A 144,179-nucleotide genomic window follows, 5' to 3' on the forward strand; every position below is an offset into this window, starting at 1 on the left:
TGTCAGTACGGTGTACATGGATCTCCGCACATCTAAGTGGGAATGTTAGTGACAATGCACTGCAGTTTCCCCTGGAGTCCAGCAGTTGTGGATGGCCTGAAATTTACCAGTGGACATCACGTTCCTCTTTACCAGTGGCATGGATGTGGTCATGGAAGAGGCAGGCAGGTGAATGACCTTCTCAACCACCTACTGCCTGGATCTGTTGATGGCCACCTTGGCCAGGCCCAGAAGCAGTGCAATGGGAAGGTCCTCCAATCTGCTTTTTCCCATCCACACCAGGTAGTCACTGGACCAGGAATCTGGGACTACCATCACCATGTCAGAAATCATATGCAACTTTAATCTAGTTTATTAATTTGTGGCAGTTTATATAGGAAGTTACATATTCATTCCATATCCCAGATGTTCTCCAAATCCTAACTTTTGCATATGGTTTCAAATTCATGGAAAAAGTTACAATGAATGTAATGTAGATCACTGGCTTTGCAATGACTTAGAAGGCAAATTATCATGTCAAACAACTGTTCAGATTCTCCCCAACAGCACCCTAACTGCAGTTAGTAACTTGAAATTTGTAAGTCAAACATATATTTAAAAACGTTTCATCTCTAAAAGGTCTTTCCAATTACATTTTGAGGCTACATACTGGTTTCCAGAACAGTACCATTTTTGTTTCTGATGAAGTGCTCAGTTCAATATGAAGTCTTGTTCTTGGTACAAAATTCAAAAAGCAATTTATTATCAGCCACTTTGTGACTGGAACACAACAATGTGCTGGGACTGAAATGACAGGCCTCCAACAATCAACTAGCTTTGACTCTTGGCACTGAAGGTGACCGATTTCTATTGACTTTGGAGTACCTTAAGTACAAGGGCAGTTACTGTCACCTCATCTCTGAAATGCAGCTTATTTTTGCAGCAAGGCTACAAGGAGATCTGCAATTGAATGGTTCTAGGGGATACCAAACCATGCTATGAATAGATTATTTTTGAACAAATACCACTGCACAGTATTGTCAATGCTATCTTCCACTATTTTGCCGATAGCAATTTTCTACATTATTGGGTAGCCACTCATGTTGTCTAAGTTTGTTGTTGGGCACATAACCCTTGGCCTTTTCTTGATATCACAAGAGACAGGAATTGGCCATAATCTGGTCCACATGAAGGACATAAAGACAGATTATCTAAGCAGCATTCTGGGCAAAATATCATTGAGAAGTGCTTTATATTTGTCTTGTGCATACATGGTGGGTTTGAGAATCATTGAGATGGGGATGCCCAGAGACCCATCTACTCCAATCAGTGTCTGATCCAATACTATCCATCACCACTGGGTGGGGCCAAGTTGCGGAGGTTTATCTGATCCATTGGCTGTGTGATTGATTTAGCTGTCTATGGCATGCACTCATGTTGCAACTTCATGCATCAAGGCATTCCACCTTTAGGTACAATTAGTGCCACTCCTGGCATATTCTAAAATAAATTTTGATTTGTCTGCCAATCACTTTTACACTGAACAAACAGATGGAATCTTGGTGCTTTTAAGGACATAGCAACCCATGTGGAGTGAATGCCAAACCTATGTTTACAAAGACTATTATAAATTGGCTAACACTAAAACTGTATTTACATCATGGTGAAGATAAAGCAATGCACTTTTAGCTCTTTTAAACCTGCCAAATGAAAAGAAGTTCTTCCATTTTTTATTGAAGTTGATGCCTTTTAAATTATAATACCAGAAATTTTTTTGACTTACAATTTCTCACTGGCATGTAGAAGAGTTTCCATTACGCTATATTAATGATTCAAATTTAGAAAATGCTATGAAGCAAATGAAAAATGCTTTTTCACTTTTAAGGTCAGCATGACTTACCTAATTTCTCTTTTCCTGAATACCACTTACATCTGATCTATTTTCAAAAATTCCAAATGGTGGTTCTTTCCTTCTGCCTGTGGCCAAGTTTTGAGGATTTGTAAGCGAAAAAAATCCAACTGTGCAGCTGCCATAATTCTTCAAATGAAAAGTTATTCCACCTATTAGCTGATCTATAAACTACCCTGTAGTTGACTAGAATTGCCTGTATTTGGAATAAAATCTGCAGAGCTTTCATGAATTGCGCAACAAGTGTCACTAGATGGCAGCCTTCACCCTCAACTTCAAATTCGATTAAAATGTGAATATTCTCAATCACATGGACTACAGTGGTTCAAAAAGGCTGCTCACCACTACCCTCTCGAGAGCAATAAATGGTGGCCCTGTCAGCAGTGCCTCTCTCTGAGCAGCTAAACAAAATATTGCCGGTATCCCACGGCATAGGTGATAACTCTCCTGTATAATTTATGTCACAATTGTTTCCTCATTTTAAAAATTACAAGTTTACCAGCTTTGCTGTCACCTCATACATTTTTAAAATAACCACTGCAGGCACTGGAAATCAGAAGAAAAAAAATATTGGAAAAACTCAGCAGGTCTAGCAACATCTTTAAAAGATCACTAGAGGAAAAAGTTAGAAAACTAAGTGTGTAAGCAGCAACAGGAGTACAGAATAATTGGACAGGGACCAAAGGGTGGAAGACAAATGATTCAGTGACAAACAAGATAATGGTGCAAGGCAAAAGGAGATGGTGCTGAGTGAAGGTACAAAACAAAAGGGGGAGGTGATATCAACAGGAATAGCAGAAACCTCACCAAAAGCTGCAGTCAAAAAAGGGGTAATGGTTTTTACTGAAAACTCAACATAGAATCCAAAAGACTCAAGTGCCTAATCAAAGAAGTCCATTCCTCCAACTTGCATTGAACTTCATTGTCCTTGGTATCTCATTGTTTCAGATTGGAAGGAGGGTGAAGAGTTAAAAAGACAGGTGACAAATGGCTTTGGCTCATAAATTATATGGAGATTTTCCACAAAGCAGACCCTCAACCTGGACTGAAATAGTGCACAGGAATATGGAAAAAGCAGGAAACAGTACATGGTAACAATGCTCACTTGAAGAGAAGATGCAGACACAATGGGTCAAATGGCCTCCTTCTACACCATAACAATTGTGATTCGCAGAATCAAACTGGTCTCCCCTTTGTTTGACAGGCTTGCATTTTCAGCAGCAAATACAGTATTTTAATTTGAAAGCAGCCCTGTGGAAGAAACAGATTTGCCAGAATGGTTCCAGAAATGAGATTTTTAGCAGTTAGATTGGAGAAACTGGGACTGTTCTTCAATCGAATAGAGATGGTTAAGTGGAGTAATAAGTACGTATATGACTGTGTCAGACTTATTGTCTCAATCTGGTGGTACAAGGATTGGGGACAAAGATTTAGGATTCGAGGCAAATGATGCAAAATAGTGATGTAAAATTTTTTTTAAAAAAAATATGTGAATGATAATGACCTGAATGTTGCTGTCTAAGAATAGCATTAGAGAAATTTCTAATGAAGGTATTTAATAAGTTGGATAGGTATAGAGGGAAATAAATTTGCAAAGGATATAGCAGGGGGAATAGAATTTCCTGGATCATTCTGCAGAATCAGCAGAGACTTTATGGACTGAATATTCTCCTGGGCCATGATCCTAGGTAGCAAATTGCTGGTTCACCTGAAAATAATATAATATTTGGTGCATTGGGTAGTGAGAAGGGAAAGGGTGAAAGTGCAAATGTTGCATTTCTTGCACTTGCAATGGCAAGGTGCTACAGAAAGGTGAGGGGTTGATTAAGAATATCAGAAAGGAACAGTCCCTTTGCAATGCTGAGGGGGCAGATTCTATGTTTAATGATGCCATCTCTGTGTATACAGTCAAAATGAAGATTCAGGGGTGGGCATGGTGGCTGAGTGGTTAGCACTGCTGCCTCACAGCGCCAGGGTCCTGGGTTCGATTCCTTCCTCGGGTGACTGTCTGTGTGGAGTTTGCACATTCTCCCAGTGTCTGTGTGGGTTTCATCCAGGTGCTCTGGTTTCCTCCCCCAATCCAAAAATGTGCAGGTCAAGTGAATTGGCCATGCTAAATTGTCTATAGTGTTAGATGCATTAGTCAGGGGTAAATATAGGGGTAGGGGGAATGGGCAGGTTACACTTCGGCGGGTCGATGTGACTTATTGGGCCGAAGGGCCTGTTTCCGTACTGTATCCACAATCATCTGATGAAGGAGCAGCGCAGCGAAAGCTCGTGCTTCCGATATATGGGAGGTGGCATTGTCAGAACTGTTACAGAGGCAGACATTGAGAGAAATAGCCCCGACAGGAAGGGTTGGAAAAAGTCTGGTCAAGGAAGCAGTGGGAGTTAAACTTTAATGAATATTGATCAACAGCTTATCCCCAGAAATGGAGCCTGAAGAGTTGAGGGATGAGGAGTCAGACAGAAATTGACATTTCAAGGCAAGGCAAAGTGTAGAAATTGGAAGCAAACCTGAAATTTGAAAAAAAAACTCTTTCCAAAGCGTAGCAGTTAATTATACATTTATCACACTAACTATAGACATTCTTCCTGCCATGAGGAAAGGTAACAATTGTGAGGGGGCACAGTATCAATTATAGATGGAATAATGAGCACACAAATAAAACCACAGAACTACACACAATTATATATCATTCTTGTCTCAATCCTTTTGTAGCTGTTTTTTTTCCATCTGGCACAATGGAGGAACAAATTCCTGGTAAAATCTGAGAATAAAAATAAATGTGGAATAGTAATCTCAAATTTTACTTCACATAGTGTTCTTAATTTGGCTTAATGAGGTATTCTTACAGTAAATATACTTAAAATTTACTAGCCTAATAGGTCCTAATAGTAATACACTGAGAATTATGGGTTTGAATAAAGTTAGAGACAAGAAGTTAAGCATAGCTAAAAATAAAGACTAGAAATATATCTAGATGGTAAAAAGTGAAATATTATTGGAAACATTTTGCATTCATTTAGCAACTGATTATATCTCCAATCTTAAAGTGCTTACATTTTGTAAAATTATTGTACATTAACTTGCTATGAAGCAAAACCAAAATACATGAGCAGTTTACCAACGGTGCTTTTTTTGAGAGAAATAGTCAGAATGTAGGTACACTCTGAAAATTACCAAGTGATCATCTAAGTCCACTGTAATGACTATTGCAACAATCTATTCAAAGGATACCATTCGCAACACCTTTCCAATGGAAACTTCTGACTTTCAGATTTGAAGACAAGCATATGTTCAAACAAATCACATTAATTTCTTCTTTAATCCCCATGGAGTCACTCCTGCTGGACTTGGGGAAACCTGCTTTAAGATCTTCGCCACAGCCTTCAACTTCTACTCCTGAAACACACTGGCAGCAGCGTGTACTATATAGATGTTTTGCAATAACTCAAAGCATCTCCGACAGCACTTCCCAAACCTACGGCTTCTTTCCAAAAGCACAAAATGGCTGGGAACATCACCTCAACAACGTCAAGCCACACACCATCCTGACTTGGAATTGTCAGGGTGTCAAAATTCTGGAAATCCCTTTGTAACAATACTATGGAGTGTCTCGAGTACCCAAGGTTTTCAGTAATTCAAAGAAATTCTGCTGTACAATTATGAATGGGCAGACCTGACTAGCAAGATCCTAATTCCATAAATGAATAAGTAAAAACTGTCATCTGCAAAGTGCCATTTGTGGAAGAAATTCCAAACATCTACCACCATTTATGTAAAGAGGTGCTTCCTAACATCTCTCACGAACAGTCTGACCCTAATTTCAGGCTATGCCCCCTATTTCTACAATCTCCCAATCTTTGGAAATAGATTATCTACCTTGTCTTTTTCTGTTAATATCTTGAAGACTTTGATCAGATCACACCTTAACCTTCAAAATTCTAAACATGTCTAATTTATATAATCTCTCCTTAAGTTAACCCCCTAAAATCCAAGTTAAATAGCAGAAAATAGCAGAGAGATACTGAACATTCTCAAACCTACACTATACTCCCTTCATGGTGAATATATCATTTAAGGTGTGACGCCCAGATCTGTTCAGTGCTCCAGACTGGGTTTAACCAGGGTTTTGTATAACTGTAGCATAACTTCTGCATCCATATACTCCAGTCTTCCAAAGGCCAACATTCCATTAGCTTGCTTGCTTATTTTCTACACGTGACGTTTTAAAAATCTATGCACTGGAATCCTAAGCCTCTTTATATAACTTCACAGCATTGAGAGAGAGGGTATCCAGATTATCTTTTTCAGTTCAAAATGGACAACCTTGCACTTGCTTACATTGAACTTCATCTGCCACAGTTTTGGTGATTTGTGTATCAGCATCTCTTTTGCAATTTTACGCTATTTACATGGTCTACAATGCCACCTAATCCAAATTTGCTGATAACAATCTACGCCATTTACAGATTGGACAAGACAAATAATTAAGGCCCTAATACACCACTGGTCACATCCTGCCAATCTGAGCACCTACCCATTATCCCCGTCATCTGTCACTTAAACAATTGCCCAATTATGTCAGTAATTTGCCCTCAATTCTGTGGTATTCGACCTTAGTTAACAATCTCTTATGTGGGACTTCACCACAGCCTTCTGGAAGTCCATATAAACAAGATCTATGGTCAATGCCCTGTCCACTACCTCTTCAAAAGATTCAATGAAGTTTGTCTGGCATGATTTATTTATTCATTCATGGGAGAAGGGCACTGCTGGCTCGCTTAGCATTTATTGCCCACAAGGCAATTAAGTCAGTCATATGACTTGTCATGAATCTCTGATATCCCCGATTTAACTGAAAACTTAAGGTGTTCAGCTATTCAGTCCTTGATTAATCTCCCATTAATTTCCCCACCATAGATGTTAGGCTGACTGGTCTATTAATTCACTGGTTTGCTTTTTAAAAGGGTGAAATTGGGACAGTGCAGTTTTCCAATCCAGAGGGATAACTTCTGAATTTAGGGAACTCAAAAGATGACAGTGAGGGCATCTACAATGTACTTCCCTTTAACACCTTTGGATAGAAACCATCAAGTCTTGGGGGTGTGTCCCCTTTTTAATTCCATTAATTTCCTCATTACCACTGTTTTACTTACATTTTACTATAATTTTATCCAGTCCTTGCTCCCAAACTAATAATTACCTTGGGACTTCCAGCAAGTTATCTTCCTTTTCTACCGCAGATACCCAAGACAAAGTAATTATTCAATATGTCTGCCATTTTACAGTAGTTATTCACAATATCCCCACTTTCAGTGATTAGCAGACCAACATTGCTACTGACCATCTGCTTTCCTACCCAACTACAAAATTTCTATTGATTTTGATGACGTGTAAGTTTTCTTTCATAATTCATTTTACTAACTCTTACAAATGGCTGCATGCCCCTTTGTTGGTCTTTGTATCTTACCTATTCAGTAGTACCCGCACTGCTTCTTTTTTTAAAAAAAAAGGGCTAACAAAATTTTATGCAGTTCATTAGCTCTTTAGCGAGGTGCTTTTCTGTGAAGTGGACATTTTCCTTCTCAGAAAGTGAATCTGAAGGAGCACAGCAAAGTTAGTGCTGTTTCAAGTTTCCAAAAGTGATAAAGGTTTACCCATATTTGGTAGCTATCACAATACCTAATTCAAAAGCTTAAAATATAATGTACTGATATATTATTAATGAAGGATACTGGCACTAAACTCCAGTGTGACACCCTTTCCCATGTTTTACATGGGACACCTTTGTATTTCAACTTGGAAGTGATTTCTCCTCTTAGTGCTTGAGAACTGTTATATCCAGATACACCAATTTATCTCCAATTTTCCAGGTATGGAAATGAGCTTTAAAAGGTAAGTTTATACAGAAAGAAATGTAAGGAATGTGTACTAGAAAAATGTTGTAACTGCGTCAATAGATGCAAGTGAAATGCAAATAATGAGCGTGAATATATTCAAGATGCACATTTTTAATTAACAAAACACAGCAGAATCTATCTGCAAGAAAAACGTTTATTCCTTGTAAACCCCACAGAAAGAGAATGCAGCCAAGACCAGTTATATAAAGAAAAGTGCCAAAGTGGCAACAAGGGGAATCGGAGGTGTTATTAATTTCAACACAAAAATGTCAGTGACAATACTCCATGTTCTGCACAATGCTCAAGTAATTCATGAGACAATTTTCTGCAACAATTTCATGACGACAATTACAGAAGGTGATTCAAAAATCCAAAATGACAGCCAAAACCACACAGATTTGGCAGAAGCCAATATCCTGTCAAAAGAAAATGAATTAAACTTTGCAAATTTTGCTGGTTGCAACAGAGTTATGTCCTTAAGAACCTGATTCAACATTCAAACAGGGTCTTTATTTTGAACAAAGGGACTACATCAGTCAAACACAAAAACTTTAAAAAAAGTAAATCTGGGAATAGCTAATCCACTGAGGGTCTACTGCAAGCACACAAAGTGTTCTTATTACAGCCCAGGATTCAAATAAATATTGAAACTTGAGAGCAATGGAGCAAGAATTTTGGATCACAATATTCACTGCATACTTTTGTAGACTTTAGAATATTTTAAAATGCTGCAACGTTGCTACTAAATTACCTTACAGAGCTCTCTAAATTGCCACGTGTATAAAAGGTAACATCTGCAAAGATGGACAAAATCCCCAAGGTTACAAAGTTAGCTCTTGACCAGAGGACGTCTCACAAATTTATTTGGATGTACTATAATAATTTTACTTGAACCACAATTATATCTTGTGCAGATGTGGCTAATATTGTTTGAGGTATTTTTCAACTAGTTTGGGACAGCACTACAAAATAGTCAATACTCTCAATTTTGTAGAACAAAATCTCTAAACAACCTTTTGTCAATGTAAATGTATTTCATTGTAACTTACCAAGCCAATCACTTTATATAGGCAGCTGAATAGTTATTTCCTAAGTATGTACTTACAAATTTGAAATACCAAGACAGCTTGATAGATTAGAATGTCAGGCATTGTGGAGTGGTCTTCTCTGTAGTACTGTTATATGTTTACACAGAGATGTTTATAAGACATGGCCTGCAGAACTTGAGCAAAACTGCATTCTTTTGCTAAGTGTGAATCAGAATTTAAATCAAGATTAGAGCTTTTCTGACCATAGATTTCCCAGCATATTGCTGGGAATCTGTTTAGCCCTGAATTATTACATCCCTGTCAATTACTACATAGCTACCTCGGAGCAATATTGAATTTCAGTGTGCAAAAACCTCTCCACATTTTTATTCTGGTGCATGATGCATCAGCTATAAATGTTTGCGAACTCATGCAAAAGTCCCATTGGACAGAAAAAAAGTCTATTGTTTGGATTGCCCAAAAAAGAAATCAGCGAGTTGGGGGGAAAAGTAAGTTCAAAAATTATACATCTTGTATCATTATGGCACTCAAAACACTGATATTCAGTCAGGAAGAAATAATGAAATTTAGAAATAATCAGCTCAATTTTTGCTTCTTACACAAGATGAGAAAGAAAATATGCATTTTTGGCAGCAGTTTCAAATTATATCCATTTTTAGATAATAAATAACTTCCACATAATTACAAAATAAAAAAGTGCGTGAAATTTTTAACAAGGTTCTGATGCATTGCGCATGGGGATTTATGCAGAATTTTAACAAGAGGTTGAGATCTGCCAAATTCTCACTTGTTTTCAAAATTACTTTCATCAAATTGCATATTGGATTGGACATGGACTGGGAGTTTGTCATGTCCTTCTAGAAGATGGTCCCTTTGACTGTCCCAACAAGACAAAGGGTCAACCATACTCAATTCTGGTGCACAAAAATAAAAAGGCTTTACATCAGTGGACTGGGCAAATGCATTAGTGAACAGTTGCTCATTGCCCAAACTATTCTTTTCATACATACATCTAGCCAAGGTCAATTGCTCATTTTAAGAACCTTTTACACACCATTAAACGGTAGTAACCATTTCAAAATAAAAAAAATGTGCACTTTAGTAACACTTTTCTCCGAACACTTTTTAAAAATCTTTCTTGGCACAACAAAATTAGATTATAGTTTTGACTGTTAGGATGAATTTAAACAAAATCAGATTAGGTCTTAGCACAGCAGGAAAATATTGAAACAAAGCATTCAGTGGCAAATCTACAACCTGTACTATAAATTATTATTCTTTGCACAAAGTCAGTTTCCCCTTTCCTTATTGCACTCAGAACAATCACATAGTATACTGTTAAGGTAATGACAATGCAATTGCTTCATGGAAAATAAAAATTACTGTTTAGCTCTTGAGGACTTGAACTAGATGTCTGTACTGAGCCTGGATATATGCATTAGAAATGTACCTTCAAGATAAAATTTACATTTCAAGTAATCAGCAATCCAAATTCTATAGGGTATAACAAGTATCCAACAAAAAAAAGCATTCTAAAATGAAAGACCGATCTTTAAACAAAGATTTAAATAATGCCTGTCTTTATCCATGATAAAAAGTGATCACTTATACTGTTCATTTTGAGTGGATCTAGTACAGTCCAATTTGCAGTCAAATCTAAAATATTTGAATATATTGAAAATAAGTGTTCAATTAAAAACACTGCTCAACAGATAAGTGAAAATGAAAATTATCCAACTCTGTTGCTGACCTGTGCAAAAAACAAAAACAAGTCATGTAATACTTCTTTAAAATGAGGCAGCACTGACAAGCATACAAAAAGATATCAGTGTCAATAACTCAGTCATATAAAGCATAACACTTATTCATGTGTCAAGTGATCTTCTCCAGAGATATACTTAAAGGTCTGACTTGAACCCTGAATATTGCAAAGAATGAACGCATTACTAAAAATGTGGTTTCCTCTGGATACAAATTTTGAAGGCACTGTAATCATTACTTTGTTTTGAAAGAGATCCCAAATATATTTATTCTTAATCTCAAGATTTTGTTAAAAGCTGTCATCCATTAAAGCCTAAAACATTGCTTCAAGCTTCATTTGGTCCAAAGGTCGAGGGAGTTTTGGCCTTAGAAGATAATACATGAAACTTTCCAGAATACTTGAAAAATGTTCATTAAATCTGAACATTGTGGTTAATTGAGAATTAGAGTTTTCACTGTATAACAGAAGTATCCAGGTTTTCTAAATAAGCAACTTTAAAAAATAATTTGGTAGTTATTGAACTAACCAGTTACTCTCACTTAACACCTTAATGATTTGTCCATGGAATAATGAAATGGCACTTCAGATTATTGGTTTCCTTCTCTATAAATATTACTTTAACAGCAAGGTGACATATTCCCTTTATTATGCCATTAACTGCTCAACTCTCAAGATTTTATAAATCACAATACATCTGGCCTACCACAGTATTATACCTTGGAACCCAAAACACAATTAGTTGTGTGAAATTATCTATTAACCATTCAAATTGCCCAGCTAAATGACAAAAGGAATTTACCCCTATAAAATGGTATTTGTAAAGTTAGATGGGTTCTTGATTGACAAGGGAGTCAAAGGGTGCAGAGATAGGAAAGTAGAATTGAATCTGCAATCAGATCAGCCATAATCTTACTAAATGGCAGAAAAGGCTCAAGGGTCCAAATAGCCTACTCCTGTTACTAATTTGCATGTCCATGTGTATGCATGCAACCATTTTACTCAAGTCCTTTTGGAAAAAAAGGACAATAGTCAGCTAAGCATCATAGCAATCAAATGTGACATTATGCCAGCTCAAATACCCAAAGCATTCCACTCACCTTTCACCTTAGCCATTTTAAGTACTAGTTACTTCTACTTGACTACTGAACATCTCATCCTAACTGTCCAGAAATAGTGACAAAGTTTTCCTTCAACAACAATATTAATTTACCTCAATAGTATTCTGATTGGCAAGTCATCAGTTACAAATTTAAGCCCCACAATAGTGTGCATTTGGATGATTGAGAGCTGAGGGAGGAGAGGAAGCCATAAGGTACTGGTATTACAGATGTGACGTTGCATAGCATCCTCTTTATACAGGTAAATTCAGTTACCAAAACCTTTGAGTGTTTGTTACAAGTGGAGTAAAACTGAATTTTAAATCCATGCCATTAGAAGGAGCAATGATGCTCCTCAGAACTTTGAGCAAAGGCTTTTATTTCTCTTTTTCTGGGCATGTTCAGCTGCCATTTTGGATATTTTCTAACAATAATGCTGATTTCGTTTTCTATTTCCATGCCTAACTGGTACTGTGTATATTCAAAACACAAACTGAGAACATATCCTTCCAATTACATTTTTTTTGACATAGATAACTTGAAACTAAAACACTGCTCAATTTCAGGCACATAGTGACAAAGTCACTGTTTTAAAAAGTATATGATTTTTTACAATACTTAACTGCACCAGTTTGGCTTGGAGCTAGAAATGTCGGTTAGTTCTGAAAGTTGCAGGGACTGAGGCTAGTACAGTAAAACAATTAAATTCACTGACCGATACACATGAACTTGTTGAGCAAATTTATTCAATGCTCTGAACTCCTACACTTGTGGTAGAACAGGTGGCATGGTATTTGACAGATTAAATGGGCCAACAGTGAAAGAGCTAGTCAGCAACAATGATTCAAAATCAATCTAAAATTTATTGCCGTGTTTCCAACCCTGTCATTTTGCTTCAATGTGGGTTCACAGATCTGTTTCTTTAAAAAAAAAATCTCCAAGAGGAAACCAAAACAAAAAATAAAAGGCAGAAAGAACCTAGGAAAAGTCACAATGCACTGACCAGACTTTCCAAAAAAAACAAAACTGTAAAGTTCTGGGAGGTTTTCTAAAAATTTACAGGAAAGGAGAAGCCATCGGGCAGTTCTAGTCGACACCATGATGTCATTTTTTGTATTTTTGTTTTTTTGACTACAACTAGTACGTACAGTCACACGTTACATTGTCATCTTGACTGCAGAACACTCTTGCATGATGTCACCACATCGATAAAGTCTGGGAAAGGATGGGGGAGAAGGAAGGACAGGAAAAAGAGGCGCACAGTCACTTCTTCATTGGCTGATAAACTGAGGCATTAGGATCAAGTCCTGAAGGGCTAGTCTCCACAAATTTGGAGGAATAATGTGGGGTCACAGGGCTCAGAGTGCTGGTTGCTGCTGTATATGCAATGCTGGGCATTACAGCCATGACCTCAGCAATTTTCTGTTTCAACTCCTTGATTTCCTGATCCTTCTGAATGATTTGCCCTAGAAAAGATAACACACATACAATTAAGATCAGAAAACAGAGGTCCAAAGAACTAAAGCTACGTGAGCAATAATTTGTAAACAGTCCCTTGCATTCAGTTAAAGGAGTCTCTTTCAGAATTTAAATAGAATCAATTGTGTTATTTTGAATTAACTACAGGTATTTATTATTTTTAAAATTAAATAAAGGCTCTTATAGAAAGAGGGACAGTTACAGCATCACTGACTGTAGAAATGTGAATGCAAACAATGTTTATCTTTAGTCACTCTACAGTGTAGTATTATTCCTTATTCTAAAATGTTTCATTTTATTGAATAGAACATTAAGTAGCAAACAGACATTGTACATCCTTAGAGTCAGCACAGAATGCAGTAATATTCTTGGAAGTGGAGTGGAATTTCTGGGCTTTGACAGACAAAGTTCTACTGTAAGATTACTAAATGGGCAACTTTAAAAGTAAATATTTAATGCATTCATGTGATTGGGACAGGGATAGAATGAAATGCAGAGCCAGCTTTCAGGGACATAGAAATGGAAATACAAGAGAGAATGGGAGAAAATCCATGCACTAGTTGAATAATGACACTAAATTTAAAGTCTGTGAGAAGCAGTGTTCAAATAAATGCTCTAGTCCATGTGAAAGACAGAATGACATAAGTTGGTCTCTCTCCTGCAGACACAATCTTTTCAAATACGTCATTACATCCAAGTTTCAAGAACAAAATAATTTTACAAATGGAACTTTTAATTTCAAACTAACAGTTCACTTATTAACTGGGATGAAGGATAGGAAAGAAATGGTGGATAGGCTGAGTGGGAAACAGAAGGATCAGGGTGGAGAGAAAAGGGCATGCAAGGGAGGGATGAAGAATGGGAAAGGAGACTGGATGGGTGCGAAGAAAGGAAGTGGATAGGAAATGGTGCTGTCAAGAGGAGAGTAATGACAGATGGGGCAGGGAAGGAACATGTTGAAGAGGGTTGGGAGGGGATGCGCATGTCCAACATGACTCTTCTTTGGAACTCCCAAAGAATCATCATATTGGTCTTGACATGTTAAATCTGTTATTCAAGAGGCTGCTGAGTTTCTTCAGCATTTTGTGTTTTTATTTTAAATATCAGGTGACTGTTCGTCCAAACTCCTGCTTACACATCACATCTCTTCAGTCTAAAGTTGTCGCCCAGTTCATGTTGGGTCTCCCAAATACAGAGGAGTCTCCATTGAGAGCAAAATCATTACACGAAATTGAAAGTGCAAGCAAATCATAGTTTCAGCTAAGCTGAGTGTTTTGATTCTTGATTATGGGAAGGAAGGAGGTAAAAAAGGCAGGTGTCACATCTCCTGTGCTTACCCAATGAAGGTACTAGGGAAAGGAAGGCAGTACAAAGAACAATGGAGGAACTGATTAGATTAGGTTGTTTTAGAGGGGATAGTCTCTTTAAAACGTTGAATGTGGAGAGAAAGAAAGAAGTGATTGTTGGCTGCCAAAATGAAAGATGTACTGCTAAATGTAGACGGTGGAGGGATGGAAGAGGAAGGCAGAGAGAACACTATTGTTGACCAACAGGGAAGGAATGACAGAAATCATGTGGGGACAGAAATCATGTGGGAAAATATGAAGGACAAGATCAAGAATCTGTCAATCCTAGCAGAGGGAAACTTCAGTTGTTGAAAACGGAAGAGACATTCAATACACTGGTTTGGAAGGTAGCACTGTCAAGCTCCACACTCACTTCGATAGTCAGATGTACTCCCAATCCACGCAGTAATCTTTTCATAATTCTTATTTCGGCTAGACTCCACCCTTTGGATTCTTATTCTCTACATCCTTTCGTGACATCACCAGTATCACTTTTTCTACTCCATTAATTTATATTAGTCTACTTTCTCTTAGGACTACCCTCACTACTATTATTAAAGCTGTTGTCAAGAACTGCCTGTCAGTGCCATCCAACACCACTGTCACCAACACCCTCAGTCTGGCTGAAATGCTCATACGCTTAACAAATCCTCCTTTTGATTTCATTCACTTCCAATAAAACATGTTGCTATATGAAACCATGCAAGTCCTAGTTATGCCTAGCTTTGTTCCAGTCCTGGGTCTAGTCCCTTCACTTCCCCCTTTACCCACAAAACTGATGATTGCAAAGTGACATATCCTGTTCTTCATTTCCACATCAAATTGTGTCCTCAACCTCCTACACAGTTTCAATAAAACTCAATAAGATGGAGGAATGCTACCTCATCTTCAGTCAGGCATATGACAGCCTTCTGGACTCAGCACCATTTAATAACTTCAGAGAACCACGGAACTCACCTTTTCAGATGTTATGTTGAGGATCTGCACCTCCTCCTGCCTTGCATCATCTCCCTATAGTCAATATAGTTCTCCTGCCTTCCACACCAAAACAGACCACCTCTATTGTTCTTTTCCTGCTCTCCTGCATTTGCTTAAAAGCAGCTGCATCCCGAATCTTTTTTCCCATTTCTGATGAAAGGTCACTGGCCTGAAATATTCACTGTTTTTCTCTCTGTAAAGATGTTGCCTAATCTATTAAGTACTTCAGTACTTTTTCTTTAATAATCCAAACACACAAGTTCTTCAGTGCCCTTCTTGTCAGCCTTATGAAGTTCGACTCATTAAGTAAACATGCAAACTGCCAGGATGCTGGGTCCATTATGAAAAACATATACAAACTTTGGTCAACAACAATGAGAATGAAGACATGCAGCTTTCTGATTAGTTTCTTACCTTGTGCAATTTCCAGCTGCCGTTTGGCATCCCCTAGTGCAGAGAAGAGATCCAGCTTGATCCTGGTCTCAGCACTCAAGCTATTTTCTAAGTGCTGTGTTTTATCTTGCATGGCTGAAAGTGCCGACATCAGTACCTCTGTGTCTTTTTCATTCTCTTTATATTTACGCAGTTCCTTCAGAAGTTTGAAAAAAAAAGTATAACTGCTCAGGATGTAATGTAAAACACACTTCAAACCCAATAAATGAAAAAAGGTAATCTGAGACAGACACTGAAAATGCTGGAGAAACTCAGCAATTTGTGGAGAAAGAAATTGTGTTTCTGAAGAAAAGTGATATTGCACTCAAAATGTCAACTTGGTTTCTTTCACTCTCTCCACACAGATTCTGCCAGACCTGCTGAGCTTCTCCAGCATTTTTGCTATTTATTTCAAACCCAAAGAGCTTACTACTAGCTCTACGTTAACTTTTCATTGAGGCACACATTTTGGTGAAATGTGACTTTTTGAGCGTAAATCACTTCCCTCCTTCCTTGAAGCAGACAGTATACTTGCTAGTTATATGTAGTTGTACAGACATATTAGCAGTGTTCTGATATTTTGATCACATGGTCAATTTCACAACTTCAGACAAATGAATTTTAGCAGATTAATCAGGGACTTTTTGGCACAACAGCAAAATATTTTAGAATTCAGTAAATGAATCCAGAGCAGCAGCTTTGGCCCAGGCAATTGTTCAACAAATTTGAGATTTCCTTCTTTCCTTTTGGAAGACTAAAGGCTGCAGATTATCTAACTATTCGAGAGAGGACATAAGAATGAAGGGGAGACGGTGTTGTCACCACTCTGCTGTAAAAAGCACGAGTTCAGAAGTCTCTTATCTACTTGATTGGCAAGGTTTGGAATCTGTTCTGGGCTGGAGGCAATTTGCAATGGGAAGGAGGGGATCAGTGTTTGTGTTCTGCATTGATACCAATTACATAGCTAGAACTAGAAAAGACGTCCTGAAGGAGTATAAAAAGTTAGGTGCTAATTTGAAGGGCAGAACCTCCAAGATAGTCTCTAGGTTACTACTTGAGCCACCAGCAATTTGGCATATGATGTTTAAGATGAGTGATAGTGGGAGAATTGGCTTCAAGGTTTATTGCAGCCAGTACCCTATATTGGAAGTATCGTACTATTTGGGTAGTCTAAACCTGAACTATATTTTGACAGATGCCCTCACATAACTTATGAAGGTGAGATGACTTTCAAGAACAAGAGATTGAAGGACCAAGCTTGGGTGAATGTAACAAACTGGAGGGACAGGGTTGAGGCAGAAAATCAAAATGCTAATGTGGAGAATGGAAGCGGGGACAGAACAAACCAAAGAATACCAGCATTTCAGAAAAATGCTGTGCAGTTAGCAACAAAACTTAATGGAAAACTGTTTCAACTACTATATACATATAAAATGACTAAATTGATATCACAGATGGCAGAAGATTGACGAGGATTGGGTTCAGAAGTGTGCCTCTGAAGTAGAAATGACCTCCACAGGAATAGTGACCTCCATGTAGGAAGTATGTAACAAATAATACTGGGTACTTAGAGTAAAAAGGACAGCAACAGTCATGGATGACAATCTATATAAACTAGAAAATTCAGGTTAATAGCCTCAGAGGAATTCACAATGTTTTCAAGATTGTGCAACTCCAAGGAACTTTCTGGAACTGACCAGAGATCAAGCTGTACTGGACTTGACATGGTGTAATGTGACAAGGTAAATTTAGTGAGCACTGAAAGCACCAACACTTAACAGCAATCATATAACTTGAATTTTATATCCAGTCTGAAAACAGCAGATTTAAGGCTAGCATTTCAAACCAAAGTAAAAGGTATGGGAAGACATCAGGTTGTTGATGGAATACTCCCCATTTCACTGGATGCTGCAACTTCAAAATGCTAAAAGCTCGACACTGTCTAGGTCAAAACAGCCCACTTAGTTGGCATCACATCCACTCCTTCCACCACCAGATTATAGAAAGATGTAGGAGCAACAGGGTGATGGCGATGTGAAATTGTAATCTTCTCAACATTGACTAGGATTCACTTTGTGTTACAGATTTAGATGGAGCAGAATTTGTAAGGAACATCCAGGAAGGTTTAGTAGAACAGTAATGTAAAATAGTCCAACTCTGGAAGGGGCCATACTGGACCTGGTGTTGGGGAATGAGCACAACCAGGTGGTTGAAGTTTCAGTAGGGGATTACTTTGGGAATTGTGATCATAATTCTGCAAGTTTTAGAATACTCAAACAAAGATGAATGTGGTCTGAAAGGAAGAGTGCTAAATTGGGGGAACGCCAACTACAGAACAACTTCCGTTATCCAAATGTCAATTCTCCAAATTTCAGATTATCCAAACAAGGTACTGTAAAAACAGTTATCTGAACAAAATACTCCCTACCCGTCTCATTTGGATAATCAAGGTTGTTCTTTTTAAAAAAAAATTTTGGAGTTGGGGAACATGGATTGGGAGCAGCTTTTTGAGGGTAAATCCACATTTCATATGTGGGATGCTTTTAAAAAGAGAGAGGTTAATTAGATTGCAGGACAGACATCTCCTTGTGAGAACGAGGGATAGAAATGGCAAGATTAGGGAACCATGGATAACAGGTGAAATTGTGAAACTAGCTAAGGGGAAAAAAAACATAGATAAGGTCTAGGCGACTGAATGCAGATGAAGCTTTGGAAGAATCATCGGGAAAGTCAGACCAATTTGAAAGGAGGAATTAAGAGGGCTAAAAGAAGTCGTGAAATATATTTAGTAAACAGGGTTAAGGAAAATCCCAAAGCCTTTTGTTCCTTTAAAAGGACCAAGACGGTAACCGGAGAAAGAATTGGCCCACTCAGGGACAAAGGAGTTAAGTTGTGTGTGGAGTCAGAAAATGGGTGAGATTCTTAATAAGTACTTTGCGTCAGTATTCACCAAGGAGAGGGACATGACTAATGTTAAGGTTAGGGATAGATGTTTGATTACTTTAGGTCAAGTCGGTATAGCGAGGTAGTGCTGGGTATTCTGAAAGGAATTAAGGTGAACAAGTCCCCAGGTCCGGATGGAATCTATCCCAGGTTACTGAGGGAAGCGAGGGGAAATAACTGGGGCCTTAACAGCTATCTTTGCAACATTCTTGAATACAGGTAAGGTCCCAGAGGACTGGAGAATTGCTAATGTTGTCCCCTTGTTTAAGTGTAGCAAGTGTTATCCAGGTAATTATGGACTGGTAAGCCTGATGTCAATGGTAGGGAAGCTGCTGGAGAAGATACTGAAGGATATGATCTATTTACATTTAGAGGAAAATGGGCTTATCAGTGATAGGCAATGTGGTTTTGTACAGGGAAGGACATGGCTTACCAACTTAATAGAATTCTTTCATTAATGAAGGAAGGGCTGTAGATGTCATATACATGGATTTCAGTAAGGTGTTTGATAAGGCTCCCCATGGTAGGCTGCTGGAGAAAGTGAAGTTGCATGGGGCCCAGAGGTACTAGCTAGATGGATAGAAAACTGGCTGGGCAACAGGAGACAGAGATTAATAGTGGAAATTTCTCAAAATGTAGAACAGTGACCAGTGGTGTTACACAAGGATCTGTGCTGGGGCCATTTTGTTCGTGATATACATAAATGATCTGGAGGAAGCTATAGGTGGCCTCCTTAGCAAATTTGCAGATCACACTAAGATTATAGTAAAGGGGATGGTCAGAGAATACAGCAGAATGTAGATAGATTGGAAAGTTTGGCAGACAAATGGCAAATGGAGTTTAATCCAGACAAATGCGAGGTGATGCATTTGGAAGATCCAATCCTAGAGCAAACTATACGATAAATGGAAAAGCCCTGGGGAAAGCGAGATCTGGTTGTTCAGGTCCATTGTACCGTGAAGGAGGCAACACAGGTCAACAGAATGGTCAAGGCGGCATATGGCATGCTTTCCTTCATCACAAAGGATATTGAGTACAAGAGTTGGAAGGTCATGTTACAATTGTAAAAGACTTTGGTTCAGCCACATTTGGAATACAGTCCTGGTCGCCACATTACCAGAAGGATGTGGATGCTTTGGAGAAGGTGCAGCGGACGTTCACCAGAATGTTGTCTGGTATGAGGGCACTAGCTATGAGGGATACAAAATCATGTGAGGTATAGATGGGGTAGTGCAGGCTTGGACGGCCGAAGGGCCTGTTCCTGTGCTGTAACTATAGTCATAGAGTCGCGTGAAAAAGTTGCCCAATAGGTCTCTTTTATATCTTTTCCCTCACCCTAAACCTATTCCCTCTAGTTCTGAACTCCCCAACCCCAGGGAAAAGACTTTGCCTATTTATCCTATCCATGCCCCTCAATTTTGTAAACCTCTATAATTCTTTGTTCAACGCTCAGCACACACTCCTGCTACGATCTACAACAGGAGATTGGCTAGACGGCTTCTGGAATACTGTGTGCGTTTCTGCTCTCCCTCCTATCAGAAGGATGTTGTGAAATTTGAAAGAATTCAGAAGAGATTTACAAGGAAGTTGCTAGGGTTGTAGGGCTTGTGCTTCAGGGAGAGGCCGAATAGGCTGGGGCTATTTTTGGAGCGAAGCCTGAGGGGTGACCTTATGGAAGTTTATAAAATCATGAGGGGCATGGATAGGGAGTATAGACAAGATCTTTTCATGAGGGGTGGGTCAGTCCAGAACTAGAGGGCATAGGTTTAAGGTAAGGGGGAAAGATTTAAAGGGGACCTAATGGGGCAACATTTTCATGCAGAGGGTGGTGAGTGTATGGGATGAGCTGTCAGAGGTGGAGGGTGGCACAATTACAATACCTAAAAGGCATCCAGATGCTTTTTATGAATAGGTAGGGTTTAAAGGGATATGGGCCAAATGCTGGCAAATGGGACTAGATTTATTTAGGATAGCTGGTCGATGTGGACAAGTTGGACCAAAGGGTCTGCTTCCATGCTGTAAATCCTGATGACTCTGACTAACTCTAATTCCACCAGCTACAACAAAAAATTTTTTAAAGTTGGAAATACTTAGCCTCAACCTCAAGATTAACAGAAGTGATCTTTCAGATGATTGACCTTTCATCAAAAGCTCCCTCCGTTTCTCTCTCCATAGATGCTGCCAATGTGCTGAGCTTTTCCAGCATTCTTGTTATTAAGTCTTTTGGCAGGAGGTTGAGGCAGATAGGAGTGAAAAAGTTAATACTGCCATAGCCCATCAGCTTAAAGCCATGCTTAAAACCTTGAAGACGGTGGGTAATTGCAATTTAGATGTAGACAAATATATAATTTAAATTGCTTTTAGATCATGATTAGCTATCTCACATTGCACTAGATATTATATAAGCTGCAAGTTTACCTGTACTTTCATCTCTAGTTCGCGAATCTGGTCTTCTTTGACTTTCATGTCAATTGTTAACTTCTTGCACTCTGTTTCCAGGTCTCGAATACGACTTCGTAGAGTTTCTGTACATTCCCCTCTTTAACAAAAAAAAGTGTCAAATCCTTCATTTTCTGCACACAAATATGCAAGACTTTCTGGGTGTTAATTAATAGCTTCAATCTGGGAGGTAACACCCCAGAATTTGATCATTGGAGCTTGGAACCAAACTTTATTCAATTTGAACGTTAGTGGTGAAAACAAGTTTTGATTCCTGGATCAGCAGGTCAGATGGAAGGCAGAAAATGGAATACTTAGAAGATTTTTAAAGTGTTTTGCTGGCGTTGAGAAGATTCATTTTTCCTTGTGAGTAGACAATAGAATACCAAGCCAATCAGATTTTAGATACACTAAGAGTTTAAATACAGATTCTATCTGAAGGCCCTTGTCACGTCTAGGGTAATGACTACGTTATTGCTGGTAAATTTTGCAAACCAGCCAGCCATTCACAGATCACACAAGGGTCTGAATCAAAGTTGTCCATTCTAGCCTACGAGGCTTGGGAGTGAGATTAAGGCAGTGTGAACCAGTCACTAAGAAACATGCAAACATGGCTTTATTGAATTGCACTCCACTGAACAGAAATTACTGCATTATCCTTCTCATCTTCCTCAGAGGTCAGAATACTACATCATGAGCAAGAATTTCATTGTATGGTAACCACTGATTAATTTTTCTTCCCCTTTCAAACCAGCTATGTGATGCATGAAATTGGGACAGAATCACCAAATATCCATTTATTTAAAAAGTATTTTAATTGCACAATAAATAAAATACAAAATGACCCAATATTCAATATTAAATGGCATAGAAACAGTGGGCGGCACAGTGGTTAGCACTGCTGTCTCTCAGCGCCAGAGACCCGGGTTCAATTCCAGCCTCAGGCAACTGTCTGTGTGGAGTTTGCACATTCTCCCAGTGTCTGCGTGGGTTTCCTCCGGGTGCTCCGGTTTCCTCCCACAGTCCAAAAATGTGCAGGTTAGGTGAATTGGCTATGCTAAATTGCCCGTAGTGTTAGGTGAAGGGGTAAGTGTAGGGGAATGGGTCTGGGTGGGTTGCTCTTCGGAGGATTGGTGTGGACTTGTTGGGTTGAAGGGTTTGTTTCCACACTAAGTAAGTAATCTAAACTAAACTGGTAAAATAATCATACTGTTACAAAATACTCACGCAAATAGTGGGGGGATTAGTGGGTTTAGAATAATGCTTATTAATAATGTTTGAGATTTTGTATCTTTAGTTTGCAGTAATTGATAGATCTTATGCAAACTTCGGTGGCTGACCTTGTAGCTGCAGCAAGTGCCACAGCTCGAGCTGCAGTCGCTTCCTCCAGCTTCTTTCTCTTCTTCTCATCCACCAACTGTTTTTCAAGGTAGGTCTTTGCCTCTTGCTCTGCTTTGAGTTTCTTCTCTAATTGGCTTATAGTTTGCTTGTCCTTCTGTTTGGCTTGCACAGCAGTGTGCAATCTGGATAGAGATTAAATTTACAAATGAGGAAGCTGAGCTACAGCCAAACTCAGAACGAATATGAAGTAAACCAACATGAAAAGTCAACAGTTCCAATTAAGTTTTGCTTAGGTTTTAATATGCTCTTCAAAACAATTTTCACAATTTATGCAAACAGGTCATATTGTCATGCTGGAAATTTGAGAGAAATTCAAAACAAGATCCACCAAAGTTTAACCTAATGTAATCCAATTCAAAAGATTTAACCTTCTAAAAAATGTCAGTGTCCTACATCTCAGTTTTTAAGATTTTCAGAAGTTATGAACTGGTCCTGGAGAACCAGAGAGCATCATCTCAGTCGGGGGTCATCTGTTTAAGATGGAGAATTCTTGTCTCAGATGGCGATGAGTCGGTGGAATTCTTTACTACAGAGAACTGTTGAGACTGAGTCATTAAGTATATGCCAGGCCAGGATAGGGTCATAGAGTCAGATGTAAAGCACGGAAACAGAACCCTTCAGTCCAACTCGCCCATGCCAACAGATGTCATAACCCAATCTAGTCCCACCTGCCAGCATCCAGCCCATATCCCTCCCAACTCTTCCTATTCATATACCCATCCAGATGCCTTTTAAACATTACAATTGTACCAGCCTCCACCACTTCCTCTGGCAACTCATTCCATACACGTACCACCCTCTGCGTGAAAACGTTGCTCCTTAGGTCTCTTTTTTATATCTTTCCCCTCTCACCCTAAACCTATGCCCTCTAGTTCTGGACTCCCCCACCCCAGGGAAAAGACTTTGCCTATTTATCCTGTCCATGCCCCTCAATTTTGTAAACCTCTATAAGGTCACTCCTCAGCCTCTGATGCTCCAGGGAAAACAGCCCCAGCCTATTCAGCCTCTCCCTATAGCTCAAATCCTCCAACCCTGGCAATGTCCTTGTAGATCTTTTCTGAACTCTTAAGTTTCACAAGATGTTGCCGATAGGAAGGACACCAGAATATTCCAAAAGTGGGCTAACCAATGTCCTGTACAGCCACAACATGATCTCCCAACACGTGTACTCAATACTCTGACCAATAAAGGAAAGCATACCAAATGCCTTCTTCACTATCCTATCTACCGGTGACTCCACTTTCAAGGAGCTATGAACCTGCACTCCAAGGTCTCTTTGTTCAGCAATACTCCCTAGGACATTACCATTAAGTGTATAACCAGATTCTGGATTAGTGGTGCTGGAAGAGCACAGCAGTTCAGGCAGCATCCAAGGAGCTTCGAAATCGACATTTCGGGCAAAAGCTTTTGCCCGAAAAGTCGATTTCGAAGCTCCTTGAACGCTGCCTGATCTGCTGTGCTCTTCCAGCACCACTAATCCAGAATCTGGTTTCCAGCATCTGCAGTCATTGTTTTTACCTCATTAAGTGTATAAGCACTGCCAAGATTTGCTTTCCCAAAATGCAGCACCTCACATTTATCTGAATTAAACACCAACTGCCACTTCTCAGCCCATTGGCCCATCTGATCAAGATCCCATTGCAATCTGAAGTAACCTTCTTCGCTGTTCACTACACGTCCAATTTTGGTGTCATCAGCCAACTTACTAACTGTACCTCTTATGCTCAAATCCAAATCATTTATATAAATGATGAAAAGTAGTGGACCCTGCACCAATCCTTGTGGCAATCCACTGGTCACAGGCCTCCTGTCTAAAAACAACCCTCCACCACCACCCTCTGTCTTCTACCTTTGAGCCAGTTCCGTACCCAAATGGCTAGTTTTCCCTGTACTCCATGAGGTCTAACCTTGCTAACCAGTCTCCCATGGGGAACCTTGTCGAACGCCTTACTGAAGTCCATGTACATCACATCTACCACTCTGCCTTCAATTTTCTCTGTTACTTCTTCAAAAATCTCAATCAAGTTTGTGAGACATGATATCCCACGCACAAAACTATGCTGACTATCCTTAAATCAGTCCTTGCCTTTCCAAATACATGTAAATCCTGTCCCTTCAGATTCCCTCCAACTTGCACACCACCGATGTCAGGCTCACTGTTCTATAGTTCCCTGACTTGTCCTTACCACCTTTCTTGAACAGTGGCACCAAGTTTGCCAACCTCCAGTCTTCCGGCACCTCACCAGTGACTATCGATGATACAAATATCTCAGCAAGAGGCCCAGCAATCACTTCCCTAGAGATTTCTAATCAATATGAGAATCAAGGGTATGGGGATAAGACAGGAAAATGAGTTGAGGATTATTAAACCAGTCATGATCTCATTAAATGGTTGAGTGGACTAAGTGGGCCAAATGGCCTACTTCTGCTCCGAAATCATACGGTCTAACATGTGAATTGGGAGTAGTTCATTTGACCCTTCAGGTCCTTTCAGCCATTCAGTAAGATCTCAGCTGACCTTTTTGTGTTCCGAATTCCACGTTCCCACCTACCCTACCAACTCTCTTTGAATCTCTTACCTAAATTAAAAGCAAAGTACTGCAGATGTTGGAGATCTGAAATGTAAACAAAAAAGTGCTAGAAAAAAAACATGTCTGGCAGTATCTGTTGACAGAGAATTAGCTTTTTGAAACCAATGACTTCTTAAGAAGTTCCTTGCCTAACAAGAATCTAACTTTGCCCTGAAAATATTTCGAAGTCCCAGCCTCCAGTGAAGTCCGAGGCAGTGTGTCCAAAGTCAAACGACACGCAGAAGAAAGATTTGATTCATTGGCCCTAAAAGAGCAAACACTTACTTTAAAGTGCTCCCTAGTTTGGATACAAGAGGACCCATCCATCCTAAGTATTTAAAACATTTGCATAATAATTTCACAAAATAGCAAATATCTTACTTGTTCTGTAGCAGTTCATTCTCCTGTCGGAGTTGTCCTACTTCTGAACGGATACTACGTTCAGTGCTGGTCAGTGAGTTAATCTGACTTCGCAGTTCCTGTTCACACTGTCTGCTTGACTGCAAGTCTGCCTTCAGCTTCTTAATGTCCTGTTCCAGCCTAAAGAAAGCAAAATCATTAGTACAAAACCACTCAGAGGGAGACATTGAAATTGAACAGGCTTCCATGTGGAGGGCTGATTCTGTTCATTTGAGTTAAAATAAAGTGACAGTAACAGCCTTTGTGAAAACAGTTGGCTTGTAGTCCTGACCAGAGAGTGACAGAACATTTTGAATCTCTGCTCCTACGCTGTAGGAAGTTACCTCGGTTGTGTACATGTACAATACTCCACAAGGCATAAAACAAAAATAGAATGGATCCTTGGGTTCTTTACACAGATTTCAGGAATTAACTGCCAAAATGGAAAGAATCGGTTGAGATTTTTCTTCTTGGTTGGTATCAGTCTTTGAATCTAATTGACCATGTAATTAGCAAGGAACACTTAGGAATCCTAGGAGAAAAAAAACTCGTGTGTTTCACAATGCAAATAATAAAAGCATGTAACAATTCCAGCATGTGCTACAGCCACTATAAAATATTGGTCAGATGTTAAAGGGTCCAAAGAAAGTATACTAACATTTAATTAGGAGCAGAAACACTCAAATTTTTATCTTGATAAAAAAGTGAAATATTCTCTCATTTGTTGCTATCAGACTGAGTGTTTTGGATTATATGTATTCATCTGCCCACAATAAGCACAACACAGCCAATGCCCCCCATTTGATTACCATAAAATTAATCAAAAATGAATTTCCAATATTTTGGCCAAATTTTGTATGCTTATCTTTTAAATATAATTGGCACAATAAATGCAAGGTAGATATGGTAAGTAATTGCCTATTAAATATTCCTGAGGATTTTTATTTAACAATTCAATTTCCTGGGTGTCTCAGTTGAGCTTTGTATATTTGTTGTTTTATTACAGAAAGTAAATTAGACAAACTATTGCCGCCTTTCCAACCATATCTTTTTACTTTTTATAAAAGAAAAGTGATCCGTTAGTCTCCTACTATGGCACAGTGTAGTTCCAGTGCTGTAACACTTCAAGCTGCATTTGAACTCAATTGCTCAAACTATTTCCTAACAAACCTATAATTGAGAAGTCAAAATGCATTCATAACCAAATATTAGAGGTGACAAGGCATTTTGCTGGTTCAATATGCCATCCATTTATTCAGATAAGTTCATCTTCATGGCTTTAAAAGGAAGATGTAGGATTTAAATAACTATTTTAAAGAAGCTCATTGTCACCATCAATTCATTTCTATCACTGCAAATGCACTTATTTTTCTGTTTCATACTTATTTTGTATTTGTGCGGAATTCAGCTCTTATGACTTACAAACAAAGTCGATTTAAAAGATTTTGCAACCCACTGTTTTGATTGATTTTTCTTATCCTTTTTAAATTAGAAAATTGAATTTCTACTGCTTTAAATAGCATCAGGCACCACAGGTGAACAAAAGCCGTAAGCTTAGCCAGGCACCAAGACAACCAGTTTTGAGTCCTGCCTGATCTTTTATTTCTCCTAGACTCATAACCAGGTGTGCAAAGAGTAAAGACTGCACATTGACATAATATAAAAATGTTGTCATTTCTGCTCCATTTAGTTCCACTGCAAGATAAAGTCTCAATTCTCAAGCAGATGCAAACAAATAAATGACCAAAATGTCTCCACATCAAGAATAGAACTGTTTGGAGCACATTTCCAGTATTCCTTTTTACAAGTCTATTAACACAATAGCGTCAAGTGTTTTTATTTCCTACTCGAGCCAATAACTGCAAAAATTCAGCTACTGGGCTGAAGAGGAACCTGAAGGGTTGAAGCTCACGTTTTAGTCATTGCTTTTTCCACTTGCTTGTTAAGCCACTTCAACACAAAACAATAATGCCAATAGGGGAGTGAAGAGATAATTGGACAGACACGCTCTACAAGGTAACTCTACACTACAAACGAATGAATGAATGATGAGCACCGGATTTTTTTTGGTATCTTCAGCAGCCTCTCAGAATAATTAGACAATGCTTATTGAAGCATAGCAAATAATGGAAGAGTTAGTTGTGACACAGACCTCAATGACCAGAAAACACCTGTTCTACTTAACAATTAGCAAAACCTATAACTGCATTTAAGAAATCTCATCAGCACTATTCTGATCAAACGTAAATTATATTCAACAAAAGTAAAGATTTAGCAGTGTGCTATCGAACAAAAGTATGTGTTGCCAACACCACGATGGCTGGAAAAACAACTACCACCAGCATGTGCACAAGTAGCACTGATGATGTCAGAAAAAATGGAACACTTCAGAAGTGCTTTAACTGCTTTGGAGTCAGCAGCTTTGCTTGCATTTTCTTTACAGCATTTAACTACTATGAAGTAATAGGGCCTGTGAGAACATATTTCGTCTATGGATTGGAGTTGCTCTTATCTCCAAATAAATAACTTGCCAGGAGCCAGTTACAGCTTTAGCTTGAGAGGCAACACTTTCCACTCTGTCAGGCTTTGAGGTGATGCAGATCTCACCGCAGAGACCAATCATGTCAATACAGCTCATCCTCCATGCAATGCAAAGGCAGACTCAAAAAGTTATTGTTCAGAGCACAAATCAGTGAAACATGTCTGCCTGATTTCACAATGGATGAAGATGGACTGACCACAAAATTTTATAACCTGCCCAAGAGTAGGCACTCAGGAGTTCAATTCCAACGTGCAGTGTGATTATATGGACAGTACCACTGGGGTTCCTGGCAACTGCCATGCTGTATGTGTGCACAGCAATGACAATAAGTACAGCCTTGAACAAACTGCCAGGTGATGACTGCATCTTGTGCTTCATACCTTTCTGCCAAATTCAATTTCAAGTGCCAGCTTGTGGTACGTGTAAAGGCATCTGACAAAATGGGAAACATTTGTCTTTTCCAACACAGGTGGCTCAATGGTTAGCACTGCTGCCTCACAGCACAAGGGACCTGGATTCAATTCCAGTCTTGGGTACTGTGGAGTTCACATTCTGCCCGAGTCAGCACCAGTTCCCTCCCACAGTCCAAAGATGTGCAGGTTAGGTGGATTGGCATGGTGCAAATAAAATTGTCCCATACTGTCCAGGGATATGCAGGCTGGTGGGTTAGCCATGGTAAAAACTCAATGGGTTGGATCTAGGTTGGAGTGTTAGTGCAGACTCTGTGGGCCGAATGCCTCTTCTGTATTGTATGGAATCTATGTATAGCTAGAAGAGATAGGACAATCATAGAATGGATATTGTTCCAACATGAATGCTGTTTCTCAAATAAGATGACATTGGTTTTTGAGTATTAATCAGATGGCGCTGAATAGCCATAAAACTGCTGAAGTTCGTGTCCACCCTTCATCCTGAACAGTGCAAGATAGAATGGAGAAATGGAAAAGTGCAGAAAAGAATCAGTAATATAGCATCTTCAGAAATGAAGCTGCAATATTACTCACATTAGTGTTGAATTTTACATGACGTATTTCATCAGATGCAATGACTTCCATCCTTTACACACATCACTAATTGTGAAGTTTTAAAAATATACTACACAAGCATGAAGAATAATTGTTCAAAAGCCAGATACTTTTTGTCTCAGCACAAAGAACACAACGAATGAAGGAAATGGAACAAGAATAAATACAAACTCTTTTAAATATATGTGGCTATCTGCATGCTTACATAATTGTAAACGCTGAACAGCAGTTTTGGCACCTTCACTACAAAGCCTGAATATTAAACATGGATTAATTGATAGGAATTTGCCTTACTGAGAACATCTGCAATGCACAGGGAGGATTTTGTTTTTCTTTAAAAGAGTTTACTCATGGCCATGTGGGCATCATTGACTAGATGAGCATTTCTTGCCCATTCCTAACTGCTCCAATTGCTGACCTCAGAAACAAAAACAAAATTTCAGGCCAGATCGGAAACTTGAAAATAAAATGCTAACCTTGGTTACCCTTGCCTAGTGTCATCCAATCTGGCATGTAAACCAAAATCAGGAAAATCTGAAATCCAGCATATGCTGTTACCAGAGCCTGAATTTTGTATATCAGACCTGCATATACATATTTAGTTATCTCAAAGTGATGAAATAGGTCTTTGGGCTTCATTTATATTGTATTCTAAAGAGCTTAGTTGGCTGGATGTTTTATTTGCAAAGCAGTGTGATTCCAACAGTGTGGATCAATTCCCACTGGCTGATGTTACTGTGAAGGGGTCTCCTTCTCAACCTGTCCCCTCACCAGAGATAAAGTGGCTCGCTGGTTAAAGCACCACCAGTTCTCTCTCCAAAGAGAGAGTAGCCCCATGGTCTGGTAAGACTGATAACTCACACATTAAAAACATCAAAATCAGGAGCTTGCCATGCAAAAGATCATACTGCAACATTTAGAGATGCAACATATCAGTATACAACCAATATGCCAGGAGCATTCTACTTCAGAAGGGAACCAACCTAAATTTAAATAATTCTCCCAACCTGAGACAATAAAATCTACATCTTCAAAATATTTGATTCTGTGCTATTAAAGCAAGACGAATTTAGTAATCCTCAATCCTTAGACTTGCAACGAGACAAAGGGAAGCACTTGAGGCATACAGAACACCAGCACAACAGAAAAAAGGTTAGAATATGATTTACTCAAACAACTGGATTCTGGGTAATCCAAAATTTCTGGCTGTAACAGGCTGCTCCTTTTGAGGTATTTTAGGCGTTGGAAGCGATTTCCTCAAATTCCAGGAGCAGCAATTACTGTTTAGGCACCTGGGTGGATATACAAATAGGAAGGGTTTGGAAGGATATGGGACCGGCAAGTGGGACAAGATTATGTTGGGATATCTGATCGACATGGACAAGTTGGACTGAAGGATCTGTTTTCGTGCTGTACATCTAACTCTATAACCTGTTGCATTTTTTTTCTCTTGAGTTCGAAAACAAAATCAAAACAATGGCACTTTTAAAAGGGAGAAGGACAGACAAAGGCAACACATGGTCAGTGCAGGCAAGAAAGAAACCCAGACTGCTAAGTGATACAGCAGTGAACCTGCACAGTTATTGCCTTTGCTGTTTGAATTCATGCATCACTGGACATCGGAGTGCATCTAGGAAAACTTAAACAGCGGCATTCATAACTGATCTTGGAGGAACCTGTTTGAGAGCGGTCACAGCATGGAAGCAGATGTGAATATTCTTAAGTATAGCCTTGCTGTAAATCTACAATAGTGAGCAGAGTGGGTTCTCATTAATTATATGTTTTATTGAGATATGTCTCGGAAGTCAAAACTATTAAGTTAGCCTGGAGCAGTGTTTTATTAGAGGAATAAGTGTGCTATTTATTGGGTCTGTAGATTGGAATAAACAAAAATGGCCTTTAGTAGATTGATATGCTCTTCTTGTAAGATGTGGGAGTTTAGGGAGATTTTACATGTCACTGAGCATTACATCTGCAATAAATGCTGTTGGTTGAGAATCCTATCGGATCGAATAGATCGGTTGGAGAGACAGTTAGAAGCAATGAGGAACTTACACGAGCAAGGGGGTATGATGGATGGCAGTTATAGGAAGGGAGAAAAGCCACACATACAGTCACATAAATGGTGAACTACAGGAAAAGCAAGAGAGGTAGGCAGGTAGTGCAGGAGTCATTTGTAGTTATCCCCATTTCAAACATGCATGCTGTTTTGGAAAATGTAGGGGTTGATGGATTCTCAGGGGAATGTAGCATAAGCAGCCAAGTTTCTGGTATCGAGACTGGTTCTAATGTAATGAGGGATACTTCGGGTTCCAAGCAATCAATTGTGTTAGGGGACACACTAGTCCAGACGTTTCTGTCGCCAGCAGCAAAAAAATCAGAATGGTGTGTTGCCTTCCTGGTGCCAGGATCAAGAGGATATCTCAGAGGGTGCAGAATAGTCTGAAGAGGGAGAGGGACCAGCAGTAAGCCATTGTACACATTGGAACCAATGACACAGGAAGGGAAAAGGAAGAGTTCCTGAAGGAAGGGAGAATATGAAGAGCTAGGCAGGAATTTAACAAGGTCGAGGGTAGTAATATCTAGATTACTCCCAGTGCTACGAGCTAGTGAGGGTAAAAGTGACCTGTACAGAAATGATGGATTGCACCAGAATTAGAAGGGGACTAATATACTGACAGGGAGATTTGATCAGGGGGGATTTAAATGAGTTAGGTGGGGGGGTTTGGATCTAGGGAGATATGAGGAAAGCGATCAATCTGAGACCGACATAGTTGAGAAAAGAAGGGAGTCAAGCAGTCAGAGACAAAACAGAAAACAAGGTAGGACTGATAAATTAAACTACATTTATTTCAATGCAAGAGGCCTAACAGGGAAGGCAGATGAACGCAGGGCATGGTTCGGAACATGGGACTGGGATATCACAACAATTACAGAAACTTGGCTCAGGGATGGACAGGACTGGCAGCCTAATGTTGCAGGATAAAAATGCTACAGGAAGGATAGAATGGGAGGCAAGAGAGGGGGAGTGTGTTTTTTGATAAGGAATAGCTCTACAATTGTACTTAGGGAGGATATTACCAGAAATATATCCAGGGAAGTTATTTGGGTGGAACTGAAAAAAAGAAAAGGATGATCACCTTACTGTGGTTGTATTATCAACCACCTAACAGTCAGCAGGAAATTGAGAAACACATTTGTAAGGAGATCTCAGTTATCTGTAAGAATAATGTAGTGGTTATGGTAGGGGATTTTACTTTCCAAACCTCGACTGGGATTGCCATAGCATTAAGGGTTTAGATGAAGAAGAATTTGTTAAGTGTGTACAAGAAAAATTTGATTCAGTATGTGGATGTACCTACAAGAAAAGGTGCAAAACTTAACCTACTCTTGGGAAATAAGGCAGGGCAGGTGACTGCGGATGTCAGTGGGAGAGCACTTTGGGGCTAGCAACCATAATTCTTAGTTTTAAAATAGTAATGAGAAGAGACAGACCAGATCTAACAATTGAAATTCTAAAATTGGAGGAAGGTTAATTTTGATGGTATTAGGTAAGAACTTTCAAAGACTGATTGGGTGCAGATGTTTGCAGGTAAAGGGATGGCTGGAAAATGGGAAGCCTTCAAAAATGAGATAATGAGAATCCAGAGACAGTATACTCCTGTTAGGGTGAAATGACAGTCTGGTGGGTGTAGGGAATGCTGAATGACTAGAGAAATTGAGGGTTTGGTGAAAAAAAAGGAGGAAACATATGTCAGGTATGGACAGGATAGATCAAGTGAATCCTTTGAAGAGTATAAAAGCAGGAGTATACTCAAGAGGGAAATCAGGAAGGCAAAAAAGGGACGTGCGATAGCTTTGGCAAATAGGGTTGAGGAGAATCCAAAGGGTTTTTACAAACAAATTAAGGACAAAAGGGTAACTAGGGACAGAATAGGGCCCCTCAAAGATCAGCAAGGCGGCTTTTGTTTGGATTGCAGAAGATGGGGGAGATACTAAACGAGTATCTTGCATCAGCATTTACTGTGGAAAAGGATATGGAAGATACAGCATGTGGGGAAATAGATGGTGACATCTTGAAAAATGTCCATATGACAGGGAGGAAGTGCTGGATGTCTTGAAACACGTGAAGGTGGATAAATCCTCAGGACCTGATCAGTTGGAAGCTAGTGATTGCTGGGCCTCTTACTGAGATATTTGTATCATCGATACTCACATGTGAGGTGCCGGAAGACTGGAGGTTGACTAACGTAGTACAATTTTTAAGAAAAGGTGCGAAGGACAAGCTAGGGAACTATAGACCAGTGAGCCTGATGTCAGTGATGGGCAAGTTGTTGGAGGGAATCTGGAGGGACAGGATTGACACGTATGTGGAAAAGCAAGGACTGGTTAGCAACAGTCAACATGGCTTTGTGTATGGGAAATTATGTCTCAACAACTTGACTGAGTTTCTTGAAAAAGTAAAAAAAAAGGATCATGAGAGTAGAGCGGTAGATGTGGTCTATATGGACTTCAGTAAGGTGTTCGACAAGGCTTCCCATGCAAGACTGGTTAGATCTCATGGAATACAGGAAGAACTAGCCATTTGGATACAGAACATAGAAGACAGAGGGTGGTGGTGGAGGGTTGTTTTTCAGACTGGAGGCCTGTGACCCATGGGGTGCCACAAGGATCAGTGCTGGGTCCACTACTTTTCGTCATTTATATAAATGATCTGGATGTGAACATAGGAGGTATAGATACTAAGTTTGGAGATGACACCAAAATTGGAGGCGTAATAGACACCGAAGGTTACTGCAGATTACCACTGGATCTTGATCAGATGGGCCAATGGGCTGAGTGGCAGATGGACTTTAATTTAGTTAAGTGTGAGGTGTTGCATTTTGGAAAGGCAAATCAGAGCAAGACTTATGCACTTAATGGTAAGATCCTAGGGACAAAAAGACCTTGGAGTGCAGATTCATAGCTCCTTGACAGTGGAGTTGCAGGTAGATAGGATAGTGAAATTGGTGTTTTGTATGCTTTCTTTTGTTGGTCAGAGCATTGAGTACAGGAGTTGGGAGGTCATGTTGTGACTGTACAGTACCTTGGCTAGGCCACTTTTGGAATATTGTGTGTAATTCCGGTCTCCTTCCTATCGGAAAGATGTTGTGAAACTTGAAAGGGTTCAGAAAAGATTTACAAGGATGTTGCCAGGGTTGGAGGATTTGCACTAGAGGGAGAAGTTGTACAGGCTGGGGCTGTTTTCTCTGCAAGTGTCAGAGCCATTATAGAGGTTTATGAAATCATGAGGAACATGGATAGGGTAAATAGATAAGGTTTTTCCCAAATATGAATAGGAAGGGTTTGGAGGGATATGGGCTGGGTGCTGGCAAACAGGACCAGATTAAGTTAGGATATCTGGTAAGCACGGACGAGTTGAACCTAAGGATCTGTTTCTGTGCTGTACATCTGTGACCTCTATAACTGTAGCAGACAATTGTATATCACAAATTACCTTCAGTCTCTACCAACAAGGGGGAATTTGGCAGGAAGGAGCAGTGTGCTTTCAAAGATGAGCTTGATGGACTTTTAAGAATTTTTTTCTTAAAAATACAAGGCCTTATTGTAACTTTCCACTGCCAAGAAATTGTTTCTCAAAAAGCCAAGGAGTGCAACATTAACATCCATAGTGTTCCAAATCAGGGCGCTCTGCTTTATCAAAGCAATGGCATGCAACAGAAACAGAGAGTGAGAGATAAACGTACTAAAAATAATTTGATTGAGAAGGATGTGTATTGGAAGGTACAGCAAAATGACAGGGAAAATAGATATAGAGTACAAAATGATATGAAAAGGAGAGGAAGAATAAGTAGCAAGCCCTGTTTTTAGTCCACACAAGCTATAGTGCAGAATTAGGTCATTCTGTTCAGAGTCTGTTCCACTATTTGATCATGGCCAATAGGTTGCTCAACCCCATTCCCGTGTTTTCTGTCAGTCATCCTCAAAACCCCTTACCAATCAAGAACTTCTCTGTCCTAAATACACAATTACTTGGCCTCCACAGCCCACTGTGGTAATTACTTCCACAGATTAACCACCCTCTGGCTGAAGAAATTTCTCCTCATCTCAGTTCTAAAGGGTCACCCTTTCACGGAGGATATTCCCTCAAGGTTTTGGTCTCTCCTCATAGTGGAATCACCTTCACCACATTCACTCTGTCCAGGCCTCTCAGTATCCTCAAAGTTTCAATCAGATCCTCCCTCATGAGTCTGTGCTTGATGGAATGTAGACTGAAGAGTCCTCAACTATTCCTCACATGACAAACCCATCAGCCCCAGGATAATTCTTGTAAAGTTCCCTTGAACCCCTTCCAGCCTTCTTCCTTAGAAACAGGGCCCAAGAGTGCTCTCAACATTCCAAATTTGGTCTGAACAGAACATTATACAGCCTCAACAATACACCTCTGTTCTTGCATTCTAGCTCTTTTGAAGTGAATGTTAACATTGCATTTGCTTTCCACATGCCCAACTGAATCTGTATGTTAAATTTAACAGAATCCCAAACCAGAACTTCCAAGTCCCACTGTGCTTCAGATTTCCAACGCCTTTCCCAGTTTAGAAAATAGTCTAAGTCTCCATTCTTCCTACCGAAGTGCATAACCTCACACCTTCCCACACTGTATTCCATCTGCTACTTCTTTGCCCACTCTCGCAGACTGCCAAGTCCATCTGTAACCTGTTGCTTCCTCAGCACTAGCTGTCCTTCCACTTATCTTTGGGTCATCAGCAAACTTAGCAAAAATATCCTCAGTTCCTTTGACCAGATCACAAGTCACCAATTGCCATCCTGGATGAGACCCCTTACTCCTACTCTGCTTTCTGCCAGTCAGCCAATCCTCTATCCATGTCAGTACCTTGCTCCTAACACCATGGGCTCGTCTTATTTAGCAACCTCCTGTGGTGCAGCTAGCAAAAGCCTTCTAGAAATCCAAATACATAATGTCTGCTGGCTCTTCTTTGTCTGACATTCGCATTACCTTCTCAAAGAATTTGAACAGGTTTGTCAGATATGATGTCCCCTTGATGAAGCTAGCTCAGCCCTACCTTACCATGCACTTCCAAGTATTCCGCAACCTCATTCTTAATAATGAACTTGAAAATCTTCGCAATGACTAAGATCAGGTTAACTGGCTGATAATTTCTTGCCTTCGGACTGCTTCCCTTCTTAAATAGGGGTGTTACATTAGCCATTTTACTCATCCTCTAGTATTTAAAGGCTTCCAAATCCTCTGCTTTCCCACTAATCACATCATATGCTTTTTCTTTTGCTTGTATGCGGTCTCTGATCTCCCTCATTAGCCATGGTTGCCTCATCCTCCCTTCAGCATGCAATTTCTTACTTCGGATGAATTTCTATTGTGCCTCTCAAATTACCCCTAGAAAATGCCATTTATCCTCCACTGTCTTCACTACTAATGAAGTTCATCTCGCTCCCCTTGCAATCAGCTCTGGTCAGCTCATGTCTTTACAACTGTAGTGCTGTTGCATCTGATTTCTCCAGGGACAGAACGATGGGTCAGTCGTTAGCACTGTTGCCTTAAAGCACCAGGAACCAGGGTTCAATTCCAGCCCCTGGCGACTGTGTGTGGAGTTTGCATGTTCTCCCCATGTCTACTTGGGTTTCCACCAGGTGCTCTGGTTTCCTCCCATAGTCCAAAGATATGCACGTTAGGTGGATTGGCCATGCTAAATTTCCTGTAGTGTCTAGGGATTTGCAGGCTAGGTGGATTAGCCATGGGAAATGCCATTTCAACCAGAACTCTGAACAAACATGTCGACTTGGACTCCATTTACCACAGGAAAAAGCACAGGAAATGACACCACCAACCCAAGGAAACCGAAACACAAATAGCAAGCGGGACATGACACCAGCGCTCACTGATGTTTCCTAGTATGCTGATGAAACATGTGAAAATGAACCTTCCACCTCAGCGAGCAAACTTACATCCAGAACCTCAACCTGAGCTAATCTTCTCAAAACTCACTTATATGAGACAGTATTGTGGGCAAGTGCAGTATATACAAGACCCATTGCCTAACTAGCCCTGAATGTGGTTATAATTGTTTGTTTAAAAAAATGAATACTAAGTAGTAGTTAAACACAAGGCACTTGCACAGGTTATGTACACTCATATAAACTGAACCTTTGTAACTGAGTCAGCTCACACCCTCCACTGAAATTCACCCATTTGATTTCGCAGTGACTTGGTCTTTGACCTTTCTTTTCCACGTGAAGACTACCAATGGTACTATTCACCGCATAGGAAGTGCTTGCTGACATTAGTCCTGAACTTCCCAGTTACACAAATGCTTCCTTTCCCTGCAGGCACAGTTGAACTTGATGCAACAGATCCAAATTACCTTTACTACCACTTACAATGTAAAAGAAAAATTTGCATTCAAGTATTTCAAAGTTAATAAACATGGTATGAAAAGAGCAGACAATGTTTTGCAGGCAAACACTGCAGGCAGGCAATCTGTTCACCGCACGGTTGCAAATAACAAAACAAAAACTGTTTTCACAACGATGGTTGGGGAAGTCAGAAGATGGGCAAAACTGACCGAGCCAGAGTCGTATTTTAAATTCTTTACATTTATTAAAACAAAACTTTGCTTCTGCTTTTTCAATGTCTCATCCACAAGACCACACCTCCAACAGGCAGCAGTGTGAGCTTTACATCATGCAATCCAGCTGTTATAAATCCTTATGGAGTAAATTTGCCTCCTTTTAGAAGGAACAGTTGATCCTCCAACACATTAGCTCAATGGACTGTCCCTCACTAAAATTTTACATGTCTCATTATTTCAGGTATGCCCTGACAAGAGCATTATATAGATTCAGACCTTACTGATTTACAAAACGTGCACGCTGATCACCTTTATCCTTCAGCTCCTTTGTTTGTAGCTCTCCTGTGTGTTTGATAGCTGGATGGCTTCTTTCTTAACTTCCTTCTTGCTGTTAGGTCTGGAGTCACATTACACAGACCATTATTATTCAAAAAAATTGTAATTGGCATAAACTCTCAACTCCTTTCCAAACATGTTTCAAAATCAAGTATAGAATCCATACATACTTGAAAGAAGTCTCAAAAACATTCCTTACTCTGCTACTTCCAGATCAAAAATCACCAACATCAATTCTAAATCCTGCACTGAAAAAAAAAATTTCACCACTTTTTTTTTCTTCTAATGCAACACTTGCATGCATCTTGGTTGAATTTACAGTATAATTTAGACACTTGCAAATTTTATCTTTGGCTCTGTGGAAATCCCTGTCTATTACTTGAAAGCAGACTGCAACTTCCTCTCGTCAGCTCGTTTGATTTAGAATTCTAAAACAGTTGCATTCCAATTTTAGTGCTGGCTGTTAGAATAGCAGCAGTACAGGCTCAGAACACATCCACCATGAATAACTGCTCATTCTTCTCATTTAGCAAGTACCTTATACATTTCCACATTTTGTCGATCTATCCAGTACATTACACCATCAAATGAAGCATTATCAAAGGCTTTCAGGGTGATCGACGCATTGCATCACCCGCCTGGAAAAGGTATCAGTAACTATTATGCATGCACTTTTTGAAAAAATTCTTGCATGGGACAAGGACGTCACTGGCCAGGCCTGCAATTATAGGCCATTCCTAATTTTCCCAGATGGCAGTTGAGAGTCAACTCATTGCTTTTGTTCTGGAGTCACATCTGAACCAGATCGGGTAATGAGGGCAGATTTCCATCCCTGATGCAGCCAGATAGGTTTTTCCAATAATCAGCAATGGTTTCATGATCACCATTAGACAATTAATCTTTGATTTTTTTTATTGAATTCAAATTTCAATATTTGCCACGGCAGGATTTGAACCTGGGTCTCTGAATTAATAGTCTAGTGATAACACTACTTGGTCTTCAACACATGTAAAGTTGTTGCTGGTTTATGGGCTGCAAAATCCTGGAATTCCTCCTTTTGTCCTTGACAAATATCATGATTGAGGCAGCTTAATCCAAAACTGAAATGACATTTCAACAGTTCAGAATCTGCTAAAGGAGAGTCATACCTAGTTTTTTTTTCGATTTCTCATTTTCAGCATCAGAAGTATGCTGCTTTTATATATTTTTTCTAAGTAACCCACTCAGAGACGTTATTACACACCTCTGGAGCAGATGGGACTTAAACGCAAGCATTCTTGATCAGGGGAATAGTCACTACCAATGGGCCACAAGAGCCCCTGGGTATTTTGCTTTTATTTGAAGGGCACCAATTTATTTGATACTTGCAAGAATAAATTATAAAAATTTACTTTTTTTTGTTAAGGCTTTGTGCAGAGAGTTGCTACATGTCCCACTTAATGGAAAATGGGATTCTTAATCCCAGGCTCATCATTCTGAATCTTACATGGGGTGATTACATTTATCTTCAATATTTGATTCAAAATACATTTTTCCCCCATTAGACTTTTGGAATTTCATTTGCTGAACAGTTTTGATCACTTATTTTCATCTACTGAAACATAAGCATGTTTAACAGGGGGAACAGGTGATAAAATGATGTGCAAGTTCTTACATCTAATTAAGTTAATAAATGCACAACCTAAAAATACGTAACTTGCACTTCATTGTTAGTTTCCATCAAGCCAAATTATGCTTAAATACAACCAGCTACCACTGACACAGCACATATGCAAGAGCTCCCCATCGTGTTGCAGCACAAATAAACAAAGCCTTCCACTGTCAATTTGGGGGTATCACCTCCTTGAAAATAAAAAGGCCAATCAGGCAACTTCCTAAAAATGTCATTAAATACTACAGTAATAGAAATGAGGTGCACTGGCTATATAAAGTGCAGGACAAATCAAATGTTTTACAAAGCTACTTCCAAACATGTCACTTGCTTTTCAAACAGCCTCACAAACTCTCAGATATACAAGGGAACTGCATACCCAGAGGATGAGGGAGTTCAGTTTCAGAATAAAAGGCAAGGACTGAGATCAAGAGGAACACTTCAACTAAGAGGGTGGCGAATCTTTGGAATTCTCTCCCTCAAGCTTCAGATGCTCAATTAAATTCCAAACAGATTTTTAGTTACTAATGATGTGTAAGAATATGAAGATAATGCAGAAATATGGAGTTGAGGGAGATGATCAGCCATGATTTGTACTGACAGAACAAGTTTGTGGGATCGAATGGCCTATCCCTGCTCGGAATGCAAGAGTGAGATAATTCACCTCAAAAACCACATTCGGCTTGGTCTTTACTTGATCAGCTGATAAAGAAACCAGGAAAAGTAATTGCCGTTGTATGATAAATTTCCTCTTCCAACCAAATTAGTATGCTATCTGCATATTCAAATAAGCCAGCTAGCATGCACTTCTTGTAATGCATCAAGACTTAATCCCTGATAATAAAGTCCCCAATTCACAAAACAGTAATCATAAAATGTAAAATTGCTCAACCGATCACCTGCACAAATCATCAACACTTCTGCATTGATTCTAACTTATGAATTGTTGAAACCATTTCATAGAACAGTAGTAACTCTGAATTTGGCAAAAGGATGTGTCTATTTCAAATATAGCTGTGGATACAAAGAAATTGTTTTGATCTGGATTCAGAGTGAAATGGTTACCTCCAAACTTATAATTGCTACATTTGAGCTCAAAAGCACATGACAGACTATTTTATACTAATAGCTGCATCAATTACTTCAAAGTCATTCAAAAAAGCATGTATTTATGTAACACTTTAATGAGACCAAAGTATCCCAATGTACTTCTCAAAGGCATTATAAAACCAAGAATAATACTGACCCACATAAGGAAGTATTAAGACAGATTACCAAAATCTTTGTCAAAGAACTAGCTTTTGTGGACTGTCCGAAGGAAGAGAGAGAGGCAGGAAGTAGGAAGTGGGGGTGGGCAGAAAGATGAAAGACGAGGGACAAAAGAAAAGAAGAGGGGGAAGGCAAGGGAAAGGTTGACATGATTTCCAGAGCTTACAGCCTAGCGAAGGTAAAGTCACTTTCAACAGAGCAATTAAATCTAGGATGATCAAGAGGCCATAACAAAATGCAAAAATCTCAGAGGCTTTTCGGGCTGAACGAATTGCAAATATTAGGTAGCCATCAAGAATATCAAGTTACCATCAATACCAACATTTGAAAAAATGATAGCAGCTCAGAACACTTTAGCTACTAGGAAATAGCCCTTGAAAAAATACTGCTGGTTTGACCAATCTACATGACTGCAGAAAATCCTGCTGAGAAGCTATGATGAAAACTCTGTCAAAGTATTTGAATCTTAGCCATCAAAACTGGAATATAAGTGATAACTTGAGGCATACAAATAAACATATGAAACCGAGCTCCAAGTTATATAGCAATGACACAAGGTCTCCGCTTTGAAAAAGCGCACGTTAAGTTTTCATTAAAAATGGCAAATACTGAGTAATGGCATTCAGTCAATTGATGCCTGTTGTTAAAAAAAGAACCATGTTACCCCCCCCTACCTTGCTACAAGTTGTTTGATTTTGTGTTATTTCACAGCGGTATTCATAATTCTAGCAGTTTTTGTACAATGCTAGGTGGCACTAACTTCTCTGAACAGATGAGACTCATTTTCTTCCAGTCATGCAAGGAAAAAAAAGTTGTGTGTATATTATAAAAATATATTACCTTAATAATGTGTCTGGTTTGCTGAGCTGGTTGTTAGGTATACAGTTTTCCATTATTTCCTTGTGTGTACTCATACTCTTGCTGGTGCACTTTTGCTTCTTTTCATTCTTAGTAGATGACGATGAAGAAGGGATGCTGCCATTGGACGTGCAGTGACTTCTAGGTGAAGAATTGATTCCCCCCGTAGCATTCTTGTAATTCTTTGAAGCAGCTGTAAATGAGTCCTCCTTTAATAGGTTTTCTGTGCTCCCTACAAGCTCATTATTCAATCTTTTATTGATATGATTTTCCATGTACTCAATTTCTTGTATTTTTGAGTCTACTGGCTGTAAAATATTATTATTAATCCCAAGGTTTGGTTTTTTGGCTTCTTTGTCCTTCTCTTTCCCTTTTTCTTTGTATTCTAGTTCTGGTAACGCTGTTGTCAACTTTCTACCAGCTGGAATTCCTCCATTGTGTTGTGGAAGCTGTGTAGAATCTATATCTGTGATCCCTTTGGCTGTAGCAACTAGGAGAAAATGACAAAGAATTAGTACACAGAATACAAGCAAGCTTAGAGAACCTGAATTATCACCACAATGTGGGAAGCGTTATGCACTTCAATCCTTGTGTATCAGCTGAGAGAGAACCTTAACATTTCTGAAAGACAAGTGTGAAGCAAAATATAGGTTGGATCACAACAGATATCAAATAGATCTTTTATGCTAAAAATACTCTCTCATTCCTAATTTTCTTCAAAAACACAAAACGAAGACAAACTACTGTTCAATAAAAATCCATTTCAGCCCCAACGTCCTTCATTTTGCTGAGTCTACTGCTTGCATTCGCATCTCATTCTAACAATAGCACCCTCAAAACTGCATTACTCCTTTAGTGCCAGCCCAAATTAGACATCATCATCTGGAGTGGTGCTTAAATACTCAACCTAACTCAAACATAATTAAGTCATGGGACAAGAGCACATCTTTCAGTCCTTGAGCCTCAGCAATTAGATTGCATTTAACTCCATTCACCTGGTTTTGCTCTATGAAATTTGATGTTGTTACCCATGATAAACCTATCTACTTCAATCTTGAATGCTCTAGCTGCCTCAAGCATTTGGGGGAAAGAAAACTGCTGATTGCTAATATTAGCAAAGTGGGTACTTTATCATGATAATGAATAAACTTTAAATTTTATGAGCCCTTATTCTAGGCATTCCCCCATCAGGAAATCAGTTCTTTTTCCCTAAGCTATCAATTCCTTTTAAAAGTTTTAAAACTACATGATTAGATCATTCTTTCATAACCATACTCAAGTGAGGTACAAGCCAAATTTAGGCAACCCTGTCCTCAAATTAAATCCATAATTGCCAGAATCCTTCTGGTGATTCTGCACCAAAACCCTTGTATGAAAAGCACATGTTTGGAAGTTCTAACATCTGCTTCAAATTGGGTCTAACAGTTTGTTTTCATAGGAAAAAAATTTCAAGGCATTTTTCATTCCGCTCATCTAAAATATGCAATCTCTGAATGGCAGAATGGTACTTCATATATACATTGGTAATTCTGGAAACATACTTGTTGCTGTTTTATCTATTTTACACAATGCACCATGTATAATCTAGTCACTAGTTTTTGAACTTTCCAAACCAGATGCAATGAATCAGAGCATGTAGTTCATTAATTTTTATGCTAAGATAAATTATGGCACAGTGATAGTTTAAGAACATGAACCAAAGTAGATAGGTCGGACTGCATTTTCCTTAAAAAATCCACCATTTAACAAATTCCCTAAGTGGATTGATACAAAAAGATGTCTAATAAACGAATACCAAGCAAGCTGGATACAATTCCTGGTTTAGTGGTTGTTGCTGATAAATAGGTGATGTTATCTAAGTTGGTCTCAATACAGAGGAGAAACATTTGCCAATAAACATCTCATACACACACAACCAAGGATTTAAACAATCTCGGCTTGGCTGATCCTCTTCCAAAAGGGAAATACAATTTGGAGGACTAAATGGCACCTCTCAACGGTATTAGAAAATCATATCTTTACTATCTTCAGGAAAGGTCAATAAATGCTGATGCAAGCTATTTTAAAAGAGGCAAATAACTGTTTCCCTGCCCCAAAAAGTAATTTCCCAAAGAAACAAAGATTTGGATTTAAATGCACTGAAGATCATCAAATCACTGGAGGATGGCAAGGACAAAGGATGACTGAGAAAAGGGTTTGATGTAGGGCAGAACATAGGTTAGAATGTTATGACCAAGTTGGAGTATCTTCAGGTTAGCAAAGCCAACACACCTGCTTTGGCTAGTGATAGATTAAAATATACTTTATTCTAATTCCTCACTGATCACTGAGCCTTTTTACTTACATCCCAAAGTAAAGCATGGACTACTCCAAAAACAAAAAAAACTAGGGCGTTTTTGAGGATTATCTAAAGCAATTCTTACCTTCTTCAGCTTCCCTCTCTTGCCTCTGTAGCATCTGCTGCTCTGGCGGTAAGGCCTGCTGTAGAAGCTGCATGTAGAATTCATTTTCCTTCTGGACTTCCTTCTGCTTTCTTAACCGCATTTTATAGCTTACATAACTTTTGAAGCCAAATCCCAGTGTCACCACAGGATAGCCAATGCTTTATCAGGTGCAAAGGAGGGGAATAAAAAGTTACTCATTTTTTCAAAGAATTTACTCATAAGACATGTCTGACACTAGCTAAGCCAGCATTCATTGCCCATTCCTATTTCCTAGAAGGCAGAGGATAGAAGAGGCAAGGGTGACAGATTCCCTTCCTTGAAGTATATGAGTCAGATGGTTTTTCACAACAGTTAACAGTGGTTAAGAGGCCACCATTTAAGATTTTTATTGAATTCAAATTTCACCATGTGTCATGATTTGATTCAAACTCTTATTTGCAGAACGTTAATCTGGAGTTCTGGAGCCTAGTGATATAGTGCCACTGTTTTCCCAAATTACATTCTTAAAGTATGGTCACCAAACAATTAAAAATGTATACTTAAAAAGCCAAACTAAGAAAAACAGGTGATAGATGAAATTAAATTTCTGAATTTGCAATGAAAACATTTGTATAAAGTTTCTGCCACATTTCACAGACTCAAATATTTGTAATCAAATCCTATACAAACTTTACTGAAAGTGTCTTATTTCTGAAATTACTTAAATTTAATTAGATATAGAGAAGCCTTGGATCTTGTAAAGTGACTTTCCCCAAGATTCTATTTCTCTTCCTACTGCTCCTTAGTTAAAAGTGACAATTTTTGTTGAGCTGTAGATCCATGATCTCAGGAGCCTCACAGACAATTTTTCTTGCACATACGTTCTGGCAGAAATCAACAGATGGTGATTAAAAGGAAGAAACCCAATGAGTTTCTTGCTTTCTTTAAGCTGAAGATGTGTTTAATGACAGTGCTTTGATGAACGGCCAAGAGTGAAGCAAGAACACCTTTGTATGGCTCACCACTATACCATATACCTATCCACTGATATGTGAAATTGTCTTGTCATGACCTTTAAATTTCAAATAAATGAATTGATAATAAAAACAAAATTAAATCACAGCTTCAGAAATGTGAATAGCTTTGCAAGTCATACTCGTCTTAAACTTAGGACAAAGAAATCTCACAGCTCAGAATTTTCCCAAACAGCAATATTATGAAGTTTAACTTAGTAACTAATCTGCAATCACCTCAATTCTTGCCAAGTCTTGTTACAAGAGCCAGGCGACAACTCGAAATGTAACTATAGCATTCAATAATGCAATCCAGGATAGAAATAATTAAAAACTGGAAAAGATGGATCATTTGGCCTATAAAATCTAATCCTTCCACATCCTATTAACCAAGACATAGACTCTGGCACATTTATTTCATCTCCTGGAATAAAATTACTCCAATAAAGTCCTCCAAAGTGACAAAATCAGAAATTCAAACACTATTCATCCTCACGTCTCCATTATTTGGCCTTTACTGACCTCATTGCACGCCATTTAGAATTTTAGGTTCTCAGCTTTTACTATCTTTACGCTGTTAATTTTATTTATAACCAGCTATTTAGTCATCTATAATATTAAAGTAATTAAACAACAGTGATGGTTACTTCTGCTTGCAGATCCTCCCATTGAAGCAGCACTCTTGATCATTTGTGCAATTATACCAGAAACATTTGAAAGGCATTGGGTAGATATATGAATTGAAAAAGAGTTGAGGGATAAAAGGCCAAATGCAAGCATATAGGATCAGTTTAGTTGAAAGTCAGGACAAAATGTTACTGAGGCTACATTTGGAGTACTGCTTGTAGTTCTGGTCACCCTACTATCGAAGTAATGTTATATTAAACTACAAAGAGTACAGAAAAGATTTACTAGGATGCTACCTGGACTGGAAGAGTTGCGTTATAATGAGAGGTTGGATAGACTGTAACTTTTTTCTCCCCTGGGAGGGTAGAAGACTGAGAGGTGACCTTATAGAAAATCATGAGGCATAGATAAGGTAGATACCACCAGCTGTTCCCCACGGGAGGCAAATCTAAAATTAGAGGACAGATGTTTAAGGGGAGAAGGAAGAGATACAAAAACGGACCAAAGGGGCAATTTATTTCTACACAGGGTAGTCTAGAACAGCCTGCCAGAGGCAGTGGTGGAAGCAATTATACCTTTGTCATGTAAGAAACACTTAGACAGGACCATAGATGGGATGGGTATGAACGGATATGGATCAAATACAGGCAAATGGGATTAGTTTACTTGTGAAAACCAGGCAGTATGGACATGTTGAGCTAAAGGGCCTGTTTCCATTCTGTTGACCTCTCTGATTATGACTGTATAAATGGAACCAGGTCAAATTGGGATGCCTGATCGGCTTGGATGAAATGGGCTGAAAAGGTCTATTTCCGTGCTGTACGACTCTATAACAGGGGTTGGAATTATTTTTCCACTTAGTATAACCGGCATTCACTGTGGCAAAACTAATCCGTCAAATAGTATGGAAATGCACAAACTTTCTGTTCCCATTCGTATCTTAATAATCCTCATTCCTCAATATGCAAGTAAATGGACTCTGACCTAATTCAGAATAATATAAATAGAGCATAGCTTTTTAAACAGTGTTCAAATGAGAAAACACAGTAGTTTTAAAAGATTACATGAAAAATGTCACAATTCCCCAAAAATACAAATTAATCAGATTAACCAAAATGGTTGGAACACACATCTGTACCTTTACAAGGAATAGCAAGCATATCCAGATGTTGTGATATCAAAAAATGTTTGAGTTGCAAGAGCTGTCAGAATTCAAAAGGAATTATTCTGGAGTCTCTGACAGCAAGTCATCCTGCGTTAGATTTAGCAATCTTTATTTTTACTGCTTCTTTCGGCCATGTGGCAGAAGAGTTGGGTAGATAATTACAAATTATAAGTTTTAACAAATGCAAGATTTGCAATGAAGGGATACTAGATATTGCTTGATTTTAGATCCTGAAGACAACTGTGATCTAAAATAACTCAGTTATATACAACTTCCAAATAAATGACGATGAAAAGAGATAACTCACCAGTGTGCAGCAAAAGGGCGACAAAGGTCTACATGAAAATTTTTTAAATCTTTAAATCTGATTGCTGCTTCTATATAAACAAATAATATCCATAATGATACAGTTGGTAAACATACTCCTCTTTCTGAAAAAGAAAAAAGTCATCAACTAAATATTTCAATCATAGGAACAATTCTTCCTTAACATACCAATGAAAACAGTTCTGCCTCTCATAAAAAGGCAAAAAAAGTTCCAATTTTCTTGTATCTCACACCAGCTAAATAATGCAATGCAAACTTGCTAAAAGGCCTTTTCACAAATAAGGCTCATCAAATTGCCATATTGTAGGATGACTTCTGCTAGCTGGAATCATACTGGTAAAACAGCAATGAATAAAAATTTGGATCCAAGTGACTGCAGGGGAGACAGAAATGGGGGGTTCCAAGTAGAAGCATTTGAAAATTTTCTACCCTTGCAAACGTCCAACATGTATAAGTTTTTTGACAAGAGCAAAGACTGTCCCAAAAATGAACAAAGTGACCACAGCATTAATATACTCAAGGCAACTGGGAAAGGAGTTGAGCAGGAAGGGAGTTCTTGAATGATTGCAGACATTCAGGAACTTAATTAAAATCTCACAACAAACCCCAGCTCGAATGCTATCCCAGTGAGGAAGGAGGATTCTAGAAAGGGATCTCTCAACCATGGTTAACTAAGGAAGTCAATTTCAGTTCTGAAGGAGGGTCACTGGATCTGAAATGTTAACTCTGCTTTCTCTGCACAAATGCTGCCAGACCTGCTGAGATTTTCCAACAAATTTTTTTACCATTGTAATAGCCTTATTCAAAAAAAGAAATGGATAACTGTAGGCCAGTTAGTTTAATATCGGTCACTGGCAAAATGCTAGTCTGTTACAAAGGATATAAAAATACATTGTTTAGAAATACCATGAACAGTTTTGACTCTCTTATCCATAGAAAGATGTACTGACAATGGAGGTAGTCCAGTGCAGGTTCATTAGGTCAATCCGAAGCATAGAGGGATGTTATGAGAAGAAGCTGAGCAGGTTGGGCCTGTACTCATTGGAGTTTAGCAGAATGAGGGCTGGCGTTATTAAAACAAAATTCTGAGGAGGATGTGCCACGGTAGATGCCGAGAGATTGTTTATTCTTATGGGAAAGTGTAGACTGGAGTGCATAATCATAGAATATGGGGTCACTGTTTTTAAGACATAGGTGGAGAAGAATTTCTTCTAAGGGTAATGAGTCTGTGGAATTGTTTAGACTGGTGCGCTGTAGGGGCTGTGTTGTTAAGTGTATTCAAATTTGAGACAGACAGATTTTCAATTAGTAAAGGAATCAAGAGTTACAGGGAAAGACAGAAGAGTGGAGTCAGCCATAATCTTATTAAATGACAGAATAGACCCAATGGGCGGAAGGGCCTTTTTCTGCTCTTACATTTTACGATCTTGACGAGAATTCATTTCAGAAATAAAACATCACAAAAGAATATCTTCAGTTTCTTTTTAAAATCTGGTAATTTCCTGCAGGTAACTTTTTATTTTAAATTCGACCAAGGCACCATGCAATGGAAATACAGCAAGTGACATTGCAATGCAAGTAAGGGGTAAATACATTTAAGGAAATCTTCCTAGCCCCACATCATTTCTTCTTTATAGGCCATATGCTAAAAATCAAATACAGGGAACATCCCCTGCATCAACCAATACTGGTCTAGGATTTAGTTTCCAAGACAGAAATAATGTCTTCTCCTTCTCTGTCCCTTAAGGGTGCCATGTGAATTGAACCTTCACAATGCAACTCAATCCCATTTGAATTAAACAGCCAATCATTCATTAAAAACAAATATTCAGAATGACTACAAAGACTGGTGTAAAGAAATGAAAATATTGGAAATGAGCTAATTAACTCTTTTCTAATTATCTTTTTTTGCCATTGCACCTGCAAATTATAATGACACAGGTTTGCAAATGACAGTTCAACAGTTCATTGCCACTTGTGTTATTTTCCTTGATGTACACCAAGCAATTTGCAAGACTGACAGTGCTTTTCCTGTAATGGATGCTGGTTAAGTGCACAAACTGACACTCCGACAGATTTAACCTTCCTGCTTCCCTAAGGAAAACCATCTTGCCTCCACTTGGTATTCTCACAAATGGCTTGGCTGAGATCAGTGAGGAACTGGGGTCAACCTATGCTTTACCACTTCAAGGTACAGCAAATTAGCACAACTGCAGGAATGGCCATGAAAAGTAAACTCAATAACTATATCATTACCTCTCTCAAGAAGGGAACGAGCCACTCGTGAGTTAGGAATTTGTTCTCAAAATTTTCTCCCCCTTTAAGTAAACTTGAACGCAACTTGTAAATTAAATGAAGAGCTCTCTCTTCACAGAACTCACCCAACTGTACAACCAATACTGGATACTTCATATACTGGCATTATTAAAGCAAAAAGGTGCAAAGAATATTAAAATTCTTTCCCTACAGGCAAGTTATTCAAAATTATATCAGTTTGCAAAATGATGAATTCAACTAACAGAGCTTTTCCTTGCAATTTCATGACTGTTTGTCAACATTATGTCAGGAGTATATTTCACATCCTACATTCTAGCTAGTGCTAGATGGATCATTTCACAAACTGAGAAAAACCTACCCTCCAACCAGAAAACTTTTGTTGAAGAAAGATATAAAGCCTAATGGAAAATGCTTGCCTTTTATTACTATATTTGCCTGAAGAACACACTTTATCAATTGAATCATGTCACCTCAGTGGCAAAGTCAACTTCACAGAATAGAAAAATATTTCACTGACTAAAGTAGTAATTCCTCCTCAAAGTAACTGCATTGCATCCTTCATCATAGAATTTGTAATAAACTGAAAAGAGGATCCAAGTTCCTTTTCGAATATCAAGGCCAGGATATAGTGTTCTGTGCAACAAATGTTGCAGCAGGTGACTTCAGTTGTGACCAACTCCTGCCCCACTGCCTGAGTAAACTTATCAGACTAAACATCAGTAAGCTTCTCATTCAACGGGCTGCCTCAACAACCTGAAGGGTGTTGCTGAAGGCCGAGGCTGTGTAGTCACAAAGAGCAGTGAGAGGGGGTTCAGGGAAGTAAGAGGCATTGCATCTGTATGGTAAAAACAATGACTGCAGATGCTGGAAACCAGATTCTGGATTAGAGGTACTGGAAACGCACAGCAGTTCAGGCAGCATCCAAGGATGCTGCCTGAACTGCTGTGCTTTTCCAGCACTTCTAATCCAGAAGTGTTGCATCTGCATGGCTTTCAACAGCTATTGTCCAGCTTCTTGCAAATTGCTACCTGATTGGAGAAAAAGGACACCCTTCCCTGCCAACATAGAAAGCAAGTTTCCTTGCTGGAAAAAACAATGACTTTCAGGCCTGCCAGGAAGGCCAGGGGCAGGTTGAGGCTGTTAAATGGCTTTAATTGACAACTTAAGAATCTTAATTGATGGTGGCTTAAGAAGGTTGTCCATGGACCTTCTCACCCAAAGTGAATTACTGAATGGTGGGAAGGGGATAATCATCTTTCCAGAGCCAACCCACCCAATTAGGTTTCTCAGGGTTTTTTGGGGCGGGGGGCAGCAGTAGAGAAAATATTGCATCCCAATGTTCACCACCTTGTTTAAGCAATCAAGACTATTTGTACTTCCTTTTGGTGGATTATTAGGATAAACAATTTTTATACCACTACAGCCTCAATATACTCAGCTTTAAAAAACTTGAAAAACTATGACGAGTAGCAATAACTCTCAGAATAAAGAAAGGACCAAGGTATTTGAAATTAAACAGGTCAATGAAACATCAGCTACTGTTTCACATCACTAATTTTTGGTCCAACAGGATCAGTAAATCCTATAACCTTCACAAACTAGTTTGTCAATTTGACTGAAGGATGCTGGCATTGTGACATTTGCTTTTATACCATGAAGTGGATTCTACAGCCCAGAATAGAAAACTATGCATACCACATCACTGACCTGTATGAATGAGCTGACCACTGAGTCCGCCATTGGCTGGAAAAGGTGTCGGTTCTTTTTCTAGCATATCTGTCATCACAGGCACTATTTATTTTAAAACATTTTCACCAAATTTAGGCTGCTATTAGTAGCAATCCATTAAATAAAAACACTAACATCAGCTTTATTCATGAAAAGATATCAAGCAAAAGCTAAGTTCTTTTCTACTAGAAGCAGCTGGATAAGTCAACCAGGACTCCCCCTTAGCAACTAGATCCATAGCTGCTTTAGTAATTGATGACCAATGTGGCATCATTTTTTGATGAGAGTAAAAGTAGCAGGACAGCACCACTGGGCCGCTTGAGCATGCTCTGTCATTTAATCAGACTATGGTTAATCTTCTACTTTCACTCCACATTCTCACACTTTCTCTATATCCCCTTTTTTCTTTAAAAAATCTGCAGATCTGACTTGAATACACTCAACAAGTATCTACAATTCTCTGGGGTCATGAATTCCAAAGATTCACAGACATCAAATGAAAAAAAAACAATGGTCTCTTTCATCTCAATCCCAAGTGGATGACTGCTTTTTCTAATGCTGCAACTTCTAGTTCCAAACAGGATCTTCTGAGCAACTGCCTGTTAAACTTAAGATTCTATTGGTCTTAACGAAATCTCTTCTCATGCTTTTAAAACTCTAGGAAATACAGGAATACTCTACTCCATCTTTCCAAACCGATCCCAGGAATCAGTCTAATGCACTTCTGTTGCAGTCTTTCAGGCAAGTATATATTTCCTTAGATTAACTGATTGAGATGATTAAAATAATAGAATAAAATGATTAAAAACAGAATACAGTAATCCAGACATGCCACACTGACACACCATCCTCAAACTATAACTCCTTTGTGTAACTATGCACATACCATATCTAATTGATAGTGTAGTTGGATGTTAACTTGCTTGAATTGTGTTTAGGGATACAGAGAACCCTCCAAATACCAACATTTCTAGTCCTTGCCATTTAAAACAAAATCTGCTATTCAATTTTCCTAAAACAGATCAATAATAGTTAAATAATTCTGCAAACGTTTTGTGCTTTCACCAGTGTAAGTTGGCTCCTTCCATTGTCATGTCAGTAAACTTACTCACATGACACTCAATCTCCTCAATTTAACTGCAGTTAGGGCCAAGCATTGATTCCTGCAGTATGCCACTAGTTTCAGCTTACTAAACTGAAAATGACCACTTATCCCGACTGTTTTGTGTCAATGAACCAATTTGTAGTCAACGCTAATAAATTAAAATACATAAGCCTTCATCTTATGTAATAACCTCTTAGGTGGCATATTGTCAAATAGTTTGAAACTTCAAACGTCATATTTACTGTTATCCTTTTATCCATCCTGTTTGTTATAACTTCAAAAAAAAATTTAATCTATTTAGCAAGAACAAATATCCCTTCCATAAAACCATGCAGATACTGCTAAATCATATAATTTTTGAAAAGTACACGATTATAGTCCTAAAAATAGATCCTAGCATTGCCTCTACTATTCCCATTTTTCTATCATCTCATTTTCTCTCAGTTTGTTTCATTTCACTGCTGAATTAAAACCTTTCCAAATTTTCAAATATGCTAGTTTTGGCAACATTACAATTCTCTTCCTTGAATCTATTAACTTCTCCTGTTGTTTACGGTTTGATTACTTTTTCCTAAGGTGATCTATAATCATTCCAGGTTATGAATCAATTTTTTAAATATTTGTCAATGCTTACTCAGGATGTTTTAATCTAATTTCATAACCTGCTTATTGCAAATTCCCCTTTACATAGTTTGGGGTTTCCAGTTTAAGACCTTGGTTTCAATCTTAACTAATTCACTTTCAAACTTATGCCATCATACAATCAATCATTCTTCACCATAGGCTCCTTCACTATAGGTTACAATAATTATTGCTCTCATTGCACAAAACTGGATTGTAAATAACATTCCTTTGTTGGCTCCTTGACATACAGATTCTAAAACTAAGTAGAATATGTTACAATTTGGCAAAGGACAGATTAGAATCAAACTGGTCCATGCTGACCGTAATGTCCATCTACGCCAAGCCCATTTCCTTGCACTTGGCCCATATCCTTCTCAACCTTTGCTATCCACGCATTTGGCCAAATGCCTTTTAAATGTTGTTAACATACCTGCCTCAACCACTCATGCTCGCAGCTCATTCCATTTGTATCACCGTGTAAAAACGTTGCCCCTCGGGTTCCCTTTTATTCTTTCCCCTCTTACCTTCAATTGATGCCCTCTAGTCCTCGATTCCCCAACTCTGGGGAAAAATACTGAGTGCATTCACCCTAATCATACCTCTCAGGAACTTATACACTTCTACAAAATTCCCCTCAGTCTCCTACGCTCTAAAGAAAAAAGTCCAAGCTTGTCCAACCTCTACCTATCACTCAGTTCCTCGAGTCCTGGCAACATCCTTTTAAGTTTCTTCTGCACTCTTTCCAATTTAATAGCATGGTACCAAAACACAATACCGGAAGTGCAGCATCATTGACCTGGAATCTTGGGAAAAGTTCTCCTTTCAGTTTCGACCTATTAGTTTTACCTGTTTTGCTTGAAACTCTACAGTATAACATGGATTTGTATTCAATATCTGGGCTTTTGAGTGCATCTTAAATGGTGAAATAAAAAGTATGTTTATTCAGGACTACAAATGCAATATTTTCAAACAATTAAGATTTGTAACATTATGAATATACTATCACTTAAACCGTAAGACAGAATTTATACAGAATATAGCTGACAGTTTTTTTTAAAAAAATAGTTGTAAATTCTCAATTACAAAAATTAACCTGACTGCTGCAAGTCAGATACTGAGATATTGACCATAGTGTACAAGATAGTTCACTCTTTTCCAGGGAGGAATATGCCTTTCTTCTCCCCGATGCCTTTGCAGCAAAATAGCAGAGATCAGAGTTGTGGCAGCAAGGCTAAACTGGAACCCGATTTTCATAACAGCCACCGAACAATGATTAAAATCACGTCCTTCCTTATAAGATTCACAACTCTAAAGTTCACTTTTCTTTCCCTACAAAACAATTTTAATTGGAAAAAAACTTGAACATACCTGTGTGCCAGACGTACTGAACCCATACATATGTACTGGCAGCAAAGAAAAGCCACTGCACTGGTATGAAGAGTAGGCATATTATGTCTGATGTGAATGCTACACAAACAAAAAATACTGAAAAAGCCTGCAAGAAAAACAGAGCAAAGGAATGCATTACAAGCGCAATCCATATGGTCTTTCGAACTAATACAGTTGAGCTCCCTAAAGGTCAATTCTAATTTCTGAGGCATAGCACTAGAATTAAGCACGGAAAACAACAAATGCTGGAGATTATAGCAGGTCAGACAGCATCCGTGGAGAATTGAGTCGAGGTGACTCTTGATCAGAGCTGCAGAGGAATAGAGACTCAAAACGTTAGCCTGCTCTCTCTCTCTCCATGGATGCTGTCCAATCCGCTGAGATCTCCAGCATTTGTTGTTTTCATTACAGATTCCAGCATTCGCAGTAATTTGCTCCTTAGTTAATCAGGAAACCCACAAAATAAAGTGCTGTGGGTTCTGAGGGGGCAATATTAGTTTCCCTTCTCCATTTCTCGATTTGTCTACTATCTCAACTGTTTTAACATTTCAAAAACAGATTCCCTGTGGAACGTGGGCGTGGCAAAACATTTCAAGGAATCTTATATATGTGGTAGATGTTTGGCAAGAGAACCTTCATAGAAAACCCACTGGACAAATTGCTTTCAGTTACAGAATCTGGCAGCTTTTAAAAAACAAAACTATTTTTTGATGGGAATCATTAAGAGAAATAGCTGCACTTATGATTGCAGTTAAAAGAGCAAAGCCTCTGACTTAACAAAAAACCAACAGCTGTCTAATAATCAGCATAGTCTTGTAGAACAATGTAAATGTGCTGGACTTAAATTCTCTGCCGAACTTGAACAACTACATCAAAAGTAAACACTTAAAATAGCTAGTTAGTAGAACATAAAAACAAATTAAAAAGTACCTTAGCATCAGAAAACAAGTTGTCCAATGAAAATTCTATGAATAGGGTTTAATTTACTATTAGTTTTCTGTGTGTACACTCACTAGAAGTGAAATAAAGCAAGCATGTGAGTGGAGAGTCCGTTATAAGCCAGCTTGGAATGGCACTAGATTAGTTTGTCCCTAAAGGAGATTTATCAATGAGATTGTAGAAATAGGAATACCAACATATATCCTTTGTGCAATGAATAAAACTGCAGAACTTCAGCAGCTTAGACTATATTTATTACACTTGCTTAGCTATTAAAAGTCTTTCCACTTAAGCTTCTCTAGTTTTTCCTCAACATTTCATCAAACCAAGACATTTGTAGAATGCCATTCTTGATTTAGTTATAAGTAAAGAGTTTTCAAAAATTACATTTTCATTCCATTTTTAAACAAACTTTGATCACCACAGAAACCATTAGGATAACGTAACTTCTGTCAACAGTCGTAAAAATGACCACAATTTCAGGATTTTAAAAAGTTTCCAAACTGATTAAGCTTTTATCCTTTATGGGAAAATATGTTGGGACTGTAGCAATACTACTTTCACTTTAAGTAAATCAATCCAAACCCCTCCTAAAAATTAGGTTAGCTCAATTGATGTTGTTATTTATCCCAATGCAGCTTGGGTTCTGGATCCATATGCATAATTTAAGTTAGAGACTCAAAGTTCAAGTGAGAAGTGGTGCAAAAGCTACATTGAGATCCAGGAGTTTTCCAAAAGTTGAAAGTTGAAAGAACCCCAACCTATTCAGCCTCTCCCTATAGCTCAATTCCTCCAAACCTGGCAAAATCTTTGCCAACCTTTTCTGAATCCTTTCAAGTTTCACCACATCCTTCCGATAAGAAGGAGACCAGAATTGCAAAGTGGAAATTTACAACTGTGAAGTGAAATTCGAAGGTTTCAATGTCAAGACAAGCGATTGTTTCGTCAACAAATCGAGAAATGTGCAACATGTACACAGACAAGTTGTCTCCCCTTTCATACAGCTTTTCATCATTTATATAAATGATGTGGATATGAATATGAGTTCTAGTTAGTCATTTGCAGTTGTGTATTGAACAGGTTATCTCAAAGTGCAATGGGACCATGATCAGATGAGCCAATGGGCTAAGGAGTGGCAGATGGAGTATAATTTAGATAAACATGAGGTGCCACTTTTTGTTAAGGCAAACCAGAGTAAAACTTATACACTTAATGGTAGTGTCCTGGGAAACGTTGCTGAACAAAGGGACCGAGGGGTGCAGGTGCATAGCTCCTTGAAAGTTGAGTTGCAGGTATATAGGGCAGTGAAGAAAGCATTTGGCACGCTTGCCTTCACTGGTCAGTGCAGTGAGATTAAGAGTTGATACACCATGTTGTGACTGTACAGGATATTGGTTAGGCCACTTTTGGAATATTGCGTGCAATTCTGGTCTCCTTCTTATCGGAAGGATGTGGTGAAACTTGAAAGGATTCAGAAAAGGTTGGCAAGGATTTTGCCAGGTTTGGAGGAATTGAGCTATAGGGAGAGGCTGAATAGGCTGGGGCTCTTTTCACTGGAGCAAAGAATGAAGGGTTATGTGAAAGAAGTGGTAATAATTAAAGGTTTTTTCCCCCCAAAGGTAGGGGAATGCAAAACCAGAGCGAATAAGTTTAAAGTGCGAAGGAAAAGGAAGTGGAGGGTCAATGTTTTCATGCAGAGGGTGGTAGTGCATGTATGGAATGAGCTGCCAGAGGAAGTGATAGAGGTAGGTACAACAATTAAAACTAACTGGATAGGTATGTAATAGGAAAGGTTTAGAGGCATATGGACCAAATGCTAGCAAATGAGACTAGATTAATTAGGATATCTAGGTCAGTATGGACGAGTTTCTGTGCTGTATAACTCAATGACTCTAATCCAAGTCTTGAATAAATTTTAGCAGCCTCTCTGCAGTTCTGTTTACTGCAGTAGTGTACCTGGAATCACTCCAGTAAGGCTAATTTTGGAGAAGGGATTCCCAGCACAGCTGACAGCCACCTCCACATTCTTCAGGTGGTCAGTTCCAAAAAGCTGATCGCGATCATATGCCTGACACCACAATTTTCGTAAGTCTTTGAAACATGCATATTAATGTCACCTGTTACTATTGCTATTAAAAAGCTGCTGCAGTACACATACTCAATTCAAATAAAGGTTTTATTATGGAATTAGTATACAGGACAGCAAATACAAAGTAAGTGAAGTTACACACAAATTTAATATAGATAAAGGTGCCATATTCCCAGGTGAGATGACTGGTGGTGGTTTCTGTCACCGTGCCTCAGGCAAGTATACAGCATTAGAAAGAGGTTTCATAGTAACCTCAGCAGAAATTGAACTCTCATTACTGCAGTCACTCTACATCACAAGCCAGCTGTCCAGCCAACTGAACTAACTGATCTCCTCAACATTGCAGCAAGGAATCATAATCCCTAAATTTGACAGCAGAAAAGGACTGAAACATAGGCTATTCAACACATACATTGGAATCCACCACTGCTTTGGTGCTAAACTCCTGTACATTCCAACTATTTTGCCTGAAGTATTCTGAATTTCTGTAATTTTTCAAATACAAATTTAACTTTTGGGGAAAAGGTGCATTTGAGAAGGGGAAATATTACACATGGTAACAAATCAAAACGTAATTTTTGCAGCTAAGTGAAGCTCATTTGGATTAAAGAATGAATTAACAATCTGCCAGAGCAAAGGTTCAGGTACTTTTATTAGGCCACATAAGAACTCAGGCCACCTTTTGGCCTGTTTCTATACAACTGCAACAGGATAGAAACTTTCACAAGGGAGCAGCAAGATACAAAAAGAAAATTGCTGCATGGAACACTGCATCCTGTAGCATTGTTTTTCAAATCAGCTGGACGGCTACTTTTCGGAGATAAGCCACCAGGGGACTGCAAAGACTTATAGAATCATAGAAACCCGAAAGAGCAGAAAGAGGTGATTTGGCCCATCACGTCTGCACCGACTCTCCAAAGAGCATGCCACTTAGACTCAAACCCCTACTGTAACCTCTCCATTTCCCATGACAAATCCACCTGGTCTGCATATCCCTGGACACTATGGACAATTTAGCTTGACCAATCCAACTAATTTGCACATTTCTGGATGGTGGGAAGAAACCAGAACACCAAGTGGAAACTCATGTAGACACAGGGAGAACATGCAAACTCCACACAGTCACCCCAATGCTGGAATTGAACCCAGGTCCCTGCTGTCTTCAGGCAGAAGTGCTAATCACTGAGCCACCATTTCATCCAGCCTCCATCCCACTTATATATAAAAAGGTTGTGGGCTTCACTGACTGGGCTACCATTTCTTGCCTATTCTCAGTTACCCTTGAGATGGTGGTGGTCAGCTGCCTTCTTGAAGCGCTGCAGAACATTTGGTGTAGGTATACCCACAATGCTGTTAGGGAGGGAGCTCGAGGATTTTGACCCAGCTATGTATTTCAAATTCAGGATGGTAAAGAAAGTCCTGGAGGGGAACTTCCAGGCATTCTCAGGCTTTGCTGCCCTTGTCCTTCTATCTGGTAGCAGCCGAGAGTTTGGAAGATGCTGTTCGAAAACTCTTGGTGAATTTCTGCAGTGCAATTTGTAGATGTACAGTACTACCGTGAGAGCGAGAGCGAGAGCGAGAGCGAGAGCGAGAGCGAGAGCGAGAGCGAGAGCGAGAGCGAGAGCGAGAGCGAGAGCGAGAGCGAGAGCGAGAGCGAGAGCGAGAGCGAGAGCGAGAGCGAGAGCGAGAGCGAGAGCGAGAGCGAGAGCGAGAGCGAGAGCGAATGATTGGTTGTGAATGTGGTGTCAATTAAATAGGCTGATTTGTCCTGGATGACGTCAAGTTTCTAGAGTGTTGATGGAGCTGCACTCATTCAGTAACTGAATGACTGACATTCCATCACACTTCTTATTTGCACCTTGTAGATGTGCTGAGGATTTGGAGAGTCAATTTACTCTGCAGGATCCTAGCCTCTGACCTGCTCTTGGAGCCATAGTATTTATATGGATTGACCAGCTCTGTTTTGGGTTAATGTTAACTCCCAGGTGTTGATAGTGGGTGTCTCAATGGTACTAATGCCATTGAATGTCAAGATGTTATGGTATGTTCTCTATAGTTTGAGATTGTTATTGCCTGGCACTTTATGTCAAGCATGTTATTTGTCATTATCAAGGGCTGGGCTCACATTGTTGAGGTTTTGCTGTGCTTTTGCTGCACCCTGCGCACACTTGATAATTCTAAACTGCCTCTGTTTACTACACAGAGTAACACACCACACTGAGAACTCAGAGGTCTGCACCGGAAGAAACAAAGAAAGATAAATATCGATTACAGTTACATTGGAGTAGCTTGCCTAGGGGTGCAGCAAGGTCTGGTGCACAAGATTCCAGTCTTTTGCAGGGTCTGGGCCCATAACCTTCCCAATATCCCGTGCCTTCAGCTGTTTCCAGATATCACATGCAGAGTGTGAAACTGGCTGAAGACTGGCATCTGTAATGCTGGGATCATCAGGAGGCAGCTCAGGTGGATCTTCACCATCCTCACCCCACCTCCCTGCAGTACACTATTCAGTCCAATATTTGGATGAAATAACAAAAGCAGAGATTTAAATCGTAGAATCTCTATAAAATCATGGTAAAAGTTATCAACTTAAACTTTAGAGGTTGATTTTTATTTTATTATACGCCAATCGCTTTTAAAAAAAAAGTTCCCAGTATAGGTTGCATTAGCGTTACATGTTTCACCATTTTTGCTAACTCGATAGCAGTGGCAAGTTATCTCAATCAAATGCTTTAAGTTCTGTCCTGATGCTGTTACTATAATGATATTCAGAGGGAGAATTTTAGGATTTTATCCCAGTTACATAAAAGTGACACCAACAATTTCCAATTGGACCTGAGATATCACTTTGTTTTTGAAAAAATAAAAACTTAAGTTATCTTGATCTTTGAGAGTTGAATGGCAATGCTTAGTTTAGCCATATTGTGAAGATGATTTGACATTTATTGTATCCTAAATTACAGGTGATATTAACACACATTTGAAGACATTTTTCTTCAAAGTAGTTCAACAAGCAGTTCTGGGATTTACATATTAATGATCCAAAATCTGCAACCCATCCTAAAAGATGAAAACTTAACAGCAATCTAGGTTTTGTTCAATATATTGTTTTTATTGCATGACACTGATCTTTTGCTATAAATTCTGTGTCTTATGATCCTGCTATACAGCTACCTGAAGTAGTAGCGCTCCAAAAGTTAATGCTTCCAAACAAGCCTGTTGAACTGTAACCTGGTGGTGTGCGATTTTTAACTCGGTCAGATTAAGTTGAGGTCACAACAGGGTACTGCACTGTTGAAGTGCATTTTGGTGAACTGCTTGAGTGTATCATCTAGACAGCACATACTGCACAGAATTAGACCGTGGTCAACACCCCAAGAGACTTCTGCAATATTGCCCTAGGACAATAATGACTGGCTTTCAACAACTACAACCAGATTCCTACCATGTATAATTCCAGACAATAAAAATATTCTTTCATAATTTGGATAAATCATGCTTTTGCAAGTGCTCCTGGTCACTTTACTCAACTGACTGTTGCCTAAGGCATGCACTGTCATCTTTGCTGATTTAATAATTGTTATCGATATCCTTAATGAGAGAGTGGATGAGGCGAGAACCTCATGGCAGGCAAGCAGAGCACGTATTAGAATCGGTTCTTGTTCTCTTGAGAAAGGAGTTAGCTATTTGGTTACACTCTTGAAGACACTTTATCACCAATTTGTATACTAAAAACAGATAAAAGGCATTATAAGCAAGCAGACAAAATCATTAAGGATGGCAGATGAGGTGATGTGTCAAGGTTGCAGCATGCAAGAGGTCCTGGACGCCATTGTGATCTAGGGGAAACATATCTACACTATATGCTTGACATTCAAGCAGCCTTGGCTGAGAGTTTGAGTTGTAGGCTGAACTACATATTACGCAAAGGGTACTTGGATTCTTTGGAGCAGGATGCAGTTACTCCACTTAGGGCAGAGTCATCTATTTGTTCAGTAATCAGGGGCGGAAGAGTATAACCATGAGTGATGTAGGAGTGGGGGCCCTGAGGGCTAGAGTACAGACGTGGCAGTTTCTGCACATGTTCAATAAGTTTGAGACTCCCTCAGACTGTTTGGATAAGGTCAGGGCAGCAGAGTGGATGTGAAAACTGTCCATGACGTTGTGGCACAAGAGATCATTCAGATATGGAGCGAAACAAGAAATTTTATTGTACTTCTGGTAATTGTAGTGAGGGAGATTGAAACCATTTTCTGTACAAAGAGCGTGAGTCACAGTTATGTCACTCATCTGTTGCCACAATTTGGGTCATCTGCGCAGGCTGGAAAGGAACTCAGTGGGAGAGGGAGTAAACAGATATAAGTAGGTACCAATGAAGATGAAACTACAAAAGGAGGTCTTGCATTGAATGCAATGAGATGCGAGATACCAAACTGTACAGCAGATTCTCAAAAATTATAATCTCTGGATTATTACCCAGGCTATGTGCAAATTAGCACTGGGCTTTTAAAATTAGAGAGACGAGTACGTGACCCAAAAACTGGTTTCTAGCTCATGGGTCATTTGCACCAGTGCTGGGTAAACTGGTGGCATCTTTAAAGAAAGCCAATTGTTCTAAATAATCCTGACTTCTTTCTTTCGACTGATGTAATTTGAAGAGGCTAAGAATGTTAAGTTGACTAAATATGGCCAGTCTGATCCACTAGACTGATTTATTGTGATAAATATTAATTTGTATACTACTTGAAGGAAAATTTCTTCCAATGTGTTACTATTACCTGTAATACAAACCTGTTAGGATACAATAAATGTCAAATCATCTTCTTCACAATATGGCAAAACTAAGCATTGTCATTCAACTGACATACCAGATCATAGTTGTGTGAAGTGCCATTGTGTAGTTCTAGCAGAAATGAAATGGAGAGCTAGTTAGCAGATTTGCTGAGACAGTAATTTTGATTCTTTCATTCTCTTTGCTAATGATTAAACGACAGCAAATGGGGCAGAAATAAATAGGGACTTTTTTGTCCAGTCAGTTTATGTGCACAAAACAATTGTCCACATTGTCAGGTAATTTTCCACTTTTGTATCTTCACTGAAGCAGTTTTGGTGGTAGGACTGGCAGTTCAGTTACTCTGATTTTGAGACAACTATAGCCTATGATCTTTGCAGTGGCCAATCTTTTCACCTGTTTCCAAAGGCATGTGGAATGGGTAAATACGTTCTGATACTGACATCTATAATTTTAAGACTATAAATTGGAGGCATATAATTCTGCTGTTCATAGCCCACAGCACTTAATGGACTGCACATCTATCCCACTTAATCAAGTCATACTAAACTACAAAATACAGGATACAGTGTAAAAATTAAATTTGCTTTCAAGATGACTGCAGTGGTCAGTTCTACAGTGTTATCACAGGTTGATAAATAACAACCCTCGTGGAAATTCTCTAACCACCAAGCACATGCCAACTATAAGAGCTATTTTCCTCAGGACCCAAACAGCTTGATCAAATTATTCCAAGGTGTTTTCTCAGAGTGCTCCCTCCAAATGGCGATCTACATGGAGGAACTCCAACTCCTAAGCGGTTTTGGGGAGATGGTAGTCTAGTCCTTTGGGGGTCTAATCCTATTTATTTTAGCACTAACTACTAAATTGCCAAATACTTGCCTACAAAAGAAGTTATTAATAAACTTAGAATGAAATTATGTTGGAAGCACAGCTCCTGCAGATAAAGGCACTTGATTCAACTGATAGCAGTCCACCAAGGGTCAGTGAGCCTCGCTTAAAATTTCAAACATAATACTCAAGCCAACAGTTTATTAATAAATTGTCTTAGGTGTTTCTCTTCATGAGGCTTCATGACATTTTGTCCTTACTTGCAGTGTCTCCAAAAGGAATATTAAAATGTTAAAGGGAAGCAGAGTTCAGTCAGTATCACAGCTTCAAACAACATCACCAAGAACATTGTACTACCACTGAGGCTCTCGTGTAAGCTGGCTGCATAACAGCCACATTTCAAAAGCAACTCCTTGTGTAGCATACTCAGACAATGAGGCAAGATGCAAGTGAAAATATATTAATACCACAAAAAGAAAGTATTATTGCACCAATACCCTTGACTTCCCATAAGATTAAATTCCAATTTGGACATCACTAACATTTTGTTTCAACTTCCAAACTGCAGATTATTCCAAACATTTAGCCTTCATTTTAATATCCTTTTAAAATTTAGGTCCATTGGTGTTCTTTTGAAGTTTTCTTTCATTTTGTGTTATTTACATACATGTAACAAGTGTATTCAGACTTTTATTCCCAGGGTCAAGTGCACACAATGAAGGTGAAGAAGCACATTTAAAAGTTTAAACTAATTTTCTCAAACTACAGATGCCAACAGATATTAGTGTTCTGTTTCAAAATTCAAACATCAAAGCAGATTTACACAATTTAGTTTATTTTGAGAAAAAGAACTTTTATCTAAAAAAATGAAACATTAGCAGCTGCAGAAAAAGAACATTTTTAGGAGGGTCAATGCAACAAATTATAAAGCTCAAACTCAGATAGAAAAGAAAAACACTGGAAAAGGTTAAAGCAAAGACTTGCAAGACCGATATAGAGAACGAGAGATTATAACCATGGAACAGATGAAGGGCAAAACCAAGAAATGTTTCTCAGTTCTGTGACAATTGAAAGAATAATTATTGAATCAAAATTTCCAAATTAATTAAGTGCACACAAGACAGCATTCAGCAACAAAAGAATGTTCTTAAAACAGCCATAAAGGGGTATGGGGGGGGAAAAGATTTAGAATTCTAGTTGACAATGGGTACATTTTGTGATTCAAGATTATCTACTTCAGTAAATATTCCAGTGCCAGACAAAATCTTAAGCTTACAATGGTTCTACCACGTCAATAATGTAGAATGCCACTCAAGAACATCAAGTCTACCTTGGCAGGGTACATATTTCAGTTATTTAGATGTGACTACAGTTCAATATTTTCATATTTGGATTTCAAGAAGGTTTTTGGGAAATAAAAAAGTCTTCAAAAATAAATTTCAGGAAAACTTCTTCAACTTAAGAAAAACGCATTGCTATTTAAAATCATTGGATTGCACCAGATATGAGGAACTCAGCTGATGAACTGATCTAATGCTGGGTTTTTAAACAGGCATCCAAGTCTATTCTCCATAACTGGGTCTTCCTTTTCAACTACTTATCAAATTCCCTTTTAAAATCGATTAACAAACCTTCTACAAACACACAGTATAAAGGCAATGCAATCCAGGTATCATTCTATGTAATTTTTTTCATGTCTTCTACTCTCCCTCACCCCATGGCCTCAGCTGTAGCCATCAGATTACTGACATGTCTGCCACTGCAAATAGTTTCTTATTTAGTATATCAAAATCCTTCAAGATTTTGAACACTTCTATCAAATATCCTATCAGCCTTTAATGCTTTACAAAGAATAAATCCAGTTCCCCTAACCTTTACAAAACTGCTAACAGTAATAAATCTCTACAGCCTCCTTAAAACCTTAAATCCTTCCTAAAGTCTGGTTCTAAAATTGACCACAAGACTTCAGCTGGTGCTCAAGCACTCTTTCGTAAAGGTCTAAAATACAAAAAAAAGCTACGCTCTCTCTGTAGTTAAGGCAAAGATGCCCTGGGTTGCTTCATTTTATGGTATTTCATAAATCTTCCTGCAAACCATTTAAAATACAATAAATAAAGGCTCTGATCACAGTTTCTAAGGCAAGCACTATTTTCAAAGAAGATTATAGTAATGCTGTGCATTGAATCACACGACAGAAAACTGGTATATTTTAGTAACAAAGTCTTTATACAACTTACCAGACCCTGGTATCTGAAGGAATCATAAACACTTCTGATGAAGAGCCAGAAAGGCCAAAGATATTCAAAGCGGAATTCAAGGACAAAATCTGCCAGCAATACCAGTGCCCACACAACAAGGAACTTAAGGTACAAGAAAGTGCTGCAATTGAAAAGAAAAGTTACTTCAGACAACGAATTATATTTTTTAATGCGCTGACTTTGTCATCAAGTGAACAGAGTTTAGAAACTTATCTATTTATCAGACCACTATCAAATTGCATAGAAACAATCAAGTCCAAGTAGTCCATACAAGCAGTGGTTCTAATCCCAGCTGCCTGTTCGGTTCCTCTACCCTTTCCCTTCAAATATCTCTTTATCCTAATATTAAATGTTTGCAAGGCTGTCTGTTTCAACAATCTACTCTGAAAATGCATATTTGACATAAAAACATACTGTCCTAAATTTATTGAATTTAATCTTGAATCCATGTCCCTTAATAGTTTACTTATCCATACCTTCTCCTACCTCTTCATAACTAAACAATTCCATCAAATCATCCTAGAATATCAGGAATCTAAAGAACCCTTCATGTTTGCTTTTAAGACAGCAGATAGTATCCCAGTGGAGTTTCACTGCCTCATTTCCAATTCCCCAATCTGTTCATTCAAGATGTGGAACTCAAAGTTGCAAAAAGGTTCAGATTTTCCAGTGGGTATCTTAATTGGTTTCAGGCCTTTAGTTCCTCACCTTGATATGAATATACACGTAAATAATCTACACAGCAAATCTCAGATCAACTGCAGCATACATCAAAACTGAACCCAATCTGGCCTTCATATTTCCACATGCTCATTCAAGGAGGAATACAGAAGAAAAAAAACTTGCAATTATAAAAGTAGTCAGGCATTCAAGAACACTGCCTGAATTTCCATTCTTTAGTTTACAGACTGACCAACATCCTGATGGATTAACTACTTTTCTTGCTAAATCAAACTAACTGATTAAAATGTGGAACCTTCCCACTTTATAGAATCCATTTATTTTCTGTTTAATTAAAGACATTGGGAATTCACGTGTTTCTTTTGTCAGCCCACTGAATCTTGATAACAAAACAAGGAACTAGCTGATAGCAGTTAGCAACCCTGAGGACACAATGACCATGAAGAAACATGCTTTAAAAATGGTATCATCAAATTTTCTTCTGGTCTCAGAGGTGTTATAACTGCAGTGACATCGAACGGTTAACAATTTGACAACTAGATAATTTAAAAATAAAACTCATGTTCAAGAATCAAAGTAATCTTGACCTTTGTTGTTTCTGATAATATGCAGACTTAAACCTGGTGTCCAAACAAATGTTTGTTTTTGGCTCTCACATTTTACACCTAAATTCCTGTTTTAATTGCCCAGATTTTGCTGCAAATGGAGAAGGAACTATTTGCACCATTCACAATGTCAAATAGTTGTTACTACTTTGGACTAATCAACAGAGGTAACCAGTTTTCAGGTATATGGCCCAAAATGACCTGCTGTCAAGGATATCTGTTGTATGAGCAGGGAATCTCAAAAACTAAATTTTAGAATCTTGCTCAAATGCACACATCGTAATAAATAGGAACAAATTACATTTAAAATAAGAGACTAGGAGAAAAACAAAAACTGCAATGTGTATCTCGTGTTAAAGGACAGAAACAAGATAAAAATATTAATTGTTTCTGAAATCTATAACTACAATTCTCTTCTGGGGAATGTGACACCAAGCTTATAAAATTACATTTTCAGGGCCAGGACGAAACTAAGTAAATGTCACCTTTCACACTACCAAAATCTGCTATGCATGGTATTAACAAGTAGCTAGTCTAAATGAATGCCATATTAATTTTTGCACAGATTCCATTATTGAGCAATGCAACAGTACAGTGTATAAGTTGAGAATTACTGACAGTTCTGGGTTTCCACGTTTACCTGCACATGTGTGGATGCCAGAAGTTGCTGTCAGTTGTGAACTATAAAGTGACCAGTCTCAAAGTTGCTGTCACATCAAAATCAAGACCAAAAAGGTCAGATGATACGTTCATGTCTATTACAGGATAAGCATCAAGTCAACTAGCACTAGCGCTGATGCAACTGGAAAACAACAATTCTGCCAAAACAACTTGCACAGTATTGGGAAAAATAGATTTTAATTTGAATATAGTCAGAATTAGGTGGTGTTACTTCTGCACAAAATAAAACTGTGCTCTGTTATTTTGATAGTACTTTGTTAAACTACTCAAACTCAATTTTGTAAATAGTTGCTGTACAAAAAGAGTTAACCAATGGCAAAATATTTTCTTAAATCGAACTGGCTACAATACTCCAGTCTGATGATATAGTTTTCACTTAACAACAAAAATAATTTGATGACTTAAGATCAAGGAAGGAAGGGATGAAAAACAAAATGATGGAATAATAATATAACGATGGTTTCTTGAAGCCAAGCTTTTGCAGTTCACAAATCCATACAATTGCTAAGATGACGACAGGAAGACACAAGCACACTATTTCAAAGTGTTGCATCTTCTTGTGACAGGAGTACTGATAGCCTTTCTCCAACTCAAAACCAGCATTAGAAATAAATGCATATTGCAGCATGCCAAAGACAATTCCTACCAAAAAGAATTCAAAGCTTTCTTTTATTTATTCATGGGATGAGGACATCGCTGGCTAGGGCAACATTTATTGCCCATCCATTGCTGTGGGTCTGAAGTAACATGTAAGCCAGACCAGATAAGGATGGCAGTTCCTTTCCTGAAGGACATTAGCGAACCAGATGGGTTTTTCATGATCATTCGACTCAATTCCAGATTTTTGTTGAATTTAAATTCCATTATCTGCCATGGTGGAATTCGAACCTGGGTCCCCAGAACCTGGGTCTCTGGATTAACGGTCCAACGATAATACCATTAGGCCATCACCTCCCCTGTTTTAACTACTTGCTTTCAAGCACTGCAAATAATGATACAGGTATCATTGGTACAAACAAAATAATAGCTGTAATCAAAACTGGTGTACTGGTCATGTTAGCTGAATATTCTGCATTTGATTTCATACAGGAAGCAGGTTTAATCAGCCAAGCTGAGCTGTGCGCTACCCTTTAAAAGGCAAGTAAGGAACTGAAAATTTAAGTATTGAGGTAAATGATTCAATCTCAATCTCAAGGTGTCACACTTTAGGTACAAAGCTGCACCTTAAGAATTTTTGCAATTGTGAATGATTAGGGTCCATTTATACTCTACATGAATCTCCTATCCCCTGACTTCATTCCATCCTATCAATGGATCAGAGATTCTTGTGTACAATATCAGCAGATAATCAACTTAATTAGATTAGATCTATAAATCTTCACAATGTGATTTAAGTAAATATTTCAATGTTGCTAAAGTTATTGGTTTCAAGGCCACAAAATTTGAATTCCAGCAAAAACTAATGCAAACTGCTAATATATTTGCGTGGAATTTAAATGTTATGAAGAGATCTGGACAGAAGAGGGCTGTTTAAAGATCAATGAGGTCGATGTGTTGAACCTCAGGAGATGGGAAAGATATTAAATGAACATTCTGTGTCAGTTTTTACTGGAGAAAGAAGGGGAGGTTAGAGAACTCAAGGTCATAAGTACTGATTTTTTGAAAACAGTTCACATAACTGAATGGGAATTGCTGGAGGTCTTAGAAAACAGAAAGATGGACAAATCTCCAGAACCTGATCAAGTGTATCCCAGACATCGTGCAAAGGTAGGCAAGAAATCGCACGGTCCCTAGCATAAATATTTGTGTCATTTATAACCACAGGTGAGGTGCCATTAACCACCTGGATGGTGGCTACTGTTGTGCCTTTATTTAAGAAAGGCTGTAAGAACAAGCCCTAGGAACTACAAACCTGTGAGCCTGATGTCAGTGGGCAATTTGTCAGAGGTGATTCAGAAAGATAGGATTTACATGCATTTGGAGATGTAATGACCAATTTGGGATAGTTGACATGGCTTGTGCAAGGGAAATTGTGTCTGTCAAACTTGATTGAGTCTTTTGAGGAAGTAACCAAAAAGACTGATGAGGGTAGAGACACAGTTGTTTAGATCAACTTTATAAAGACTTTGACAAGGTTCTGTACAGTAGACTAATTAACAAACTTCGATCACATGGGATTCAAGGTGAGCTGGTCAACTGGATACAAAATTGACTTGACAGTAGGAAACAGAGGGTGGTGGTGGAAGATTGCTTTTCAGACTGGAGACTGATGACTAGTAGTGTTCTACAAGGATTGGTACTGGGTTCACTGGTGTTTGTCATTTATGTGAATGATTTGGATGAGAATAATAGGAGGCATGGTTACTAAATTTGCAGATGACACTAAAATTGGTGGTATAGTGGACAGAAGATGATTATCTAAGATTGGCTGAGGACTGGCAGATGAAGTTTAATTTGGATAAATGTGAGGTACCATTTTGGTAAAACAAAGACAAGACTTCATAGAATCGGAATTCCTACAGTGTGGAAATAGGCTCTTCGGACCAACAAGTCCACACCAACTCTCTGAAAAGTAACCCACCCAGACCCATTCCCCAACCATATTATCCTATATTTACCTCTGACTAAATGCACCTAGCCTACACGTCCCTGAACAGGCAAAGGCAATTTAGCATGACCAATTTACCTGATCTACACATCTTTGGACTGTGGGAGGAAACCAGGGCATCTAGAGGAACCCCATGCAGACATGGGAAGAACTTGCAAACTCCACACAGACAGACAGTTACTTGAAGCTGGAATTGAACCAGAGTCCCTGGCACTGTGAAGCAGCAGTGCTAACCACTGAGCCACCATGCCACCCATAAATACTCAGGTCCCCTCCAGCAGGGAACTGAACCCCAGTATTCCACGTGACAGGAGGGCATACTAACCACTATACTACAGAGGACAGCTTACAATTAATGACAGACCCTGGTATTGTTGTTGAACAGGGAGATCAAGGAGTTCAGGTTCATAATCCTTTCAAAATCGCTGCATAGGTAGACAGGGTGGTGAGAAAGATGTTTGGCATGTTTGCTCCATCACTCAGACCTTTTTTGAGTTGGGACATCATTTTGTGGTTGTCCAGGACATTGGTGAGGTCTCTTCTAAATATTGTCTGCAGTTCTGGTCACCCTGCTACAGGAAGATATTATATTGTTAAATCAGATAAGGTTCAGAAAAGATTTACTAGGATGTTGCAGAGAATGGAGGGTTTGAGTTATAAGAAGAGACTGGAAAGGTTGAGACTTTTTTCACTAGACTGTAGATGGTTGCTAAGTGACCTTATAGAGGTTTATAAAATGAGGGGTATAGATAAGGTGATTGACAAAGGTTTTTTCCTTAGAGTGGGGGAATTCAGAATGAGGGGGCATATTTTTAAGTTGAGGGGGAAAGGTTTTGAAAAGGACATGTTGGCAACTTTTTCTTTTAAAAAAACATGTGTGTGTGGAATGAACGCCCAGAGGAAGTGGTGAATGTAGGTACACCTACAACATTTAAAAGACGTTTGGATAAACATGAATAGTGAAGGTTTGGAGAGTTATGAGCCAAAACACAGGCAATGTGACTAGTTTAATTTGGGAACATGGTCGATGTGAGCTCGTTGGACCAAATGTTCTGTTTCAATACTGTATGGCACTATGACTATGATTTTGTTTTATACTAAAATGATTTGCATCTGCATTAAAATGTTCATTTTATGGGTATAAAAAACTCACCTACAGTAAGTTCAACCAACTAGCAATAACAAGGCTCAAAGGCTTGATGTTGCATTATTGGAAATAAAATGACAGAAAATGCAGCTTAATACACAACTACTGCAAAACTTTTCAAGGCACTAAACTGATCACTTAAAATAGATTTTGTGGGACTAACTATTGTCGATTTGGCCCAATTTTGAGTTAAATCATTTAACAAAATTTAACGGTTTCCTTATTTTTAGTAACAGAGGCTTACTTTCATTAAGATAGCCTGACAACTTTAACTCAGAGAGTAAGTAATGGGTAATCATAGCCAAACTGATTACTACGCAACACTAGAAAGCCTGACTAGCATTTGCCAGTCTTCACTGCCAACACAAAAAAATTAATGAAAACATTAAATCTCATTTTGGCTTGATTCACAAAAGAATTTTCCAATTCAGCTAATTGCAAGGAAGATCAATTCACAGATGGATAAATTCCTAAGTCATCAACATGAACAATTTATTCATTTTTTGACAAAATACATCCACTTATACTCTAACCAACAATCATCGAAATCTCAAACTGCTTGCGGTGTTGCAACATAACCACAACGAACAAACTTCAAAATTAATCTTTTGGGTTTGATGGCAAATACAAGAGTTTGCATCTGTACGATTCCTTTCTGCGTACAGAAAATGCCACATTACAACAGCAAAATAATAGTTAAATGTCAATTTAAATCAGGAAAATAAATTTCAGAGAACACTTCCGAAAACCTCACATTTGCAAGCTCAGCTGCAACATGACTTCAAACTTATCGTTAAATGGATTGAAGAACAGCTTTTACAAAGATCCACAAACACTGAACTTGCACTCAAAAAGCAGATACTATATTGCAAAGAACTTTGATATCTCAACCAACTAATCAGATCTAAGCTGTCCAGTCCTGCCACATCCAGTCACGAATGACAGTAGGCAATTATGTAATTACTAACTGGAGAAAGCATTTCCTTAGAATATTCTCAGTGTTATGAAAGCCCAGCATATGAGTAAATTGGCAAGCTTGAAGAATTAGCAACCATCTTTAACCAAAAATGTCAGTTGGATGATCCATCTCAGCTTCTGCCCAAGGTCACCAACATCACAAGGTTAAAGGCTTCTTTCAAGTTTGATTCATTGCAGGCGATGGTCAAGAAATATCAGAAAGTACTGCAGAGTCCTTCCCCCAACTAACTACAGGTCATTCCAGTATAATGCATATTTTGTCAACACAAATTGACTATGACATGACTGACAAATTGTGGGCATAGTTTGGTAATACAAACTTTCTACTGAACAGGTATAGCGATTTTCTAGTGCAAGGTTGCAGAGGAAACTAACTGTCTTGTTATAGCAGTGTGACCAATTTCTTAACTCACCAAAGTCTGCCCATTGTCTAAAATATGCAAGTCAGTAGGGATGGAACACTCCTCGCTTGCATAGATGAGCTCCAACACTCAAACTGCTCAACACCAGCCAGCACAAAGTCCACTTAACCAGTATTCCATTCACGAACATTAACAGAGACAGTGTTTTCAGGATGATAGACAGTGATGAGCAGAGTTCTGCACGGTTTAGTATTGGGACCACAACTTTTCATTTTATACATTAAATGATCTGGGCGAAGGAACTGAGGGCATTGTTGCTAACTCTATAGGTAACAGAGAGGTGGGGGGATAGGTAGTATTGAGGCGGTAGAAAGTCTGAAGAATTCAGACAGATTAGGAGACAGGGCAAAGAAGTAGCAGATGGAATACAACAAGGGAAAGTCAGAGGTTATGCACTTTGGTAAGAACAACAGAGGTGCAGATTATTTTCTAAACGGGGACAAGCTTCTGAAGCATGAAAGAGACTTGGAAGTACTCATTCAGGACACTCAGGGTTCAATCGTCAGTTAGGAAGGCAAACAATGTTAGCACACATTTGAAGATGGCAAGAGCAGGGATGTACTGCTGAGGTGACATAACGCTCTGGTCACACTGCATTTGGAATAGAGAGAGCAGTTTGAAGTAACACCTATTCTGGTTGGGCAACAAATGCTGACTTCACCAAGAATACTCACATCCCATGAAAGAACTTTTAAACAAACAGATCTATCAGATCAATCATTTCACTTTTGTTAACGGATGCTCAACTACAGTGTAATCATTAAAATTAACAACCACTGGGAGTTGCCAGAGTTTAGCAGCTGCCAAGATATTGAGCAAGACACTAAACAGGATGAACAGCATGGTCACCAGCAAGTTTCAGCTTGCTTATGCTACATTTTGCAGCCAAGTCCCAGCCAAAGACTAACTACATATATCACTGTTAGATTCCTTCCAACAAAGTCAACAGTTTAAACTTCAAATAGAATAAGTTGGGAAAATAGATTAAAAGATAAAACAGGAGATAAACTGTGGGAGGCAGTTAAGGTATTATTTCATAACTTCACAGTAAAGGGTTCTTTTGAGAGAAAGGACCTCTACGAGAAAGATGAAGTATATAAAAGTTAAAGAAAATGCAGAAAAGGTTGAGGAAATTAGTGGCAGATGAAAAGACTGGTACAGCTTGGAAAACAGATAACAGATGATAAAACAAAATAAACAGGAGAAATAGATGAAAGTAAATTAACAAAAAAACACTATTGCAAGAGTTTCATTAAGCATATAGAAATGATAAGAATAAATAATGTTGATTCCTTACAGGCTGAAAATGGAAAATTAACAATGGAAACACTGGAATGGCAGAGACATTGAACAAGTGTTTTGTATCCATCTTGCAGTGGAAAACAAAATCCCAAAAACAGCAAGTGAACGGATTAAGAAATTTCAGACAATTATCATGGGAGGAAAACTTACTTGGCACATTAAGTGCTAAAGATTCAAATTCATGGGGCTGATGACCTGCATCCCAAGGTCTTAAAAAGATGCAGCTGCAGAGCTTGCGCATGCACTTGCAGTAATTTTACATTATTTACTAGATTCTGGAAAAGATCCAGCAGATTGGAAAAAATGCAAGCTCCCCTAGTTGAGAAAGGAAAACAGAACAGAAAACAATAGGCCAGTCAGCCTCATATCTGCTTTTGCAAAAATGCTGAAGCTTGTTATTTAGCAACTAAAATATTGATCAGTCTGCTGTTGCCAATATATCAACAATTGCTGACTGCACATATGTACAACTGATGATGACTCTAAATACATGTACAGTTGGCAGTAGTGCTGTACAGCATAGAAACAGATCCCAATCCAACTTGTCCATGCCAACCAGATATCCTAACTAATCTAGTCCCATTTGCCAGCATTTAGCCATATCCCTCTAAACCCTTCCTTTTCATATACCCATTCAGATGTCTTTTAAATGCAATTGTACTAGCTTCCACTACTTCCTCTAGCAGCTTGTTCCATACAAGCACCACCCTCTGCAATGAAAAAGTTGCCCCTTTTAAATCTTTCCTCTCTCACCTTAAACCTTTATACTTAGCTTTATACTTCCCCCGACCCTGGAGGAAAAGACCTTGTCTTTTCACCCTATCCATGCCCCTCATCATTTTATAAACCTTTATAATGTCACCCCTCAGCCTTCAACACTCCAGGGAAAACAGCTCCAGCCTATTCAGCCTCCCCCAAAGCTCAAACCCTCCAATCCCTAGCAACATCCTTGTAAGTCTTTTCTGCACCCTTTCAGGTTTCACAACATCCTTCCTATAACAGGGAGATGAGAATTGAATGCAATATCTCAAAAGTTGGCTTAACCAGTGTCCTGTACAGCCGCAACATGACTTTCCAACTCTTATAATCAATGCACTAACAAATAAAGGCAAGCATACTAAATGCCTTACATAGATAGAACATAGAACAATACAGCACAGAACAGGCCCTTCGGCCCACGATATTGTATCGAACATTTGTCTAGCTTAAGCATCTATCCATGTACCTATCCAATTGCCGCTTAAAGGTCACCAAAGATTCTGACTCTGTCACTCCCACAGGCAACGCATTCCATGCCCCCACCACTCTCTGGGTAAAGAACCTACCCCTGACATCCCCCCTATACCTTCTACCCTTCACCTTAAATTTATGTCCCCTTGTAACACTGTTGTACCCGGGGAAAAAGTTTCTGACTGTCTACTCTATCTATTCCCTGATCATCTTATAAACCTCTATCAAATCACCCCTCATCCTTCACCGTTCCAATGAGAAAAGGCCTAGCACTCTCAACCTATCCTCGTACGACCTATTCTCTATTCCAGGCAACATCCTGGTAAGTCTCCTCTGCACCCTCTCCAAAGCTTCCACATCTTTCCTAAAATGAGGCAACCAGAACTGCACACAGTACTCCAAATGTGGCCTTACCAAGGTCCTGTACAGCTGCAACATCACCTCACGACTCTTGAATTCAATCCCTCTGCTAATGAACGCTAATACACCATAGGCCTTCTTACAAGCTCTATCCACCTGAGTGGCAACTTTCAAAGAGCTATGAACATAGACCCCAAGATCCCTCTGCTCTTCCACCTTACTAAGAACCCTACCGTTAGCCCTGTATTCTACATTCTTATTTGTCCTTCCAAAATGGACCTCACACTTGACAGGGTTGAACTCCATCTGCCACTCAGCCCAGCTCTGCCTTCTTCACTATACGGTCTACCTACGTCTCCACTTTCAAGAAACAATGCACTCTTTGTTCAGTCACTCTCCCCAGGACCTTAGCAGTAAGTGTATGTGTCCTGCCTGATTTGCCTTTCCAAAACAGCAGCACCTCACGATCTGAACTAAATTTCATCTGCCACTTAGCCCATTGACCCATCTGGTCAAGATCTTGTTGTAGTCTGAAGTAACCTTCTTCCTGTCCACTGCACCAATTTTGGTGTCATCTGTAAACTTACTAACCACACCTCCAACTTTCACATTCAAATCATTTATATAAATGACAAAAAGCAATCAACCTAGCACAATCCTTTCGTTACACCCCTGTTCACAGGCTTCTAGTCTGAGAAGCAACCTTCCACCATAACCCTGTCTTCTACCTTTGAGCCAGTTCTAAATCCAAATGGCTAGTTCTCCCTGTATTCCATGAGATCTAACCTTGCTAACCAGTCTCCCATGAGGAACCTTGTCAAACACCTTACTGAAGTCCAGATAGATCACATCCACTGCTCTGCCCTCAATCCTTTTTGTCACTTCTTCAAATAACTCAAATCAAGTTTATGAGATACAATTTCCCATACACAAAATCATGTTGACTTCCTTTATCAACCCTTGCCTTTCCAAACAGATGTTGGATTCCCTCCAACTTGCCCACCATTGATGTCAGCCTCACCGGTCTATAGTTCTTTGGCTATTCCTTCCCACCTTTCTTAAATAGTGCTACCACATTAGCCAACTTCCAGTCTTCCGTCACAACACCTGTGGCCAATGATGCAAATATTTCTGCAAGGCCCCCAGCAATCACTTCCCTAGCTTCCCATAGAGTTCCAGGGTTCACCTGACCTGGTCCCAGAGATTTATCTGCCTTTGTGCGTTTTAATATGTCCAGCACCACCTCTTCTGTAAAATGGACATTTTTCAAGACGTCATTATTTACTTCCCCAAGTTCTCTAGCTTCCTTATCCTTCGTAGTAAACACTGATGCAAACTACTTGTTTTGCATCTTCCATCCCCTTCACTTCCACAAACACACAGGCTTGCTGAGCTTCAAGGAGCCTTTTTCTCTCACGAGTTACCATTTTGCTCTTAATGCAGAATTCCTTTGAACTCTCCTTCACCCTATTCGCCAAATCTATGCCATTGTTTTGCCCTTCTGATTTCCCTCTTAAGTATACATCTACTGCCTTTACACTAAGGATTCACTAGATCTCTACTGTCTATACCTGGCATCTGCTTCCTTCTTTTCTTGACGAAAACCTTAATTTCTCTGGTCATCCAGCATTCCCTACACATACCAGCTGTGTGTGTCACCTAACAGGAACATACTGGCTCAGGACTCTGGTTGTCTCATCTTTGAAGGCTTCCCAATTTCCAGTTGTCCCTTTACCAGATAAGCTGAAGTTTATTTTATTTGGATGGTCTTATGAGGAGAGGTTAAGTAGGTCAGACTTATACTCGTTGGAATTGAAAACAATGAGAGGTGATCATCTTGAAACATACAAGATTCTTAGGAGACTCAACAGAGTAGTTGTGGAAAGATAATATCTCCTTGTGGGAAAGTCTAGGACAGGAGGGTATTATCGCAGAATAAGAGGTCACATATTTAAGACAAAAATGCAGAGCAATTTATTCTCTCAGAGGGTAGTGAATTTGAATTCTTTACTGCAGAGGGCTTTCGCAGCTGGGTCATTCAGTATATCCAGATGGACAGCAAAGGGATTCTGGCTTAATGGGGATAAAACAAGAAAAAGGAGTTGAGGGTGATTCAGATCAGCCATTATGTCACTAAATGCCAGAGCAGCTCAATGAACTGAATGGCCTATTTCTGCACCTGTGGTTTCTGCTCTTGCATTTTATTTCTACCACACAATAAAAACTCTTCCATTAAAAGTTTATCCTTGTTTTATGCAAGTGTTACGATCGGCAAGTGCAGTCTTAAAATACAGTGCAAATATAGCTTTAAAAGGAAAATCATATCTGGAGGAATTTAGAGAACTTTGAAGATACAAATGAGCAGGGTGAATAAAAAGGGAACTAGTAGATGTAGGACATCTGGATTTCCAAAACGCATTTGATAATGTGCCACATGAAAGGTTACTGCACAATGTACAAGCTCTTGGCACTGGGTGTGATATATTAGCATGGATAAAGGATTGACTAACTGAAAACAGACTTGGATCATTTTCAGGTTGATAAACTACCCGGTAACTAGTTATGTGCCAAAGATGGTTTCAAAATAAGTTGTTTGCTTCTACTTTTTTGCATTTTCCAGTCAAAGGTCCCAGCCTACTTAACCACTACAAATTGTAGCTGTAGTGAAACAGTCAAGTTCAAAGAAACACTGCCTCATCTAAGTTGAATATCTCAAGCCTGCTAATTTTTTTCCCCCTCAAAAAATTGCATTAGGATGTAATCTTCGTCAAAGATGGGTTAACTGTCCAGAGCTCATGTCCAGTAACTGGGAACTTATCAAATGGCTTTTTTAAAAAAGTGATCTAACTTTTGCTACAGTCAAGATTATTTCATTCACTGCATAGAGGAATTTATTTGAGGAACGTTAAAACTGCATTTTGAACTAAGTCTTCACTTGACTGGGAGGAATAAAGAGGGCAAGGATTTGCACCACAAAGCTCTTGTGGCGAATGGCTGCAGTTCTAATTATAGATGCTACACACTGCTGCCACTGTGCATCAGTGGTGGAGGAAGTGAAAGTGGATGGTGGTAGATGGGGTGCCAAACAGGCTGCCTTGATGAAGTCAGCCATGTTAAAGATTGATAGAGCTGAAGTCATGTTTAAAAAAATATCTAAATTGGCTAATCAACCAGTTTTGTTCAGACATGTAACAATACACATTAAGAGCAAGTAGGACTTGAATCCAGGCCCAAAACAGAAATAGCTGGTAAAACTCAGCAGATCTGGCAACATGAGCGAACAGAAAGCAATATTAACATTTCAGGTATGACCCTTCATCATAACTGGGTCAGAGGGACTGTAAATACATAACAGGGGTTGGGATTAGAAAAGGACATGGAGTCAGATGGAAGGGGAGAGGAAGAAGGTTCCAGAGGTTATGGGCCTCTGTTGCATTCCTTAATGCTGGAAAGGAAAAGAAAACATTCCTGTTAGAAGGTCAAATGAAACAGAGGATGAGGTAGAACTGGGACATGTTACTACAGTTGTTATGGGGGATTTCAACATGCAGGTAGACTGGAAGAATCAGGATGGTATTAGACCTCAAGAATGGATCGCGGAGTGCAGCTGTGTGAGAAGCATCGTACACCATGGAGAGATCTGTGACACCAGGTAGACTCAAAACACAAAGGATGAAACTTCAGTTGAAAGGGTGAGTCTGAGCCAGAGGCAGTCACTAAGGAACGTGATCTAACTGTGGAAATGGGTTTTGGCAAATACCTTGTCAAACACAAGAAGTGGCAAGGCAAGCAATTATGGTGAAGAGAAAAAGGATTAAAAAAAAAAGAGGTCAGAAGGGAAATCCTGTCAGAGAGGAGCAGAACCTCAGATGGGCATACCTGAAAGAGGTGGAACAGCAAGTTAAACACTAAACAAAAAAAAAAAATTAAAGGACTGCGGATGCTAGGAATCAGAAACTAAAATAGAAATTGTTGGAAAAAAACACTCAGGTCGGACAGTATCTGTTAACATTTTGGGTCCAGTAACCCTTCTTCAGAACCTGTTTTTCCAACAATTTCTATTTGTGCTTCTGATTTCCAGCATCAGCAGTTCTTCAGTTTTCTTGACTCAGGCCTCCTAGCCCAGTGGTGGAGACCACAAGAGTCCCCTGTTTTACCAAATTTGTTGGAATTCTTTGAAAGGATAGCATTGTTGATAAAAAGGGGAGCCTGTACACATTCTATACTTGGATTTCCAGAAGACATTTGATAAGATCCAAATACATAAAAGCTTTTGTAAAGTAAAAGCTCAAGATGTAAATAACGTATTTGCAAAGACATGAGATGAGTTGACTGGCAAAAAATAAAATGGGCCTGTGAGACTGGCAGGATGTGACGTGCTGAGTGGAGCCCAACAGGACTGTGCTGTGGCCTTAATCATTTCCAATTTACATCAATTTTTTTTAAGATATGGACAGGGTATCTTAGCTAAATTCACAGATGATACCATCAAGGTAGAAAGTTGCAGATGAGTCATCAAAGGTCTTGCAGATGGAATGTGATGTCAGAAAACATGAAATCGTTCATTTTGTCAGGAAAAAACAAATAGAATATTACAAATCAGAATTCCAAGAGGAATTAAAGGGGCCTTGTGCATGAATCACAAACTTTAGGATGCAGGTACAGCACAATCACAAGGCTAATTGTAATGCTAGTGTTACAACACAGAGACAGACAGCCAAACCACAACACTAAAGTTAAGATCACCGAATAGGACCCCAATCGCTCCTGATCAGAGTTCATGAATAACAAATCTTGACTCAGTGAATAATCAATTCACGACACCCAGTCTGTAGCTTTAAGAGATTCAAATTTATTAACAATACTGTAACTTAATCCACCAATATTCATGCCTGGATGTATGCAGAGGACAGGGGCAGACGCACAGAGAAAGACAGCGAGAGTGAGCATGTATAATCAAACAGAATGGGAGCAGTTGATGAGACAATCTAGGGTGGAGTCACTTATGAGAAAGAGTTTAAAAGAGATGATTGGCAAAATTGAATAGTTCTCATGCCTTGGGGAGTTTAAGGAGATCTGATGACTCACTGTGTTAACATGTGAGGGAATTATTGACAAATCCATGAGGTCTGTCTAGTTTATATTTGCTTTTTGATCTACACTGCAGGGTATTCAATCACAGTCCATTACCCACATTTACTCATGTTAATTCTTGGTGCTAGAAATAAAGTTGGACATTTATTGTTAATTGTATTACTGTCCTAATGTTATAAATAAAATTTATTGTTGTTTAAAACTTCTGCCACACAAAGGGTCTCCCCAACTAAGACAGCAGTATTTGTGGAGATGAAATCCCATAGAACATAGAAGAATACAGCGCAGTAAAGGCCCTTTGGCCCTCGATGTTGCGCCGATCCAAGCCCACCAAACTCCACTAGCCCACTATCCTCCATATGCCTATCCAATGCCCACTTAAATGCCCATAAAGAGGGAGTCCACCACTGCTACTGGCAGGGCATTCCATGAACTCACGACTCGCTGAGTAAAGAACCATGATGGTTGTCACTCCCACCAGTGTTGTATTGGCCAGATGCACAGAGAAGAAAACGAGCACTGCAGATGCTGGAGATCAGAGTCGAAATGTGTGGTGCTGGAAAAGCACAACAGGTCAGACAGCATACGAGGAGGAGGAGAGTCGCCTTTTTGGGCATAAGCCCTTCAACAGGAATGCACAGATGCACAGAGGACAGGGAAGAGTGGCAAGAATGGGGTCAAATAAGTTTTTCAATCTTGTTGGTTCCTCAGTACAAACACAGACCCAGTCTAGGGGCTATACCCTTGAGGACTCGGCCAGGAGCAGCTAGTCAGGAGTGCTACTGCATCACTCGACAATGATGCAGTAATGAATATTAATGTTATCAATATCATCATTGAAGGTAGAGTTTGGATTCTGAACTAGTAGCATGTGGATTTGGTCTGTGTATGAGCGAGTTTAATAATTAACTGGTCAGTCTTTCTGGACATATGATTTTGAACCAATGTATTAGAAAGCAAGTGTCTAGGGTCCTCCTGGAGTGATGGTGGAAATATGTTTGTATTATGAATGTTCTACAATCTGAAAAAAAATAATGAAATGTAATTTGACTTTGATAAATCAAGGACTGATTTTATCCTTAAAACCCACACAATGGAAAGCTTTTAAATTCAGTTCGGAGAGACCCGGCAGCAGTCAGATGCAACAACAATTTCTCCTGGAGAAAGGAGTTAGTTCTGAAGAGTTAGAAACAGCTTACCTCAGTGCAAAGGCTTTATTTAAAAATTCCAGAAGAGTTTGGTTAGAACCCTGAAGAGGTTACTTCAAGCTAAGAAATTTTAGGCTCAGTTTTGTGAATAAAATCAATCAAAAGGGCATCAAGCTTTCGAGACAGTGGATTGAATGCAGTCAAATGAAAAGGTGCTTGGAACACAACCTCTGGCATTTGAATACCAAAAAAAGTGATGCTGTTAATAACAGCAGGATTTTTTCTGCTTTGAATTTCAAAATATTTCAAATTGTGTTACATATACCTACTGAAGAACCTCAATTATACGAAGGACAACCAAGAAGGGGAGTATTTCGTTCGGTTAAATCGAATTCCGAATAATCAATGCCGGATAAGTAGTTTTAGCCAAGCATTGGGACCTTGTGATCTTGCAGGTGTTGTGGAAAGATCACTCCATATTCTAGGAATTACCAGGAGACGCAGAAAATCCTTCACAAAGATAAACTTTTATTTGCAAAGAAAAGCGATAGCAATCAGACGCTATTTTTCCTGTTTGCCCACCAGTGCTTTGTCTTACTGCAGTTTTTTCAGTCCTCGTTCTCGCACTTATCTTATAGCATTAGCATAACCGATCATACTGGCTTGCTTTGTCTCTCTAAACGAATAATCGTCTGCAACCCTAGTTCACCACATTACACTTAACCTATCACATTACACCACCATCATGTTTCAGTGATTCAACTAGCTTATCACAGTACACTACCATTATCTGTTAATGGAGCTCTGCAATATGATCCTGTGCATGCATTACAACACTAAGTTAACTGCAAAACTGCCAAATTAACTTCCATACCAGATAATCTGATATTCGGATAATTGAACGCCGGTTAACAGATGTTCTTCTGTAGTTTGGTTTGTTCTTTAAGACGATAGACATGAGAGCAGAAATTAGGCCATTCAGCTCAGTCTACTCGGCCATTCAATCGTGGCTGATAGGATTTCAGACCTCATTTTCCCACTTTCTCCCACTAACATTTGATCCCCTTGACAATCAAGAACTTATTCATCCCCGTTTTAAAATATACTCAATGACCTGGCCTTCACAGCCTTCTGCGGCAAGAAATTCCATAGATTCACTGTTCTCTGGCTGAAGTAGTTTCTCCTCATCTCCATTCTAAAAGGTCTTCCTTTCACTTTAAGGTTGTACCCTCAGATCCTTGACTCGCCGACCAATGGAAACTTATTCCCAACGGCCAGTCTGTCCAGTATTCTGAAAGTTGCAATCGGATCTCCTTATATCCTTTTAAACTCTGTTGAGTATAGTCAGAGTCCTCAAACGTTCTTCATATGTTAAGCCTTTCATCCCTGGGATTATTCTCATGAACCTCCTCTGGACCAGCTCCACAGCAAATATAATCTTTCCCGAGTATGGGGCCCAAAATTACTCAATATACAAATGTTAGTGGGTGGCACGGTGGCACAGTGGTTAGCACTGCTGCCTCTCCGCGCCAGAGACCCGGGTTCAATTCCCACCTCGGGCAACTGTGTGTCGTTTGCATATTCTCCCCATGTCTGCGTGGGTTTCCTCCTGGTGCTCTGGTTTCCTCCCACAGTCCAAAGATGTGCAGGTTAGGTGAATTGGTGATGCCAAATTGCCTGTAGCGTTAGGTGAAGGGGTAAATGTAGGGGGTGGGTTGTTCTTCAGAGGGTCAGTATGGACTTGTTGGGCCAAAGGGCATGTTTCCACACTCTAAGTAATCTAATCGAATCAAGTGTGGTCTGACCAGAGCATTATAAGTACATCCCTGCTTTTATATTCTAGTCTTCTTGAGATGAATGACAACATTGTATTTGCCTTCCTAACTACCAACTCAACCTGCAAGTTTACCTTAGAAAAACCTGGACTAGGATTCCCTATGAATGGGGAGAAAATTTCAGAAATCTGAACTCCCTTTGCACTTCAGATTTCTGAAATTTTCTCCCCATTCATAATATAGTCCGTGCCTCTATTCTTCCTACCAAAGAGCATGACCTCACACTTTCCCACATTATAATCAATCCTTCACTTCTTTGTCCACACTCCTAATTTACCCAAATCTTTGTGCAGCTTCCTCACCTCCTCAATACTACCTGCCCCCAACCCACCTACCTCTGTACTGTCTACAAACTTAACCAGAATGCTCTCCGTTCCTTCATCCAGATCATTAATGCACAAAGTGAAAAGTTGTGGTCCCACCATCAATCCTTGTAGAACACCATGAGTTACTGGCTTCCATCCCGAGAAGGACCCTTTTATCCCCACTCTGCCTTCTGCCAGAAGCCAACCTTCTAACCATGCTAATGCCTGGTCTCTAAAACCACAGGCCCTTATCTTACTCAACACGGCATGTTATCAAAGGCCTTCAGGAAGTACAGATAGATAACATCCAATGGCTCTACGTCTAACCTGTTTATTATCTCCTTAAAAGAATTCTAATAGATTTGTTAAACATGATCTCTCCTGGATGAAACCATGCTGACTTTGCACTATTTTACCATACACTTCCAAGTATTCAGAAATCTCATCCTTCGCAATGGACTCCAAAATTTTACCAACTACAGAGGTTGGACTAATCAGCCTATAATTTCCAATATTTTGCCTTGCTCCTTTCTTAAACCTGGGGTGGGTGGGGGGTGTTACATTAGCATTTTTTCAGACCTTTCCCCCTCTCTGACTCCAGTGATATCTGAAAGATCACTATTAAAAGACTCCACTATCTTTTCAGTTATCTCCTCGAGAAGTCTAGGATGTAGCACATCTGGTCCAGGCAATTTATTGACTTACAGACCTTTCAGTTTTTTCTAGCACCTACTCCTGGGTGATAGTCACTCTTCTCATCTCTGCTCCCAACTCTCTTGAATTTTGAGTATATTACTAAAGCATTCCACAAAATGAAGGATCATCTTACCTTAATTTTTGTGAAGCAAATCAAAACTGCAGCATTGCATGCTTATGCTGCAGTGAAAGACCACCATAAAAGAAAAAAAAAAACAAGGCAGATTTCAGTCTAAGATCTGACTGATCTGCTGAGATCGTAATAATGAACATTTAAGTCTACCACCCAAAGTACAATCTGGGCCCCTCTAGCTGGTGTTCAACATGGAGGTGCACAGATTCATAGGCGGGGGATGTGGTAATAGGATATTTCATTAGCCATATTTGACCTGATGCTATTAGACTCCACGAAACTTCATGGATGTAAAAGCAATGCAGATGACTCCTGCCAATTCCAGCCCTATTATATTGCATGTTGTATCATATACCACAGTGCCACCACCTCTAGTAGGACCACACTGCCAGATTGATAGGACTTTGCCAGGGTGGTGCTGGTGGCATCTGAAACTAAAAAGTGACTTGCGAGGCCATTTCAGAGGGCAACTGAAAGTCAACCACATTGCTTTGAGTATGGAATCGCATTAAGGGCAGAGCAGGCAAGGACAGTAGATCTGGTTCCCTAAAGGCGATTCATGTGAGCTATTTGGGTTTTTAGCATTATCAACAATGCTTTCTTGATCATTAAATATCTCTTGCCTTGAGACATCAAGGGGAGTATGTTGGAAATCAAGCCCCATGATTCTTGGAGTTGTCACAATGTAAAGAGTTGAGTCAAACTATTCAAAGTTGCATATTTACCTGTTGAACTTAGGTTTAAAACAAAACTCCAGGTTAATGCATTAACAAGAAAACAACTGCTTATTGCAAACAAATCTTTAACCACACCACCTCGGTCTCTCCCTCATTCCTTGCCATCAAATTCTTTAAAGAGAAACAAAGTTAAAAGCTCGGTACATTCAAAGACAAATAAAAAAACTGCAAAATTGGAAAGATGAATTTGAAATGGAAAATTCTGAAATGTACATGTGTATCATTCATAGCTTGAAGGGTATGCTAATGTTATATTCACTAAAAACTAAAATGATAAGCAAATCCTTCTCAATGATCAGATTTCTTCATCCTTGCAAACCAGCCTAGTTGTTCCCCAGGGTAAATGGAATGATCTGCAAAACATCAAAAACTAACATGCACCTATTATTACACTTCTAATTTCATCAAGATGAATGATCCGGTGTCAATAGCAAATATTACCAAGGCAGGAATATCAGACCAAATGGGCAGCAGGTTTCAGCTTCAACTTCAGAAAGACAATCCCAACTACACCACTTTTTTTCCTATTTGATTGGAGCTCAAAAACAGTCAATTTAAAGGCAATCAATACCTTCATGGCACACCCAAAGGTGAATTTATCTTACCCAGTTCCTAGAAAAAAAAGACTTACACCAAGGGGACAGCCCATCTCAGACTGGAACCCTAGTGTAACCTCAGTTGAAGTGAGGCTTCCAATTCAAATTTCTTACTGAAGACTGACTATTCTTCGTACTCAAAATCATCAAATCCCTCCAGTTTGGGAGCAGGACACTGAGCCCATTGAGTCCACACTGACCCTCCAAACAGCATCCCACCCAAACCCATACATCTACCCTAGACCTGTAACCCATGGTTAATCCATCTAGCCTGCACATTCCTGAACACTATGGGCAATTTAGGATGGCCAATCCACCTAATCTGCACAGCTTTGGACTTTGGGAGAAAAGCTGAGCACCCAGAGGAAACCCACACAGATGCAGGGAGAATGTCTGTGTGGAGTTTGCAGAGTCACCAGAAAGTGGAATCAAACACAGGTCCCTGGCACTGAGGCAGCAGCGCGAACAACTGAGCCATCATGCCACCTGAACGTACGAGCAAAGTTTCCAACTTTACTGCATCTAGGGCAAAACACAAAACCATGTTATTGTACATCTCCAGGATTCCAGAAATTGATTTGATGTTTACTGTATATTGAATTAAATATCAACGGGTAAGTGGTACTCTCAGATTTCCTGGCTATTTCATATTTATTCTCTAAAATACTGTATAACAGCTGAGATACATCCACAGAGAAAATACCGAACCTGAGGATGTTGTCAATCAGATTAAGCTATCTTAAAGTAGAAATCTTGGTTATTTCGCAGCTTTGCGAAAAATAAAATTACAGAGGAAACACTTGATATCAGCTTTAATGATATGCTTAGTCACATTGTGCAAATGGACAACACAATTGCTAGGATTGTTCCCTTTCACTCCACTACCTGTTAAGTCCACATCCCAAACGCTTGCAACCATTGACTAAATTTGTACATTTGTATATTTGTTGCATTTTTAAATCTTTGCTTTAGTTTTCATTGAAATGTTTCCTCTGATAGCAATAATGTACTGTTTTGTGGTATAAAATTCTTGAGGAAGCTATTAAAATCAGCAATAAAGACAACTTGCTTAGTTACTGGAGCTGTGCCTAAGAAAGCAATTTAATTTTAATCACAATGGTTTTCTCAGCACTTTAACAGTCCCTCTTCTGTCTCCAAACTTCCACGACATACAATTTGAAGGTGTTTTGTGACAAGAATGGGGCAGCTTCATACTCTGAAGATATTACAGTCACACAATGCATTGTGTTCACTTTATGTGTGCGCGATGTTGTTAGCTGGATGGGTGGTTTGCAATCCAGAGTGATGCCAACTGTGGAGGTTCAATTCCCATGCCAGCAGATGTCACCATAAAGGACTCTCCTTTTCAAGCTCGTCTCAAGTTTGGCCAACCTCTGTTTAAACTGCACCAGTCATCTCTCTTTAATGAGAGAGCAATCACATGGTCTGGCGAGACTATATAGTTTCTTTTTTATCTATATTTGCACATACTTCCACGTGAAAAAAGTTAACTTTCTTCTGTTTAGCTACTGTCACAATTACACCAGGAATGTCCTCAGCGTGATCCATGAACCAAAAGATTTGTATAACTTGATTGTATCTGCCCTTTTGAGTATTTTAATTTAAAAATAACAGGTCTATGCTTTAAATACAAAGGTCAGTTTATTAAAATAACATTCAGCAATATCTTAAGTGAAACATGATTAACTGTGCACCAAAAAGAAAATAAAAGATTGAAAAGATTAAAAAAGATACTTGAAGGCAAGATCAGTCTGAGATCATTGGAAAAACAACAGTTAAAGAGCAAAGTGAAGAGCATGAAACTTGAAATTAAATTCAACAGCTGAAATGGTTTCTGAGGTTCACTAAGCAGCGTATGCCTAAAGTGGACTCAGATGATCAGGATATGGACAACTGCAGTTGGAGGTGAGGGGTTGGGAGCGACACTGATTTGTTTGCCATTTCTGCAGTTATGACAATTGAAGGTTGCCTAGAGTCTCAGTCAAACAGCAGGTGATTTTTATGTGCCTTCCTCTTTGAGCTCTTTTTGGCCAAGAACCCACTCCCTGATAAAACTCAGAACTCCAGAGAGAGGCTATGCATACAATGGCTGCTTTCTGCTGGTCATATACAGATCAAACATATTGTCCTAAAACTAGCAAGTCATGTTTTCCAGTTAGTGACTAGGTTAGTCTCATCTGGGGCACAAACTCATCTGTTAAAAGACTTTTTAGCCAATGGCTAAGATGCCTTCAAATGTTTTTTGTTAATGATTGCAATGAAGTTCTCCATTATATCCATCTTCTCCTTCACTGAGCAAGCTAATAATCTATGACTAGTAATACTTATGGCACACAGTTCCTAAAGTTGTTAAGTGGCAACATTCAATTCCAATCACAGAAAAGGGAAGGGCATCCTGCAAGGTTTAAAAAGATAACGCAAGCTATAGTTTGGAAGTAACTCAGGAGTAGAAAGGAGACAGATGTTCAGAACACCAAAATCCTCATTATCCACAGGAGACAGGAGCACAGACTTCGCGCTGTTATAGAGTCAGATGTACAGCATGGAAACAGACCCTTCGGTCCAACCCATCCATGCTGACCAGATATCCCAACCCAATCTAGTCCCACCTGCCAGCACCCGGCCCATATCCCTCCAAACCCTTCCTATTCATATACCCATCCAAAAGCCTCTTAAATGTTGCAATTGTACCAGCCTCCACCACTTCCTCTGGCAACTCATTCCACACACGTACCACCTGGTGTGTGGAAAAATAGCCCCTTAGGTCTCTTTTATATCTTTCCCCTCTCACCCTAAACCTATGCCCTCTAGTTCTGGACTCCCTGACTCCAGGGAAAAGACTTTGTCTATTTATTCTATCCATGCCCCTCAATTTTGTAGCCTCTAAGGTCACCCCTCAGCCTCCGCGCTCCAGGGAAAACAGCCCCAGCCTGTTCAGCCTCTCCCTTTAGCTCAGATCCTCCAACCCGGGAAACATCCTTGTAAATCTTTTCTGAACCCTTTCAAGTTTCACAACATCTTTCCGATAGGAAGGAGACCAGAAATGCACGCAATATTCCAACAGTCGCCTAACCAATGTCCTGTACAGCCGCAACATGACCTCCCAACTCCTGTACTCAGTACTCTGACCAATAAAGGAAAGCATACCAAACACCTTCTTCATTATCCTATATACCTGCGGCTCCACTTTCAAGGAGCTATGAACCTGCACACCAAGGTCTCTTTGTTCAGCAACACTCCCTAGGACCTTACCATTAAGTGTATAAGTCCTGCTAAGATTTGCTTTCCCAAAATGCAGCACCTCACGTTTACTTGTCAGCCCATTGGCCCATCTGGTCAAGATCCAGTTGTAATCTGAGGTAACCCTCTTCGCTGTCCACTACACCTCCAATTTGGGTGTCATTTGCAAACTTACTAACTGTACCTCTTATGCTCACATCCAAATCATTTACGTAAATGACAAAAAGTAGAGGACCGAGCACCGATCCTTGTGGCACTTCACTGGCCACAGACCTCCAGTCTGAAAAACAACCCTCCACCACCACCCTCTGTCTTCTACCTTTGAGCCAGTTCTGTATCCAAATGGCTAGTTCTCCCTATATTCCATGAGATCTAACCTTGCTAATCAGCCTCCCATGGGGAACCTTGTCGAATGCCTTACTGAAGTCCACATGGATCACATCTACTGCTCTGCCCTCAATCCTCTTTGTTACTTCTTCAAAAAACTCAATCAAGTTTGTGAGACATGATTTCCCACCCACAAAGCCATTTAACTATCCCAATTCAGTCCTTGCCTTTCCAAATACATGTACATCCTGACCCTCAGGATTCCCTCCAACAACTTGCCCACCACTGAGGTCAGGCTCACTGGTCTAAAGTTCCCTGGCTTGTCTTTACCACCCTTCTTAGACAGTGGTATCATGTTTGCCAACCTCCAGTCTTCCGGCACCTCACCCGTGACTATTGATGATACAAATATCTCAGCAAAAGGCCCTGCAATCACTTCTCTAGCTTCCCACAGAGTTCTCGGGTACACCCCTGATCAGGTCCTGGGGATTTATCCACCTTTAACCATTTCAAGACATCCAGCATCTTCTCTAATCTGGACATTTTGCAAGATGTCACCATCTATTTCCCTACAGTCTATATCTTCCATATCCTTTTCCACAGTAAATACTGATGCAAAATATTCATTTAGTATTTCCCCCATTTTCTGTGGCTCCACACAAAGGCCACCTTGCTGATCTTTGAGGAGCCCTACTCTCTCCCTAGTTACCCTTTTGTCCTTAATATATTTGTAAAACCCCTTTGTATTCTCCTTAATTCTATTTGCCAAAGCTATCTCATGTCCCCGTTTTGCTCTCCTGATTTCCCTCAAGTATACTTCTACTTCTTTTATACTCTCAGGATTCACTCGATCTATCCTGTCAATACCTGACATATGCTTCCTTCTTTTTCTTAACCAAACCCTCAATTTCTTTAGTCATCCAGCATTCCCTCTGCCTACCAGCCTTCCCTTTCACCCTGACAGGAATATACTTTCTCTGGATTCTCATTATCTCATTTCTGAAGGATTCCCATTTTCCAGCTGTCCCTTTACCTGCGAACATCTGCCTCCAGTCAGCTTTCGAAAGTTCTTGCCTAATACCGTCAAAATTGGCCTTTCTCCAATTTAGAACTTCAACTTTTAGATCTGGTCTATCCTTTTCCATCACTATTTTAAAACGAATAGAATTATGGTCACTGGCCCCAAAGTGCTCCCCCACTGACACCTTAATTACCTGCCCTGCCTTATTCCCAAGAGTAGGTCAAGTTTTGCAACTTCTCTGGTAGGTACATCCACATACTGAATCAGAAAATTGTCTTGTACACACTTAAATTCCTTTCCATCTAAACCTTTAACACTATGGCAGTCCCAGTCGATGTTTGGAAAGTTAAAATCCCCTACTATAACTACCCTATTATTCTTACAGATAGCTGAGATCTCCTTACAAGTTTGTTTCTCAATTTCCCTGACTATTGGGGGGTCTTTCATACAATCCCAATAAAGGTAATCATACCTTTCTTATTTCTCAGTTCCACCCAACTAACTTCCCTGGATGCATTTCCAGGGATATCCTCCCCCAGCACAGCTGTAATGCTATCCCTAATCAAAAAGGCCACTCACCCCTCCTCTCTTGCCTCCCATTTTATCCTTCCTGTAGGATTTGTATCCTGGAACATTAAGCTGCCAGTCCTGCCCATCCCGGAGCCATGTTTCCGTAATTGCTATGATATCCCAGTCCCATGTTCCGAACCATGCCCCGAGTTCACGTGCCTTCCCTGTTAGGCCCCTTGCATCGAAATAAACGTAGTTTAATTTATTAGTCCTACTTTGTCCCCTGCCTGCCCAACTCATGTCTGTTCTCAGCTCTACCCGTCTCAGATCGATCTCTTTCCTCACTATCTCCCTGGGTTCCCCCCCCACCACATCTTACTAGTTCAAATCTTCCCAAGCAGTTCTAGAAAACTTCCCTGCCAGTATATTCGTCCTCTTCCAATTTAGGTGCAATCCGTCCTTCTTGTACAGATCACTTCTACCCCAAAAGAGATTCCAATGATCCAAAAATGTGAATCCTTCTCCCATACACCAGCTCCTCAGCCATGCATTCATTTGCTCTATCCTCCTATTCCTGCCCTCACTAGCTCGTAGCACTGGGAATAATCCGGATATTACTACCCTTGAGGACGTCCTTTTTGAATTTCTGCCTAACTCTCTGCAATCTCCCTACAGAGTCTCAACCTTTTCCCTTCCAATGTGGACAATGACCTCCTGCTGGCCCCTCTTCCCCATGAGAACATTCTGCACCCTCTGAGACATCCTTGATCCTGACACCAGGGAAACAACACACCATTCTGCTTTTTCTCTGCTGGCCACAGAAACGTCTGTTTGTACCTCTGACTATGGAATCCCCTAACACAATTGATCTCTTGGAAGCAGACGCACCCCGCGTTGCATTAGAGCCAGTCTCAATACCAGAAACTTGGCTGTTTGTGCTACATTCCCCTAAGAATCCATCACCCCCTACATTTTTCAAAACAGCATACCCGTTTGAAATGGGTATATCCACAAAAGACTCCTGCCCTAGGTGCCTACCTCTCTTACCCTTCCTGGAGTTAACCCATCTATATGACTGTATCTGAGACTCTTTCCCCCCCCTTCCTATATCTGCTATCCATCACATACTGTTGCTGTTGCAAATTCCTCATCTCTTCTATCTGTCTCTCCAACCGATCCACTCGATCTGATAAGATTCGCATCCAACAGCATTTCTGGCAGATATAATCCGCAGTAACCCTTAAACTCTCTTTCAACTCCCACATCTGACAAGAAGTACATAACTGCAAAGGCCATTTTTGCTCCTTCACAATCTACAGACCCAGAAAATAACACCATCTTATTCCTCTACAGACATTGCCCCAGCTTAAAATTAATAGCTATGGCTTATATTTTAAGTTTAATCAAGAGACTTATATCCAAAAACATAGTTAAGAAAGAATCCACTATACTCACTGCTGCAGCCTCTCTCAGACAGACTTAAAGCAACAATTAACTTATCTGATTCTGTGCTGTGAACTTCACCCAAGTTCCTCCAAGATTAGTTGTGAATTTCACTGTTTCTTCATTTCCCCAGATGCACTCTGACGTTCAGCGATACACAAATTCAAACAGCAAACGCGCTAACTGTGCAGGTTCTCTCTCTCCTGCACTGTCTTCACCAGGTACTTCCTTTGTGTGCTCTTCTCCCTTTTAAACTGCTGTTGTTCTGACTTTTTTTTCCCAAAAGTTCCAAAACAATGCAACAGCATATAAAACAGTAATTGCTGCTCCTGGAATTCAAGGAAATCACCTCCAGCACTTAAAATACCTCAAAAAAAAAAGCAACTCTTACAGCCAGAAATTTTTTCCCGTCCTCCATCTGTTATCATTCCAACATAACTGACACTGTGAAGGACTGAGGAATCAGACCAATGAGAGAGATGGGGTCTGGGGCTGACCTCTTAAATACATAGATAACGAGGAGTGTAGTATGTGAAGGAGACAGGAGACTACATGTTCTAAGTGCTCATTTTATATAGGCCTACATATGTATAGGTTATAATTATGCAATAATGCACTGGTTTGAAAAGGCTGAATAGATTTGCTTCAATTTAAAACTGCTTTGATCTTTTAATGAGCCCTATTTTGAAGTGAATCCATGAAGTCGTATTCAATGGCAGCATTCTATCACGCACAATGGTTATTTTGAAAGTTTGTGAAGTCAGAGAGTATTTAATTAAGTGCTGTTGGAGTGTGCACATATCCATCCATTCTGAATGGATGAAAGGTAAACAAAAAGCATCGAGCATATCTGACAGCCATGCATATTCTGCACTAACAACTAATCATAATTACTGATCTCTGCAAAATCAGGACATTTTCTACATTAGCTTATTTGGGGCAATCAGCATCACTAACAGATGTAAAACAATTCTTTTCAATGGTTCATAGAAAAGTTCCGTGGTCTCCAGTGCGACAGTTGTAACAAATACCAGGACTGAAACACAGCAGTTCACCACTTTTCTGCTTTTTGCGCCTTGGTCAATTTTGTATTCATGGTACTATTTGTCCCTTTAGCTCGCTCACAGGTTTCTTCTTCAGTACTAAAAGACCATGCAGAGTTGTTATTGTGCATGTCCTTATTACCCCTCTGTTACTTATTCAAATAACAGAATCAAGTTCATTAAACACAATTTGCCTTCAGGAAATCCATGGTTGTTTTAATTTATTTGCTCATGCTTTTCCAAATGTCAAGCGTAAAAACAACAACTGAGACAGTTTTCTGAATGTAACAGATAAGGAAATGTGCAGTTTCATTATAAAATGCATTGTGAGCTTTTTGGTATTGTAGTGGAACATTTAGGGTAATATGCATTTCAGTTCATATCAAGTTCCTTTATTCAATTGTTTTGGCATAATCTTTTTGGCAAGTATGTCCTGAGAAGTCTGTTCTTTATGAAGAACATTAGAAGTAGCTGTCAGAAATTTGTCTTGTTAGGGAGAGTCTTGAACTGCCTTGGAACTGCTAGCATGGTTTGTTGCCATGTTCCCCCAAGACATTGTGCAAACATTTGGAACTGGATGTAGGTTTGCTTCTTCAAGTATAATTTTGTCCTGTACTATTGTTTCTACCAACCATATTAGGCTGAGTGGAGTGTGGTAGCAGGCTGGCATTTAGTAGCACAACCAAATGGGAACTTTCATGAGTGTGCCCATGGATCTGCTGCCCTTGTTCTTCTACGTAGTAGAGGTCACAGGTTTAAAAAGGTGCTATTGGAGGAGCCTTGGTGAGTCATTGCAGTCTATTTTGGAGATGGTACACACTACTCCCACTGAGCATTAGTAACGAAGGGAGGGAACATTGAAAGTTGCGGCTTGGTGCCAATCAAGTGGATTTTAGTCTGGGTGGTGTCAAGTCTTGCTCACTTGACCTGACGCTGAGATGCTGTAGGGTCCAGCATCAATGTTAATGATTCTGTGAGGAACTCCTTTCTGACTGTTTTTCAATGTACCACCAATTCTGGTCTGTCTGTCCTGCAACCAAGACTGGCCAAACATCAGGATACTGGTGGCGACATTTGGGGACAATAATTCATGAAAATTTGACAGGCAGCTCTTTGGAGTTGGGCTGAAACAGAAAAACAACTTTCCACTAATCTATTGTTAGTTTTCAATTTCTGTTGTTAAAATGTCTGTTACTTATTTTGATTTTAATGAACAGGTTATGTTTGTATTGTATTCCATGAAAAACATGTAATCACTGTACTAATTTTGTTCAAGTTTGAATTCTTGATCCTGCAATAACTGCTCCACTAAAATAAGCCTCAAATGATTCTAAGTCGTTTATGAAGTAGTATTTGATCAGTTAGATGTTTACATCGAATTTCACAATACATAATTTGAGTGTTGATCACAAATTAAGATTTATGGATCAGCTCTTCAAGCATAATCAAATCTTCTGTTTCTATTTCCAGCTTAATCAGAACACCATTTAGGTTAGCAAAATGATTAGCAATTTTTGCTTGAGCAACCTTTCCAAAAGCATGTATCGGCAAGTATTTTCAGCAAAAAAATTTCAGTTGTGTTCTGCAAGAAAAAAGGACAGTGCAGGACACAAAACAATGTACAAAATCTAAATGGACCAAAAAAAGTTATATAATGTAAAAAAAATGCTGTAACATTTTTAATATACTAATATCCAATGAATAAGAGACAAGAAAATGGAAACAACATTTTTGCAGATGTGCTGTAATAACTTTCCTGGCAATTATCCCACTTACCATAATAGAACTCAAACCACAAACAATATATTAAGTTTTCTGTGCAACCCAAGCATTCCCTCAATTTTCTCCAGATGCACAATGTTGACTGTAAAGCACATTGGGACATTTGTTTGCAATAAAAGCTGCCAACAATTGCAAGTCTTGCTTTCATTCGATAAAAAGAAATAAAACTGATTGTTGTAAACCCTCAATGCACAAGAATGCAATGATTCTAAAACACTCAAAATAGATATAGCTAGAAAACAATTAGAATTTTTGCACATGAATACATATAACCAACTTTTATAATTATAATATCAAAAGCTGTGGTTCCAAATCTCTAGCGAGTTTTGAAGCTCAGGTTGAGGTTCTGGATGGAGGTTTGCTTGCTGAGCAGTAAGATTCATTTTCAGATGTTTTGTCACCATACTAGGCAACATCTTCAGTGAGCCTCTGGATGAAGCACTTCCAGCTCAGCAAGCAAACCTACATGCAGTTCCAAATGTTTGCACAATGTCTTGGGGGAACATGGCAACAAACCATGCTAGCAGTTCCAAGGCAGTTCAAGACTCTCCCTAACAAGACAAATTTCTGACAGCTACTTCTAATGTTATTCATAAAGAACAGACTTCTCAGGACATATTTGCCAAAACGATTATGCCAAAACAATTGAATAAAGGAACTTGATATGAACTGAAATGCATATTACCCTAAATGTTCAACTACAATACCAAAAAGCTCATAATGCATTTTACAATGAAACTGCACATTTCCTAATCATATTACATTCAGAAAACTGTCTCAGTTGTTTTCTTTTTCTAGCAAATATCAAAACTGATTACAGGGTACATACAAGCTCAAAAACTCTGTTCAAACAAAGGACTGACAGATATCTTGGATATTTGTATTCTGTTACAATGAGTTATTTTGCTTATCCAAGTGGGAGGATGTTATCATCAAGATCAGAATACTTTAATTCTTCATTTTCTTTCTTGTTCCCTACTTTTTCTTATCATTTCTGAATAACCAAAAGTGGCTCAGTGAATAGCACTGCCGTCTCACAGCGGCAGGGATGAGTTCAATTCCAGCCTCTGGCATCTGTGTGGAGTTCATACATTCTCCCCATGTCTGCATGGGTTTCCTCCAGGGGCTCCTTTTCCTCCCACAGTACAAAGATGTGCAGGTTGGGTGGATTGACCATGCAAAATTGCCCACAGTGCCCGGGGATGTGAAGGTGAGGTGGGTGAACTATGGGGAATGAAGGATAGCTGGATGAGTCTGGGTGGGATGTCCTTCAGAGGGTTGGTGTGGACTCGAAGGGCCAAACAACCTACTTCCACATTTGAATCATAGGATCCCAGATTGGAGAGATTCTATGATTCAAAGTTAGATATCCAGGAGAAAAATATTTGAATAGTCTCAGTGACACACGGAACTTTAAATCTTAAAACCACAACTTTTCATCAGGCAAAACTGTCCTAGGGGCCTAGATATTGAAGTTCAAAACAAAATTAGAAACTGGCAAAGTGCTTTTTATTACTTCAAAAGCCAACTCTGTCCAGCAAATTTTATTTTCCTGAGTCAAGGCTGAACCTTCTCAAAAGGTCAAATACTTTAACATCTGGCAAATGATTGGAACTGTAAGCATGCAATCAGGTTGTACAGCCAGTCATTAGACTAGGTTTTGCATACCAAATGGAAATTTGTCTCAGACAACTGTTAATCCAGACATTGCCCTTTCCCAAGATCTTTGCTAAAAACCAGATGTAAAAAGGTACATTACAACAAGCTGTGCTTAACATTATTGACAGCTGAAGCAGAGTTTCTGGAATAAGATGCTGCTGTTACTTTTAACAAGAACTCTTCCAAATCCATTGCACTGGCAAGCGTTGTAGCTGCAATTTCACAGTGAAACAGCTTTGAAGTCAATGAAGCATGCAAAAATTCATTTCAGAAATATTCTGGCTCCCTTTTAGAAATCCTTCCTAAGACCTAGCAAAGAGCAAGAAATAGTATTCTCCAACAGTAGTTATATATTTTAAACATAATTACCTCTGGCCTAATTTGAACAATGTGAAAGAGCAGTTAAGTTTCTATTATACAAGTTGAAAAAAAATCAGGTGGGACAAAAGTAGAAAAAAAATTGCATGTCATTTTACACTGCCTCACTCAATTTCTTGGTTCTTTCAACAGTGCATATTCTGAAAAAAAAGGACAAAAAAAAGTGAGATCAAACAGCTATCAGAAGACGAAAGGGAAATGAAAACGAAAGCCAAATATGGAGTGTGCTGAGAACCATGCATTCATCCAGCACCTTTTTGGTCTTTCTGACATCTTTGGGAGCAAAGAGAAAAAAAAAGCACAGATTAAATCTAAAAGTTAGGCTATATATTTCTCCTACTTCATATTAAGAACATAGGATAGAATACACCTATTGATGAAATTTTAAATGGCAACACTAGACAGGATAAAATCTTGTACATATCTAAACATAACTGAAGTATTAGACTAATTTAATGTGACATGCTTAATTATTAGAAAAAGTATGAAAATATTGAGTGTTCAAATCTGATCAGTACAGCTTATTTTGTACTGTTAAGATACTGGAAATGAAGAATTTCCCAGACAGCAGAGAATTGATTCATCCCAAGTGTCAAATACACTGGGGATATTTTTCACACAAACAGGATGCACCATTACCACAACAGTATACACAGTTTATCCCAGGAGTACAAAGATATACCTAAAATCCATGAAAAGTAAAAGGAATGAATAGTGATAGAGATGTACAGCACAGAAATAGACCTTTCAGTCCAACTCCGCTATGCCATCCAGATATCTTAGGTAAATCTAGCCCCATTTGCCAACATTTGGCCCATATCCCTCCAAACCTTTCCTATTCATATACCCATCAGATGCCCGTTAAAATGTTGTAATTGTACCAGCCTCTATCAATTCCTCTGGCAGCTCATTCCATACACGCACCACTCTCTGCGTGAAAAAGTTGCCTCTCAGCAAAAACGTATGCCCTCTAGTTTTTGACTCTCCCACCCCAGGGAAAAGACCTTGTCTAATTATCCTATCCATACCCTTCATGATTTTATAAGCCTCTAAAAAGCTCACTCTCAGCTTACAATACTCCAGGAAAAATAGCCCCTGCTATTCAGCCTCTCCCAATAGCTCAAACACTCCAAACCCAGCAAACCTTGTAAACCTTGAAGATTCCTCAACCAGAATTCAAATAAATCATTGGAATTTTTTTTTCCCTCAATGCCATTTAGTAAACCTGGCTCTAATCAAAGGAGAAATTATAATTTCCCACATTATGACACTTTGTAAAATCCACCCAAGACAGTTAACTGAAGTTATTTACCATAAATGTGCACATCAGCTTTCCTAATGCTTAATGCATTAAGTTCCTGGAGACACGTCAAAAAATGACTGTTTGGAAGACAGAGTTTACATCCTTCAGAAAGAAGTTGCTCATTGATTGTAAAAGCACTTTTCAAGCAACCAAAATCAGATGAATGTGTAAATCTGTGAATTCAGCGAGTTGTTATAACTATCTGTGGCACTATATCTGCCACAAACATCTGGTGATGTTCAATAGTAGACAGAGGTACTGAACAGCTATCAGGTCAATGGAGAGAAACTCTACAATCAAATATTTTGTTATTACCAATTTTCTTGGCCAGCATCTATAGTCACATTTAGGCAAGTTGTGTCACGAACACCTATTGACTGCAAAAAAGGGGGAAAAAACTGTCTACATAAACCATTCATTTTGTTGTGATATGGCCTAACTATGGTTAGTGAAGGAACCAAATTCCTATGTTAGTGGACTAGTGAGAAAGTACTAAATGGAGATACAGTAATCTTTCGAGCTGTACTGCATTTGCAATTACAGAGTTTTGGCCTTGAAACCAACAATACCATCCACAGCAGTCTGAGATAAAAAAAAGGAGCTCCATTCTTTGAAAGTAACAAAAAAGATACCCTGAATATTTGCCTTTCTAGCATATCACAGCTGGTCAGGCAAAACTGTAGTCAATAGCAAATAAAATACTAATTCCAGACCTAATGTTATGCAAACAATTAGAAATGTACAAAGAATTATATGAAAGAGTAATTCAAACTATTGCTCAAACTTCTGAAAAGCATGAACTCATCAAGGATAGCATACTGACATCAACCACCTGGTGCAGTGCAACTAATTAAAATGAGAAACAAGGCAATTGATTTCCCTCACTCAAATTTATCTAGAATACAAATCTATCCTATCAAACAATCTTTTAGCACTCTGTTAGGTGCTTTGATTATAACCTCAATGTTCTATGCCATAGAACATAGAACAATACAGCACAGAACAGGCCCTTCGGCCCACGATGTTGTGCCGAACTTTTGTCCTAGCTTAAGCACCCATCCATGTACCTATCCAATTGCCGCTTAAAGGTCACCAAAGATTCTGACTCTGCCACTCCCACAGGCAACGCATTCCACGCCCCCACCACTCTCTGGGTAAAGAACCTACCCCTGACATCCCCCCTATACCTTCCACCCTTCACCTTAAATTTATGTCCCCTTGCAACACTCTGTTGCACCTGGGGAAAAAGTTTCTGACTGTCTACTCTATCTATTCCTTTGATCATCTTATAAACCTCTATCAAGTCACCCCTCATCCTTCGCCGTTCCAACGAGAAAAGGCCTAGCACTCTCAACCTATCCTCGTACGACCTATTCTCCATTCCAGGCAACATCCTGGTAAATCTTCTCTGCACCCTCTCCAAAGCTTCCACATCTTTCCTAAAGTGAGGCAACCAGAACTGCACACAGTACTCCAAATGTGGCCTAACCAAAGTCCTGTACAGTTGCAACATCACTTCACGACTCCTGAATTCAATCCCTCTGCTAATGAACGCCAGTACACCATAGGCCTTCTTACAAGCTCTATCCACCTGAGTGGCAACTTTCAAAGATCTATGAACATAGACCCCAAGATCCCTCTGTTCCTCCACCTCACTAAGAACCCTACCGTTAACCCTGTATTCCGCATTCTTATTTGTCTTTCCAAAATGGACAACCTCACACTTGGCAGGGTTGAACGCCATCTGCCACTCCTCAGCCCAGCTCTGCATCATATCTAAGTCTCTTTGCAGCCGACAACAGCCCTCCTCACTATCCACAACTCCACTAATCTTCGTATCATCTGCAAATTTACTGACCCACCCTTCGACTCCCTCATCCAAGTCATTCATAAAAATTATAAACAGCAGAGGACCCAGAACTGATCCCTGTGGAATTCCACTTGTAACTGGGCTCCAGGCTGAATATTTGCCATCTACCACCACTCTCTGACTTCGACCAGTTAGTCAGTTTTCTATCCAATTAGCCAATTGGTCTGTCTTGTAGCATAAACTCTCAAAAGCAGACAACTATAGGCCAGTTAGCTTGTCATCTATTTTTGGGGAAAGTGTTAAGAAACTGTTTTAAAAGATACAATAACAGATCATTTGAAAATAAAAAATATAATCAATAATTTAGCAGGACTTCATAAAGGGGAAATCATGCCTGACAAATTTATTAGAATCTTTTTAGGTGGAAACATGCAGTAGATAAAGAGGAACTAATTGATGTAATATACTTATATTTCATAAATTACCCTATTGGTAATAAAGTAGCACACCTTTAGCTACTTAAAAGCCCATGGTGGTGGAGCAGTATATTAGCGAGAGCGAGAGCAAAAAAAGGGTGGCAACCTGTAACTAGTGTAGTGCCATAGGGACCAGCGCAGGGGCCACAAGTATTCACTACATTTATAAATAAATGACTTGGATGAGGTGAGCGAATGGTACTATTGCTCGATTTGTGAAGGATACAAAAAAAGGTGGGAAATAAAGTATGATGATGTACAGATCTGCATGAATCACAAAACTTGCATCCAAGTATACTGAGAAGGCAAACAGAATTCTGGCCTTTATTTCAAAGGGAATTGAGTACTGAAATTGGATTTCTTGCAAAAACTACACAAGGCACTAGTCAGACCACACCTGGAATAGCGTGAACAATTTTGCCTCCCTTTAATCGAAAAGGGAGACTTTTCTGGATTTGAAAGCAGACTAGAGAAGGTTCACTAGGTTGATTCAAGGTATGGAAAGATTTTCTTCTAAAGAGGGATTGAGCAGGTTAGGTTTATACACACTGGTGTTTATCATAGTTAAGACATACAAAATTCTTAGGGGCTTAACAGGATAGGTATGGAGAGATTGTTCCTCCTTGTGAGGTAGTCTAGGACCTATTTAAGACAGGAGGAATTTCTTCAGAAGGTAGTGAACTGATGGAATAATCTATGAAAGCTGGAGAGGCAGTATCATTAAATAAGTCTGGAAGACAGATTTTTAAATCAGTAAGGAATCAAGGATTATAGCAAAAATGCAGGATAGAGCAATGAGGATTATCCAATCAACAACATTTTTACTGAATTGAGGAGCAGACCTGATGGGCTGAATGGTCTACTTCTGCTACCATGTCCTTTGGTGTTCAGTGAGAGGCTTTACTAACAAAAGAGCTCTAGGATTGGCTTGACAAGTGTGCAGAGAATGCAAGACACTGCCAGGAAAAGCCACAGAACATACATTGACACTCTTGACAATACAAATTTAATGATTAAGATATTATACTGTAGCTTGCATGGGATATTTTGGACCATTTGCTGACAAATTGAATATAGAGAAATATATTACAAACAGAACCGGAAATGATATTACCCACCTTAAGACCGATAAACAGAAAGTGGGACATAACACCAGAGCTTCACTGGAGACTCACTAATGATGTTACCTAGCATGGTGACAAAACATCTGAAATCAAACCTTCCACTTAGCAAGCAAATTTACATTCAGAACCTCAACCTGAGCTGCAAATCTTCCCAAAAGAAATCGTATTTTGCTTTTCTTTGATATGCTTCATGCATGTGACTACATAGGCATGAGTGAGTCATTAACTAATGAACACACAACCTGTCAGCTTTGTAGCCAAATCATCACAGAGCAGAGTTAACATATGATTATCAATAGGGTAATCAGAAATAAGAGAAAGAAGGGGGAAGCAAATAATTCTCAACAGTAATACATTTCAAAATACAAACAAGGCAGCAGTAAGTTTTTTTTGCGAGAGGGGAGGTGAGAATAACATCTTTTATTCCCCTGTTAATTTTAAATCTTTGAGAGAAGGCCAGATTATATGGCTGCTTCTCAAATTTAGAAACAGGATTGTAACAAATTCTTTTCTGGTCTTTGAAGGTTTATATATTTTACATTTGAAAAAGGTGACAGTCATTGTTTACTTGTTTAGAAACAAAGCCAAGGAAAGCTTTGAGCTACATCAACAAGATTACACCATTTGTTGTTACGATTTACAGCAGAATACTTATCCTTACTAATAGTTTCACTATACAGTTCTGAAATACTACAGCTTTAAGGCAATCCTTTTAGATTGGTGACAGATCAAAGTACCTGCATTGCCCATCCTTCTTGTCCTGATATCATGGTAAGCTTTATCCGGAACAAAAGCATATGTTAATGGGCGGCAAAGGTTTTAAGTGGATTATGATTGAACAGCAATAAGGAAATGCCAAATTACGTCCAATTTGGGACGATGTTCTAGATTTACTACTAATGTCCTCCTTTGTGATTGTGGTAGAGTGTGAGGTGGTGTTTAAATGCAGTTGCCACTGTTTTTTTTAGCAGCGGAGGTGGTGGGTAGAATGCAGGCACTAAGGCAAAAATTAAGCAGACTGCTGTTCCTGGACAGGGCTCAAGTCCATCAAACATTGTCGCAGCTTTATATTATGCATTGTCTCACATTTGAGCATTGTAAAACGGTACAGAAACCCCAGGGAATGAGACACTGAATACTGAATGACTCATTCTCCATGCTACTGAAGCTGCAAAGTCAACATGTCTTGTTCAGTTCTGTCTCCAGGCAATGATGTACCAACCCACTACCCCAATTCAGGACATTATCAGTGAAGATTTTGGCCATCTGAGAGTGTGTATTGGGTAAGAGCAAGTAGGGAAAGCCAAGAACTTGCAGTTAACAATTGGAGGCGAGGGGAATGGATTAACAAGGTGGAAAAGCATCCAGTATGTAGAGCCATTTAACAATATTGGTAGCATGCAAGGTCAGTTTAACAAGGTGAGAAGTATTCATTGTGTGAAGCCAGTTAAGGTTAAGAACATTCATTGTGTAACACCAGATAGCTTAATCTTTGCTATTGACATTCGCCTATTTTAATGGTCACCCAATCAATATGTATGTTGCCTTATCTGGATGCTCCTCCCTGTAATTCATTAAGAAACTGTTTTTTCAGAGAAGACCAAGAACTTCTGTCTCTGTGCACGTGGGCGATCATTCTCTCTCTCCTTCCAGGGCCTGGAATAAAGATGAAGGAGGTAAAACTATACTGTGTCTCTCAGCATTTTGCTTTGACTGGGGCGGGCGGGCGGGCAGGCAAATGGGACAACAAAAAGGAGGAGTGTTAAAGGTGAAGGAAGACTATTTCACCTTTTCTTCAGAGAAAGTCATCCCCAGGTACTAAAACCCAGAGGGCTTGGACCAAGAACTAAGGAAGATTCTAACAACAAAAAATAGACAAAAAGAACTGATGCTGGAAATTCGAAACCAAACAGAAACTTCTGGGGGAAAAAATACAACAGAACCTTGATCAGAACGGCCGAGAAGTGCCAGATGGTGTTTAATTTAGATAAATGTGAGGAGGTGCATTTTGGAAAGGCAAATCAGGACAAGACTTATATACTTAATGGGAAGGTCCTGGTGAGTGTTGCTGAACAAAGACCTTGGAGTGCAGATTTATAGTTCCTTGAAAGTGGAGAGACAGGTAGACAAGATAGTGAAAAAGGTATTTAGTATGCTTGCCTTTATTAGTGAGTGCATTGAGTATATGGGAGGTCATGTTGCAGCAGTACAGAACATTGGTGAGGCCACTATTGGGTTGCTGCCTGCTATAGGAAGGAGGTTGTGAAACTTGATAAGGTTCAGAAAAGATTTATAAAGATGTTGAATGGGCTGAAGAGTTGAGCTAGAGGGAGAGGTGGAATCAGCTGGGGCTATTTTTTCCTGGAGCGGAGACTGTTGGGGATGACCTTATAAAAGATTTATAAAATCCTCACGGGCATGGGTAAAGTGAATTAGATTAGATTAGATTCCCACACAGTGTGGAAACAGGCCCTTCAGACCATCGAGTCCCCACCGACCCGCCAAAGAGCAACCTACCCAGACCCATTCCCCTACATTTAGCCCTGCGCCTAACACTACGGGCAATTTTGCATGGCCAATTCACCTAACCTGCACATCTTTGGACTGTGGGAGGAAACTGGAGCACCCGGAGGAAACCCACGCAGACACGGGGAGAACATGAAAACTTCACACAGACAGTTGCTCGAGGCAGGAAATTAACCCGGGTCCCTGGAGCTATGAGGCAGCAGTGCTAACCACTGAGCTACTGTGCCACCTAGAATAGCCAAGGTCTTTTCTCCACGGTAGGAGAATGCATCTAAAACTAGAAGGTATAGGTTTTAGAGGAGAGGGGAAGATTTAAAAGGGACCCAAGAGGCAACGTTTTCACACAGAGTGCTGTGCGTATAGAACAAGCTGCCAGGGAAGTGGTGGAGGTTGGTAAAAGTACAATATTTAAAATACATTGTATGTGTACACTAATAGGAACGCTTTACAGGGATATGGGCCAAATACTGGCAAATGGGACTGGATCAATTTAGAATATTTGGGTGGCATGGGCGAGTTGGACCGAAGAGTCTGATTCCATGCTGCACAACTCTGACTGTACAACTCAGGTGTGGCAGCATCTTTGGAGAGAAATCAGAGTTAACATTTTGGGTCCAGTGACCCTTCGTAAGAACAGATGCTGCCAGATCTGCTTAGATTCCGATTTGTTTTTAAGATTCTAACTAACTCTCCTTTAAAAATATTCAAGGACTCTTTCCTAAAAAAGGTAATGGAAGCAGAGTCACAAAGACAGATGACCCTCAGAAAATGTTTCAACGGTCAAAAGATTTTAAAATAGTCATCCCTAGTTCTCGAGTCTCCAATAATTAAAAAACATTTTCTCCACATCTACCTTGTCAAGACCCTAAAGGATCTTAGATGTTGCAATTAAGATACCGGTCATTCTTTTAAACCCTGGCAGGTACAAGCCTAGTCTGTCCATGGCCTACCCCTCCATTTTTACAGAGCGGTGAGGAGAGAGGATAGAGAGAACAGATGGCTGCCAGGAAGGGAGAGCGCAAGAACAATTTTTAAAGGAGCAGCAGAGGGAGAGGCCACAGCAAGGAGCAGAGGGCTGCCGGATATATATTTGGGCAGCCGCTGAATCCCGAGACACGACACGTGTAGTGTCTCCCACCCGCCCTGTTGTTCTAACAGAAAAAAAAAGGACTCTCGGGTTTTGCTAAGATTAGGTGTTCCAATTGATATTTCTCATGTATCATGACTGATTAAAAGTTTACTATTAGTTTAGTTGAATAAGACCATAGAGAAGTACTAGAAATTATTTGACTCAAATTTGTATAAATTAATTAACTAGGAAGAGATAGCTGGACAGGTGATGTACTGAAGCGGTATGATGTGGGAGCTGGCTGATCACATCTACAGCAAGTGGTGGTTATTGGAAGAACTCCGGATCAGAATTGATGATCTGGAATCTGAGCTTCAAATACTGCAGCACATCTGGGAGGGGGAAGAGTTACCTGGACGCTTTGTTTTAGGAGGCAGTCACACCTGGTAGATTAAGTAATTCAAATTCAGTTAGTGATCAGGGGCAACAGGGTGTGATTGCAACTGAGGCAGGCAGGAGGATCCTAAATTCAGGAGTGGAGGAGCCTCAGCCCTTGACCTTGCCCAACAGGTATGAAATTTTTGCTCCCTGTATGGATGAGGAAAAGGGCTGTGTACAGGATTAGCCAGCAGACCACAGCACCATGGTGCAAAAGGCCATCCAAGAGGGGGAGTATAAAAACAAGTAGTTGTTTCAGGCGATTCTATAATTAGAGGGACAGATAGTATCCTATGCAAGTTAGGTCAGGAATCCCGCTTGGTGTGTTACCTGCCCGGTGCCAGGTTGCAGGACATCTCCAACCAGCATGAAAGGATATTGGAGCAGGAGGGAGAAGATCCAGTTGTTGTGGTCCATATTGGCACTAACAACATAGGCAAGGCCAGGAAGAAGGACCTGTCTGGCAATTATCAAGCACTAGGAAAGAAACTGAAGAACACGTCCTCTAGGGTCATTATCGCTGGATTACTGCCCGAGTCATGTGCTAATTGGCAAAGGGATAAGAAAATTAGGGAAGCAAACACGTGGCTAAGAGATTGGTGTGGGAAAGAGGTATTCCATTTCATGGGATATTGGCATCAGTTTAGGAACCGGGTAGGTCTGTACCAATGGGATGGTCTCCACCTGAACCGATCTGGAACTAGAGTTCTGGCAAAAAGGATAAATAGGGCTGTCACTAGAAGTTTAAAGTTGTGAGACAGGGAGAAGGGAAAGCAACAGATAGTCTGGAGTCAAGTAGAAAGATAAGCAGTAGGTTAGCATGTGTGCAGGGTTTAAGTTCGTGGCAGACTGGGAATGAAGCAAAAAAAAAAAGGATGGATAACTTAAGACATATTACTAGAGATGTTGGAAATCATGAGGATAAGAAAGTTAGCATTAAGGCACTTTACCTGAATGCCCATAGTATTCGTAACAAAGTAGATGAATTAACGGCACATATCATCATGAATGACTATGATGTCATAGGCATCACAGAGACGTGATTGCAGGGGGTTCAGGACTGGCAGTTAAACCAACCAAGAATTTACAACTTATCAAAAAGACAGGGAAGTGGGCAGAGGGGGCGGGGTTGCCTTGTTAAGAATGAAATTAAATCTATGGCACTGAACGACAGAGGGTCAAGTGATGTGGAGTTTGTGTGGGTGGAGTTGAGGGATTACAACTACAAACAAAACACAATAGGAGTGTTGTCCAGTCCTAACAGTGGTCAGGACGAGGGGTGCAAGTTGTACCAGGATAGGGCACATCAGAAAGGCAAGATCATGATGATCACGAGGACTTCAAACTGCAAGTGGACTAGGTGAATAATGCTGCCAGTGGATCGAAAGAAAGGGAATTCAGGAATGCTTACAAGATGGCTTTTTGGAACAGCTTGTTAATGGAGCCCACAAGGGAGCAGGCTATTCTGGACTTTGGCTCATTACATTGAACTGACATTATAAAAGATCTTAAAGTTAGGGAACACTGAGGAGGCAGCGATCATAATATGGTAGGAGTTCAGTCTGCAATTTGAAAGAGAGAAGGCAAAAATCAGATGTAATTGTGTTGCTGGAAGGCAAGTGATGGGAGATAAAGAAATAGCTGAAGAACTTAAATACTTTGCGTCAGTTTTCAAAGTGAAAGACATGAGTACTATCCCAACAATTAAGGAGAGTCAGGGGACAGACTGGAGTATGGTAGCCATTACAAAGAATAAAGTGCTAGTAAAGCTAAAAGGTCTAAAAATTGATAAATCTCCCGGCCCTGATAGGCTACATCCTCGAGTTCTGAGGGAGGTGGCTGAGGAAATAGCGGAGGCTTTGGTTGTGATCTTTCAAAAAAGTCACTGTAGTCAGGGGAAATCCCAGATGATTGGAAAATGGCTATTGTAACCCCCTTGTTCAAGAAAGGATCAAGACAAAAGATGGAAAATTATAGGCCGAATAGCATAAACTCAGTTGTTGGTAAAATTCTAGAATCCATTGTTAAGGACGAGATTTCTAAATTCTTCGAAGTGCCAGGTCAGATTAGAACAAGTCAGCATGAATTTAGTAAGGGCAGGTCGTGCCAGACAAACCTCTTAGAATTCTTTGAAGAGGTAACAAGTAGGTTAGACCAGGGAAACCCAGTGGATGTTATCTGCTGAGGGCCCTTGGCATTCGAGGTGAGCTACTGGCATGAATTGAGGATTGGCTGTCTGACAGAAGGCAAAGAGTTGGGATAAAAGCTTCTCTTTTGGAATGGCAGCTGGTGACAAGTGGTGTCACACAGGGTTCACTGTTAGGGCTGCAGCTGTTCACTTTATGATCTGGATGAAGGGACTCGGGGCATTCTGGTGAAGTTTGCCGATGATACGAAGTTAGCTGGACAGACAGGTAGTACGGAGGAGGTGGGGAGGCTGCAGGAAAATTTAGACAGTTTAGGACAGTGGTCCGGGAAATGGCTGACGAAATTCAACGTGAGCAAGTGCGAGGTCTTGCACTTTGAGAAAAAAAAGAATACAGGCATGGACTATTTTCTAAACAGTGAGAAAATTCATAAAGCCAAACTATAAGGGATCTGGGAGTGCTAGTCCAAGATTCTCTAAAGGTTAACTTGAAGGTTGAGTCCGTGATTAAGAAAGCGAATATAATGCCATTTATCTCAAGGGAGTTGGAATATAAAAGCAATGATGTGCTTCTGAGACTTTATAAAGCTCTGGTTAGGCCCCATTTAGAATACTGTCCAATTCTGGACTCCACAACTCAGGAAGGACATATTGACACTGGAGCATATCTAATGGAGATTCACACGGATGATCCCTGGAATGGTAGGACTAGCATATGATGAATGGCTGGAGATCCTGAGATTGTATTCATTAGTGTTGACAAGGTTGAGGGGAGATCTAATAGAAACTTACAAGATAATGCATGGCTTAGACAGGGTGGACGCAGGGGAGTTGTTTCTATTAGGCAGGGAGACTAGGACCTGTAAGCACACCTTAGAATTACACGGAGTCAACTTTGAACAGAAATGAGGAGACATTTCTTCACCCAGACAGTGATGGGCCTGTGGAATTCATTGCCACGGAGGACAGTGGGGCCGGGACTTTAAATGTCTTCAAGGCAGAGATTGATAAAGTCTTGATCTAGTAAGGAATTAAGGGCTACGGGAAGAATGCGGGTAAGTGGAGTTGAATTGCTCATCAGCCATGATTAAATGGAGGATTGGACTCGATGGGCCGAATGGCCTTACTTCCACTCCTATGTCTTATGTTCCCTCATTGGAAAACCATAAGAATGCCAGATATTAATTTAGTAAACCTTCCCTGAACTGCTTCCAATTTGTATTTATGTTTTTCCTGAAATAAGGCAACCACCACTGTGCACAGTACTACAGATACAATCTCGCCAGTGTCCTGTATAACATCTCTACTTTTCTATTGAGCTCCCCCGTGATAAACGGAAACCTTGTTAATTTCCTTAATTACTTGCTCTACCTGAAAGTACAACCAATCCCACTTCTGATCTTCTAAACAAAAATACTGTCAAGGAAGGAGATTAAAATGGTTGGAACAAGGACACTGCACTGAAGAAATCCAATGGTGTTGATCTGAGACTACAAAGATTGCTGCAGTTGTGATCAATCTGCCTTGTGTCAGCCATGACTCCTGTAACTGAATGATGCAACACCTTGACTTTGTTGAAGTTTTATGTTACAACCAAATGTTAGCTCAATGCTCTTAGAGCATCTTCTTCAGTCAAGGCTGTATGAAGATTTGCAGCACAATGATGCTAACAACATCACAACCGAGTATCACCTGAGCAAGTGACCAGTGAAAACATAAACCAAGTGGCTCCTCTCACAATTCAGATAATTGACAATGAGGAAGGAATTTGCCAAAATTCAAACTTGCTTTCCTTGTGGATGGGCTGTTGTCTGATATTACCAATGTCATGACTAGGCAACAGTTTTAGATTGCTTGCAGATATTCTCACTGCCATATTGTTGGGCACCACTATAATTGTTACATATAGTCTGTTCAAGGACTTTTGAAAACTACAATAACTGAGCAGAGTTAGCTGGAGATTAGCATTCAAGGTGATGGGATAGTTAAAAACTTAAATGAATGCAGGACTGAATCAGCTGTAATATTTCCATAGCTGAAATGTCCACCAGTACACAAGAGACTTAAAAATGAAAAGTCAAGTACTAGAGAGCTTCACCTTCAGAAGAATAGAAAAGTCAAAATAACAGACTGCAGGCACCAAAAAGAACAAAGGAGAAAGTGAGGACTGCAGATGCTGGAGATCAGAGCTTAAAAATGCGTTGCTGGAAAAGCGCAGCAGGTCAGGCAGCATCAAAGGAGAAGGAGAATCGACATTTCGGGCATAAGCCCTTCTTCAGGAATGTCGATTCTCCTTCTCCTTTAATGCTGCCTGACCTGCTACGCTTTTCCAACAACGCATTTTTAAGAACAAAGCCATTGTTAATTTAAAACAATATTTTTTTAAACAGCAGGCCTGGAGCATAAATTATTTAAAAAAACACATTATTACATCTATTTCCATCTAAAACACATCTATTATTACATAATACTGATAGTGTAGCTACTAGATCAAAAAAGGAAGATAATATGGTAAATTAAACTGGAGGTGGAAATTTAAAAATATCATAAATATTGCATTCAATTACTAAGGGTCACCTGGACATTTCTATATATTTACAAGTCAAATTCTTTTGCTATCCCTGAAGTATCAAAATGTTCACACAAACCCCTTAGGAAAGTCATTTATTTTCCATGTTTCAGAAATGTTACATCTTCACCTTTGCGATTTAGAACGAGAGCAAGGTAGTTTTTGAAAAAAAAATAAAATGAAAAGAAATGCTTGATTTACATAGAGGACAATTGAACAGCTGCAGTCTTTGCAGTGTAGGAACGCCCACAGAATGGTTATGAAGGACCTTCCTGGTTTTTGACCCAGCAATAAACATCCAAGACAGAATAGTGTGGGGCTTGGAGGAAATTTGCCTAGTGTTCACGTGCACCTGCTACCAACACTAACTAGCATATAGAAGGCGCTGTCTAAATAGCCTTAATGAGTAATTGTAGTGCATCCTAGGTAGTGAAGGCAGTGGCTAGAGTACCAATCAAATGGCAGGTTTGTCTTGGAGGGTATTAAGATCAAGTGTCATTGGAGTTTCACTTATCCAAGTCAGTAGAAAGCACTATATCACTCCTGATATACCTCATGGGTAATGACATGGGGTGGAGTGGGGGAATTAATTGCTATAGATTTTGCCTCTGACCTGCTCTCGTTATCACAGAATTTTCATGGTACATCTAGTTGCGTTTCTGATCAATGGTAACCCTTAAAGTCAATAGTGGGGGATTCACCAATGGTAATTAAAATGAACATTATGTGTGTTGTCATTGTGGATGGTATTGCCTGGCACTTGTGGGTTGTAAATGTTATTTGCCACTCATCAGTCCCAAGCTCAGATGTTATGGATGTTGATGTAGACCACTTTATTATCTGTATAGTCACTAGTCCTGAACACTGCTGATAACTGGATAAATGTCTTTTATGATGGAGGAAAGCCATTGATGAAACAACTGATGATTGGATCTAGGACACTACTCTCAGGAACTCCTGCATTGATGTCGTGGGACTGATAGGTTGACATCCAACAACCACAACTAGCTATGGTAGGACTCCAACTGGGGAAAAGGGTTTTTCCCTTCACTCTCATGGACTCCAGCATTCAGGTTTGATCATGCCATAATTGGTCAAATGCTGATTTGATGTCAAGGACCGTCACTCTCCACCCTTAAATCATAATACATTAACTTCCATAAATCACAAACTATTCTCAAAAGATTTAAAACATATTTCTGTAGGATACAGCAACCAACTTCAAAAAATATAGATATTATGGTGTGGGAATTGCAGAAGAGTAATTTACAAACTAAAGAAGAAAATGTGCAATATTTACATTAGAAATTAGCATCAACATACTATACAGTGATAGTAAATTCAGCAACTACAGAACCCATAAACAATGTCCCCATGAATACAAAAAGAATATATTTCAATCATATAAATCTGGGTCACAAAAGAAGTAGAGATCAAAGTACTGCAGGTGCTGGAAATCTGAAATGAAAACAAGAACAAAGTGAAACAGCTGAAATGCCCAGTTAAACTCAGCAGATCTGACAGCGCGCAGCTAACAAAAAGAGTCACCAACCTGAAACAATAGGACTCTTCCTCTCTCTGGAGATACTTGCTGACCAGCTGAGTACTTTGTTTTTAATTTCAGATTTCCAGCATCTACAGAATTATGCATTTGTTTTACTGTATTATTGTAATCCACCAAATGGAAGTTAAACTAATTCAGTTTCAACTCTACATACAAAATATAGACAACCAAAGATAGGAAGCAATATAATTCTATTTAACACAATGCACAGAAAGCAGCAACTGTACCACGACAGAGTAACAAAGTCAGTGTGTACACTCAGCATTTGCAAACTGTAAAGGCATTAACTAAGGATCACAGGTCATTCTGAAAAATGGTACAAATAAAGATGCCTGCAAATAATAAAGATTTTGTGGGTTTTTCATGACATGATGCAAGTGGAACACACTCAGACAACTTTCCTAATTGTTGGTGTTACCACTAACTTTTTCTGCACTCAGTATTTATTGCATGTACCAACATAAAACAATCGAGCATTTGGAATTTCCAAAAATCTCCTAGTTAAAAGTTTGAACATATAGCCAAACACACTTCCTTGTAAAACAATCATACCATCATGTAATCTCATGGCAGGCTATTTGCTTCATTCTGTCTCTGAATAAAAAAACCCACCTAGTTTCACTCCGTTGTTGCAACTAGTTTCTTTTACATATGCATTTCCGAATCATTTAGAAATCATGATGAAACTGGTATCATCTATTCTGACACTATATTCCAGATCATAAGAAAAGTTATGTCACACAACACCAGATCATAGTAAAACAGGCTAATTTGGAAGCACTAGCTTTCAAAACACTGCTCCTTCATCAGGTGGTTGTGTATCACAACCACCTGATGAAGGAGCAGCACTCGGAAAGCTAGTGTTTCCAAACAAACCTGTTCGATTATGATCTGGTGTTGTGTGACTTATAATTTTGTCCACCCCAGTCCAACACCGGCACCTCCAAGTCACGGTAACAAAAGTAAAGGGTTTTTCCTCATCTCTCCTCTGCTTCATTTACTATTCAACTATGATTTCATATTTTTTATACCAACAGTTGTCCAATATGGACATTTACAAAATGTCAAATGTAATTAATGTACATGAAATAGGCAATCAAGAGTAATTTACAAACTACTTGCATATAAAACCGGAAAGTTAAAATTTTGTTAAAATGTGCAGACAGCCAATTTTCTATTGGATAAAACAGATTTGTAACAGGCTATAGAAAAAAAAGTGTTGATAAAGGATTAAACATGATAAAACTTTTAATTTATACAAAGACAGGCTTGTTATTTCAGAAAAATTAGAACAAAACCAATACTACTGCTTATGGTAGACCCATCTTGGAATCATGCTACTTTGGGTATACTACATCTGTGAGCTCATTTTGCTGGAAGAGAGGACCCCGTGGTGCAGATATTAAAAGACTGCTTCTTGCACATTTCAATTCAGTAGTGATGTGCACCATAATTTGCTGGAAATGAGAGGTTATTAAAAAATTGGTAAGGATAAGGAGACATCTTGGAATCTAGAGAAAGGCTGATCGATTAAACTATGATACATAAAGACTTTGAAAGTAATAGGAATGGGAGGAAGGTGAATTAGAGGGAATCCCAAGCACAAATTTTACATAAAAAGTAGACAGAGCAAAATAAGATTGAAAAGAAACAAAAATTCTAAGAAAAAATGTTCTTAAAATTTCTCAATTTACCATCTATAGGAAAACTAAGTGTAAAGTTTTCCTTTTCTGGGCCAGAGAGGTTGATCAGCAATAAAACAACAATAATGTTGACAGTGTAGTGCTGGAAAAGCACAGCAGGTCAGGCAGCATCCGAGGAGCAGGAGAATCGACATTTCGGGCATAAGCCCTAATGTTGGTCGACAAGCTCCAAATCTAACTATGTTGAGTTTAAAGGAAATTAATGCAAAAATCCAACAAGTGCTTCAAAGTAATGGAGGTCAAAGGCAAAATGCTGTTTGTGTAAATCGCAATTCCACATTTTACTTCCCAAACTTGATCAATTTACAGATTAGTAATGACATGGGTCATTGATTTTTTTTTCCCCCTAGAATGGTTTACATTTTTTTTCCAGCGATTTGCATAACAAGTATGAAAAAGGGATTACACTAACATATTGGTCCAATGAAACACAGAAAATGGTGGGAACTAACTGTTCTGTTCCACATGTCCAGTATCAATAAATAGCCAGGGGACCTCTTCTATTTATGCTTTTTTCTTTTAAAGTTTCTTATACATTAATAAATAACATGAAATCACAAGTCAGAAGCCGAGCTGATTTAAGTTAACTCCAGCCTGAGATGAATGGGTTAAATGTTTTGACATAGTATTTTTCAACTTCAATGTAAACAAATCAACCATGATTCAATACCATGCAGTGATATGAGTTTAAACCATGGCAGGAGCAATATGAAATGACATGTACTAGTGCTGAATCATAATTGGATAAGAAACTATTTTCTTTCCTCAATGCACAGGTGTTCACAAAGCACTGAAATAAATCAGATCAATCTTCCAAAGTGAGGGTCCTAAGATACGGCTCTCAGTGGCATGGTATGTGGTCACGGTCAATGAAGACGACACAATCTCAACCAAGAACGTTAACTAAGAACTGTTGCAATAAAAATTGTCAAGCTATCATCTTTGCACTCACCATCATGCGATTTCAGTTAGCAGATGAATTTGCAATTCAAAGCATGTCTCAGAGCTTCAAATTTAGACTTAGAGCAAATTTGCATTGCAATATTGTGGACAATAACAAGAGTATAATCACTGCACAGCAGTATACATTTCAAAACTGTTAATCACTTTGTTGTCTCTGCAGTATCAAAAGGTCTCCTATATCTGTGCACCTCACCAGATATAAAAATTAGATTCAAGTTTCCTTTTAGCTAATCCCAACTTCAGCTTTATTAAAAATATTTACTTTACAGCCACGGTCTCAGGCAACTCAAATTAGCCTTACGTAAGCATTATTCATTCTAAACATTTGTGTATTAACATCAGTTGTATTTTGGTCTAACCTACTAAATACATCAGTGTTGATGAAATAAATAGGTAGGGTTTTACAAGTTTATTGCTGATCAATGTTAGGGCACGTTCACACAGCAACATCTCTTTCAATTTAATGCTCTGCTGTGATACGAGCAGTTGTCATCAACTTTAAGGCTCCCAGCATCTGGAGGCTTGACAGTTGAACCCAACTGCAGTAAAAAAAAAAGTGCTCAAATTCAGCTACAGAAGGAGTAACTGAAAAGCTGGTTCAGTTTCTTTTTACACTAGTTTGAGATAACATTTTTGTCCCAGTGTAACTAACTTTAACCATGTAAATCAGCTAGATTACCAATCAAATAGTAAAAGATCAACAAACTAACTGTCACATCTACATTTAACTGAATTCCAAGTCATCAAACTTCCACTTTTTTTGGTCCAGACTTACACTGTTATTTTCAAACACTGAAAGTAGATACTATGCGCAGCATGAACTACAACTTTCCCCTTCCCACATCCATACAGTGGAAGTTTCTAACTATTCCCAAAAAAACAACTTGCTTCTCATTGTGAAAACATCAACAGCAACATACTTCCAATGGGGATAAAAGTTTACTACTTAGATTACATCAACCCAGTCACACCATTGTCTTACAATTTCAAGAACTTTACACTACCACCACTCTTGAAAAGCTATCAGTTGAAGATCTTGTTTGTTGACAACAGCCTCTCAACTTTTACCTTAAAAGTGCAGGTCAGAGTTTCAAGGACACTTGGTGTCACCTTCATATCATTGATTGCAATCTCACCAAGTTGGAAGCATGCAAGATCAAGCCACACTCAAAAGACGAGATTACTAATCCAAATAAAGTCTCATGCAGTGCTCAAAAGTGTTGTATTTCTGTTGAGATGTACACCTGAGGTCCTGTATGCCCTCTCATGTGTACATAAAAGGCCCAAAAGCACTATTTTGAACAGAGAGTTCTGGTGATTGGGCCTGTATTCACTCAGACAATGTCCATTAAAATAAAACTAGTCAGTCATTCACTTGACTTCTCTATGGGACCTTGTTGTGCACAAACAGGCCATCACGTATCTCCCCACTTCAATAATGATTTTAGTTCAAAAAATATTTAATTGGTTTTGAATTATGTTCCATAAATGTAGACTTCCATCATCACAGTTGCAGACAAAAGTATGTTGGATTTTAAATAGTTTTTTGATATACAAATTGCTAAAGTACTAGGATTACTAACTACTTTAATTTTACAACATCTGTGAAATAAGATCTCATTCAAAATAAAACATGGCAGTTGAAACATTAAATGCTAATTTAGTAATATTTTAATGTTTAATGTTTAATCTTGACTGGGAGAAAACAAAAATATAGATTTCATGGTACAATTTCTACTTAAAAAGTGAAATGCAGAAACTAAAAGACACTTTTACATAGACAATACAAAATTGCAGAAAGCCATGATGTACAACAGTTGATTATTATTATCAACTCCTCCCTTCACGAAATATCAATTCTGTAAAACTTATAAGTTACCTACTCGGTCATAGTTGAAAGTGACATCATTAAAACTGAATAGGCAAGGGAGGAGGGAAGGAAAGTTGTCCATTGGAATAACAAAAGAAAGAAAGCACAGGCATTTCAGAATTGTTCACACCTTTGCCAAATATCAATAAGATCAAAAACAATACAGATATTACTTTCCAAAATTGATCAGTCATGTCCAACACCAAAAAAAAAGTAATACAGTACAAAAGATATTCCACAATTCAGATCAGAGGTGCATTAGAACTTTATCTGGTCAGAGACCAGGGTATGACAGCTCTGACTGAAGTGTGTAACAGCAGCAGCCCTCTGCTGCACCTCACTCTGCTTTCATTACAATGTCATTAGAAAACAGCAGCACCACAAGAGATAGAAGCACTGGTTCTAACCATTATTTGTTTTAAAAAATTATACAAAAGACATATTGCCAGAACATCCCAAATTAGAAAATGTTGTTTCCAACTCCCTCCCCCCCCCCCCCTCCCTCTATTACCCGAGCCCCAGGCTTCTCTGCGGCCTAGTCCAAGGGAAACACACCCAGAACCAGCGCCAGCAAACGCTTCCCTCACTATGGCAGGGTGTCATTTATTTTCATTAATAATGACTAATAATAATAATAAAAATAATAATAATATGGTGTCGAAGGTTTGCATTTTGTGCGTGTTTTCTTTTCTTTGTTACCTGCCGTATATCCCCTCGGTGATTCTGTTCCGTTTTAACGGCCTCCTGATCTTGCTGCAATCAGCATTGCGCCTCTTCATTGTCCTTCGCTGCCTTTCCTTTCTTCAATACAGTTTCCTTCTCTTTATTTTTTCCAAATAAATGTTAACATAACAAATGGGGGGAAAAATAAATTAATTCCGAATAACGTTAAATTCTGAAAATATTTTTTTCCCCCTCATGCCTCCCCTCTTTGCGCTCTCCATCCGCTTTCTTCTCCTTTCAAACAAAGAATTAAATCAAATGAAACCAACCCCTTTCGGTCCAAGCCAATATTTTCTCTCGGTCTCAGGCTTTTGGCTAGCAAAGGGGAGAGGGCGGGACTTAGGCCGCTTGTCTGGCCTCGTTCACTATTTATTAACACCAGCCGGATGACCAATAGCAGACGGCTGTTTCTGATTGACATGCCCACTCACTAATCAACGCCGGATGACCCGTCAACAGGCCGCTGTCAATCACCCGAGATGACCCAATGGTCGGACGTAAAGGGCGGGCACAGGGCGACGTCAAGCGGACGGAGCGAGGAGGGAGGGTGGAAGCTGGGGGATGGGGAGAGCCTGGTGTTCGCGCAAGCGCACTGACCGCGGTGCGTCGCACAAGCTTAGTTAGCATGATTGGCGGGAGAGCTGAGCAATCGCCGCCACGCAGACTGAGTACGTCCGGCTAACCGCTGCCAATCCGCAAAGGGCAAGTGGGCGGGTAGACGGCCGCCGCCAGGTTTGGTTGCGGTGTGTCGCTGGGAGGCGCAGTGCCTGGGGAGTGCGTGGCTGCTCTTCCACGTATGCAGGTTGTGTTTCAAGTTACAGGCCAGGGTCGGGGAGGCGGTGGGAAAAGCTCTAATGTTGAACTTGGCAATTTTAAATCCATTTCATTCCTTAAATAGGAAACGAATATTCATGTGATAGTTAATTACAGTGAAATTATAAATAATATATTGTTCAGAGCAATCACACTCAGCATCTGAACCAATAGTGGCTTCCCTGCATCTGTTAAACATATACAGGAGCTAAAAAACCCTTTGTCAAATATCACCTTGCAAGGTGGTTTTGTTCACCAAATACTTAGATGAGCTTTCAAAAAGCATTAATTGCACAGAATAGTGCTTTAAAAATACACATATGATAATTGTAGCTCTCCCAACTGGCCCTTATTTTAAAGGTGAAACCCACATTCTCAACCAGCATCTGTGGTTTTAATCTGAGTATTTTCAAGTGTGGAATGCAATTTTCTACATCAGCTGCCTGAGCTGATGTCACATCTTTATTTCATTCGCAGTTGTGACTGTTTTTATTTAGGATGGGCAGATACCAAAGCTGAATTCGAACTTATTCTATGGGTGCTTCCTCAGGATTGTGCATTCTGATTGTGATTATTTAAATAGCAGAAGACTCAGCTTTGTTACTGTGATCCCATGTGATTATTTCAGATGCATCATGTACATATCTATGCCAGGAAGTTTGGGGTTCCCCGAGGAGCCATTGTATGGCTTTCATGAATATTTTTTTAATTGCTTTTCTTTCCATTGCCGTCAACCCTTCTGTTATTCTTGCAATTTGTGTCAGTTTTATTTTACACAGCATCTGTCACAATTTGCTTCACACATTTTATGTACATTTCCCCTTCACACTCTGTTTTTCTACTCTCTTTCTGGAATCTTAGACATCTGAGGAAATGAGTAAACTGTGACCAGAATCTGCAACCTACAGAAGTAGCTGGAGTCAGCATCTGACAGTGAGAAATGGTGGAATCATCAGTCGGAACATGTAATGGTCTGCTGGGCTTGAAAAATGTTAGGATGAAATTTGGCCAGGCCTTGATTACAAGGGTATAGAAAAATGTGGGTGATGGAATTGATTTGAAAAGTGTAGGCAAAATGTATAAGGAGGTTAGAAAATTTTAGTTAATTATAGAATTTCTTTTATTAATTACATAATACATTGGATGAGGAGATGTAATACTCACTTATAAAGGCAGCCTTTAATTTCAAATTATTCAGTTGCTTCAATGTGTCACCTGGTTAGCATAGACTAATATTAGTACCTGATGTACTACATGTAGCAGTCAGCAGCATTAAAGGGGAGGATTTTACCACTATGCAATACAACAGGAACTGAGTTTCACATCGTATTTGACTCCTTTAGATCATGTGAGAAGATGGGCTTTTCATGATGGGAAATTAAATTATTCTTTCAACAATATTCCACATTACAACATCTCCCACCATCTTTTAAGATCAACAGCAAAGTCCTTGAAAGTGTCCTCCATTTTCCATATCTTAGGAACTTTCTCTTGATGAAGAACAACATAGACAACAAAAATCATCATCAGTGCTAAGGATAAGCGTATTTAAGAATGAGGAACTCAACCTTAAAGCTAAGGTGAAGGTTTACTGATCAGTGATTCCCAATTCCTGCCTGCTTCGGAGACTTAGTCAACTAATAGCAGGCACCTCAAGGCATTGGAAAAGTACCATCTGTGGTGCCTTTGCATGATCCTCCAAATCTGATGGCAAGACAGATAGCGCAATAGCAGCATCCTCTGCCAAGCCAACATGGCCAGTACTGAGGTGCTACTCACTCAAAAGCAGTCATGTGTGACATGTCATTTGTGTGCCTGACACTAAGCTTCGGAAGCAACTGTTCAACATTGAACTTGATGATGACAGGAACACAGCCATGGGGACAGTACTATCCTTCGAGGATGTCATCAAACTATCACTGAAGAAATTAACATCCCTGCCAATTCAAACATGCTCCTGGCTTGTGACCAATTAGCATGATTTTTTGCAGGAAGGCATTGAATATGCAGAGAATTGGGAGCATGCAGAAGCAAAGCTGAGGCATCAGTGGAGAGCACAAACCTACATGCTCCTAATCTGCCTGACGCTTTAAGCACCACATTTCCCACAGTGTCTACAGACCCCACAGGATCTGTGGCGGGATCAACAAATCACATATTTAACCTGTCAAACAACACAAAACTCATTGAATTGTAGTGTAAGTGAGTCACAGACACAAGATAAGTACTGACCAACACTATTGCTCTGTTTGTTGGTACGTTATGTATCAAACTGAATAAACCTGAAATGATTTTCTGAAACTTCAGAAAACATAAATCAGCTCCAAATTCACAGCCAGTTCAGATGGTTTTCATCCTTAGCTCTTAGTTGTGTGTTTACTCATAAAATTTCCCTCTAGTTAAAAAGTTTGCAGTTATGATAAAAATGAGGAACTGTTACGTTTTTCACCTTTTCCAGTCCTAATGACACTGGTAAGTCCTTATCATCTTTCTGTAGGCTGAGGATTTTCAGAACTTTCTCTGAGATGAGTGGAAATGGGATCTGAGAAAGTAGCTTTAAAAGGTATGCCCTAAGTTCTTTGTTGATTGGAACATGTCTAGCAACAGCTCTGAATGTGTGCACCTTCTATTGTCCCTAGGGACTAAAACCATGGATCCATAAGAGTCCTCGTTGCTGCTGATGGGCAGCAGCCGCACAATATCAATTGTGGCAGGCACTAACAGTCTTGAAGGCTTCAACAGGCTAGTAGCAGTCACCAAAGTTTCTCCTCCAAATCTCGGGGCCTGTGCCAATTAGGGACATGGTTTAGCCCACCAAGTTCAGATCAAGAAAAGCTTTGACAGGTGAAGGTGCAGAAAGTGCAGGAAGATTCATCCCAGTGTTTTGTTTTATAAAATAAAATAAACAGGTATTTCCTTATTAATAAATTGTATTTCAATTTCAAAATGTGTTACTTACATAATTTAAATCATAATATTTCAACAAAACATTACTGAAATAAAGCAATGTGATGTTAATTTAGATATACTGGGCAAATATTAATGTGTAAATATCTACTGCATTTACATGAAATTGTCTGTCCTGTTTTACTTAAACTAATATGTGTATTTTGAGCAAATTTAATACAATCACATTAAATTCCTCTATTTGAATAATATTTGTAAAATATAATTTCAAGGTTATAATTTACCAGTTTAACTCATGCTCCCAAAAACTTTTAAAATATTATTCATTCCTGTCACTTGCTGCCAAGCAATGTCTAATCCAATGTCATTTTGGCTTGGGACTTAAGGTCATAGAGATGTGTAACACGGAAACAGACTCTTCGGTCCAACTCATCATGTTGACCAGATATCCTAAATTAATCTAGTCCCATTTGTCAGCACTATCATATACCCATCCAGATGCTTTTTAAATGTTGTAATTGTACCAGCCTCCACCACTTTCTCTGGCAGCTCATTCCGTACACACACCACCCTCGACGTGAAAAAGTTGCTAGGTCCCTTTTAAATCTTTCCTCTCTCACCTTAAATCTATGCCATCTAATTCTGGACTCCAGGAAAAGACCTTGTCTATTTGCCTTATCTATGCCCTCATGATTTTATAAACCTTTGTAATGTTGCCCCTCAGCCTTCGATGCTCCAGGGAAAACAGCCCTAGCCTATTCAACCTCTCCTTACAGCTCAAACCCTCCAACCCTGGCAAATCTTTTCTGAAGCCTTTGAAATTTCACAACATCCTTCCAATAGCAGGGAGACCAGAAATGAATGCAGTGTTCCAACAGTGGCCTAACCAATACCCTGTACAGCTGCAACATGACGTCCCAACTCCTATACTTAATGCTCTGACCAATAAAGGAAAGATTACAAAATGCCTTCTTCATGATCCTATCTACCTGCGACTTCACTTTCAAGGAACTATGATCCTGCACTCCAAGGTCTCTTTGTTCAGCAATATTCCCCAGACCTTACCATTAAGTGTGTAAGTCCTGCCCTGAATTGCCTTTCCAAAATACAGTACCTCACTCCTTGGCACATTAGCCCATCTGATCAAGGTCCCGTTGTACTCTGATGTAACCTTCCTTGCTGTCCAGTACCCCTCAAAGTTTGCTGTCATCAGCAAACTTATTAACTATACCTCCTATGTTCACATCCAAATCATTTATATAAATGATGAAAAGCAGTGGACCTAGCATATTGTATAGTATTGCCTATGGCTAATTGTTTGCACATAATGTTCTATATAATGTTTCACAAAGTAACCCAGCACTTAATTAATCAAAATGAAAACTGAATAAACTGGGATGCTGGAAATCAGAAACAAAAACAGAAATTGCTAGAAAAGCTCAGTTCGGAGGAAGGCTCACTGGATCTGAAACATTAACTCTGATTTCTCTCTAGAGATGCTGCCAGACCTTTCTGTGCAAAGCCCAGTTCTGAGGAAGGGTCACTCAATTTGAAACATTAACTGATTTCTCTCCACAGATATTGCCAGACCTGCTGTGCTTTTCCAGTAATTTCTGTTTTGGACCTTATTACTCTATATTATATTGCTATAACTGTTGGATGTTATAAGACTGTTTTAAACTGTACCTTTTAATTCAAGGTAAAATGGAGCGGTTTATAGAGGGGAATGGGGGAATGTCTCCTGAGAGACAAGCTCTTACAGCTTCTTCCTAATTCTGCCTGAGCCAAGTTTATGTTATGGCAAGTTTAGTCATTTTGACTATTAATAGTCAGCATGACTATTAATCCAGAAACGAATGTTTGGGGGACTTAGATGAATCCTGCCACCACAGATTGCAATTTGAATTTAATTAAAAATATCTGGAATTATGAATCTACTGATGACCATGAAACTATTGTTAATCATTGGAAAAATCTATCTGTATCTCTAACGTGAAATCTGCCATCCTCACCTGGTCTGGCCAACGTGTGACTCCAGATCCACAGCAATGTGGTTGACTGTCAAGTGCCCTCTAAAATAGCCCAGCAAGCCACTCAGTTGTATCAATTGCTACAAAGTCTCAAAGAAATGAAATCGAACAGGCCACCTGGCATTGATGTAGGTACCAGAAAAGACAGCAGCAGAAACAGCCCTGTTGATCCTCCAGAGTCCTCCTCTCCAACATCTGGGAGCTAGTGCTAAAATTGGGAGAGGTGCTTGACAGACTAGTCAAGCAAAACCTGACATAGTCATACTCACAGAATCATATCTTACAGACAATGTCTCAGACCTCACCATCACAATCCCTGGATATGTTCTATTGCACCAACAGGACAGACCCAACAGAGGTGGTGGTATAGTAGTATACCGTGAGAGGGGGTTGCCCTGGGAGTCGTCGACATTGATTCTGGATCCCTTGAAATCTTGTGGCCTCAGGTTAAACATGGGCATGGAAACCTCCTTTTGCTCACCAAGTACTGTCGCCCTGTGCCTGATGAATTGGTATTCCTCTATGTTAAAAAACGCTTGGAGGAAGCACTGACGGTGGCATGGATGCAAAATGTACACTGCGTTGGAGATTGCAATGTCCGCCACCAAGAATGGCTCGGTAGCTGTACTACTGGTCAAGCTGATTGGGTCCTGAGAAACCTAGTTGCTAGACTGGAACCAACAAGAGGGTAAAACATACTCGACTTCATTCTTACCAATCTACCAGCTGCAGATACATCTGTCCATGACAGTATTGGTAAGATTGACCAATGCACAATCCTTGTGGAGACAAAGTCATGCCTTCACACTGAGAATGACCTCCAGCATTTTGCAGGCACTATCACCATGCTAAATTGGGCAGACTTTGAAAAGATCCAGCAACTCAAGAATAGGTATCCATGAGGTGCTTTGGGCCATAAGCAGCACTCATGGCCCAGCATATCCCCAACGCTGGTTCAATGGAAACTGCATGAGGGCATGCCAGGAACAGCAACAGGCATACTTAAAATGAGATGTCAAACTGCTGAAGCTACCAACAGGCTACTTGCATGCTAAATTGCATAAGCAGCAAGTGATAGACAGAGCTAAGTGAGCCCACAACCAACAGATTAGATCTAAGCTCTCCATCCTGCCACATTCACAGTCGTGAAGGATGGTGGACAATTAAACAATTCACTGGCTCCACAAATATTCCCATCCTCCAACGATGAAAAAGTCCAGCACATCACTGCAAAAGATAAATCTGAGCATTCCCAGCATTCTTCAGTCAGAATTTCTGAGAGGATGATCCATCTCGGCTTGTTCAAGTTCCCCCCGGCAATAAAAGAAGGCCGCATTCAACTCAATGTGGCTTCAAGAGACCCAGGCAAAACCGGATTCAATGGGTATCAGGCAGCAAACTTTTTGCAAGTTGCAGTCGTACCTAGTACATAAAAAGATGGTTGTTGGAGGTCAGTCATCTCTGTTCCAGGACATCTCTGCAGAAGTTCCTCAGGGTAGAGTCCTAGGCCGAACCATCTTCAGCCACTTCATCAATCAACTTCCGTCCATCATAAGGTCAGAAGTGGGATGTTTGCTGATGATTGCACAATGTTCAATACCATTTGCAACTCCTCGGATACTGAAGCAGTCCATGTTCAAATGCAACAAGATCTGGACAGTATCTAAGCTTGGGCTGGCAAGTGACAAATAACATTCACACCACGTAAAAGCCAGGCTATGACCATCACCAATAAGAGACAATCTAAACACCACCCCTTGACATTCAATGGTATTACTATCACTATCAACATCTTGGGAGTTACCATTGGCCAGAAACTCAACTGGCTTCACCACATAAAACCAGTGGCAACAAGAGCACATCAAAGGCGAGAAACACTGGTGTGAATAATTCACCACCTCCCTCCTCAGAGCCTGTCCATCATCTACAAGGTACAAGTCAGGAGTGTGATGGAATACTTCCCACTTGTCTTGGGTGCAGCTCCAACAATAGTCAAGAAGCTTGATACCATCCAGGACAAAGCAGCCCGCTTGATTGGCACCAGATCTACAAACATCCACTTCGTCCACCACCAATGTTCAGTAGCAGCAGTGTGTACTGTCTACAAGATGCACTGCAGAAATTCACCAAAGGTCCTCAGACAGCACCTTCAAACCTCTGAACATTTCAGCTGGAGAGGCAAAGACTGCAGAATCGTTGGAACACTACCACCTGCAAGTTTCCCTCCAAGCCATTCACCATCCTCACTTGGAAAAATATTACCATTTCTTCACTGTCGCTGGGTAAAATTGCTGGGATTCCCTCTTTAAGAGCATTGTGGGTCAACCCACAAGATGTGGACTGCAGTGGTTCAAGAAGACAGTTCACCACCACCTTCTCAAGACTAACTATGGACAAGGAATAAATGTTTTCTTTAAAAAAAGTGACCTGCTATAATAAAACAGAATCTTCAAATGAAATATATTCATGTGAAGCACAAACTTTAACACCTGAAGGTGTTCAGACTGAAACATTTGGGAGAGAAGACCGAAAACAGGTGCTCCTGTGCCATTTGGAAACTGCTCAGCCGAGGGCTGATGAAGATGGAACCCTTGTTCAAGGAAAGGAAATGAAGATTGTGGAGAAGTGAAGACTGAGGAATCTTCAGGGATAACTTGCTACAGGAAATTACACTCAGAAAATTGAGTGCAGGGAAATTTGTTCAAAAAGACACTGAAACATTCACTCGAGAGTGGTAAAGCTTGAATATCCTGCTAATGCCCAGCATAGTTTCATATTTTTTTAAATACATGACTCTGTTTCTGTGGAGAGTGTAATTTAATGCATAAGCATAGTGAAAGGTTTGCAGTAATGTTAAGTAAATAAGGAATATCTTATCTGTAGTTTTGTGTACTAGTTGCTTAGTAAGTAATGTTTAGTCAATGTTGATTTTAGTTTAATAATAAAAATGTAATAGTTGAAATCTTGTCATGTGACTTGTGTAAGTCACTGGGAAATTTATTTTTCTTTTAATGTTATCAGCCTGTATAAAGATAGTAACAGTATGCATTAACTAAAATGTAATACATTCTCCCTGTTTAGAATATTACCAGAATATAAACATTGCTAAAAGGAGGTAAGAAGTTAGCGAGTTTTGAGAAAGTTTGCAGCTCAGGTTGAGGTTCTGGATGTAGGTTTGCTTTGGATTAGAGTGGTGCTGAAAAGCACAGCAGGTCAAGCAGCATCCGAGGAGCAGGAAAATCAATGTTTCGGGCAAAAGCTCTTCATCAGGAAGAGCTTTTTGTTTTTACCATATAGGTTTGCTTGCTGAGCTGGAATGTTTGTTTTCAGTGAGCCTCAGGATGAAGCACTGATGGTGTAGACCGCTTTCTATTTATATGTTTTGGGTTTCCTTGTGTTGGTGATGTCATTTCCTGTTGTGATGTCATTTTCTGTAATGGTGTCATTTCCTGTTTTTCTTAGGGGGTGGTAAATAGGATCCAAATCAATATCTTTGTTGTTAAAGTTCAGGTTGGAATGCCATGCTTCTAGGAATTCTTGTGTGTGTCTCTGTTTGGCTTGTCCCAGGATGGATGTGTTGTCCCATCAAAATGGTTTCCTTCCTCATCTGTATGTTAGGATACTTGTGAGAGTGGGGAGTGAGTTCGACTGGGCCAACACATCCATCCTAGGACAAGCCAAACTGAGACACGCACGAGAATTCCTAGAAGCATGGCATTCCAACTGGAACTCAATCAACAAACACATCGGCATGAAGATGCAGCAAGAATAGTTAAATATCAGTCTTAATTCTGAGACCAAGTTGGTATATTCTGGTCAGGATGTCGCCTTGGGAATGCAGTAGCGATTGTCTGTCTCCATGATTTTTTTTGTGTGAAAGTCATGTAAAATATGTACAACTTCTTCCTGCCGATGTGATCATAGACCTGTGTATTCATATATTTTGCTTTTAGCACATGCAAATATATCATACTGTGGGCTTGGCTCAGGATCTTAAATTGGTTTCCTGTGTAAATCATAACATAAATTTATTAATTTATTTAATAAATTATTTCCAATCACATCAAATGGTGCATATCTGAGGCTTGCAAGCTCAGGCTCCATATATTAATTAACATATTCATACATTAGATGCTGCTTGTCAGCAGAAAGAATTTATGTATAAAAACACAGTCATGGAGACATCATTCACTTACATTTGTTTGGCAACATTCTGACCAATCAAACACTACCTGCCTGGAATTAAGATTGATGGTTAACTGTCTTTGTTGGATCGCCATGACAATTGATAGCCCAACAAATCAGCACCCACCTCTCATGCTGGATAAAATGGTGTCTCTCCCAGTCTGTTTCTTGCATCATAGCGCTGATAAGTGCAAGACAAAAAGTGTTGACTATTTCTTATCTCCTTTTAACAACTTCTTATCTCCTTTTAACAACATTTATGTTCTGTACTATCAGGCAATTATTTAACATCAGGATTGCTCAATTGAATTACAAAATGCTAATTATAGATTCATTAATTGATCAGCTGTGGCTTGCACATTGGGAATCAAGACAAAGTCAATTAATTCAGGTTAATTAGGTTAAGCAGGAGTAGTCAAATGGACTGAAAAGCAGGGGGATGTGAAGGAAAGGGAAGTAAAAAGAGAGGAGAGGAGAGGAGAGGAGAGGAGAGGTGAGGTGTAATTGGGGAGGAGCAAAGAGGAGAGGAGAGGAGAGGAGAGGTGTAATTGGGGAGGAGCAAAGAGGAGAGGAGAGGAGAGGAGAGGAGAGGAGGTGTAATTGGGGAGGAGCAAAGAATAGCGTGGAGGAGGGGGATTCACGCAGACTGTGGCAAGAGGAGGAAAGGTGACTAAGCGGAGTCCCTAACTCGAACTCTAAATAATGGATATACTTGCCATAAAGAAAGTGTAAAGCAATTGACAAGAATGATTCCTGGAATGTCAGGATTATTCTCTGAGAATAGATTGATGAGACTACATTCACTTGAGTTTAGATAAATGAGAAATTTCATTGAAGCATACAAAGTTCTTACAGCAACTAACAAAATACATGCAAGAAGATAGTTTTTCCTTGTTCGGTTGATTAAGCCAAGGAACATAGTCTCAGAATAAAAGATAGGCCAAGCTAAGACGTGCGCTTGTTTACATGATTCTAGAGTGAATTGTTAGCTGTAAACTCATTTTCACAAAAGTATTAAATATAATCGGACCGCGAAAAAAATAAAAAAATAGAAGATAGGCCATTCAAAACTGAAATTAGGAGGAATTTCTTCACAGAAGGGATCTTTGGAATTCTGAACCCTAAAAGGTTGAGGAGGATCAATCATTGAGTACATTCAAGACGGAGATCACAAGATTTCTAGATATCAATAGTATTAAGGGGGAGAAAATTGGCCTTAATCTCCTTGAATGGTGACGAAGGGTCAATGAGCCAAATGGCCTAACCTGCTCCTATTTCCTATGTTCCAATGTGTCAACAGAGACCAATGAAGGTGTATGACATTGGATCTGGACTTATATTTATCGGGAGAGAAGATTGGGTACGGAATGGGAAGTATGTGAAGATGGGTGGCAGATATGTCCACTGCTTGAGCGAGGTTATGTTGGAGATGGTTCAGGAGGTTTATGATAAATATGATATGTATTTATCATATGTAAATATGTAAATTTCTTTTCTACTCATGGGAGTGAGGGCAAGAGAATGCTTCTGTAAAGCAGAGGGAGGGAAATTTGTTCCAAATGTCTGCTCAGTGGAAATCTGGAGTTGGTGGAGTAATGAAACAACTGATTTTGATGACACATGCCATTCATCTCCCCATTTGTTCAATTACTTGTGTCCACCACTCCTGATCATTGGGATCAGGTGGAAAAAATGTACTTTTTGCTTGTGCAGGTTTAGTTAATCACAAATTTGGTATTTAGAGCTCTGGATAGCAGTACCTAATCTAAGCATGAAATTGTTTAGGGTTTGATTTGGTAGTAATCTGTAGCTTTCCTTGCTTTGGATTTTTAAGATGTCATTTTCCTAACCTGGAAGTTTGGAAGCTAGGTCTTATTTTATCCAGCCCTGCTAGAGGAGTGGAAAGTGCTTATTGTGTACCTTTGCAGTCTGATCTACATTTCTGTCAAAGTGATTTATGATAAAGACGCCAGCAACTTGTGCAACTGGTGAATAACTGGTAACTTAAGCAGAGGTGACAGATATTTCTAACTCATTTTCATTTTACTACAGATCCTCTGAGTCAATTTTAAATAATGTATCACTTTCCATATAGCTATAACCTCCCTGACAAGACTTTGAAGCTGATTAGTTAACAGTCACTTGTGTATTTCTATTCATAAGTAGTGTCAGAATTTATATTTGAAAAGTTTCCACTCATTGCAACTATTCAAGGCCAAGGACTGTGACTTTTATATTTTTCACCACTCCAGATTTACAAGTAAGATAGTGTTAAGTGCGGTTCTCAACTAGTCATGCAACATTCCAGTCACAGAGCCACTTATAAGCAATGGACCCGTTGAATTTTGAGACATTTCAATGTTCTAATATATGGTGAGTTGCTACTTGTGCTTCCTTTTGTTCAATTTGGTGGAATAATCATTATGATGAATTACAATTTCAAGTTCTAGAATGATTGTAAGCCTATACCAATATCCAAAAAGAAATAAAATATCACCATCACCAATATTCCTTCAGATGCAGAAGCCATTCACTATTGTGCAGTAAGATCAGAGGAAATAAAAAATCATATTTTCTCTTGTACAGCATCACTAAGGAGAAAATATATCATTCGATATTTTTAAAAATTCATTCTTTGGATGTGGGCATTGCTGGCGAGTATCCTTACTTTGAATGCTGGCCAGCATTTATTGCCCATCACTAATTGCCCAAAGAGTAGTTTAAACTCAACTACATTGCTGTGGGTCCAGAATTACATTTATCCAGACAGCTAAGAATGGCAGATTTCCTTCCATAAAGGATATTAGTAAATCACATGACTTTTCAAAATGACAATCAACAGTGATTACATGATTACCCTTAGACTAGCTTCTCTTTTAATTCCAAATGTTTCTTTTTATGGAATTCAAATTTCACCATCTGCCATGGTGGGAGTCACATCCATTTGCCTGGAACTGATTATGTAAGTGTGGTTAGTTGTGAATCCTATCAGATTGCATGGATCCATTGGAGTGGCAGTTAGAGGCATTGAGAAATTTACAGGAGCTAGGGGGTGTGATGGGTGGCAATTATAGGAAGGGAGAAAAACTGCAGATACAGTCAGGTAGGAGGCAGGAGTCTCCTGCGGCTATCACCAAGTCAAACAAATATGCTATTTTGATAATGTAGGGGGTGATGGATTTTCAGGGGAATGTAGCACAAACAGCTAAATTTCTCGTATTAAGACTGGCTCTAATGCAACGAAGGGTACCTAAGGTTCCAAGCGATCAATTGTGGTAGGGGACTCTTTAGTCAGAGGCACAGACAGACATTTCTGTGGCCAACAGTGAGCTGAATCAGAATGGCGTGTTGCCTTCCTGGTAGTAGGATCAAGGATATCTCGGAGAGGGTACAGAATGTTCTCAAAGGGGAGAGGGACCAGCAGACAGTCATTGCACACATTGAAACTAACAACATAGAAAGGAAAAAGGATGAAGGGAGAATATAGAAAGTTAGGCAGGAATATAAAGAGGAGGACATTGAGGGTAGTAGTATTTGGATTACTCTCGGTACTACAAGCTAGTGAGGGGAGGAATAGGAGGATAGAGCAGATGAATGTGTGGCTGAGGAGCTGGTGCAGGGGAGAAGGGTTCACATTTTTTGATGATTGGAATCTCTTCTAGGGTAGAAGTGACCTTTATAAGCAGGATGGATTGCACCTGAATTGGAAGGGGACAAATATACTGCCAGGGAGATTTACTCAAGCTGTTCGGGAGGATTTAAACTGGTAAGGTGTAGGGTGGGACCAAGGAGATAGTGAGGAAAGATATCAACCTGAGACTGGTAAAGTTGGGAAAAGGAGCAAGTTAAACAATCAGGGCAGGCAGGAACAAGCAGCAAATGAAGTAAATTAAACTGCATTTATTTCAATGCAAGAGGACTAACAGGTAAGGCAGATGAACTGTTCATCAACTTCCAGTCTTCCAGCACCTCACCTGTGACTATCGATGATACAAATATCTCAGCAAGGGGCCCAGCAATCACTTCCCTAGCTTCCCACAGAGTTCTAGGGTGCACCTGATCAGGTCCCGGGGATTTATCCACTTCTTTGTGTTTCAAGACATCCAGCACGTCCTCCTCTGTAATCGGGATGCTGATGCTGATGCAAACTACTCATTTAATATCTCCCCCATCGCATATTGTTCCATACATAAACTGCCTTGCTAATCTTTGACAGGCCCTATTCTCTCTCTAGTTACCCTTTTGTCCTTAATATAGTTATAAAATCCCTTTGGATTCTCCTTAACCCTATTTGCCAAAGCTATCTCATGTGCCCTTTTTGCCCTCTTGATTTCCCTCTTCGGGATACTCCTACTGCCTTTTTACTCTAAGGATTCACTCAGTCTCTGTGGTCTATCCCTGGCATATGCTTCCTTCTTTATCTTAACCAAAACCTTAATTTCTCTAATCATCTAGCATTCCCGACAGCGACCAGCCTTGCTTTTCACCCTAACAGGAATATACTGTCTCTGAACTCTCATTATCTCATTTTTGAAGGCTTCCCATTTTCCAGCTGTACATTTATCTGTGGAACATCTACACCCAATCAACTTTTGAAAGTTCTTGCCTAGTCCTGTAAAAATTAGCCCTCCTCTAATTTAGAACTTCAAGTTTTAGATCTTGTCCATCCTTTTCCATCACTATTTTAAAACTAACAGAATTATGGTCGCTGGCCCCAAAGTGCTCCTCCATTGACACTTCAGTCACCTGCCCTGCCTTATTTCCCAAGAGTAGGTCAAGTTTTGTAGCTTATCTAGTAGGTACATCCACATACTGAATCAGAAAATTTTCTTGTACATACTTAACAAATTCTTCTCCATCTCACGGCACGGTGGCACAGTGGTTAGCACTGCTGCCTCACAGCGCCAGAGACCCGGGTTCAATTCCCGACTCAGGTGACTGACTGTGTGGAGTTTGCACATTCTCCTCGTGTCTGCGTGGGTTTCCTCCGGGTGCTCCGGTTTCCTCCCACAGTCCAAAGATGTGCGGGTCAGGTGAATTGGCCATGTTAAATTGCCCGTAGTGTTAGGTTAAAGGGGTAAATGTAGGGGTATGGGTGGGTTGCGCTTCAGCGGGTCGGTGTGGACTTGTTGGGCCGAAGGGCCTGTTTCCACACTGTAAGTAATCTAATCTAATCTAATCTAATCTAATCAACCCTTAACAGTATGGCAGTCCTAGTCTATTTAGGAAAGTTAAAATCCCCTACCATAGCCATTTTATTATTCTTACAGATACCCGAGATCTCCTTACAAATTTGTTTCTCAATTTCCTGCTGACAACTGGGGAGATCTATAGTGTAGAAAATGTGTTGCTGGAAAAGCGCAGCAGGTCAGGCAGCATCCAAGGAACAGGAGAATCGACGTTTCGGGCATAAGCCCTTCTTCAGGAATGAGGAAAGTGTGTCCAGCAGGCTAAGATAAAAGGTAGGGAGGACGGACTTGGGGGAGGGGCGTTGGAATTGCGATAGGTGGAGGGAGGTCAAGGTGAGGGTGATAGGCCGGAGTGGGGTGTGGGCGGAGAGGTCAGGAAGAAGATTGCAGGTTAGGAAGGCGGTGCTGAGTTCGAGGGATTTGACTGAGACAAGGTGGGCGGAGGGGAAATGAGGAAACTGGAGAAATCTGAGTTCACCCCTTGTGGTTGGAGGGTTCCCAGGCAGAAGATGAGGCGCACTTCCTCCAACCGTCGTGTTGCCATGGTCTGGCGATGGAGGAGTCCAAGGACCTGCATGTCCTTGTTGGAGTGGGAGGGGGAGTTAAAGTGTTGGGCTACGGGGTGGTTGGGTTGGTTGGTCCGGGTGTCCCAGAGGTGTTCTCTGAAACGTTCTGCAAGTAGGCGGCCTGTCTCCCCAATGTAGAGGAGGCCACATCGGGTGCAGCGGATGCAATAGATGATGTGTGTGGAGGTGCAGGTGAATTTGTGGCGGATATGGAAGTGTCCTTTGGGGCCTTGGAGGGAAGTAAGGGGGGTGGTTTGGGCGCAAGTTTTGCATTTCTTGCGGTTGCAGGGGAAGGTGCCGGTCGTGGAGGTTGGGTTGGTGGGGGGTGTGGACCTGCGAGGGAGTCACGGAGGGTCTTTTCAGAACGCTGATAGGGGAGGGAGGGAAATATATCCCTGGTGCTGGGGTCCGTTTGGAGGTGGCGGAAATGACGGCGGATGATACGTTGTACATGGAGGTTTGTGGGGTGGTAGGTGAGGACCAGTGGGGTTCTGTCCTGGTGGCGGTTGGAGGGGCGAGGCTCAAGATCTATAGTGTACTTTGCATCAGAGTTTACTATGGAGAAGGACATGCATTAAGGTAGCTAAATCCCCAGAACCTGATTAGAACTCTGTGGGAAGATAGAGAAGTGATTGCTGGGCCTCTTGTTGAGATATTGTATCATCGATAGTCACCAGTGAGGTGTCAGAAGACTGGAGGTTGGATAACATGGTGGTGCTTTTTAAGAAAGGTGTTAAGGAAAAACCAGGAAACTTTGGACCAGTGAGCCTGGGCATATTGTTGGAGAGAATCCTAACGGGCAGGATTTACATGTATTTGGATAGGCAAGGACTGATTGGGGACAGTCAACGTGGCTTTGTGCATGGGAAATGTTTTCCACAAATTTGAGTTTTTTGAAGAAGTAATGAAGAGGATTGATGAGGGCAGAGCAGTGGGCATGATCTATTTGGACTACAAAAAGGAATTCAACACGGTTCCTCATGGTAGACTGGTTGGCAAGGTTAGATCACATGGAATATACGGAGCACCAGCTATTTGGATACAAACTGGCTGAAAGGTAGAAGACAGAGGGTGGTGGTGGAAGGTTGCTTTTCAGAATGGAGGCCTGTAATCAGAGGTGTGCTCCAGCAATCCGTGCTGGGTCCACTACTTTTCATATAAATAATTTGGATATGAACAAAGGAGATATAGTTAGTAAGTTTGCAGATGACACCAAACTTCGAGATGTAGTGCACAGCAAAGAAGGTTATTTCAGAGTATAATGGGATCTCGATCAGATGGGCCAATGGGCCAAGGAGTGGCAGATGGAGTTTAATTTAGATAAATGTGAGGTGCTGCATCTTGGAAAGGCAAATCAGGGCAGGACTTATACACTTCATGGTAAGGTCCTGGGGAGTGTTGCTAAACAAAGAAACTTTGGAGTACAGGTCTCACTGGAGTGTCAGGTAGATAGGATAGTGAAGATGTTTAGTATGCTTTCCTTTATTGGTCAGAGCACTAAGATTAGGAGTTGGGAGGTCATGTTGCAGCAGTACAGAACATTGTTTTCCCTGGAGCATCAGGGGCTGAGGGGTGATTTTATAAACGTTTATAAAATCATAAGTGGTGTTGATATGGTAAATAGACAAGGTATTTTCCCTGGATTGGGGGATATAGGTTTAGAAGGGAGAGACAAAAGACTTAGAAGGGACCTTAATGGGCAACTTTTTCCATGCAAAGGATGGCACATGTATGGAATGAGCTGCCAGTGGAAGTGGTGGGGGCTGGAACAATTACAACATTTAAAAGGCATCTGGATGAGTAAATGAATAGGAAGGGTTTAGAGGGATATGGGCCAAGTGCTGGCAATTGGGACTTGATTAATTTAGGATATCTGGTCGGCAAGGATGAGTTGGACCGTAGGGTCTGTTTCCATGCTGTACATCTCTATGACTCTGTGATGAAGAGTCGCTGGATTAGAAATGCTAACTCCACAGTTTTGTCCACAGATGCTGCCAAACCTGCTGAGGTCTCCAGCATATTCTGCTTTTGATGCACTGTCAGGGTCTGTTTAAGTGATGCATTTGTAATGGCTAACATGGAGTACATGCAAAGCTACTTACAACAAAAGGAGAAGTCAGATGACTGCAGCAAATCAGCTAGTACACTAAGGAAAATTGCATTTCTCCAAACATCCCTCCTTGAAAAACAAGTAAGCAATATTATTTGCAGTTACAAGTTTCACAGATTACTGAATTTACATGGTCACAACAAACTATTATCACTCATTAAGTAAATTGTGTTAATGCTCGGCAGTTCCAGCTTCATCACTCTCTGCACATGAATTACACACATCGTCTTTAAATAGTGCTGTCTCCTCACGGTACACATGCATGTTGTCAATGGCTGTTCTTCAGGCATCCGCTTGTTCCTCAGCTGACATTCCTTTTCTGCGTGGTGTCATTCTTGTTGCTGATCCACTTCCACTGCTGGGGAACAATGGACCTCTAGGACTGATGGTTGTTCTGTACTTTGTGCAGTTAGTGAGTTCACAACTTCCGGAACAGCTGTTTAAAGTACAGTTTCTCTAATTGTACAAATATCTGCAGCAGTGATGATATCTGTTCATTCACATGCATTGCATATGACCAAGGTGACAATTGCTCAACATAGGTCCTAAATTGTAATGCAAAGTGACTTTTCTTAAGAGCATTGAATGTTTGCAGCCTGAATGCTTAGCTCTGACAATGATGTGTCAATTCTACAGAAGTAAATTTGATTTCTATCGTTTTTGTTACTCATGCCTGTAACTACTTACGACTGAAGGAGTTTTTTTTGCTATTGGAAGAGTAACTTGGCTGTGACATGACATTAATTTTTGGATTGGACTACTTTCCATGCCTTCAGTAGGTGTATTTTTCCATTCGAGGATTGCCTTTTACAAGTCTGTGCTTGACTTGCATAATTTCTTCACGATCCACTTAGCGATTTTCACTGCCAGCTCAGACTTTCCATTTGACAGGGGATAGTCTGGACATGATATGTAGTGTTGAATTTCTTCACGACGCGGCTGAATTCTTCACTTGTGAATTGAAGGTCATTGTCACTCATCACACTGATTGGAACGTCATAAGAACAAAGTGTACTTTCAGACATTCCATAATCTAACTGGTCGCAGCATTGAAACATTTACAATCAATGAAAGATAGCTTCACATAACTCTACTCCATTGAATAAGGTTTATAAGAAAGTTCTTCCTGCTTTGCTTTGGTCGATGCTGTTAGATGCTAAAGGTGCCATCTGAAGAACATCCTCATCATCACGATGCTGCAGCTGTTTGACCCAGAGGTTCTGAAGGTCAAAGCCCTGTCCTCTGTCTGGGAGGCACGGGTACAAAGCCCCAGATTGACCTACATGGAGACATAAGGGCCATCTCCTCTCCCTCTTTGACCCCAGTCAAGGCAGTTAATGCATTGGAGATACACTAGACAGCAACATATAGCATTCTCACCTCCACCTCAAACAAATCAACACTGCTAATAACTGAAGCATGAGCAATGTCATGTGGTCTGAAAAGATTCAACTTAGTTGCCAAAGTAGAACTTTCCACAGCTGCACAAGGAGCAGGGCTGCTCACATTACCCTTTGGAATTGTAAATGTCCACAGCATTATCCGATATGCAACACTGCCTTTCTTCAGTGTTGTGGACTGTTATGTATGTGTGGAGAGGACCTCATTATTGCTGCCACAAGTACAACCTGCTACTGTATTTGTGCCAAAAGGCTTGAAAACAGACATTTGAATCAGGGCAGTGATATGTAATGTCTATGAGGTGGCATACACTGGCCTCTTTGTTGGAGGCTTCCATTTGCCAATATTTGGAGGACACTATTCAAATGTTATTCCTGTGTGTTGCAACTGCTGAATGATTACATTACTGAGAAGTTCCTTTGTTTCTCTTGGTGCTGATGTGGGCTCATTAGAATGAGTAGATGGTCAGATAAACAAGAGTAGGCCACTCGGCCCTTCAAACCTGCACTAGCATTCAATAAGATCATGGCTGATCTGATTTTAGCCTTAACTCGACATTGCTGTGTACCCCCAGTATTCTTTTATCCCCTTGCTATCAAGAATCTGTCTATCTCTGCCTGAAAAATATTTAAAGATTCTGCATCCACTGACTTTTGAGGAAAGGAATTCCAAAGACTCAGAACCCTCAGTAAAATATTTTCTCATTTCTATCTGAAATGAGTAACTGCTTATTTTTAAAAACTTCTCCCACAAGAATAAACTGTCTTTTAACATCTAGCTATTCAAGTCGCCTCAGAATCCTATGCTTCAATTCAGCCACCACTATCTCTTCTAAACTCATTCCACTTATTCGAGGTATTAGCCTAATAAAACTTCTCTAAACTATTTCCAATGCTTTAATATCATTTTGTAAGAATGTTGACCAGTACTGTACTTCAGATGCAGTCTCACCCAATGCCATGTATAACTGAAGCATAACCTCCTTATTTTTGTATTCAATTCCCCCTTGCAATAAAACATAATATTCTATTAGCTTTCCTGATTACTTGCTGTACCTGCATGCTAACTGTCTACTAAGCTTCAGGACAATCACGTCCCAGAGCTCTGCAAATTCTCACCATTTAAATAATTTGCTTGTATCTAACAGTTGAAGTTCTAAATTGGAGTAAGGCTAATTTTGATGGTATTAGGCAAGAACTTTCAAAAGCTGATTGGGGGCAGATGTTGGCAGGTAAAGGAATGGCTGGAAAATGGGAAGCCTTCAGAAATTAGATAAAGAGAGTCCAGATTCCTGTGAGGGTGAAAGGAAAGGCTGGTAGGTATAAGGAGTGCTGGATGACTAAAGAAATTGAGGGTTTAGTTAAGAAAAAGAAGGAAGCATATGTCAGGTATAGACAGGAGAGATTGAGTGAGTCATTAGAACAGCATAAAGGCAGTAGGAGTATACTTAAGAGAGAGATAAGGAGAGCAAAAAGGGGACATGAGATAGCTTTGGCAAATAGGGTTAAAGAGAAGCGAAAGGGTTTTTACAAATACATTAAGGACAAAAGGGTAACTAGGGAGAGAATAGGGCCCCTCAAAGATCAGCAAGGCAGCCTTTGTGTGGAGCTGCAGGAGATAGGGGAGATATTAAACGAGTATTTTGCATCAGTGTTTACTGTGGAGAAGGACATGGAAGATATAGAATGTAGGGAAATAGATGGTGACACATTGAAAAATGTCCATATTACAGAGGAGGTACTGCTGCATGTCTTGAAATGCATAAAGGAGGAGAAATCCCCAAGACCTGATCAGGTGTAACCTAGAACTCTGTGGGAAGCTAGGGAAGTGATTGCTGGGCTCCTTGTATCATCGATAGTCACAGGTAAAGTGCCAGAAGACTGGAGATTGGCAAACGTGGTGCCACTGTTTAAGAAGGGTGCTAAGGACAAGCCAGGGAACTATAAACTGGTGAGCCTGATGTTGATGGTGGGCAAGTTGTTGGAGGGAATCCTGAGGGACAGGATTTACAAGTATTTGGAAAGGCAAGGACTGATTACGAATAGTCAACATGGCTTTGTGCATGGGAAATGAAGTCTCACGAACTTGAGTGAGTTTTTTGAAGAAGTAACAAAGAGGATTGATGAGGGCAGAGTGGTAGATGTGATCTATATGGACTTCAGTCAGGTGTTCGATAAGGTTCCCCATGGGAGAACGGTTAGCAAGGTTAGATCTCATGGAACAAAGGGAGAACTAGCCATTTGGATACAGAACTGGCTCAAAGATAGAAGACAGAGGGTGATGGTGGAGGGTTGCTTTTCAGACTGGAAGCCTGTGGTTTGCCACAAGGATTGGTGCTGGGTCCACTACCTTTTGTCATTTGTATAAATAATTTGGATATGAACATAGGAGGTATAGTTAGTAAGTTTGCAGATGACACCAAACTTGAAAGTGTAGTAGAAGGTAAAGAAGTTTACCTCAGATTACAATGGGATCTTGACCAGATGGGCCAATGGGCTGAGGAATGGCAGATGGAGTTTAATTAGATAAATATGAAGTGTTGCATTTTGGGAAAGCAAATCAGAGCAGGACTTATACATTTAATGGTAATGTCCTGGGGAGTGTTGATGAACAAAGAGACCTTGGAGTGCAGGTTCATAGCTCCTTGAAAGTAGAGTCACAGGTAGATAGGATGGTGAAGAAGGCGCTTGGTATGCTTTCCTTTATTGGTCAGAGTATTGAGTACAGGAGTTGGGAGGTCATATTGCGGCTGTACAGGACGTTGGTGAGGCCACTTTTGGAATATTGCGTGCAATTCTGGTCTCCTTCCTATCAGAAAGATGTGAAACTTGAAAGGGTTAGAAAAGATTTCCAAGGATGTTGCCAGGGTTGGAGGATTTGAGCTATAGACAGAGGTTGAATTGTCTGGGGCTGTTTTCCCTGGAGCATCGAAGGCTGAGGGGTGACCGTGTCGAGATTTATAAAATCATGATAGGATAAATAGACAGTCTCTTCCCTGTGGTGTGGGAGTCCAGAACAAGAGGGCATAAGTTGAGGGTGAGAGAGGAAAGATATAAAAGAGACCTAAGGGGCAACCTTTTCACGCAGAGGGTGGTGCGTATATGGTATGAGCTTCCAGAGGAAGTTGTGGAGATTGTTACAATTGCAACATTTGAAAGGCATCTGGATGGGTACATGAATAAGACCATAATACATACAAGTGGAAGTAAGGCCATTCGGCCCATTGAGTCCTCTCCACCATTTAATCATGGCTGATGGGCATTTCAACTCTACTTACCCACACTCTTCCCATAGCCCTTAATTCCTTGTGAGATCAAGAATTTATCAATCTCTGCCTTGAAGACACTTAACGTCCCAGCCTCCACTGTGCTCCGTGGCAGTGAATTCCACGGACCCAGCACTCTCTGGCTGAAGAAATGTCCCCTCGTATCCATTCAAAATTGACCTCCTCTAATTCTAAGGCTGTGCCCACGGGTGTAGTCTCCCTGCCTAACGGAAGCAAATTTCCAGCGTCCACCCTTTCTAAGCCAGGCATTATCTTGTAAGTTTCTATTAGATCTCCCCTCAATCTTCTAAACTCTAAAGAATACAATCCCAGGATCTTCAGCTGCTCATAATATGTTAGGCCTACCATTCCAGGGATCATCTGTATGAATCTCTGCTGAACACTCTCCACTGCCAGTATGTCCTTCCTGAGGTGTGGGCCCAAAATTGGAGACAGTATTCTAAATGGGGCCTAATTAGAGCTTTATAAAGTCTAAAAAGCACATTGCTGCTTTTATATTCCAGCCCTCTTGAGATAAATGACAACATCACATTTGCTTTCTTAACCACAGACTCAACTGCAAGTCAATCTTTAGAGAATCCTGGACTAGCACTCTCAGAACTCTTTGTACTTTGGCTTTATGGGAATAGGAAGGGTTTAAAGGGATATGGGCCAAGTGCTGGCAAATGGGACTAGATTAGGTTGGGATATCTGGTTGGCATGGATGTGTTGGACCGAAGGGTCTGTTTTCGTGCTGTACGTCTCTATGACTCTAAAATGAGCAATTTCCCATTTTCCCACATTGTATTCCATTTGCCAGATCTTTACCACTCACTTAACCTGCCTATATCCATTTGTAGGCTCCTTGTGCCCTCTTCACAGCTCACTTTTCTACCTATCATTGTGTCATTAGCAAATTTACCCACCACACCTTCAAGATTTGAAGTCCCAGAACCAATCACAGTAGCTCACCCCCATGACATCCTACCAGCCTGAAAACAACCCATTTATTGCAACCCTCTGCTTCCTATTAACCAGCCAATCTGCTATCCATAACAATTTGCCCCTGATACTTTAAGGCTATTATTTTCTATAATAATCTTTGTTTTGGAACTTTATCAAATGTCTTCCTGAAATTAAATACAAACAACTCCCTTTATCTACAGTATAAGTTATTTCTTCAAAGAACTGCAATAGTTAGTTAAATATGATTTTCCTTTGACAAAACCATGTTGGTTCTGTCTGATTACCTTGAACTTTTCTAACGTTCCTGTCTTAATGACTTTAATAACCGGGTCTAACATTTTCCATAAGACAGATGGTAAGCCAACTGGCCTGTGATTTCCTGCTTTCTGCATCCCTCAATTTTGAATAAAGGATTTGCATTAGCTATTTCCAGTCTGAATGAACTTTCCCTAAATCTAATAAGCTTTGGAAAATTAAACCAATATACCACCCATCTCACTAGTTACTTCTTTTAAGAACCTAGTATTAAATCCATCACGATCATGGGATTTGTCAGTTTGCAGTTCCAATGATTTATTGAGTACTACTTCCCTGGTAATTGAAATTTTCTTGAGTTCATCCCTCCTTTTCAATTTGTGATTTACAGCTATTTCCTGAATGCGACCTGAACTTTCTCTCGTGGAAAATGCCACTAAATATCTGTTCAGATTAAATGCTATCTCTTTTTCCTCCATTACTAGTTCTCCAGATTCATTTCCTTTGGATCAACACTTGGTTAATAAATTGTTTTTTTTAAAAGAATATCCCTGAAGAATCTTTTACTGTCTGTTTTTATGTTTTTAGCCACTTTTTTAATACTCTCTTTTTCTCTTCTTATTAATCTTCTAGTAACTCTGCATGTTTAAGCACTGTCCAATCTTCTGACCTACCATTCTATTTTGCACAATTCTAAGTCTTCTCTTGCATTTGATACAATCTGTGACTTTTCTTAGTCAACTACAGATGGCATGTACCTTAGATGGAATGTAACTATTCTATCTTCTGTGGAATATCTACCTAGTTTGTAACTGTATCTCTATTAACCTATCTTTTAACCAAAATTGCCAGTTCACTTTCACTAACCCTGCCTTCATGCCCTCCTAATTGCCTCTTGAATAATTCAGAATAGTAGTCCTGGTCCCACGCACATCTCCTTAAACTGTTTATAGAATTCAATCATGCAATGATGGCTGCTACCCAAGGGCACTTCCAATATGAGGTCAGTAATTAATCCAATCTTATAGGTTAAAAACAGGCCTAGTATAGCCTGCCCTCTGGTTGGTACCATACATACTGGTGTTTAAATATGATGCTGCCAACAGGAATCTTGGGAAGTGCCGGCAATGGCAAATATCTCTGCATGGATGCAGCACCACAGAGACATGGTACATACATAATGAGGTCAACAGCATAAAATTGCATTCGAAAACCTACTCGGCAAATGCTCCATAAACTCCAAAGATTTACACTTAGCTGATTCTTGGTAAAATTCAGAACCATGTAATATCAAGTGATAGGCTTGTAACTGTTGTCACGGTCTGCACTCAAAGGCATTTACCACAAACTTAGAGGTTTCATGACCATGCCTACACAACTAAGTTCAATTGCATTTCTCCAAACAGGGTCCTTCTGATATATACAGATTGGGCTGAGATGATATCTTTAGGACCCAAAAAAAGAGTACAACCAGAGGCCAGAACATGGAAATTATTTTGACATTTTTTGGCAGGTGAGCAGTGCAGGAAGAGGCCAGAAGAAGCAGTTGAAGCTCAATAAAGCCAACTGTTTATATTTTCTCTGTGGTGAGATGAGAAGCAGGAATGTTCATTAGAGTCTAATAAAGACAATCGAGGTGTACCCTGCCCCGAGTTTCCTTCCCAGAAGCCCAAAATAATTCCTGTTGACTTGCCTGACTGCCAAGGACCATTTCATCAGATTCCAGCAGCAGCTGCTTCCAGCTGAAGTTTGGCTCCTGCCCATTGGCGAATGGACCAACTGCTGCTTTCTGTTTCAGGTAGAAGACTTATTGGGGTTGTGCAGATGAGGCCCAGAGATAAAATCTCCCAGGCCTTTACTGCCAAGGTCAGGGTATTTTTGTGTGAATATTGAATCTCACTCTAATTCCTCTTTTTCACTCTAATTCCTCTTTCAACTACGACTTCGTGAGTCCATCATACCTTCTGTAAATGCTCTGCATTTCCAGTTTAGTTAATGAACATATTCTCTCAAGAAAGTTGGTTGACTTTCTACATTGTTCCAGATCTCATGACATAATCATGTGACACTGACATAATTATACATCATTACCATTATACTTCTTGCTGATAGCCCATTACTCAACAAGGATAGTTTGCTGTCAGCCTTGATAAGTGAGCACCCAACTCCCAGCCCAAGTTAAATTCATGATGTGGACAGGATATTGGAGATGGGCTTGAACCTACAACATTTTGACTCAGAGGGAGGGGTGCTACAATGGAGCCAGGCAGACACTTGACAACTTTAGAAAACCTCAGGACTAACTGAATGAGAACATGAAAATATGCACAAAGGCCACAACTGACCGATGGCCATAGCATTGAGTCAGAAAATACAGAAATAATAAACATAAGATCCCTCCTCACCAAAACCTCTTGAAACAAAGACTCATCCAGTTACCTCCATTCTAATTCATTCCTTTTAGCTGCAAAACTTATATCCTTTCAAAATTAAGATGCAGGTGTTACATGTACACTGATAACCCTCAGACATCAAAAACATATGATCTATTTACCCAAGTGTGATAGAGTAGAGTCTGGGCCAACTCCTTGTGTTTTTTTTGATTGGTGCCAGGGAACCATACACATCCACCTGGAAGATAACATCCCAAGCAAACCAT

At 39.7% G+C, this 144,179-nt stretch overlaps 1 protein-coding gene across 4 annotated transcripts; it reads right to left on the bottom strand.

Annotated features, from left to right (window-relative positions):
• Nucleotides 1-7,935: 7,935 nt before the first annotated feature.
• maco1b (macoilin 1b) lies at nucleotides 7,936-118,138 on the bottom strand. 4 transcript variants are annotated; one of them, XM_043717640.2, is made up of 12 exons: nucleotides 117,810-118,138; nucleotides 65,547-65,688; nucleotides 54,638-54,764; nucleotides 51,520-51,603; nucleotides 47,516-47,585; nucleotides 44,404-44,582; nucleotides 41,963-42,470; nucleotides 25,673-25,831; nucleotides 22,661-22,843; nucleotides 21,300-21,420; nucleotides 15,921-16,095; nucleotides 7,936-13,169 (listed from the first exon to the last, which is right to left on the bottom strand). In XM_043717640.2, exons 1-12 carry the CDS (start codon nucleotides 117,887-117,889, stop codon nucleotides 12,967-12,969), a joined length of 2,031 nt encoding a protein of 676 aa, XP_043573575.1. In that variant the 5' UTR covers nucleotides 117,890-118,138; the 3' UTR covers nucleotides 7,936-12,966. The 4 variants fall into 4 exon arrangements, with proteins under 4 accessions (XP_043573575.1, XP_043573572.1, XP_043573578.1 ...); XM_043717637.2 differs by having other exon boundaries at nucleotides 47,516-47,639; XM_043717643.2 differs by lacking the exon at nucleotides 51,520-51,603 and having other exon boundaries at nucleotides 117,810-118,137.
• Between the last annotated feature and the right edge of the window lie 26,041 nt (nucleotides 118,139-144,179).

The sequence above is a fragment of the Chiloscyllium plagiosum genome, unplaced genomic scaffold (assembly GCF_037043375.1).
Source record: "Chiloscyllium plagiosum isolate Xiang-an unplaced genomic scaffold, Cpla_swu_hap1 HiC_scaffold_30, whole genome shotgun sequence".
In the NCBI taxonomy this organism is placed as follows: Eukaryota; Metazoa; Chordata; class Chondrichthyes; order Orectolobiformes; family Hemiscylliidae; genus Chiloscyllium; species Chiloscyllium plagiosum.

Coding starts and splice junctions, on each gene's coding strand:
- maco1b (XM_043717637.2), bottom strand. CDS start 117,889: ATGAAGAGGCGCAATGCTGATTGCAGCAAGATCAGGAGGCCGTTAAAA. Junction 42,471..44,403: donor AGAGAGGGAAGCTGAAGAAG/GTAAGAATTGCT, acceptor ATTTTCTCCTAG/TTGCTACAGCCAAAGGGATC. Junction 21,421..22,660: donor GCACTTGCTGCAGCTACAAG/GTCAGCCACCGA, acceptor TTTTTGTTAAAG/AGGGGAATGTACAGAAACTC.